Raw genomic sequence first — 144,179 nt, forward strand, 5'->3', positions numbered from 1 at the left:
CAAACCCAGGTCCCTGGTGCTGTGAGGCATCAGTGTTAGCCATTGAGCCACCATGCTGCCTCATATATTAGCATATATTAGCAGGCATGAACCTTGAACATCCTAAGGATCTACTTCATCAGAAATTATTGAAGAAGAACCTTGTACACTCTAAGACCTATATCAGCTTGGTGAACAAATCCCTGTATACAGGATAAGGATACCACCTAAGATGGTATTTCTTATTACACGGGAATGACATGTAAACAAAGAATGTGCATGTGGATAGCAGGGGTAAAAAGGTTGATGATTTTCTGTATGTACAGGACCGAGATAGGATAGAATTCTGTTTAAGCATCAGACTCACAGGTTTGTTTGCATAAACATGAAGTTAACCTGCACACTTGTGTAGAAGACTAACCACAACACTTCAATTGAAATAAAAGTTCTTTAAAAGTCTTCCATTTTTAAAATGTAACTCAGGTTTGTTAATTATTACTCAAAATGATAGTTTTCCCCAAACTATAGCATTGAATAAAGGGAAATATGGAGCTATGAGGGAGCAACTGGCCAAAGTTCAATGGTGCAATACCTTAACAGGGAAGACCGTGGAGGAACAATGGCGGATATTTCTGTGTATAATGCAGAAGTTGCAGGATCAGTTCATTCCTAAAAGGAAGAAAGATCCCAGGAGGAGACATGGGCGGCCGTGGCTGACGAGGGAAGTAAAGAAACATATAAAGTTAAAAGAGAAAAAGTATAACTTAGCGAAGATAAGTGGGAAAACTGAGGACTGGGAAGCTTTTAAAGAACAACAGAGGATTAGTAAGAAGGAAATACGCAGAGAAAAAATGAGGTACGAAGGTAAACTGGCCAAGAATATAAAGGAGGATAGTAAAAGCTTTTTTAGGTATGTCCAAGGCAAAAAAATGGTTAGGACAAAAATTGGGCCCTTGAAGACAGAAACAGGGGAATAAATTACTGGGAACAAAGAAATGGCAGAGGAATTAAATGGGTACTTCAGATCTGTGTTCACTGGGGAAGATACAAGCAATCTCCCTGAGGGAACAGTGGCTGAAGGACCTGAACTTAAGGGAATTTATATTTGCCAGGATTTGGTGTTGGAGAGACTGTTAGGTCTGAAGGTTGATAAGTCTCCGGGACCTGATGGCCTGCATCCCAGGGTACTGAAGGAGGTGGCTCGGGAAATCGTGGATGCGCTGGTGATTATTTTCCAGAGTTCAATAGAATCGGGGTCGGTTCCTGAGGATTGGAGGGCGGCTAATGTTGTGCCACTTTTTAAGAAGGGTGGGTGGGAGAAAGCAGGAAATTATAGACCAGTTAGTCTGACCTCAGTGGTGGGAAAGATGCTGGAGTCTATTATAAAGGATGAAATTACGACACATCTGGATAATAGTAACAGGATAGGACAGAGTCAGCATGGATTTATGAAGGGGAAATCATGCTTGACTAATCTTCTTGAATTTTTTGAGGATGTAACTCGGAAGATGGACGTGGGAGATCCAGTGGATGTAGTGTACCTGGACTTTCAGAAAGCTTTTTGATAAAGTACCACACAAGAGGTTAGTGAGTAAAATTAGGGCGTATGGTATTGGGGGCAAAGTACTAGATTGGATAGAGAATTGGTTGGCTAATAGGAAACAAAGGGTAGTGATTAACGGCTCCATTTCGGAATGGCAGGCAGTGACCAGTGGGGTACCGCAGGGATCCGTGCTGGGACCGCAGCTTTTTACAATATATGTAAATGATATAGAAGATGGTATCAGCAATAACATTAGCAAATTTGCTGATGATACAAAGCTGGGTGGTAGGGTGAAATGTAATGAGGATGTTAGGAGATTACAGGGTGACCTGGACAAGTTGGGTGAGTGGGCAGATGCATGGCAGATGCAGTTTAATGTGGATAAATGTCTGGTTATCCACTTTGGTGGCAAGAACAGGAAGGCAGATTACTACCTCAATGGTATCAAATTAGGTAAAGGGGCTGTTCAGAGAGATCTGGGTGTTCTTGTCCACCAGTCAATGAAGGCAAGCATGCAGGTACAGCAGGTCGTGAAGAAGGCTAATAGCATGCCGGCCTTCATAACAAGAGGAATTGAGTATAGAAGCAAAGAGGTGCTTCTGCACCTGTACAGGGCCCTGGTGAGACCACACCTGGAGTACTGTGTAAAGTTCTCGTCTCCAAATTTGAGGAAAGACATTCTGGCTGTTGAGGGAGTGCAGCGTAGGTTCACGAGTTCAATTCCTGGAATGGCAGGATTGCCTTACACGGAAAGACTGAAGCGACTGGGCTTGTATACCCTTGAGTTTAGAAGACTGAGAGGGGATCTGATTGAAAAGTATAGGATTATGAAAGGATTGGACACTCTGGCAGGAGGAAACATATTTCCGCTGATGGGGGAGTGCCGAACCAGAGGACACAACTTAAAAATACGGGGTAGACCATTTAGGACAGAGATGAGGAGAAACTACTTCACCCAGAGAATGGTGGCTGTGTGGAATGCTCTGCCCCAGAGGGCAGTGGAGGCCCAGTCTCTGGATTCATTTAAGAAAGAATTGGATAGAGCTCTTAAAGATAATGGAGTCAAGGGTTATGGAGATAAGGCTGGAACAGGATACTGATTGGGAATGATCAGCCATGATCATATTGAATGGCGGTGCAGGCTCGAAGGGCTGAATGGCCTACTCCTGCATCTATTGTCTATTGTCTATTGTCTATTGTCTATTGAGAGTATTCTCAGACTAGGGAAACACCAAGAGTCATTAGTACTCTCTGTACATACAGATGTGGTGGTCATGTTGGCATTTATAATACACACTGTACTATCTTGAAAACAAAGCTAAGATTTAACACTTTATAATAAGGGTTGAGTCTTGCTTACTTGCCGTGGTTGAGTTAATCTTGCTGAACAACTTTTGCTTTTCCTGAATTTCACTTCTGTTTCTTGGATATTAGTTTTGTCTTAAAAACAACAGATAAAAAAAATGGCATGGAAAATGTAACAAGTGAGGTTTGCAAATAGATCTCAAGAAACTTCTAGATTTTCCTCCAATTTATTTCCATAAAAATCCAGTGATTTTTGTTTGCAGAAATGTATTCATACATATTGTACTACCTAGCTTGGCATAGGTATGTGATGTGGCACTGCTGGTGTTGGACTGGGGTGGACAAAGTTAAAAATCACACAACACCGGGTTATAGTCCAACAGGTTTATTTGGAAATACAAGCTTTCAGAGTGCTGCTCCTTCATCAGGTAGCTGTGGAGCAGGATCATAAGAGACAGAATTTATAGCAAACGGATACAGTGTCATGCTACTGAAAGGATATACTGAATAAATGTAGGCTGCTGTTAAGTTTTTCATCTTTCGGAATGGGTTGAAGGTTTCAGTTCATTAATATGTAAATCACAAAATTTCTTTCAAGTCACATTCTTGAGAGAACTTAAGGTTTTATTAAAAAAAGGTGACATCTCAGCTCAGACAATGCATTAAAGGTGCGAGGTTAGAATCTGCCTGCATCCCAATCTGGAACAAGACTGGTTCTATTTCCAAAGTAGGAATTTATAAAACGTTATATGGATTGACAGCCTGCATTGACTAACTGAGAAAGTGAGGATTGCAGATGCTGGAGATCAGAGTCAAGACTGTGGTGCTAGAAAAGCACAGCAGGTCAGTCAGCATCCAAGGATCAGGAGAATTGACATTTTGGACATAAACCCTGATGAAGGGCTTGTTCCTGAAGCATCAATTATCCTGCTCCTCGGATGCTGCCTGACCTGCTGTGTTTTTACAACACAACACTCTCGATTCTGCCTGCAAATTGTGTGCTTTTTGAACAAAATAGGATGTATCTGCAATTACAATTCTGCAAATGCAAATTCAACCCATAGACCTATATGTGTGTGTGTGCATGTGAGGGAGACTTCTCTAGCTTCCACCCTAAACATATTAAAATAGCCATCCCTTACTGACAAGCCCTGCGAATATACAGGATCTGTTCAGATGAGCAAGAACACAAGGGACACCTGAAGGTGCTGAAGGATGCCCTCATAAGAACAGGGTATGATGCTTAACTCATTGATTACCAGTTCCAACGTGCCACATCACAATACCATAATGACCTCCTCAAGAGACAGTCAAGGGATGCGGCTGATAGAGTGCCCTTCATTGTCCAGTACTTCCAGGGAGCAGAGAAACTACACCATGTTCTTCGCAGTCTGCAACACATCATCGATGAGGATGAGCACCTCACCAAGACTTTCCCTATGCCTTCACTTCTTGCCTTCAAACACCTGCCAAAACTTAAACAGACCATTGTTTGCAGCAAGCTTCCCAACCATCAGGACAACATCGACCAGAACACTGTGCAACCCTGTCATGGCAACCACTGCAAGATGTGTCAAAGTATCAACATGGATGCTACCATTACACGTGAGGACAGCACCCATCATGTACGCATCAGGTACTCATTTGACTTGGCCAACATTGTTTATCTCATATGCTGCAGGCAAAGGTACCCTGAGGCATTGTAAATTTGCAAGACAAAGCAGACACTACAACAACGGATGAATGGACACCACACAACGATTGTCAGACAGGAATGATCCCTCCCAGTTGAGGAACACTTCAGTGGTCAGGAACATTTTGCCTCGGATCTTTGGGCGGCCATCCTCCAAAGTGGACTTCAGGATGCGCAACAACGCAGAATGGCCAATCAGTGGCTGATAGTCAACGTTGGTACCCATCAGGATGGCCTCAACTTGGACCTTGGGCTCATGTCACTCTACAGGTGACCCACTACACTATAAACTCTCTCTCTATCTCACACACACACAAGCACGTATACACACAGACTCTGATTTACTCATACAGTCACACAGACCTTCTCTCATACATATGCTGTCTCTCAGACATGCACACATACACCCCCTACACTCACACCCACACATACACCCTCTCACAGGTTTAAACTGCATCAAACTCATACACTCACTCTACAAAGCACACACACATGCAAATACACACACACACCAACACACAGACAGACACACATACACACACACACATTGTCTTTCTCTCTCTCTCCCTCACATGCACACACACATTTAAGTCTATAGAGTGAATTTGCATTTGCAGAATTGTAATTGCAGATACATTTTATTTTGTTTAAAAAGTACACAATCTGCAGGCAATCAATACAGGCAGTCAATCCATGTAACATTTCATAAAGTCCTACTTTGGAAATAGGGCCAGTCTAGCTCAAGATTGGGACACAGACATGACTCTAACCTTACACCTTTAATGCATTGTCTGAGCTGAGATGTCACCTTTTTTTGTATAAAACCTTAACTTATTTCAAGAATGTGACCTGATAGAAGTTCTGGGATTTACAGATTAAAGAACCAAAACGTACAACCCATTCTGAAAGATTAACAGCAACCTACATAGTTCAGTACATTCTTTCAGTTGCATGACACTGATATTTTGCTATAAATTCTGTGTCTTATGATCCTGCTCCACAGCTACCTGATGAAGGAGTAGTGCTCCGAAAGCTAGTACTTCCAAATAAACCTGTTGGACTTTCACATAGTGCTGTGTGATTTTTAACTATAAGCAAGTGACTCAACCACTCCTGTAGCTTGCTATCACTTTAGCTTTGTGGCCCCCAGTAATTGCATTACTTGAAGCAGCCTCCATTACTAGCATGTCATTCTCTGTACCTATTTATGTCTTTCTTCAGTTTGGCCAGGTAATGTTTAATCCTGAGATTGATTAAATAAACCAAGAACCTATACCAAATTCTATGCTCTGTAAGTGCCAACAACAACATGAGAAATCAATCAGTATTTTAACAGAACAGTGAATTATTCTAGCGAGACCTGGTTGCTTTTTAATTGAACTTTCCCCTAAACCTTGTAAATACCTTTTAACGTTCATACCATTATGGTGATCACAGCAGCTAAAGAGAATATTTCTGGCAGAAAGCATCACTAGCATGTGCTTAATAATGTATTAAAACAAAAAAGATTGCTTTATAATTATAAAATAATGAAATCAAGAAAATTGATGTTTCTAAGTCAATGAAAATATTTGCATAATGGCTGTAGCAACATCTTGAAGGTTAATAAAAACCGACAGCTAGGCAACACACATGCAAGATTATCATGACAGGATGTAGATGGATTATATGTCTCAGCATCACATTATTACTCACCTCAGTGCAAAGAAAATAATTAAATTAAGAATGCTGTGTGTCTGGCTGACCATTTTAGTTTGCGTTTATTACAGTCATACAATTAATTATAGTAAATATAGAAGATATTTTGAACTTTATAATAAGTTAATTAGTAGTAGTATCTGGGCTTTGTTGATCAGCAGATGCAGAGTCAAGATTAAATATTAAACTTTTACAGCTTGTTTTGCAAATTGGGCAGCAAAGTAAAAAAGGCTACTACCAAAAATAAAATGAACTTAACCAGGCACTGCCTGAACCTAACTCTGCTTGTTGCTATCAGCTTTGATATTGTAGTCAGAGTCTTGTTATTTGATACATGCCAACACTTTAAATCTGTTTAATAGCCCCACTCTTCTGCTCACATTTACACCTCCCACGATATTCCTCCCACTTTCAAAGCATAAACTGAAATTGCCATGATGATCTGAGATACAGCACTTCACATGAACAGAATGATTCATGAACCCTGCATTATTGTGGTTTATCAAACTGGTGGCAGAAGAAAAGGTAAAGAAAGTCTGATGCCAATGTTCAGAGTGTTAGTCACAGTATCTAAATTGGAGCACTTTGCTTATTGTTAATTTTAATAGGAACAGCACAAAATTTCACATTTTTCGATTGAACCTGAAAACCATAATTAAGTTATATTAAGGATATTAAAAGCTAAAAGCAGTGGGAAGGAATGTTACTAAAGTTAGACCTTTCTTACTTATAGGTAATCATTAAGAAACAGTAGCAAATCAGCAATAAAAGTCAAATCTATTTTGGGAAAATTGACTAAATTGCAGGAAGAGAATTTGTATATTCAAAGACTATCCCTGATAAATCAACAAGAATAATATCAAGTCTTCTTCCAAAGAGGACATTGTCAGAATTCTACCTCCTTTATTTTCTGCTGTTCTCCATCCAGCAAACAATGGAAAATCCAAGAGCCTGAAGGTAAGCAGATCTAATGGGATCTTAAGCCTTGCAGGCAAAGACATATACTTACACTAAAGGAGATGCCCTGTTTCATAACTGGCCAATGTATTTACCAGTTCATTCATATTTTGAGGCTTGTCAATAAAATATGGATGACTTCTTTAACAGCACATTCCAAACTTTTGTTTTTTGTTACTAATATAGGTGCCAGAGTATAGCAACTGAAACACTTTTCACTGTATTTTTTTGTAAAAATACAAGTGACAATAAATTACTATTCTAATCTATTCTTTTTCTTTTCTAAGTTCTACCACCTAGATGAACAAGGACAGCAGACGCAAGCTTCTTTCAATGTCACACAGTAACCTGGCTTGAAATTATATCTGTACTGTTATTTCTTCACTGTCAGTGGGTTAAACATCTGGAACTCCCTGCTTAAATGCACACTCAGTGTATCTACACCACATGGACTACAGCTGTACAAGAAACACCACCTTTACAACAGAATTAGGCCACACAGCTTGTCTTAGCAATTTTCTCACATCCCATGAAAGAATCTTTAAGGAATGATCTTTCCCTGTCTCTCCTATCATTCTTTGAATACCACAAACATGATTTCCTTCCTTTTTATTCCAAAAAGTACCACACTGGCGTAGAGCTCACTGGATGCATAGCATATTTTCTTCAAAATGTTGATCGATTTTAGGGAAACAAGTATAATAAGCAAGGGCAACATTTCAGTTCTAGTTGCCCTAAAAAAAGAGTATGATGTGCATTATTCTTGAACCACTACAGTCCATGAAATGATGGTACAAACGCAAAAGAATGCAACTGCATGTTTGAACTAAGATAGCATACAATTGGGAAGTGAAATTCTGCTCCCGTTGTCAGTCAAGGCATTTTAGAACCTTTTGTTATGTGGTCATGTGGCCGCAGCTAAGAGTTCAAAACAACCAAGGTTCTAGACAGACTAGTCAGATAGAAAGCAGGAACAAGAAGAGCCTTCAGGCTTATTTAGAATGTTTTAATTGCATATTTCAATTGTACAACTGTAAATGGTAGCCTGAGAGAAAGGTGGGCTTGAAGGTTAATAGCAATTTTGTTTTGTTCACTCGTGGGATATGAGCATTGTTAGTTGGGCTAACATTTATTGCCCATTCCTAGATACCCTTGTGAAGGTGGTGGTAAGCTGCCTTCTTGAACTATTGCAGTATATGTGCTTTAGATAGACCAGCAATACTATTAGGGAAGAAATTCCAGGATTTTGACCCAGCAACAGAGAAGGAATGGCATTATATTTCCAAGTCAGGTTGGTGAGTGGCGCAAAGGCAAACTTGCAGGTGATGTTCTGATATATATGCCAATCTTGCCCTTTTAGATGGAAGTGGTTGTGGGTTTGAAATCCTATCTAAGTGATCATGAGATTGAAAGCTGCTGCGTCAGTATCTTTTGTGAAGTTCTGCACAGTATCTTATGAATAGCATATACTGATACTACTGAGTGTTTGTGGTGGAAAGTGTGGTTGTTTGTGGATGCCATTCAATCAAATATGCTGCTTTATCCTGGATGGTGTCATGTTTCTTGAATGTTGTTGAAGCTATAGTCATCCAGACAAGTGGGGAGTATTCTATCACACTCCTGACTTATGCATTATTGATGGTGGTCAGGTTTTGGGAATTAGAAGTTTTGTTACTTGCTTTAGTATTCCTCTGACCTGCTCTTATAGCCACTGCATTTATATGGCAAGTCCAGTTGAGTTACATGTTAATAGTAAGCCTACAGGATGTTGATGTCAGGGGATTCAATGATGGTAATATCATTAAATCTCAAGGGGTGATGGTTAGATTGTCTCTTATTGGAGATAGTCATTCCCTATATTTGCTTCTTACTTCACTCTAATTAGCTCCTCCAGTGCTATTTATACCTCGTGCGGTGAAGCTCTGTGACAGATTATCAGATTCCTACAGCTATTACACAGCAGAGTTCATAGGTTTGAGCAATACTGTTAAAATTACCAATGTTTGCTGAGTTAATTTGCTAGGGAGTGCGTACCCAGCTAAACTATGCCAGTGGGGAGTTATTGGTTATCTAAGGCAGGCTGCAAACTAGTCAGAACACTTTTTTTCTCAGATGTTATGGAGCTTCTGAGACATTTTTTGACCTGTGTCTATACAGATAATGGAGTGCACCTGTTTTGGAGAGCCAAAGTTTTTATTTTGTGATGAAGTATAGTGAATGTTGCAGTACAACAAAATATGATGGCCTATTTGCACATAGTAAGATCCCACAAACTGCGACACAAAGAGGTGTTGGCCTAATGGTATTACTGCTGGCCTAGTAATCCAGAGACCCAGAGAATATTCTAGAGGCCCTAGAATATTTTATTCAATTTGAATTGAACTTAAAAATGGTGAGATTCGAATTGAATTAAAAAAGTGGAATTAAGAATCGAGCAATGATCATGAAACCATTGCTAATTGTCAGAAAAACTTATCTGGTTCACTAACGTCCTCAGAGAAGGAAGCTGTCGTCTGTACCTTTTCTGGCCTACATGATCAGGCAGGCTGGCACTGAGGAGACAACTGTCCTCTCACTGCCAGCTCAGAAATTAAGTTCATGCTGAGCAACCAGCAATTAAAGCCCTTGAGATCAACGGATGACCACATAAGAGCTTCATCCCTCATGAGTTGCAATTACTTCAATTCTTGGGCAGTGAGAAAGAGTAAGCCTATCATTGAGTCATACAGTCATTGAAGTCTACAGAACAGAAAAAAATCCTATGGACTCATCAATCTGCACCAGTCAAAGACAAGCACCTGACTATTCTAATCCCATTTCACTAGCACCATTATCTAACTAGTTAAACAAAGTAGAAAGGCCCATGATTGACACAAATGCTTATGCTTATTGACGGATTGCACCTTGGGCAGGGTTGAGATCTCTGAGAAGTGCGCGTGCTGCAGGAAAAGCACATCCAATCAGGCAGCATCCGAAAAGCAGGAGAATCGGCGTTTTGGGCTTGTGGGCCAGGGGGCTGTGAGATAAATGCAAAGAGGTGGGGCTGGGGAAAGGTAGCTGAGAATGAAGGTGAAGGAGAAAGTGATAGGTCGGAGAAGAGGGTGGAATGGATAGATGGGAAAGGTGATGGACAGGTCAAGAGGGCAGTGCCAAGTTTGAAGCTTGGGACTTGGATAATGTGGGGGGAGGGGAACTGAGGAAACTGGTGAAATCCACATGCAACCATGTGGCTGCAGGATCCCAAAGTGGAAGGTAAGGAGTTCTTCCACCAGGCATTGGGTAGTTAGGGTTTGTCAATGGAGGAGGCCCAGGACGTGCATGCCCTTGGCGGACTAGGAGACGGAGTTGAAGTGTTCAGTCATGGGATGGTAAGGTTGGTTGGTGCAGATGTCCCAAAGATGTTCTCTGAAATGATCTGCAAGTTGGCATCCTGTCTCTCCAATGTAGAGGAGAACATATCAGATGAAATAGATACAGTAGATGACATTGGTGGAGGTGCAGGTAAACTTCATTCCCACTTCTATCAGCGTTCATTCCCTCCCCACACCTATCAATAATCCATCCTCATCACTATGGATATATTTTCCTCCCCACTCCTACCAGCATTCTGTCCCCACCGCTAGGAATATATTTCCCTCCTGACCCCTATCAGTGTTTCATAGAGACCATTTCCTCTGCGACTCCTTCATCAGATACACTCCCCCCACCAGCTCTCACCCCACCTTCCCCTGCCACAGCAGGAAGTGCAAAGTTTGCGCCCACACCTTCCTTCTCACCTCCATCCAAGGCCCCAAAGGATCCTTCCACTTCCGACAGAAATCTACCTGCATCTCCACCAATGTCATCTACTGTATCCGTTGCACCCGATGTGGTCTCCTCTACATCGGGGAGACTGGACTCCAAATTGTGGATTGCTTCAAAGAACACCTCTGGGACACCTGCACCAACCAACCCCAACGTCCCATGGCTGAACACTTCAACTCCCCCTCCCATACTGCCGAAAACATGCAGGTCCTGGGCCTCTTCCATCAACAAACTCTTATCACCGGACGCCTCGAGGAAGAACACCTCATCTTCTGCCTTGGGACCCTGCAACCATATGGGACTGATGTGGAATTCTCCAGTTTCCTTATTTTCCCTCCTTCCACATTATCCAAGTCCCAAGCCTCCAACTCGGCACTGCCCTCTTGACCTATCCATCGACCTGCTCTACCCTCCTGTGTGACCTATCACCTTCTCTCCCACCTTCATCTACCTATCCCATTCTCAGCTACTTTGCCCCCAGCCCCACCCCCTCACATTCAGCTCTCAGCCCCCTAGCCCACAGACCTCATTCCTGATGAAGGGCCTTTGCCCAAAATGTCGATTCTCCTCCTCCTTGGTGCTGCCTGACCGGCTGTGCTTTTCCAGCACCACACTTTCGACTCTGATCTCCAGAATCTGCAGTCCTCCCTTTCTCCCTGTGACATCTGAGAGTCAGCCCTGTACTCACTTCAAACTGCCATGCCCCAATCTCTGTGACACCCAACCTTCTAAACAAAACCTACTTTTCTCAGTACTGACCGTCCTTCTGGAGTTTGGTGGCAGGGTATGAGGTTGTACTGTGGAGCTCCCTCAGCTTGCTGAATTCACCACTGAATTCTGGAGGTTCTTGTTAGCCAGCTTCACTGGGCAGATGGGTTTTACTTTGTTGGACTCATAATTCCAGCAGAGAGTCTTCCAGAAGTCAATCAGTTCCCCAGCTGACAGACTATCCAATAGGCTTTCTGTCCATGGGGCACTTTGCTTTCTGTTCAGGAATCTCTCTCACTTTCAAGTTTATCCAAAAACAGGAGTTTTAGGTTAACTTCTCTTTTTCCTCAGACATACCCCTGACTTGTCTTTTTTCATATGTGCTTAAATTTCTGGGTTTCATAACCTGAACCCAGAGACTTCTGAGTAAGAACAATGCCCACTGAATCAAAGCTAACATCTCTGGTATTCAGCTTCCTGGTTGAGATTAATGTAGACTCATTAAGAGGGATAAAAATACTCCAATACCGGCATGAAATATAAGATCTGAATCTTTGATCAATTAAGTCGCTGCTGGGGTTATCACTTCATGCGACTGTCACAATAATTTAAATAAACAACTCAGTTTCCCAGAGCTATGGAGACCCAAATAATGCTACTGTAGTTAAACAGACTATTAAATTAGAACATGTATATTTTGATCTCTTCAAAATCATTGTTGCCTTATTTAACTACAAAACTATGTTTTCATGCTTGACATATAAGGTGAGATGCAATTCTCTAGAGCAAGATCAAGAGAAGCAAATGTAGGTTGGATTGAATGGAATTAATATATTGTAATACAGATGTCCCCATTACCTTGCTGTTAAAGAAGAGTGGTCTTGTAATATATTAGCCTCTGCATTGCCTATAATATGCATGGTCTGAATTGCAGGACAGATTGAGTAAATCTAGAATAACATACAAATGTGGTAGCCCTTTAGTTAAAGTGTGTGAGATAAATACTTCTGTGTAAAATTCAACATGGAGGCACTACAGCGTTTAAATAAATGTTTACCATCTCTTAGAAAGCAGTGTGGCAAAGGATTCAGATAGGGTCTGCATTTGTGCAAGACTGAACAAATGAATTGTTTTAAAACCACAACTTCATGACTATTTTCTGGTCACTGAACATTCACTAATTGGCTGGTCATTGTTCATACGGGCCAGTGATCTTTCCATTGCCCTGCAGTGCTGCTCTGGAAACTCAGTCAAACAAAGATTTTATCCATCACCACTGCAAGACCATATTCCTGAGATGCAGCAGAAAAACAAATCTCTTAGGTCTTGGTGTTTTACAGTTTCAGCCTTACCACCAAAGTCTGGCACTGCACAGTATTGAAGTCAGCACCAGCAGGTAAAACAATGCACTCTAAAATAGTGAACTTCTGGGATCTCAAAGAAATTTGTCTTCAAACAAAACAAGGTCATTAGGAATGAAGTCTGGGCTCAAATTAGTCATTCTTCAATAAGTGAGCAATGCAATGTAAAGGAGGAGAACTGAAAATCCTGGAATTATTCAAGAGAAACTTACCAGTTCTTTCTGAATAAAAAATGCAATAAACTGAATGACCTTCCTTATCTGTGTTTCTTTTGTTAAAGTATAAATAAAAAAGATTTAATTAGTGAACAAAACAAAGTCAGATATGATTTTGTGTAATACATCCCTGTATTCACAAACAGTGGAAGAACTAAATAATAGACAGCACACATTTTGACCCAGGTTCTTACATTTTTGTTGGAGATGTGTTCAGTGGGAAACAAAGTGCACTTATCAAACCTCAATCTATAAGTTTCTTCACTATACAAGGAATGCATTCAATAGCAAACATTAGATAGAAATTTCCCCCAATGGAGACAGGTTCAGTGAAGAATAGGGTGAAAATTTTCAGATGAAAGTAGACCTCGGATGCCTTTGCTGGCTTTTTCCAGCATGGTTTGATGGTTTTGATGTTTTATTGACTGAGTAATTACATAATTGATAATCTTAAAAATCACACAACACCAGGTTATCATCCAACAGGTTTATTTTGAAGTACAAGCTTTCAGAGATGCTCCTTCATCCAAATAAACCTGTTGGACCATAAGTTGGTGTTGTATGATTTTTAACTTTATCCACCCTAGTCCAACACCAGCAGCTCTACATCATAGATGATAATGACATTTAAAGAAATACTTAGAAGATGAAGTTTAGTTCTTAATCATGGTTTGTCAAACCACAGAAGGTCAATTTCAAACTGGCAAATGATTATCAGGGTCACCAAGTTAAGTGCATAGTGAGAAGAGCTTCTTTAGTGCAATTGGCAAGCTGGGATGGCTTTAATAAGTACACTGAAGTTCCCCAGCTATGTGCATTGAGTGATTATTGTTTCAAATCCTTCTTCTCTCAGAGAACGCTTATCTCTTGGGAAGCATTTCACCAACCTTGGCTTTTACTCACATTCAGATGCAATTCCCTGCAACCAATATGGTAGAGGAACTGCTCATACAACTCTATCTTCCACCTCTGCTGAGAGCTAAAAGCAGCATTAGCAGTCACAGCATGAGCAGAAGCAACAATACGCCTCGTTCACAGGAGAGGGAGCATATATACAGAGATCTAAGGGTAAGACTATCAATGCAGGATCTACAGGCAGAGGATCAGATCTCTCAATGTATCTGAGCACTGGTACCTCAGGAAGCTCAATCTGTCATGGAAGTTAATTTTGACACACATAACCATCTCGAAAAAGACTTTCTTTCTGCTTGGATGGTTGGGTGCATATCAACATTAGTTATCAAGATACCTGTCTTTATGTCTTCATAGAGATGTACAGCATGGAAACAGACCCTTCGGTCCAACCTGTCCATACCGACCAGATATCCCAACCCAATCTAGTCTCACCTGCCAGCACCGGGCCCATATCCCTCCAAACCCTTCCTATTCATATACCCATCCAAATGCCTCTTAAATGTTGCAATTGTACCAGCCTCCACCACATCCTCTGGCAGCTCATTCCATACATATACCAGCCTCTGGGTGAAAAAGTTGCCCCTTAGGTCTCTTTTATATCTTTCCTCTCTCACCCTAAACCTATGCCATCTAGTTCTGGACTCCCCCACCCCAGGGAAAAGACTTTGTTTATTTACCCTATCCATGTCCCTCATAATTTTGTAAACCTCTATAAGGTCACCCCTCAGCCTCCGACGTTCCAGGGAAAACAGGCCCAGCCTGTTCAGCCTCTCCCTATAGCTCAAATCCTCCAACCCTGGCAACATCCTTGTAAATGATTTCTGAACCCTTTCAAGTTTCACAACATCTTTACGATATGAAGGAAACCAGAATTGCACGTAATATTCCAACAGTGACCTAACCAATGTCCTGTACAGCCGCAACATGACATCCCAACTCCTGTACTCAATACTCTGATCAATAAAGGAAAGCATACCAAACACCTTCTTCACTATTCTATCTACCTGCAACTCCACTTTCAAGGAGCTATGAACCTGCACTCCAAGGTCTCTTTGTTAAACAACACTTCCTAGGACCTTACCATTAAGTGTATAAGTCTTGCTAAGATTTGCTTTCCCAAAATACAACACCTCGCATTTATCTGGATTAAACTCCATCTGCCACTTCTCAGCCCATTGGCTCATCTGGTCAAGATCCTGTTGTAATCTGAGGTAACCCTCTTCGCTGTCTACTACACCTCCAATTTTGGTGTCATCTGCAAATTTACTAACTGTACCTCTTATGCTCACATCCAAATCATTTATGTAAATGACAAAAAGTAGCGGACCCAGCACCGATCCTTGTGGTACTCCACTGGTCACAGACCTCCAGTCTGAAAAACAACCCTCCAACACCACTCTCTGTCTTCTACTTTTGAGCAAGTTCTGTATCCAAATGGCTAATTCTCCATGGGATCCAACCTTGCTAATCAGTCTCCCATGGGGAACCTTATCGAATGCCTTACTAAAGTCCACATAGATCATATCTACCACTCTGTCCTCATCAGTCCTCTTTGTTACTTCTTCAAAAAACTCAATCAGGTTTGTGAGACATGATTTCCCATGCACAAAGCCACGTTGACTATCCCTAATCAATCCTTGTCGTTCCAAATACATGTACATCCTGTCCCTCAGGATTCCCTCTAACAACTTGCCCACCACTGGCATCAGGTTCACTGGTCTATAGTTCCCTGGCTTGTCCTTACCACTCTTCTTAAACAGTGGCACCATGTTATCCAACCTCCAGTCTTCCGGCACTTCATCTGTGAATATCGATGATACAAATATCTCAGCAAGAGGCCCAGCAATCACTTCTCTCGCTTCCCACAGAGTTCTAGGATACACCTGATCAGGTCCTGGGGATTTATCCACCTTTATCCATTTCGTCCTCTGTAGTATGGACATTTCTGCAAAATGTCACTATCTATTTCCCTACAGTCTATATCTTCCATATCCTTTTCCACAGTAAATACTGATGCAAAATACTCATTTAGTATGCTCCCCCATTTCTACGGCTCCACACAAAGGCCACCTTGCTGATCCATGAGGGGCCCTATTCACTCCCTTGTTACCCTTTTTTCCTTAATGTCTTTGGAATCTCCTTAATTCTATTTGCCAAAGCTATCTCATGTCCCCTTTTTGCCCTCCTGATTTCCCTCTTAAGTGTACTCCTACTTCCTTTATACTCTTCTAAGGATTCACTTGATCTATCTTGTCTATACCTTACATATGCTTCCTTCTTTTTCTTAACCAAACCCTCAATTTCTTTAATCATCCAGCATTCCCTATATCTTCCAGCCTTCCCTTTCACCCTAACAGGAATATACTTTCTCTGGATTCTCGTTAACTCATTTCTAAAGGCTTCCCATTTTCCAGCCGTCCCTTTACCTGGGAACATCTGCCCTCAATCAGCTTTCGGAAGTTCTTGCCTAATACCGTCAAAATTGGCCTTCCTCCAATTTAGAATTTCAACTTTTAGATCTGGTCGATCCTTTTCCATCACAATTTTAAATCTAATAGAATTATGGTCGCTGGTCTCAAAATGCTCCTCCACTGACACCTCAGTCACCTGCCCTGCCTTATTTCCCAAGACTAGGTCAAGTTTTGCACCTTCTCTAGTAGGTACATCCACATACCGAATCAGAAAATTGTCTTCTACACACTTAACAAATTCCACTCCATCTAAACATTCATACTATGGCAGTCTCAGTCGATATTTGGCAAGTTAAAATCCCCTACCATAACCACCCTATTATTCTTATAGATAGCGGAGATCTCCTGACAAGTTTGTTTCTCAGTTTCCCTCTGACTATTAGGGGGTCTATAATACAATCGCAATAAAAGATGATCGTCCCTTTCTTATTTCTCAGTTCCACCCAAATAACTTCCCTGGATGTATTTCCGGGAATATCCTCCCTCAGCACAGCTGTAATACTATCACTTATTCTCTCTCAACACCTCCCCCCCCCCCCGCCCCCCTCACCTCTCTTGTCTCCCTTTCTATTCTTCCTGTTGCATTTGTATCCTGGGACATTAAGCTGCCAGTCCTGCCCATCCCTGAGCCATGTTTCTGTAATTGCTATGATATCCCAGTCTCATGTTCCGAACCATGCCCTGTGTTCGTCTGCCTTCCCTGTTAGGCCCCTTGCAGTGAAATGAATGCAGCTTAATTTATTAGTCCTACCTTGTCCCTGCCTGCCCTGACTGACTCGCTACTGTTCTAAACTGTACCAGTCTCAGATTGAGAGCAACTGCTGGGTAGCTATTATCCCAGGATGTAAAATCTCTCAATATTATTTTCTGCTGATATAAAGGCCCACTTTTCTGTTGTCTTCATGACTGAAGTTCCTTCAGTTATTTTTCTTGTTGCGGTCATGGAATAATTTATTTCAGTTACTTAAGTGCAATGTCAGGAATTCGTAACAATGTTAATTTTGTTTACGGTATCAAGGGGAAATTCCTTAAATGTTTGAAGCATGATTAACAGCTATAACCTATATTTTTCATTCAAAATCCATCTGATGTGCAACACATCTTGGGCAGCTCTAGGAACCATACTATGGAGCTGCCTTACAGACTTTCCACAGACTGCCATCGTTCCCAAAAAATTCCAGTGCAGGTGATGTGTCCATCAACCACCTTATTCTAAATATGCTGGATGCATATAACTGGTTTCCCTAACAATATCTTACCTAATTTTCATTATTAATGTGTTTTCATTGTTGAGTGCTAGTAACACCAATTTCTCATTTATGACATTGGCAGATGCAGCATGATTTAAAATTTAATTCTACTTTAGTTTGCTCGCAGGACATTTTGCATATACAAATCAAGAATTTCTCACTCAATATACATGATTTGGAGATGCTCACTAGATGCTGACTAACCGGCTTAGTATTTTTTGTTTATTTCAATACTTGTACAACTCGAGGATAGAAGAGGATTTTTTATATACCAGAGCACCTAAAATAACATTTCACAGAAATTCACTATATTGCATGATCCCTTTATTCAAATTCATGTGCTGTCTGTGCTAATTCACATTTTATATTTTTCAACATTAAAGTGATGAGAAATATAACATTGTATATGATGGAAATGAAATAATGAATGTTGATTATAAAGGTCATGAGTGTTTGTATTGTGTACAGTCTAAGATGCAAATGTATTTTCAGCTCTATGAACAGATGGTCTTTCATGTTTTTATATTGTGAAATACATCTACATGCACTTTACACAGAAGGAATAAACATGCTCACAAACTGTTCTAAGTATGGCTTTGGGATTTTGCTTGCACATGACTTTCTGGTGTCAAAAAAACAGCATACATGCTAGAAATGTTTTGAGTTTTGGAATAGTGCTGCTTTCCATAGCACCTTGTGTCACTTTGTTGATATTGGTACTGGCTCTTGTTTTGTTTCACATGTGGCAATGCTTGAAGCTGAGTTCTCATCATGTCCAGTGATGTTTGCGCTGTATAGCACATTTCACTAACACATCCTCTTTGAGACTCAAGCAGATAGATGCTTTTAACTGGTGTGCAAGTTCTGTAAAAGTCAGCACTCCAGATTTGGATTCAGCTCCTCAACAAAAACGCAGAGAGCTCATCATTGAGAAATACCTCTTGCTGAAGTTCGAGGTCAGAACTGCAGATTCCACACGTTATCAATGTGTCATTAATACTGTGCTGGGTGGAAATTTGACCTGCCAGCATGGCTAATATTATTTATCACAATACAGATCAGACCAGTGAATGCCTGCACATTCCCCAAATTATTGTGCCATATTTGCCACACAGAGACAAGCAACTGCTTTCTATGATGTTGCGCATATAATACTTTCCTTTGAGAATTGTCAAAGAAAGACATACTTTGTGCCCAATGCAAATTGGATTTTAATTGAAGACGAATGCAAAGGGTAACAACATTTTTACTCCCTGGAAGCTTGTCAATTAACTGCAATCATCATCTAACTAGCACTTTCTCTATAACCCCACCTCTACCAATCAGCATACTCTTCTTATCCAATATAACAAGTTACTTTCTCTTTATAATATTATTTCCTGAAAATGTCCTGATGAGTACATGCTTCAACATTTTTTTCAGCAATACTCAAGTTCTGTATTACAGAAATGATTTTCTTGTAAGTTCCTGAAAATGTTTTTCTGTATCTTAAGTCATGCAAAACCCTCCCTCCCATGTTTAATCTTTTCAATGCAACACCTCCATATCCAATCGAATGTAGCACATAATGATTGAGATTGGCATAAGTTGTGCAGAAGGTTCGAGGGTGACTAACTCCCACCCTGTCTGGTGAGGAAGCTCACCAGATCAAGAAACAATTGTATATCTAAGGAACAAAAACAGAAATTGCTGTAAAAGCTCAGAGGTGCAGCATCTGTGAAGAGAAATCAAATCTAGCATTTCGGGTCTGGTGAATCTTCCTCAGAACAGGGGTCTGAGGAAGGTTCACTGAACCTGAAATTTTAACTTTGATTTATCTTCACAGATGCTGCCAGACCTGCTGAGCTGTTTGAGCAACTTCTGTTTTTGTTTCTGATTTACAGCATCTGCAGTTCTTTCAGTTTTTATTTATATCTAAGGACTAGACCAGCAAGATTCACAATCAAGATTAGAGAGGTGCTGGAAAAGCAGAGCAGGTCAGGCAGCATCCGATGCGCAGGAAAATCAATGTTTCAGGCAGGAGCCCTTCATCAGGAATCTTCAGGGCTCCAGTGTCTGCGGTCCACACTTTCGCCCAGCAAGATTCACATTCCATCAGGTACCATGCTACTGATTTCAATTGGAGGAGTCAGCTCAGTTGGCTGGATGCTTGATTTGTGATGCAGAGTGACACCAACAGCATGCCGAAAAGAAGAGTCATAGGACCTGAAACATTAACACAACTTTCTCTTCACAGATGCTACCATGTCTACTGAATTTCTCCATCAATTTTTGTTTTTGTTTCAGATTTCCAGTTCTTTGTTTTAAGTTATCTCCAGTGTACTGCCCAGTATTCTGCAGTCACCAACATAAAAAAAATTATCTGTTCTTTATGACATTGCTGTTAGTCGGAGCTTGCTGTGCACAAATTGGTTGATATCATAATAATGACTGCATGTAAAAAGTATTACATTAGCTGAAAAGAGCTTTTAAACATCACATGATGCTCAGGCTATTTTTCAACAAGCAGTTCAGTCACAACACATTTCTGAATTCGATGGAATTTGAATCCAAATTTTCTAGCTCAGAGGTAGGGAAGCTGGGACTTCATCACAAGACTGTAATGTATCCCTATAATACAAATACAGTACATCTTTGCTTTCTTCATATTGGCAAAATGGGCATGGCACTGAGTGCATGCTTAGATTTAACTGTCAAGTAAAAGCAAAATACTATGCACGCTGGAAACCTGAGATGAGCACAGCCAATGCTGAAGAAACTCAGCAGTCCTGGCAGCATCTGTGGAGAGAATTAATTTTTGAAGTCCAATTTGACTCTTCTTGTTTCTGTAATACAGTTATACCAGACTCAAATCATTAAATCTGTTTCTCTCTCCACAGAGACTACCAGATCTGCTATGCTTTTCGAGCATTCTCTGTGTTATTTTGGGTATAACTGCCAAGTTCAGCACAAGATGTGAACTCTGGATCCAGGTAACTTTCCACCTTTATATTCTTTGGCAGGAATTCCTTTTGTTTACATTGTTTCCCCTTACTTCAGCTTAAATGCCCGTATCATATGTACTAATAGTGACAGGCTGTCTTGCTTGAAGGCTGTATCATTGTCTGGCTGACGGGCCCCACAATATCAGTTCTGAGTTGGATTATTGTGGCTGTAGTTCTCTGAAGTTATTTTTTGTGAACTGTGCAGTACATTACTGGCTCTCAGCTGCTGGTGATGATCATCATTCCCATTCAACTATTGTTAGCTTTGGAATATCAATAATGCACACAACTTTAGCTGTAACCGATGGTTTGGTGGTGCTTGTGTGGAGCCTGTTCCCACTGGTTGTTAGAGCATTGTAGGATTGCATTGAATATTTTACAAATAGATGAGAAGCAGGTATAACGATAGGAGTGCAAGGACCAAATTCACATAGAAGGAGGTATGGTGGATGGAACTTCAGACCACTCACAGGGTTCATTTGGCAAGCTGAGGGAGTGATATAATCCATAGCATGATAAGCAACCACTGGTTATTTTCCACCACGGATGAAATATTACAAGTGGAAGAGGAGGTTTTGGTCAACTTGCCCATACTTTGGCCAGTTGAGGTCTTTATGAGTAGCCAATTAAGCTGGGAAGATGGGGGACAATTCCATTGTGATTGGGTAATAAGTCCTGGTGCCACGTTTTGAATGTAGCAATAATTGAGTGTCTGCTGCTTAGTTGCTGTCCAATTAATGATGGTGACCAACACCTCTCGAGTTGCTGGTCTAATCAGGTAATTGGCAGCCTCTCAACAGTGCCACTGCTAATGGTGGCCATTGCCGGGTATGCACCTGCGGGATAAGGACTCATGAAGGGATTGCGCCTTGGCAACCAGCTAAGTGGATCATGGGATGCTGGGGCCAGGCAGAGGGTGGGATCATGATAGTGACCATTGCAGCTTGGGAGTCAAAGAGATCCTAAAAACAAGGCTTTCCTCCAATGGGAGGAGGTGGCCAGTGCATACCTGTTGATTCTGCCATATGTCCTTATGCAGCAGAAACAGCCATGGACCTGTGAAGAGACCTTTAAGTTGCCGCATAATTATGTTGATTGCACTTCAGGTGATGGGGCCATCTGCCTTTTATGTCATTAAATTGCTCATAAAATGGGAAGGCAATAGCTAGCCGAGCTACCTGATATCTTCCCATACAACATTCTGAACTTGCCTACCTCCCAGTCTGTCCCCAGTGGGGGTCTCTTTCTCTCTCTCTCTTTCAATGATCCCAGACCTGCTGAGCAGTTCTGGCATGTTTTGTTCATATTTGTGTGCTTTGCAGGGTCCTGGTCAATATTTAGCCTTAAATTGGATAGCTTCAATATTGCTTGTGGGAGCTCGTTGTCTCAATTTTGTAAAAATTATATTGTGACAATTGCAGCACTGAATCACCTTGGATTGTCACCATTCAGCCCATTATCTCAGTAACTATTTTCTGAATGAGCATTTAACTTATTGTCATTCTCTTGCCTTCTCCGCATATTCTTCCTTTTCAGTTTAATTTGCTTCTGAGTGATTTGTTTGAATCTGCCCCCACCATACTTGCAGGTGTGGTTGCATACTTGGTGCATGAACAAGATTTCTTCATTCATTTGTTGTTTCATTTGTCAATTATCTCAAATTTGTGCTCTCCCATTCTTCTTAACACTTCATATATTTTGGGTGTGAAAATAGATAAAGATATCTTGCGTTCATAAAAGGCCCAATATAAGTTCATGTTCTTTGCATATATCCTTCACATATCATCTAAACTCTTGCACGGTTTTGAGTCCTGTGGGTAGGAAGCATCTCTTTTTGCTTCCACTATGATTTTTACTTCTTCACCAACAAGAAGACATTTTCTAATTAACCTATTCAGAGATTTTATTACACATCGCTGAAGCAAGTGGGACTTGAATTCAGGTCTCTTGGCTCAAGCGTAGGAAGTTGAAAAATGTGTTGCTGGAAAAGCACAGCAGGTCAGGCAGCATCCAAGGAGCAGGAGAATCGACATTTCGGGCATAAGCCCTTCTTCAGGAATGAGGAGGGTGTGCCAAGCAGGCTAAGATAAAAGGTAGGGAGGAGGGACTTGGGGGAGGGGCGTTGGGAATGTGATAGGTGGAAGGAGGTTAAGGGTGATGGGTCGGGGGCGGTTTGGGCGGAGAGATTGGGAAGAAGATTGCAGGTCAAGAAGGCGGTGCTGAGTCCAAGGGTTGGGACTGAGAAAAGGTGGGGGGAGGGGAAATGAAGAAACTGGAGAAATCTGAGTTCATCCCTTGTGGTTGGAGGGTTCCTAATTAGACGATGAGGCGCTCTTCCTCCAGGTGTCGTGTTGCCATGGTCTGGCGATGGAGGAGGCCAAGGACATGCATGTCCTTGGCAGAGTGGGAGGGGGAGTTAAAGTGTTCAGCCACGGGGCGGTTGGGTTGGTTGGTGCGGGTGTCCCAGAGGTGTTCTCTGAAACGTTCCGCAAGTAGGCGGCCTGTCTCCCCAATGTATAGGAGGCCACATCAGGTGCAGCGGATGCAGTAAATAGTGTGTGTGGAGGTGCAGGTAAATTTGCGATGGATATGGAAGGATTCCTTGGGGCCTTGGAGGGAAGTGAGGGGGGAGGTGTGGGCACAAGATTTGCGTTTCTTGCGGTTGCAGGAGAAGGTGCCGGGAGTGGAGGTTGGGTTGGTGGGGGGTGTGGACCTGACGAGGAAGTCGTGGAGGGAGTGGTCTTTCTGGAACACTGATAGGGGAGGGGAGGGAAATATATCCTTGGTGGTGGGATCTGTTTGGAGGTGGCGGAAATGACGACGTATGATGCGATGTATATGGAGGTTGGTGGGGTGGTAGGTGAGGACCAGTGGGGTTCTGTCCTGGTGGCGATTGGAGGGGTGGGGTTCAAGGGCAGAGGAGCGGGAAGTGGAAGAGATGCAGTGGATAGCATCGTCAACCACGTCTGAGGTGAAATTGCGGTTTTTGAAGAAGGCGGCCATCTGGGTTGTTCAGTATTGGAATTGGTCCTTCTGGGAGCAGATGCGGCGGAGACAAAGGAATTGGGAATATGGGATGGCATTTTTACAGGGGGCAGGGTGGGAGGAGGTGTAATCTAGGTGGCTGTGGGAGTCAGTCGGTTTATAATAAACGTCCGTGTTGAGTTGGTCGTCCGAGATAGAAATGGAGAGGTCTAGGAAGGGGAGGGAGGAGTCTGAGATGGTCCAGGTAAATTTGAGGTTGGGGTGGAAGGTGTTAGTAAAATGGATGAACTGTTCAACCTCTTCGTGGGAGCACGAGGTAGCGCTGATACAGTCATCGATGTAGCGGAGGAAAAGGTGGGGGTGGTGCCAGTGTAGCTGCAGAAGGAAGCATAGGAACACAGTCAGTGCTTCAGAAGAGACCTCTCTAGTATGGCTATGACACAAATGATGTAGAAATTCAGGCTCTGATTTTCCAAATTGTTGGCTATGAGTTAATAGGTTTCTTGTTGGTGGGAATGATCATTTTACCAATTCACATAAAGAATTATTCTGGTTGCTTTGCCTTGTGGCTGTAAATGCATTAAAACAATAATGTGTTTACAGTGTCACTACATATGAGAACCATAGCAATTCTTCTCCCATGAGAAAATTTCCCACATGTGGTGAATGGAATATATTTCACATAATGCAGCTCAGTTTTCTGGGTTATTTTTAGATATAATTAGTTTCACAGTCCAATATACAGAACCATTTGTGTCACTTCATCAGTCCAGATACAAATTAATATGGTTTGAGACCTTTTCACTTTTTAAGTGTTACATTACAATTAAACAATTTAACTCCACTGCGCAGTTAACTCTGAATGGGAATCCTGTCTGCTATGAACATATATTAGAAATTTTCTAGCTATGCTGGATACAATACTGCCGTGACATTCTGACAGTGATGCTGACAGAGTAAAATGTTTTACAAATGCCTTGTGGACAATTCTGTTCACAATTCTAGTTGAACAGAACTCCTCAGCATCTGGCCATCAGTGTTTGATGAGAGCTTTAACTTCTGAATCAAATTAGCACCTTTTTAGCTCCAATGCTTGTTTCACAGAAATTACAAGGTTCATTACTCTTAACTGTACCTCGATGAAGAATAATGAATTTCTAATAAGCAGCAAACTAAAATTATTAACATAGCAACAATTGAGCAAAATTGTTTAGTCTCTCAGGATAGGTAACGTGCACACTGCTGCATGTGACAAGCCGAAGCAAGATATACCACATAAATGAACCATGGTCAATTTTCTTTGTATATGATGCCATGCATTTATGAGGTAAAATGCAGTCAAGTCTAATCAATCAATTAGACTATACGTGATCTTCTATTTTTCTTCTCCACAATGACAGTGTTTTGTTTATAATTAGGAAAACAACAATTAGAACAAATATGTGCTTACTTTCTTACATTCTTTCATTGCTGGACATTGCTGAAAAAAAAATTTGATGTCCATCAGAATTGCCTTTGAACCAAGACTTATTGCACTTTTTCAGAGTGCGAGATTAATCTATTTTGCTGTGGGTCTGAAGTGATGTGTAGACCAGAGTATGGAAAGGATCACAGATTTCCGTCCCTAAAAAGATATCACTGAACTAGATGGCCTTTTACAACAACCAATAGTAGCTACATGGTCACCACTAAACTAATTTCTAATTTCAGATTTTGGTTCAATGCAAAATTCACCATTTGTTCTGGTGGTATTCAAACCCATATACCCAGAACAATAACCTGGAATTCTGGATTTATGAGCCTATTACATTGCAGCCGCTCACATTTATTACAGACGTAGCTGATGTCACAAGGATGTCTCATGGAGCAGTGCAACTGTATACAACATCTTCAGTGACTCTACCACAACACCCAAACATGCTGAAACCTAACTGCAGCATATTTTGAGGGACTATTGTACATTTTGCCTTCAGAAATATTATGTAGTTTTCCTGTGCATTCTTCTCATCTTCTCGAATAACCACCAAGAGTGATATACATGACCATTTGAAACTGTAATTTATTAAACAGGGCATAACAAGGTCAATTTCTAGCATCATCTAGATCAGCAGATTTTCTTAAATTAAAGCATTTCAGACAGAAGAAATTCACTTCAAAACAGACAAAAAAAAATTCAATTTTCAGTGACCTTTTTCAAGAAGTGCAGTGTTTGTGGTACAATTAGCACAAATGCCTGATTATTGTGGCAAGCAATTTAAAAAAAAAACTTTAAACATGTGTAGAGAACCATATGTTCTGAATTTTCTCTATGGGCAGATCACAATCAAACAAAGGTTAGGAGAAGGCCTGTGCTCACTATGCCAGCTTCATCATGTTCCTGAATAATTTTCCAAATTCACCAGATCATCAATTATACAATGTGAAATAAATTCTAAACTATACCAAGGGTGAAGTAGCCTGGTTTACACTGACAAATCATTTTATTTCATAAATTTTCAGGCAGGGCTTGCCACAAGCCAAACATTAAGAGAAAATGCAAGATGGAGCAGAAATCAGTTATGAAAAATGCGATTGGGTGGAATTGGGCATTAATGAGATATGTTTGCTAAGATACGATGAGAAAGATTGTCGGGCCTTGTGAAGACAAACCCTCCAAGAAACATGAGGAAACTTGGATTGAGTCAAAAGAACCATGCAAGATGAACAAAAAGAGTAAAAAAAGGGAAAGAATAAACTTTGAGAGTAAATTGTCAAGTTATAGCAAGATGGACAGCAAGAGCTTCATTAAATATATAAAGGGTAAGAAAGAAGACACAGTGAACTTGGGGTCTTTCGAGATTTAGGCTGTGACATAATAACAAGGAACTAGGAAATATCATTTTGCTATAACTTGTCAATTTACTCTCAAAGTTTATTTTCTTCTTTTTTATTCCTTCTGATCACATTTCATGGTTCTTTTGATTAAATCCAAGTTTCCTCATCTATCTTGGAAGGTTTGACTTCACAAGGCACAGCGAGTTTTCTCATCGTATCTCAGCAAACATATTTCATTAATTCCCAATTCCACCCCATGGCATCTCTCACACTTCTTCATGGTGGAGAACAGATTAAATTGAAAACTACACGTGATGACAAATATGTTGTTGTATTGATTGTGCATCACAAAATTAAAGGCCTACACTTTGTATTGAAGGACGCTATCAGGAATCATCATCCTCAGGATATAAGAACATTCTAATGACAAAAACAAATGGGAGTTCCTGTTCTTTTCTCTTGCTACTCCTGTAATAGCATCTCACTCGTAAATGTAAATACTTAAAATGTTTGAAGTGTGAGACATTCACAATATTTATTCAACAAATAGACCAGAAAATGTTAGGGCTGGTGAAATTAGAAATAAATTAATTAACCATTGTAGTGCCTCAGGAACCAGTGCTAGGGAAGCAATTACTTGGATGAGAAAAATAGGTGTACAGTCACCAAGTTTATGGATGATACAAAAACATATGAGAAGGCAAGTGGTGATGATGACAAAGTGACTGCAGAAAGATGTAGATCAGTGAAACAAGTGAGGGAAAATTTGGCAGATGAAATATACTGTGGGGAAATCTGAGTTTATTCACTTTGCCAGGAAGAATAAAGGAGCTAAATAATATTTAAATGGAGAAAGAGTGCAGAGAGTAAGAGAACAGAGGAGTTTGAGAGTCCTTGTACCTGAATCACAAAAGTTAGCATCCAAGTTCAGCCAATAATATGGAAGTCACATGAAAGGTTGGTTTTTACTTTACATTGAACAGAGTAATAAAGTAGGGAGGCTTGTTTAAACTGTACAAGGCACAAATCAGAGCACAGTTGAAATACTGAATTGATTTGGGTTCCTTATCAAAGGGAAATGTGCGAGCATTAGAGGCAATCCAGAGATGGTTTACTCAGTTGATACAGATATGAAACAGTATTTCATGAGGAGAGATTAAATAGTTTAGGTCTACACTTAATGGAGTTTTAAAAAATGAGAGACAAAGTTTTTTAAACTAAGTTGTGGTATAGCAGTGTTGCTAGCTGGACAGTATTTATTTTCTGTTCCTAATTGCCCTTCTGAACGTGGTGATGAGCTACCTTCTTGAACCACTGCAGTCCACCTGCTGTGGGCTGACCCACAATGTCATAGGGAATGACTTCCAGTATTTTGACCCAGCCTCAGTGAAGGAATGGCAATATATTTCCAAGATTTGGAGATGCCCAGAGGCATGGTACACTGGGGAAACCGAGTAAAGGGTACAACAACGGATGAATGGGCACCGCACAACAATCAACATCCCAGTTGGGGAACACTTCAGTGGTCCAGGACATTCAGCCTCGGACCTTCAGGTGACCATCCTCCAAGGTGGACTTTGGGACAGGCAGCAGAGAAAAGTGGCCGAGCAGAGGCTGATAGCTAAGTTCGGTACCCATAGGGAGGGTCTCAACTGGGAGCTTGGGTTCATGTCACATTACAGGTCACCACCCTTGCACTATATACATACACAGATACTGTGTGAGGTGCTGCACTTTCAGAGATCAAATGTTAAGGGAAAGTACACAGTTAATGGCAGGACCCTTAACAGCATACATATACAGAGGGATCTTGGGGCTCAAGTTCATAGCTCCCTGCAAGTTGCCACGCAAGTAAAGGAGGCGTATGGTGTGCTTGCCTTTCTTGGTCAGGGAATTGAGTACAAGAATCAGGATGTCATATTTCAGTTTTATAAGACTTTAGTTAGGCCACATTTAAAGTACTGGATTCATTTTTGGTCACCACATTAAAGATTTGGAGACGGTGCAGAGAGGTTTACCAGAATGTTGCCTGGATTACAGAATATGTACTATAAGGGCAGGCTAGAGAAACTTATATTTTTGGTTTTGTGGAGCAACGGTGGCTGAGGGGTACTTGATAAAAGTCTACAAAATTATCAGTTGCATTTTCAGGGTTGATGATCAGAATCTTTTTCTCAGAAAATGTCTAAAACTAGAGGACATGCATTTAAGGTGGAGGGGAGCAAGTTCAAACGAGATTGGGGGGCAAGTTTATTTTCCACAGAGAGTGGTAGAAGTGTGGAATGCACTGTCAGGGTGGTGGTAGAGGCAGATGGGGCATTTAAGAGACTTTTAGATAAGCAGGTGAATATGTGAAGTATGGACCAATGGCACACAGAAGGGATTAGTTTAATTTGGCGTCATGTTCAGCACAACATTATGGGCTGAAGGGCCTGTTCTTGTGCTGCACAACAGTATGTTGTTCTATTTTATATGTTGTTAAATAGCAACATTACTCTGACTAACATCCAATCTCCTAGGACCATTCCAGAATCCAGAGAACTTTAGAAAATCATAGTACATTCATAATACCTAAAAGACTTCCCTTTTTCAATCCTAATAAGTGGACCATCAGATCTGGGGATTTGCTAGACTTCAGTTCCTTTGGTTTCTCCAGTGCTTTGTTTTTGTTGATATTAATAATCCAATTTACTCACTTTTACCAGCCCTATTACTTCTGGTACACTGCATATGTGTTTTACAGTGAAGATGGACACAAAATCTGTGGACAATGTCTCTCATTTCCTCAAACACTATTATAATTTCTCCTGCCTATTGTTCTAAGAAATCTATATTTACTTTAGTGACTCTTTTTCTTAATATGTACTTGTACAAGCTCTTATAGTTTGTTGATATATTCCTGGATAGTTTATTCTCTTATATTTTTCCACTTTAATCAACTTTTTATTAGCTGCTTGTTGGTTTTCAACACAATCCCAATTCTCAGACTTCCTACTATTCTTTGGAATGTTACATGCTTCTTCTTTTAAATAGTACTATTTTGAATCTATGCCAAATGGTCTGCAGTAGTTCAAGAAGCCAGGTCAACTTCACCTTCTCAAGGTCAACTAGGTACGGGCTATAATTGCTATCTCACCAGTGATTCTTACATTGCATTAATGAATAAATTTTTTTAAAAACTTGAAACCATGAGTAAGTCTGTCTTGCCTTGCAAAACAACATTATTTATTAGCGAGTTTTGAGAAGATTTGCAGCTCAGGTTGAGGTTTTGGATGTAGGTTTGCTCGCTGAGCTGGAAGATTTGTTTTCAGATATGTCATCACCATACTAGGTAACAACTAGATGTTACCTAGTATGGTGACAAAACATCTGGAAATGAACCTTCCAGCTCAGTGAGCAAACCTACATTCCCAACATTATTTATGCTGAAATAATTCTTTAATTGTATCCTTTTGATCATTTACTTCCATACATTTTAGTCTTTTTACCCAATTAACATTAGCTAGTTCTCTCTTTGTACTATGTCATTGGCTTTCTTTATGTTTAAGGTTTTTGTCTGTGACTGAAGTATGCTGTTTTCAAACTCAATGTAGAATTAAATTGTATTATGATCATTAGTGCCAAGTGGATCCCTTACCATGAGATTACTAATTAACTCTGACTTATTGCATAATATTGAATTTAAAATAACTTGATCCCAAGTTGGTTTCACAATATATTACTCCAGGAAGCCATTGCAAAATCATTCTACGAGCTTATCTTCTATGTTGCCTTTGCTAATGTCATACATCCAGTCCATTCAAAGACAGTTTTGGCTTGCTCAAAACTATCATATTGCCATTGTCTATGAGATTGTCATGAGAGTATAAAAGATAATTAGTAGGATCATGTAACAAAAAAATAAAAATCTAATTAAATTACAGCTGGGGCAGGTTAAGCAAATGAAAGTTGTTTCATTGTGAAAATGGCTTTTGTCAAATATTATTTTATTCTAATTTTTTTGTGTTTTTTAAAATTCATATTTATGGAATTACTATTGCTTCTTAAAATATTTGTACACATAAAGTTAATATTGTGAACAAATCTTTTAGCTACAAGACTTACTTCAAATAAATTACTTCACAGATACAATTTTGGTCTGCTTTTCAGTTTTAAAACTTATCATCAATAAGACAAAAAAGCAAATACTTTTGCTATTTACTTCATAAAAACACTTTATCTCATATCCTCAATCATATTTTCAACTCTCATCCCTTAATTAAGTATAATGGATAGCCCATAGACTTGTCTATGAGGACTTTAGAAAGGCATTTGACAAGTTACCACATGGTCAGTTGTTGAGTAAGGTTAAATCTCAAGGGATCTAGAGAGAGCTAGCCAGTTGGATACAAAATTGGCTTAACAGTAGAAGACAGAGGCGATGGTAGAGGGTTGCTTTTCAGACTGGATTTGGTGCTGGGTCCACTGCTACTTGTCATTTGTATCCATGAGTTGAATGAGAATTTAGCAGGTACGGTTAGTATGTTTGCAGATGGCACCAAGATTGGCGCTATGTTGGACAGTGAAGAAGGTTATCTGGGAATGCAGCAAGATTAATGGGGCTAGATGTCTGAGGAATGGCAGATGAAGTTTAATTGATATGAGCGCAAGTTGTAGCAACTTGGTGAGTCAAATGAGGCCGGATTATACAACCAACAGTAGGGCCCTGGGGAGTATTATACAACAAAGACATCTAGGGGTACAGGTTCATAGCTCCTTGAAAGTAGAATTGCAAGGAGATAGGATTGTGAAAAAGGTTTTCAGCATCTTGCTTTCATTGGTCAGAGCATTGAGTATAAATATTGGGATGTTTTGTTGCAGCTGTACAAGACGTTGGTGGAGGTACATTTGGAATGCCGTGTGCAGTTCTGTGTGCAATAATATCCTATGAAAAGGATGCTATTAAACTACAAGGAGTGCAGAAAAAGATCTATTAGGATGTTACCTAGACTAGAAGGTTTGAGTTAAAAGGAGAGGTTAGATAGACTGGGACTTTTTTCCCTGGAGCGTGGAAGACTGAAGTGTGACCTTATAGAGCTATATAAAATCATGGAAAATAAGGTAGATAGCCAATAACTTTTCTCCATGATAAGGGAGTATAAAACTAGAGGGCATAGGTTTAACGTGAGAGGTGAAGGATACAAAAGAGTCCAAAGGGGCAATTTTTTTCACACAGAAAGTGGTGAGTAAATGGAAGTGGCTGCCAGAGGTAGTGTTGGAAGCGAGTACAATTTTATCAGCTAAGAACCATTTAGACAGATGCATGGATGGGATAGGTATGCAGGGATATGGACCAAATGCAGGCAAATGGAACTAGTTTAATTGTGAAAACTGGGCAACATGGACAAGTTAGGCCAAATGACTCTATGATTACTGCCTTGCATATTTTTAACAAAATCTTCCTACTTTTATATAACACTCACATATTATATTACTTTGGATGTGCAGAGGGATCTTGGTGTCCATGTACATACATTCCTGAAAGTTGCCACCCAGGTTGATAGTGCTGTTAAGAAGTTAGATTTTATTGCTAGAGGGACTGAGTTCCGGGGCCGTAATGTCACACTTCAACTATACAAAACACTAGTGTGGCCTCACTTGGAGTATTGTGTACATTTCTGGTTGCCACATTAGAGGAAGGATGTGGAAGCATTGGAAAAGGTGCAGAGGAGATTTAACAGAATGTTGCCTGGTCTGGAGTGTAGGTCTTATGAGGAAAGGCTGAGGGACTTGGGTCTGTTCTCATTGGATAGAAGAAGGCTAAGAGGGGATTTAATAGAGACATATAAGATGATCAGAGGTTTTGATAGGATGGATAGTGAGACATTTTCTGAGGATGATGACATCTACTTGTACAAGAGGTGATAGCTGTAAATTGAGGGGTGATAGATTGAAAACATATATCAGAGGTAGGTTTGTTACTCAGACAGTGGGAAGGGTGTCGAATGCCCGGCCTGCCAATGTAGTCAACTCAGAGCCACATTCGGGACATTTAAACAATCCTTGGACAAGTATATGGATGATGATGGGATAGTGTCAGGTGATGGGCTTAGATGAGTTCACAGGTCAACACAACATCGAGAGCCGAAAGGCCTGTTCTGTGCTGTATTGTTCTATGTCCTATATTCACTTTGAAATAAAAGCCACCCATTTCAAATGCCTTTCTGATTACTGACTGAACTTGCACTTCCTGCGATTCATGGACGAGTACTCTAAAATTCCTCATTTCTGTATCTCTCTGCAGTCTTTCTCCATTTCTATAATATTTAGTTCCTTTATTCTTCCTGGCAAGGTACATTATTTCAGATTTCTGCACATTATATTTCATCTGCCAACTTTTTGTTCACTTCACTTGCCTACACATCTGTACAGACTCTTTGTGTCATCTTCACCACTTGCCTTCTAATATGCTTTTGTGTCATCCCCAAACTTGGCAAACGAGCAAGTACTTTCCTCAGCTAAGTCATTATCATACCGTGTAAGTAATTGTGACCTGAGTACTGATCGTTTCAACACTCCTCTAGTTAATTCATTTGTACCAAAGTTCACCAGCCCTATCTTTTTCTGGCCTACTTGCTAAATAAATATTGTGAATGTCTTTCATAACTCCACAGTTTTCCGGTTTTAACTTTACCAGTAAGGTGTCAGTACGACTAAACATAAGGAGGAACAAGTTTTGGTTAAGGAGAATTTGCAGATGGCAGGATTATGTATCTGGTTTATACCTTAACGGTGATGATTCCAGATAGCCTCCTTTAACACACAATCTGGGCCTTTAAGTTTGTGATGTAAAATCAGCACTGCACATATTTGTCATCACATTTAATTTTCAATTTAATCTGAAATTAAAAATGCAAAAATTGATGAAATGAAGGATAGTTCCAAATAAACATTAAAAAAGTCTTAAAGTTTCCACTCCAATTTTATGAACCTACAAACAAAAGTGTGAGGACGTGCTACAGCCAATCAGTTGGCAATGACTTATTTCTGATATCCTGAATATTATGATAAGATTAATGATAATAAAGTTGTATTTAGCACAGATTTGATTACCAGTTACAATAGGCTCTAACCTATACGAGCCAATAAAAAGCACAGTAAATCACTTTTCAAACATGTCCCATTGACAGCATGAATAAATATATTATTGATTCAATTAAAATCTTATGCATTGTAATATATTTGTTCATGGAATAAGCAAAAATATGTCCAAAAATGCTTCCCCATCCAGCTACAAAAATTGCAGCCAGTAAATATCTCCCTGTTCATTTTCCTGAAATATAAGGACAGAGAGACGAAATAAGAATTGTACCATGATTCAATTTTTCTTTAATTCACTCACAGGATGTGGACATTACTGGTTAGGCCAGTATTTATTGCCCATCCCTAATTGCCCAGAGAGCACATAAGAGTCAACCACATTACTGTGGGTTTCGGGTCATATGTAGGTCAGACCAGGTGGAGATGACAGTTTCCTTCCCTAAAGGATATTAGTGAACCAGGTGGGTTTTTCCCAACAATCAACAATGATTTCATGGTCAGCATCAGACTCTTAATTCCAGAATTTTATTGGAACCAAATTCCGCCATCTGCCATAGCAGGATTTAAACCAGGTTCCCAGAACATTACCTGGATCTCTAGATAATACCAGCAATAATACCATTAAGCTATCACCTCCTCCTAGTTGAAACATGTGGTGCTGGAAAAGCACAGCAGATCAGGCAGTATCCGAGCAGCATGAGTATAGACGTTAGCGACATAAGCCCTTCATCAGGAATGTGGAGATGGGTGGGGAGCAGGAGGAGGGTGCTGAGAGATAAATAGGAAGGTTGGGCTGGGGCTGGGGGAAGGTAGCTAGGAAAGCAATAGGTAAATGGAGGTGGGGGTAATGGGGATAGCTCAGAAGGGAGGGTGAAGTGGTTAGTTGAGAAGGAAGGTGGATAGGTAGGACAGTTCAAGAGGCAGTGCTGAGTTGGAGGGTTGGATCTGGTTAGAGGTGGGGGAGGAGACACGAGAAAACTGGTGAGATTGACGTAGATACCATGTGGTTGGAGGGTCCCAAGAAGGAAGATGAGGCATTCTTCCTCCAGTCATCGGGTTTCTTGGATTTGGCAATGGAGAAAGCCCAGGACTTGCATGTCCTTGGCAGAGTGGGAGGGGGAGTTGAAATTGTCAGCCACAGGACAGTTGGGTTGTTTGGTGTGTGTGTCCCAGAGATATTTCCTAAAATGTTCTGCAAGTTGGCGTCCTGTCTCCCCAATGTAGAGAAGACCATATCGATAGCAACAAACACAGTAGATGAGATGTTTGCGTGTGCAGGAAAATCTCTGCTGTATGTGGAAAGATGATTTGGGACCTTGGATGGAGGTGAGGGGGGGATGTAGGCACAAGTTTTACACCTCTTGCAGCAGCAAGGGAACGTGCCGGGAGTGGAGGGCGGGTTGGTGGGGGGGAGGGTTGGGGGTGCGTGGACCTAACGAGGGAGTGGTGGTGACAATGGTCTCTGCAGAATGCTGACAGGTGGTGGAGAGAAATAGATCTCTGGTGGTGGGGTCTGTTTGTAGGTGGTGGAAATGGTGGAAGATAATGTGTTGTTTCTGAAAATTAGTGGAATAGAAAATGAGGACTAGGAGGGTTTCTATCCTTGTTGCAATTGGAGGTGTGGGGTTCAAGGGTGGAGGTGCAGGAAGTGGAGGAGATGCACTGGTGGGAATTGTTGACCACATGGAGGGGAAATTGCAATCCTTGAAATAGTAGGCCATCTGGGTTGTCCTGGAGTGGAATTGATCCACCTGGGAGCAGATATAGTGGAGATGGAGAAAGTGGGAGTAAGGGATAGTGTTTTTATGGGGGGGAGAGGAGTGGGTGGAGGTGTAGTCCAGGTGTAGCCCTGTGACAGTTGGGTTTGAAGTAGATGTCTGTACTGAGTTGGTTTCCGGAGATGGAGACTGAGAGGTTCAGACAAGTAAGGGAGATATCTGAGATGGTCCAGGTGGACTTCAGGTTAGGGTAGATGGTGTTCATGAAGTTGATGAACTGTTCAACCTCCTCTGTGGAGCACAAGATGGTGCCGATACAGTCATCAATATAGCTGAGGAAAAGGTGGAGAATGGTGCCAGTGTAACTCATCTCCTCCTAGTTAGATAGTGGCTGACATGTATCAGAACTCCAGTTAATACTGTCTTTGAATCTATATGCCTTTAACTCCTTTCTCTAAATCTTAGTTTTGGAGCTAAACTTCCAATAGCTGTTTAGGAAAGGGAATTCTAGAATTTGACCATCCTTTGTGTTATGATGTGCTTTTTGACATGACAACCACAAAACAGCTGATAATACTTTTTAAGATTATACAATTATCACATGATCTTCAAATGTCCGTCCTCTAAGGGTATAGTTTCATTTGGTGGTACACAACTTGAGTATTGCTGAAAAGAAAGGCACACTCTGTTGAAATTTATTGTCTTGCTCTCATCATGATAATTGGTAGGAAATGCGATTGTGAAAGAAAAAGCTATATTTATACACATGAAAGTAGAGTGATAAATGGTTGACAAATGAACTTTGATGGATGGAGATGCTTGCTGGGAGAATGTACCAGTTAATAATGACTGACAGTAAACTCTCAAATGTTATTTAAATTGATCAGGACTTTGCCTTGATAAATGAACCCTAAAATGGCTTTCACCTATTTTTGTTGAGTAAAACATATGTAGTAAGTATACATGTTTTGTTCTATCTACCATGTTATTCAAATAACAGTTGAAATCCAAAGACCAGCAAATAGATGGAAAGAAAGTAGTGACAATTATAAAAAAAAGGAAGAAAAGAAATCATGTATCATGTGTTATGATAGTGGCAAAAATGGGTAACCAAATTTTGATTTTCTTCATCTGGTTTTAATACCAATTGATATTACCAATGATACACACACAAGGGAGCCAAGTGTACACATTCCTAGTCAGTACACAATTGGTCTGACTGTATCTTGAGACTACACTAAACCACAGAGACTAATAACTTTGACAACATAACAAACCAAATCACACCACCAATGTTCTGGAGGGCAGAAGAGAGGGCAACACAATTCAGGTTCTTCTTTTCGTTCATTATAAAGATTATTTAAGTTCAATAAAAATCTGAAATTATAAAAGACTAACCTAATGATGACCATGTGACCATTCTCAATTGTCGTAAAAGCCATCTAGTTCATTTGTATTCTTCAGGAAAGAAAATCTGCTGTCCTTTCCGGGTGTGGCCCACATATGACCCAAGACCCACAGCAATGTGGTTGACTGTTAACTGCTCTCTGGGCAATTAGTGATGGGCCTAAGTGCTGGCCTATCCAACAACACCCACATCCTACAAACAAGTACAAAAAAGCTGAAAAGATCATCAAAAGGGAAAGCAATGGATAATGAATCCCTAAGCCTCCTGAAGCAGCAGAATTTAACACAGTTACAAAGACTGAAGATTTTAATGTGCATATAATATATACATATAAGCTTGAAGCAAAATTGATTTTGAAGATAACACAAGTTGGGAAGTATTCTTAACTTTGAAGAAGGTACTAAGAGACAGACTGATGGGATGGAAATAAAATCATGCACCAGGTTACAGTCCAACATGTTTAATTGGAAGCACTCGTTTTCAGAGCACTGCTCCTTTATCAGGTGGTTGTGAAGCACACAATTGTAAGAATTTGTAACAAAAGTTTACAGTGTGATATAACTGAAATTATACATTGAAAAATACCTTGATTGTTTGTTAAGTCTCTTGTCTGTTGGTCTATAACCTGATGTTGTGTGAGTTTTAACTTTGTACACCCCAGTCCAACACCAGCATCTCCAAATTATGAAATTCAGTGTAGAGAAGGGCAATGCAAAATGTTTTCATAGGAAAAGGAAGAGTTGAAATCGAATATAGTAATCCCAGTTATTACAGTGGGTCAGATATTTTAGTGTTCTGCATCACTTTAGGAAGGTTGCTAGAGTCCAAGACCTCTTTACCATTACTGCTTATTCAATACTCTATAACCTATTTAAACTTTTGGACTTAGAGCAAGGTTTGGACAGTAGCATCTCTCTTCAATTAATTAGTAATAGTTACTGTATTTATTATTACTTAAAGGTTTTCAACAGAGTTAAGTTATTCCAGTTCCTTTTTTCTTTTGTTGCAATTTAACTATCGTGAGTGAATATGTTTTGTGAGTATGTTTTGCTTTAAATCCAATAGTTAAAAAAATTGAATTGCATCTGAAATGCAACATCTTGCATTTCCCTTTAAAATAAGAGAAAAGTTAGAGGTTAGAATATCTTCTAAATATTTTGAAGGGATTTAGTCTGGTCTGTAACAAATTGGGTGCTTTTGTTAGGATCAAAATGTCTAATTCCAGATTAGATTTAGGATGATTGGACTCAAAGGCAGCAAGTGGTAGGTGTTATTGCTTTTTATTTTGGGTGTTGAATTTGATTGGTTTAAACACAGTGTGCCTTGTATAGTAATGTCTCTTTTAGTCATTAAGAGTTTTTTGGTAGTGGAAGAACTTACTTTGGGGGTTTTACAGAAACTGGCAAACAAGCTGGAGTTGAGAGGAAAGGGGAAATAGTTGTGGCAATTGGCAATCATGCACCATTTACAATTGCCAGGAATACCATCAGAATGTTTGGAAATGGTTAAAAATCTATTGAAAATGAAACAGCTTGACCATGAAGAGAAGATGAAACAGTTTGAATTATGATTAAAAGCAGAGGAAAAGCAAAAAATTTGAATTTCAGAAGTTGTCAATTAGAGGGGAAAGGGCGGAGGCGAAGGTAGAAGGTAGACTTAGTGAAGAGGAGTGTGATGATAAGCAAATCCACCAGAGCAAAAGGCCTGGTGGGAATCTGTTTAAATATATCCAAGCAGTGCCTAAGTTCAACTAGAAGGATGTAGAAACCTTTCTCCATTTCATTTGAGCAAGTGGTTAAACAAATGAAATGGCCATTGAATGTGTGGGTATTGCTGATGCAAACAAAGCTGGTTGGTAGTGCTCATGCGGTATTTGCAGCACGATGAGAGAAGGTATTTGAAGAGTATAATGAAAAGGAAAATGCCATCTTAAGTGCATATAAGCTAGTACCAGAAGCCTACAGACAATGTTTTAGGAATCTAAGGAGGGACTCTGGTCAAACATATATTGAGTTTGAAAGAATCAAACAAAGCAATTTTGATTGGTAAATGAGTGTATTGAAAATAGATCAGATTAAACATATGATGCTCTAAGACAGACAATTACTTTGGAGGAGTTCAAAAATTCACTTTCCTGAAACAGTGAGAACTCGTGGAAGAGCAGCGACTTGAAACCGAAAGATTAGGAGTAGAAACAGCAGATGATTATGGATTCATAAATCCAAGTTTGACTTCTGACATCAATTTCAGTTTGTGAAGAATAGAAATTGGGGAAAAGAGGTGGTAAGGAAAGAGGAGATCTCATTGAAGATAGTAAATGTAGTTTAATACAAGGTAAAAAGGACAATGTGGACATTTCTAGTTCAGAGAAATTCACTGAATTACAACAGAAAGATGAAAAACTAAAGCAGTTGTATCAAAAAAGTGGACAAATAAAAGGAATCTGAGTGTATCCCAGACTGTTACTATCTTAAAATCAAAGTCTTGATGATGAATGGGGACCATATGCAGGTGGATGAAACCTGCAGAAGTTCATCAAGTTGTATTACCAGTGGATTATGGAAAGGAAGTCTTGTGGGTAGCACACAAATTACCATTAGGAGGTCATTAGGAAGTAAGGAAAATTCCAGCCAAAAATCAAAAACATTTTCATTTACCTGGACTGCATAAGATCGAGGTTGAATTTTGTCAGGTAATAGGAAAACCTCTGACAGTGATAAAACCAGTACCCTTAATATCCATTCCTGCATTTAAAGAGCCTTTTACAAGGATCTTAATTGATTGCGTAGGACTACTACCTGAAATTAAAAATGGAAATCAGTAGTTATGATCATAATTGATATGTCTACTATACTTCCAGATGACATTCCACAATGCAGTGTGACAGCTAAAAGGACTGTCAAAGTGATACTCAATTTTTTTTTACTACATAAGGACTACCCAAAGAGATACAATCTGATCAAGGGTCAAGTTTTACATCAGTGTTATTCATGGAAGTTAAGGATAGTTTACTACCCAGTATCACAGGGAGCATTAGAACTGAGACATCAAACATTAAAGACCACATTAAGGGCTTATAGTCAAGATTGGGGAAAAGGAATTCTATTTGTACTTTTTGCAATTGAGGATGCACATAATGTCTCTACAAAATTCAATCCATTTATATTAGTTTTTGGGCATGTGGTGAGAGGACCAGTGAATGAATTAAGAAGAAGTTGGTAAGTCAGAGTTCAGAGACCACACCTTTTGACTTTATGTCAAATTTTAGTGTAAGATTGAATAAAACAGGTGAGTTGTCTAGACAGCATTTAAAAGTAGCATAACATGTGATGAAACAGGAAGCAGACAAGAAATAAAAAAAAACTGACATAATTGTGTATATTGATCACAACCCCTTAAAGGTTTTGTAGAAATTTAAGGACAAAAATTCCACACTGGTTAAATGGAACTTATTACTGCAGACATTCAATTTGAAAATTATACGCGTGGGAGGATGAGAGAACAATGCGTTGTTGAAGAAAGATGGACGCTTTCATTGGAGTAAAGAGAAAGGACTGAAATAGGTTGTCATAGTGAATGTTTGAATGCTTAGATTAGATTAGATTCCCTACAGTGTGGAAACATTCCCTTCGGTCCAACAAGTCCACACCGACCCTCCGAAGAGTTTCCCACCCAGACCCATTTCCCGTTGACTAATGCACCTAACACTATGGACAATTTAGCATAGCCAATTCACCTAACCTGCACATCTTTGGATCATGGGAGGAAACCGGAGCACCCAAAGGAAACCCACGCAGACACGGGGAGAATGTGCAAACTTCACACAGACAGTCGCCCAAGGCTGGAATCAAACCCGGGTCCCTGATGCTGTAAGGCAGTAGGGCTAATCACTGTCCCAATGTTAGAGTCAATGTTGTAGCATAAGACTAAAGGTTTTTAAAAATGAAACCATCATTGTATATTTATGGTTTTTTAAGGGGGTGGTATGACAATACTACTGCTTTGTGACGTGTGTTTTTTCCTGTTTGTATTTTGACAACAGGTTTCAAGGCAGAGGCGACAGGCAATCTACCAGAACCAATAGAGTAAACAGATTGTGAGTCATTTTTTTTAATGTTGGAACAGTAAAAGCATCCTGAGTGGGTATGGTCAAAATCCTATAGAAGTAGGATTTTTTTTATTTTTCAGTAGCAGCAGTTGTTGCTGGGGTCTCAGCAGGGTTGAAAGCTATAGTAAATATTTTCAGGCTGCTACATTCTCTCTGAGAATTCTCTTAACATTTTTCTTCCTTGGTTGCTGGAGTTGCATGTGAGACATTTTCTGACTTTGCCTTTTTGTTCAGGGCATGTTTATGAGCTGTTATTGGAACAGCTAATTAGTAGCAGTTACTGTATCTATGATCCTGTTAAGTTTTCCAGTAGAGTTATATTATTCTAATTCCTTCTACTTTTGTTGTATTTTAACTACAGCAGATGAATAAGGATGATGAATAAATTTAAATCCTGTAGTTTGACCAATTGAATTGCATCTGGAATACACACGTTACTTATACCTTTAAAATAAGAAAAAGTTAGGTTCTAGACTATATTCTGAATATTTTGATGAGTTTGGGTCTGGCCCATAACTACAGGCTTGGCAGATGCATTTTCCTCATTGATCATCACTTAAGTAATGCCAGACAGTAAAAAGCAGGGATGTTAGGGAGATAATGCAAATAATGAGAGAGCTAATAAATCTTAGAACATAGAACAGTACAGCACAGGAATGGGCCTTCCAGCCATGATTTTATGCCAAACATGATGTTGTTATGAAGGTGTAGAGGTGTACTGTATCTATAAGAGGGAGTAAGCTAGCAAAGACTGATTGAAAGCACAGAGCGAGATGAATACGATAAAAATGTAACTCTTGATCAAAACAGAGAGCTGGAGTTGTGTTGCCATGGAACAAAAACAAATTTGAATTCGGGCAATCAGTTTAAATTATGCCCCGATACCAAATTCCAATTGAATTTGAATTTTACTGTTTGGAATGACATCAAATCAATGAAATGATCTGATGTGTTGGGGAATAGAACCGGACATCTTGAACAGTTTGGGGGGAACTGCCAAGAAAACCAACAAGAATAGATGCTAGCTGAATAGCTCCCTGAAAGCCTTCTGAAGGAGAATACTGAAAAAAAGATGACAGAGAAAAATCTGCAGAGGAAGATGCACAGAGAAGATTCAACAGCTGGCTGGTTTTGAAATGTGAATTATTTTTATAAATCTTAATCGAGGTTTTTCATTGGACCAATATTGTAGAGTGCGAGGTAAAAGATAGGTTAAAGAGAATGGAGTTTTAAATTGTTGTTTAATATTCTCTTTTGGACGTAAAGAATAAAATTGTTCATTTTTGCTTTAAATAGTAACCTCTGGGCTAGTTCATTGCCTCTCGACATTTAACAGATTACTGCGCAAAGTAAGCTTCTCTGTGTGTTAGGTTTAAATTAGCAGAAGGGTTTACCCTGTGTCATAACAATGCCAAAGTAAACCAATTACTTCTGGCTGCCCTTGATCCATATCCCTCCATTCCTTGCAAATTCATGTGCTTATCTAAAAGTCCCTGAAATGATTAGATTAGATTCCCTCCAGTTTGAAAGCAGACCTTTCAGCCCAACCAGTCCTCCAAAGAGTAACCCACCCAGACCCACTTCCCTCTGACTAATGCACCTATCACTATGGGCAATTTAACATGGCCAATTCACCCAACCTGCATATCTTTGGGCTGTTGGAGGAAACCGGAGCACCCGGAGGAAACCCTCACAGACATGGGGAGAATGTACAAACTCCACACAGATAGTTGCCGAGGCTGGAATCAAACCTGGGACCCTAGTGCTGTGAGGCAGCAGTGCTAACCACTGAGCCACCATGCCACCCCTATCATATCTACATCCACCAATATCTTTGGCAGCATGTTCCAGACTCTTACCACTCTCTGACAAAAAGACTTGCCCCTCACATTGCTTTTGAACTTTCGCCCTCTCACTTTAAATGCATGCTCCATAGTATTAGACATCTCAACTGTGGGAAAAAAGATTCTGACTGTCAACCCTATCTGTGCATCTCACAATTTTATAGACTTCTATCAAGTTTCTCCTCAGCCTCTGCCACTCCAGAGAAAGCAACCTGAGTTTTTCTCGTCTCTCCTTATAGTTCATACCCTTTAATTCTGGCAGCATTCTGGAAAACCTCTCCCATATCCTTTGCAAAGCCTCCACATCTTTCCTGTAATGTGGGTGACCAGAACTGAATGTAATACTCTCAGTGTGGCCTAACCAAAGTCTTATGAGGCTGCTACAAGACATGCTGATTTTTGTAATCAATTCCTCAACCAATAAAGGCAAGCATGTCATGTCTTCTTTATCACCATATTGATTTGTGTGACCACTTTCAGGAAGCTATGGACTTGAACCCCAAGATCTCTCTGCATATCAATGCTTTTCAGGGTCCTGCCATGAACTGTATAATCTAGTGAAAGTGTATCCCACTTGAGATGTTGATTCATCTTCAACTGAGGAACTGAGAAAGCATATTAACCTAAATTTTCTCAATCTAAGAAGACATGGCCACTGGTGAGTCAGCTGGGAAAATATGCCAAGTTCAAAAAGATTAAGCTCTCAATGTTGGAGAAAGATAATTCCAAATTTGCAAGTAATGTTTGAACTATATGACTCTATATGGGAATCTCATTTGTGAGTATTACTAAAAATTGCCTCATTGACAAGTAATATCAATAGGAGTGTACTGTTTTCCCTTGTGCCAGACAGAAATTATGTGGCTGCTTACTCCTTCAATCACGATCATGAACAGCAGTCGTCAATAAGTCAGTTTACCCTCCGTGGGCAGCAACCAACTCTACCTTCTGTCCACAGAAGATAGCATCAGACATGCACCAACCTCATCGTGGCACATTTCCAACATACTTATGATAGAGTTCTCCACTTCAATATACCACCATCTTTTATTGGAATACTGCTGCCAGGATAGCTTTTGTATAGGGTCAGGCATTCATCTCATGGACTGTAGCATCTCAGGGCTCCTTGCTTGCTCTCTTAGCATTCACTCACTTTGATCCAACTTGGGTGCTCACAGGAGCTCTGCCTTACCTTGTCGTTTTTCACATTTCCACCTCATTCAGAATGTAAGAAAATAAGAATGTAAGAAACATGAGCAGGCTTAGTCAATCTGGCCCATCGAGTCTGCTCCACCATTCAATAAGGATCTTTTTGTTGAGTTAGTTCCACTTACATGCCTGCTTATATGCCCATAACCCTTAATCCCCTTCTTGCTCAAAAACCTACCTTTGCCGTAAAAACTTTCAATGATTTCAGTTCAACTGTTTTACTGGGCAGGAAGTTCCTCAGATTCACAACATTTTGGTTGAAGAAGTTCCTCCTCAACTCTGTCCCAAATCTGTTCCCCTTACTTTGATGGTATGTCCCTTAGTTCGAGTTTCACCCACCGCCTGTTTCTATCTTATCCACTCCATTCATAATTGTACGTGTATCTGTAAAATCCTCTCACATTCTTCCAGATTCCAATGAGCACAGTGCCAGTCTACTCAATCTCCAAACCTATAAGTCAACCCTCTCAACTCTGGAATCAACCTAATGAACATCCTCTGCAACTCCCCCAGTGCCAGTACACCCTTTCTCAAGTAAGGAGACAAAAACTGCACTCAAAACTCCAGGTGTACCCTCACCTGTCCACTACACAGCTGCAGCATAACCTCCCTATATTGAACTTAAAAACATAGCGAGTTCTATCTTGCTGTGCCATATAGTGCTAATAAAAACATAGATAGTTTGTCATGATTATCAACACTAATCAGTCAAAGAAGTGGATATATTGCTGAATGTGTAATCACCAAGGTGTAGCTCATACTGTGAACATATTGATATAAAAAGATAGCAGCTGGGCAAGACATATTTGATCCCCCCACCCCCCCTTTCAAAAATACATTGGAATAGGGGTTAAAAGTGAACTTCAACACTAGTCTTTGTATATCAGTAGCCTGATCTTATAATGTGTGGGCTTGTGCACAGTGAGAGTTACAGCTCTTAGATCAGCTATTTAAACATCTCTGTACTGCAAGTGAGGCAAAGGTAAAAGATCTTCTCTCATTCTAAGCACTGCCAATCAGCCACTGCTAAAAGGAATAAGGACAAAAGAGTTTCAAGCAACCTGCAAACCAAGAATTTCAAAATTAACTGTTCAACAACCTCTGTCAATTCGACCAACAACCTCTCCTGCAATGGCCACAATGTTCAACCATGTTCTACTCTTTTAATACAATTCAGAGACTGATTTGTTTTTTATTACTGATTTTTTTAAAGATTCATTTCTTGTTTCTTATCTGTGTTTTGGTGTTAATAATTCTTCTCACTTTTAAGTCATCAATAAATCCATTTGTTTTGTTAATTCAAGCCTGGCTAAATTGAATCTTTCTAAAATAAAGGTTAATAGGACATAGATTGTTACAGCGCAATACAGGCCATTTGGCCCTTGATGTTGCGCCAACCTGTAAAATTAATCTGATGCCCATCTAACCGACATCATTCCATTATCATTCATGTGTCTATCCAATGACTATTTAAATGCCCTTGAAGTTGCCGAGTCTACTACTGTTGCAGGCAGTGCATTCCGCGCCCCAACCACTCTCTGAGTAAAGAAACTACCGCTGATATCTGTTCTAACTCCATCACCCCTCATTTTAAAGTTATATCTCCTTGTGTTAGCCTTCACCATCCAAGGAAAAAGGCTCTCAGTGTCCACCATATCCAACCCTCTGATGTGTCTCGATCTTATGTGTCTCGATTAAGTCACCTGTCAACCTTCTTCTCTCCAACAAAAACAGCCTTAGTTCCCTCAGCCTTTCCTTATAAGACCTTCCTTCCAAACCAGGCAACATCCTTGTAAATTTCCTCTGAATCCTTTCCAAAACTTCCACATCCTTCCTATATTGCAGTGACCAGAACTGTATGTAATACTCCAGGTGCAGCCTTACCAGTGTCTTGTACAGCTGAAGCATGATCTTGTGGCTCTGAAACTCAATTCTCCTACCAATAAACACCAACACACCATATGCCTTCTTAACAATCCTATCAACCTGGGTGGCAACTTTCAGGGATTTACGTACCTGGACACCGAGATCTTTCTGTACATCTACATTGCCAAGAAATTTACTATTAGCCAGTACTCTTCATTCTTGTTACTTTTTCTAGTATTCTGTATCTCCATTTTGTCACTAACATTGCCCTTTTCCAGTGTGGATACAGACAAAAAGTATTTATTAAGTGCTTCCCCTATGTCCTCAGATTCCACACATAAATTCCCACCACTGTCTTTGATTGGCCCTAATCTTACATTAGTCATTCTTTTATTCCTGATATACCTATAGAAGGCCTTAGGGTTTTTCTTGATCCTATCTGGCAACAATTTCTCATGTCCCCTCCTGGCTCTTCTTAGCCCTCTCTTTAGATCTTTTCTGGCTAACTTATAACTCTCAAGCCCCCTAACTGAAGCTTCACACCTTATCCTCACATGAGCCTTCTTCTTTCTCTTGACAAGCGTATCAAATTCTTTTGTAAATCATCGCTCCATCTCTTGACAACTACCTCCATGCCTGATAGGTATATACTTCTCAAGGACCAGCTGTAGCTGTTCCTTGAATAAGCTCCATATTTCAAGTGTGTCTATCCCTTGCAGTTTTCTTCCCATCCCTAAGCATCCTAAATCTTGCGTAATCGCATCATAATTGCCTTTCCCCCAGTTATACCTTTGTCTCCATGGTATATACCTATCCTCGCCCATTGCTATTGTAAGCATAACTGAATTGTGGTCACTATTGCCAAACTGCTCGCCTACTTCCAAATCTAACACCTGGCCGGGTTCATTCCACAGTACCAAATCTAATATAGCATCGCCCTCTTGTTGGCCTATTTACATACTGTGTCACAAAACCCTCCTGCACACATTGAACAAAGACTGGCCCATCTAAACTACTTGAACTACAGTCTTCCCAGTCAATACTGGGGATGTTAAAGTCCCCAATAACAACTAACCTGTCACTCTTGCTCCTATTGAGAATCATCTTCCTCTACATCCCTGGAACAATGCGGAAGCCCATAGAAAACTCCCAACAGGGTGACCTCTCCTTTCCAATTTCTAGCCTCAGCCCAAACTACCTTGATTAACAATGCCACACTCTTTCCTCTTTTACCATCTTATTTGTTTTTACTGAAACATCTAAATCACAGAACTGCAACAAGCATTCCTGTCCCTCCTCTAGCCATTCTCTGAAATGGCCACAACATCGAAATCCCAGGTACCAACCCATGCTGCAAGTTCACCGACCTTATTCCAGATGCTCCTTATTCCAGTTCATTTAAGTCTAGGAGAAAAGAAAAGGGATCCTTTTCAAATTAATCTTGTTGCAACTAAGTAGGCAAAAGAATAACAGAGTGGAGCCAATTCATCCCTCCTCACCTGGCAGCTCAGTAGTTTGGGGTATCCTATCAAAACATGTAACAAACTGGGGAACATTGTCTGGGAATTGTTTGCAGTAGTTTTCAAACTGTTTAGCAAGCCACTTATTTTATCAAAGATAGTGGATGAGTTTAAAAATTTATGCCTTAAAAGATTGGGAATCCTTCATTAAATTGCTTTTATATCAGAAAAAAAGAGAAAGATCAATTATTGGAAGCTGTTTTCATTGTAGCGGAATGACCATCAAGTCAGCCTTTTATTAAAGTCATAGAAATATACTAGAATGTCAGAAAGACTGAAGAGAAAGTGAGGACTGCAGATGCAGCCTTTCATGAAGAAGGGCTGATGCCCGAAACGTCGATTCTCCTGCTCCTTGGATGCTGCCTGACCTGCTGCGCTTTTCCAGCAACACATTTTCAGCTCAGTGTCAGAAAGACTGACCAAAGACAGACTGGAAGTCAGTCCACAAGACCAGGAACATCAAGAAGCATATACAAAACAACCTTGATTATCCAACTGAGATGGGCAGGAGTATTTTGTTTGGATAACTGATTGTTTGGATACCTGATCTGATGGCAGCGGGGAGCGGGTGTGAAACCAGGTCGCAGTTCCCCTGGTGAGAGCAGTTCCAGCTTCTCCAGAACAGAATTGTAGAATAGTAGAATTCACCTGAGTCCCACTCTCTAACTCTGCCCACATACCTCTGCAATTATTTCCCCTCATAATTAGAACCCATCACCCTGGTACAGTTGTGTGAGCCTGTGTTGTCAGCTTGATGTTGAGGCTGAGTGGCCAGATGTAGGGAGACCAGGGAAAAACATCGCTGGACTGACATGTTTTGTTCCCCTGGTTAGTATGTTCATTGCCTGTGTTAATGGGACAATAAAGGCTAGTCAACAAGTGGTGAAGCTGTTAATTCCCCATTGTTACCAGGGAAAGGGACAGAAAGTTGACTCCATTTAGTCAGGTGTGAGCGCTGATCCCTCTTGTCAGTGAGCCAGTGAGTCTGTAAACAGATAAAACAAGAGATTAGTAAATATTCAAAAATCTTTGAAAATTGAAAATGAAATGCAATGATAAGATGTCAAGAAGGAATTATAAGTTAAGACATTAATTGATATTCAGTTTGTACATATTTTTCCTGTTGACTGTGAACATAGTTATTGCAGCTAGGACTACTTAACTTTGAGGTTACATGTTGTCCACTTCAGACAGGGTAATGGTATGTCAATGAAAAGCAAGCTGAAAATTTGAATGTTATGCTTGAATGATTTCATATAAGGGAAAAATGAATGGTACTTAATGGTATATAAACAATTTTGCTCTCTTCCTCTCTCTGTGTAAATACAAATCTTCTCTTCACGAGAATGGCACAGTGGCTCAGTGGTTAAGGCTGCTGCCTCACAGCACCTGGGACCTGAGTTTGATTCCACCCTATTTGCATGGAATTTGCACATTCTCTCTGTCTCTGCATTGTTGTGCTCCCATTTCCTCCTCCAGTTCAAAGGTGTACATGTTAGTCAGATTGGCCATGGGAAATGCAGCATTACAAGGATAGAGTTGTGGGTGTGGGTCTGGCTGGGATGCTCTTTGGAGGGTTTGTGTGATTTCAATGTGCCAAATGGCCTGCTTCCACATTGTAAGAATGCGATGATTCTGAATGAAGAATGGGATTTTACAATATATTTAAAGAGTACAGTTTTCCATTCCAGAGATGGTGAGAATAATAGCCAGATATAAGAAAAAAACTAACAGCCAGCATTATAAATTAACTGAGTAAAGATCAAATTCTTGTTGTTGAGATAAACTTTCATGATTGAGGTCTCTCTCCTTATAAGGTTAAAAATCACACAACACCAGGTTATAGTCCAACAGGTTTAATTGCAAGCACTTGCTTTCGGAGAGCTGCTCCTTCATCAGCTGGTTGTGGAGGACACAATTGTAAGACACAGAATTTATAGCAAAATTTACAGTGTGATGTAACTGAAATTATACATTGAAAAATACCTTGATTGTTTGTTGATTCTTTCATCTGTTTGACTACCATGATAGTTTTACAAATCATCTCTCCTTATGGATGGTGAACATTTTCTCATAATTAGGAAGTGAAAATCTTATCTGTGTGAATTTCCATTTCATTAATGACTCTATTTACCTAAATTAAATTTCCCATCCCAACTCAATGTTTCATAACTTCGTTCATAGCAAATGTGTTCCTGTCAACCTGGTCATCTGCCTCCGTTCTGGATGAATACATGGCTTTGGCTGTCTCAAATGTCAGAGATTCACTGTTTGATGCCATAGCTTTTGCTGTTAACTCAACTTGTGTTGTAGACATATTAAGTGCACCAAAACAGGATGTGTTCCTAGCCTATGACAGAACCTAATTTAAGAGTGGCAATGCTCCAATCTGATCTACAATGGTACTGTAAGGCCTACAAAGCAAACCACGATGGGCTCATGGCTGGATAGAGTATTTCCACCAATTCTAATTCCATAAACCTAATGGCCCATCTGGTTCATAGTGGAAGAGTATAACCGAATAGAATGATTCACAGATGAGTCTTACTGCGAAAGGGCATTTGGCTTAACAAATGTACTTTACTCCATAATAGCATTAGGGACAAGTTACACTGGTTAGTTGGACTTAATAAGTGAGAGTACCAAGAGACAATAATGTTTTCCTCCATGAGGATCTTGAGGCAGACTTTATGAAATCAGCAGAGTAGTCAAGATTAATGTGTCCTTTAACATTAAACCTTACAGAACAATTGCTTTACAAGAAGTGGCAATCTAGTATGTAGTTTCAGATAACATAGTATTGTGTCCTCATAGTGTCCTAGACCCAGCCATTTCACTTGCTTTATCAATAAACTTCCCTCCAACATGAGTTCAAAAATGGGAATTTTCATCAACGATTGCACAATGTTGCACACTATTTGCAACTCCTCAATGAAACTGAAACAGCCTGTTGCTATATGCAGTAAGACCCAGACAGCATCCTGACCTGGGTTCATAAGTGACAATTAACATTTGTGCCAAGCAATGCCTAACTCCAAAAAGCAAGATTCTAATCATCATTCCTTGACTTACAAAGACATTACCATCATTGGAATCCCCACCACTGACTTTCTAAGATTGTGATTAATTAGAAACTGAACTAGGCACCATAAATAACATGGTTACAAGAGCAGGTCAGAGGCTGGGAATTATGTGGCAAGTAATTAACTTCCTTGCTGTCCAAAGCTTTACTGTCATCTGCAAGGCACAAATCAGGAGCAACATTCCCTCTAATTTGCATGTGTCACACACATGCAACAAATGTCAAGCACATGGCGATTGGCATCAATATGCTGATCACAGCATTGACTTCCAATTTGAGATGTCCTCTGCAGCCACTAAGAAAATTAGAGTGGATGCTGGTCAGGAATATAAAGGAATACTTCTAATTTGCCTGGATAAATATAGCTCAAGAAGCTTGATGCCAGCCAGGAAACAGCATCCTGTTTGAGTGGCAACTTGTCCATCACCTTCAACAGTCATTCCTCCACACTGATTGTCAGTACCAGCAGTATGTACCATCTGCATGATGTACTGTAGCAACTCACAAAGGCAACTGAGACAGAACTTCACAAATCCATGACCTCCATCATTTAGACATACAAGGACAACAAATGAATGGGAACACCACCATCTGCAAGTACCCCTCCATGTGACACAACTTCCTGTATGAGAACTGTATTGCTGTTCTTTTACTGTCATTGAGTCAAAACCTTGGAACTCCCTTTGTAACAGATTTATGGGCTTCTCTGTATCACATGGACTGCAACAATTCAAGAAGGCTGCTCACCATCACTTTCTACAGAGAGTTGGTTTGCTTAATTTCTTAAACTTAATTTCTTGAGGTCACAGGTTCGCTGTCAAATAATCTGGTGCACACCATTACTATTGGATGTTATCTTACCATATTCAACAAAAATAAAGTCCAATTAATCCTTCATCAGAATGGATATCTTTATATCCTCAATTTATCCTTAATAAAATGTACCCAATCTACTTGTCAATATTTCTGAGCCAATGCTTACACAAGTGTATCAACTCCATTCTTGTGGCTCTATTAAAGTTTCACTAACTATTTTCTTAACAGATCAGGTCATGTTTAATTTCAAATACTTGAAATCTATGTACAATGATAGATTCCCACCAATGTCATTTATCAGTACTGATGTTCCATGACAGCAGTTTACATGTCAGACTTTCATCCCCCTGAGTCATCAGATCTTGTTAACACCAGTGTCCTCTTTTTAATTGCTAAACTAATCTACGGAATAGAGCCTAAAAAAGCTCACTGGAACCCATGCAATCAAATAGTCCTGCCATGTGCTGAAGGTTTAATTTTATTCCATCTCAGTCATGTGGACATTGGTCACACATTTGTGCACTTCGTATGATTTTCTTGGTGCTTATTTTACTTCAGTGTGAAATAATGATTCATAATATTTACCTGCTTACACAGCTTTGTGGCAAAACTGTATCCTTGCCATTCAGAGGTTTGGAGGCCTGAAGTTAGAAGACAATCAGCTATTCCAGTTCCGACATTGATCAGCTCATCATTAGTCCACTGGGGCAGTGGTTCCCCAGAGAATTTCATGTTGTTTCTTCCAACTAGGAGAGCATTATTTGTTGAGTGCTGAGCAGAGGTTGAGTTGTGTTCCAAGGTTACAGAGAGTGAAGTGTTATCCAGGTGTCTTTTGAAATATGATGCATGGAGTTTTGTGCTCAGAAAGTCTTGGCAAAGAACAGAAATCTCCCCACCTGCACATAACATTTAGTGTATAATCCATGTTTATACATACAGTGAGCTCAAAAGAAAGTGGTTCTACAGGTGGAGATAGCCTTTGCCCCTCCCCAAAGTTCAAAGACATAGAAAAAGACGTGATACCATGGAGTGAGATTGGAGATTTTTAAAATAAAAAGTGAAAAGCCCTACTCTCTATAAAAAGTATAGAGAATATGCATAACTAACATTGTATTGGAATCTAATCAATAAGGCCATGAGGACACATGATCGATGTTTTGAAAGACATGAGGGCTCTGGACAGAACAGATAAGGAGAAGTTGCTCCTGATTGTGGAAGGATTGAGAATGATAAGGCACAGTTTAAAAGAAGCAAGCTCAAAGTGGTAAAACCAGTTTTTTCATACATATTGCTTGGGTCTGAAATAAATTGAACAAATTGAGTCTGATGGTTGAGAATGCAAGTTCAACTGAGGCACCCAAGAGGATAATGGATGATTACATGAAAAAACCAATACACAGGATTATGAGGTAAAGGCAGGAGAATGACACAAAATCATAATATGTATCCAGAGAACGATGGGCCAAATGGCTGCTTTCTGCCTCCTAACTGTTCTGTGATTCCATCAAATGCACAAGTCACAAGTTAACATTCAGATAACAATAACTCATTGTCATAATATTCTCTGTCACCACAGTGATACAAATCTGAGTACAAAATGAATGATGCATGTAGTCAGCATTTACAAGGTGCATGTGTAATAAAATGGTGACTTAATGCCAGGTCTTTCTATTTGATATAAAGTGGTACAAATAGCTTACATGGTATAATTCTTTCAGAACGAAGTCCATACTGAATTAATTTGAAAATGGACTATCTTTCAAATCATTCCAATGCAAAATATTGTATTTTTGAGACTGATGTAACAGGTTTATTCACATGATTGCTTTCTTTTCAGCTCATTGTATGAACAAACATGGATTTTACACTAAATGTTATGTGCAGGTGGGCAGGATTCTGTTCTTTGTCAAGACTTCCTGAGCTCAAAACTCCATGTTTCATATTTCAAAGCACACCTGGATAACACTCCACTCACTGCAACCTTGGAGCACAACTCAACCTCTGCTCATTGCCCCCAACCCTGGTGTTGTCAGAGGTCAGTAAAAATGTGGTACCAAACCTTAGTGATATCTCCTGAAAGGTTTTCCAATAGGCTGTTCAGGAGAAAAGAAAGTTATTTTCCATTTGGACAATAACAAGAGGCTATCTTGATTGACATAAACAGTCTGGATACAGGTGCTTGCAAGCGGTGGAACCTATGGCTAGTGGAACCTCCAATATTATATGAGGATGAGTGATGTGTTGCATCATTTTACTCCATGTTTCATGACCTTATGAATGTGAGTTAGCATTGTAAGATTACCACTGCAGAGCACTCTCACAAAATTGGGTGCCAAACACTTCCATCAGATGCCTCATGTGCAGCCAATGTCTGTCACTTCATTGCAGCTACCAGCACAACACTACTTGCACCATAGTGATACTGTCTCTCTCACATCAGCTAAGGTTCATATTTAAAACATGAAAGGAGCTACAGTATTCAGCAACTCATTCATCATTAAATCTCATTCAAACATCTTATATCACAGCAAAGGGAATATACCTATCTGATGGCTTTTCACCAACAGCTTACATTGGACAAAGAAACACCTCTAAAAGATAGCTTTGGTATGAATATGTCAAGATATCTCAAGAACACACATGTTTTATTGTTTTCACATCCATTGCAGCTATTTGAGAACTCTGAACCACTTTCATTCCGAACCATTGAAAACATAACTTTCACCATCCTACATTCTCCGTAAAAGTAGTTATGATGTGGAGGTGCTAGTTTTGGTTTAGGTTGGATGAAATCAGAAGTCACACAAAGTGATAGTCCAACAGAATTACTTGACACCACAAGTTTTCAGAGCACTGCTCCTTAGTCCTTCACCTAGCTATGCAACTATCACATTTCATTTTCAAAACAAAAAAGAAGAGTCCCAGCCTCCTGACCCTCAAATTACTCGCTGAATACTATTTCCACTTCCTCCCAAGGTCCCAAGCATCATAAATGCCAGTTTTAAAGAAATTTGATTCACTTTATGTGATATCAAGAAATGACTGAAGGCACTGAATACTGCAAACTGGACATTGTCCCTGGTGACATTCTCACAATTATATAGAAAATCTGTGTATTTGAGAGCCTTACTCAAGATGTGGGCTTCAGAATTTGCTGCACCCCCAACCATGGTGTACTAGTTCAACTACAATATTGGCATCTAGTCAACAATGTGAAAAATTGCCTAAGCATGTCCTGCACTCAAACAACTGGACAAATTCAACACAACTACTCCATCAATTTAATCTCGATCATCAGTAAAGTATCATCAACATTGCTATCATACAGCACCTGCTCTGTAATAACCTGCTCACTGACACCTATTCTGGGTTTCACGGGGCCATTCAACTCCTGACCTCATTACAGTTTTCATTCAAACATGGTCCAAAAAGCTGAATTCCAGAGATAATGTGACAGCGATTGCCCTTCACATCAAGACTATATTTGACCAGATGTGGAATCAAGGAGCTCAAGCAAAATTATAGTCAATGCAGACTATGAGGAAAACTCTCCATAGTCATACCTGGCACATGGGAAGATTGCAATGGTTATTGGAGGTGAATCATCTCAGTTACAAGCTATCACTGCAGGAGTTCCTCAGGGTAGTGTCCTTGGCCAAACTATCTTCAACTGTTCATCAATTATCTCTTCATCAAAAGGTTAGAAATGTGGGTGTTCACTGATGATTATGCAATGTTCAGCAATATTCGCGACTCACAGATACTGAAGTATGCCATGTCCAAATACAGCAAGACCGGGACAATATCCAGACTTGGGCTGACAAGTGGCAAGTAACATTCATGCCACACAAATGCCAAACAAGATCATGTCTAACAAGAGAGAATCTAACCCTCTCCCCTTGCTACTCAATTGTATCACCATCACTGATCAACATCAACATCCTAATAACAATATCCTGGAAGTTATCAGCAACCAGAAACTGCACCAGATTAAGCTTATGAATCATGTAGCTACAAAAGCAGGTAACAGGCTAAAACTCCTGCTGCAGTTAACTCACTTCTTGACTGTCAACCAGCTACAAGGCACACGTCAGAAGTGTATTGGAACACTCCCCATTTACCGTTTAGAAATATATCACTACAGCATTACCTAAGGTTTAGAACACAGAACATAGAACTGTACAGCACAGTACAAGCCCTTCAGTCCTCAATGTTGTGCTCACCATTTATCCTACTCTAAGATCAAACTAACCTACATACCCTTCATTGTACTATCTTCCATGTACCTATTCAAAAGTCGCTTAAATATCCCTAAAGTATCTGACTCTACCACCACTGCTGGCAGTGCATTCCATGCACCCACCACTCTCTGAGTAAAGTGCCTACCTCTGACATCTCCCCTAAAGCTTCCTCCTATTACCTTAAAATTATGCCCCCTTCTGAGAACTATTCCTGTCCTTGGAAAAAGTCTCTGGCTATCCATTCTATCTGTGCCTCTCAACATCTTATATACTTCTATCAAGACACTTCTCATCCTTCTTTGCTCTAAAGAGAAAAGCCCTAGCTCCCTCCACCTTTCTTCATAAGACATGCTTTCCAATCCAGGCAAAGTCCTGTTAAATCAGCTCTGAACCCTCTCTAAAGATTCCACATCCTTCCTACAATGATGGAGCCAGATCTGAACACAATATTCGAAGTGTGGCTTTACACAGCTGGCACATAATCTCGCAGCTTTTAAACTCAATCTGCCTGCTAATGAAAGCCAACACATCATACACCGTCTTAACAACTCAATCAACTTGGGTGGCAACTTTGAGAGATCTTTGAACATGGACCCCAAGATCCCTCTTTTCCTCCACACTACTAAGAACCCTACCTTTAACTCTGTATTCTGCATTCAAATTTGACCTTCCAAAATTAATCACTTCACACTTTTCCAGGTTGAACTCCATCTGCCACTTATGGCCCAATTCTGCATACTGTTACAATCTATAACAGCCCTCCACATAATCCACCACTCCACCAACCTGCGTATCATTGGCAAACTTACTAATGCATCCTTCTACTTCTAGATCATTTATAAAAATCACAAAGAACTGACGTCCCAGAACCAATCCCTGTGGAACATCACTGATCATCAAACTCTGAATACTTTCCATCTACTACCATCCTCTGTCTTCTGTGGGCCAGTCAATTCTATATCCAGATAGCCATATTTTCTTGTATCCCATGCTTCCTTACTTTCTGAATGAGCCTACCATGGGTAACCTTATCAAACACCTTGCTAAAATCTATGTATACCATACCTATTGCTCTACCTTCATAAACATTTTTTTTTCACATCTTCAAAGAATGGTTTCAAAGACCTGCCCCTCACAAAGCCATGCTGACCTTCTCTAATCAAGCTATTATTTTCCAAGTAATCATAACTCCTGTCTCTCAAAATCTTTTCCAATAATTTGCCTACCAAAGACTGACTGGTCTGTAGTTCCAAGGATTATCCCGATTCCCTTTCTTGAAAAAAGAGATAACACTTGCCACCCTCCAATCACCTTGCACTACTCCAGTAGACAGTGATGATGCAAAAAATCATCACAAAGGTGCAGCAATCTCTTCCTTTGCTTCCTATAGTAACCTTGAGGAAAATTCTGTCTGGCCCAGGGATCTTATCTATCCTTATGTTTTTCAAACTTTTCAACACATCCTCCTCTCTAACATCAACCTGTTCAAGCTTATCAGACTGTTTCATACTGTCCTCACAAACATCAAAGTCCTGCACAGTAATGAATAATGAATATTCATTAAGGACCTCCCAACATCCTCCAATTCCAGGCACAAGTTCCCTTCACTATCCCTGATCAATCTTACCCTCACTCTGACCATCCTCTTGTTCCTCACATAAGTACACAAAGTCTTATGGTTTTCCTTAATCCTACCCTGCTAAAGGATTTACATGCTCCCTTCTAAATCTCCTAACTCCATTCTTCAGTTCCTTCCTGGCTACCTGTAACCCTCTAAAGCCCTGTCCAATCCTTGTCTCCTCAATCTTAAGCAAGCTTTCTTTTTCCTGTTGACCCGATGTTCCCTTGTCATCCACGGTTCTTTCAATTTACCATCTCTTCCTTGCCTCAGTGGGACAAACCTATCCAGCACTATCAACAAGCGCTCCCAAAATAACCTCCACAGGTTAACTGCACCAAATGGACTGCATTGGTTTAGGTAGGCAGCCCTACTCTACTGTCTCACGAGCAACTAGTCAATAAATGCTAACCCAGTCAGTGACATCCAGATCTCTTGAATAAATAAGGAAAAACATTTGAAGAACAGTCATGAGCCTCGGAGGATGCACCATCAGGGCCTTCTGCCCCCATTCTGCACCTATGCAGAGATAGTCAGCTCAGTTGAGTATCTAGAGGAGGTTCGGGGTTACATTTTGATAAGCACACAGTGACATAGGCTCATAGCTAGAAAAAAAGAAATGACAGCCAATGTTTCTGATACTGAGTGCATTGTTGGAGAATAGGCTGCTGCTGATCCCAGTGCAGATAAATAGCTGCTGGTGGCAGTAATTAATAAGCTGATGAAGATGCAGATGCTAGTTGGGAAACATCTGACAGAGGTGCCAGAGATTATGTGCAAATTGGTGTGAAATGCAGACCAGTCTGCTCCCAACGCATTCTGATGTTGTGAATCCATTGTGTGACTCTATGACTGCTTCCATGGGATGTATGTTGACTGTTGTGTGCTGAGGAGACTCAAGCCCAGCAATTAATCAGTATCTGCTGGATAGAGGCAGGGACCTTTACCCCATCCCTCAAACAATGGATGCTTTAATTTACTTGGCTTGTGAGATGGGGTCGAGGGTCTTTGAAATATCGCCATATTTTCCATTGCCACATGAGTGAGGGATGTGTCTTTGTGCACTGACAAGGAAGAGGAGAGAAGTTCATAACACCTGACAGAACTGGAACTCAGGGATTGTCACTTCAGTACACTCAAGAGATTCCCTGCCATATCACTTTGCCTCTGCCCCTGACTGAGACACGACCATGAGGTCTGCCATTGTTTATTCCAAGAAAAATAAACTGGAAAAATTGAAATACTTTACTGTCATCTTTCATGCTTTTGCTGTGTACACATTTGGCCTCCTGTCGAAGAAGTTGCATAATTGCATTTTGAACAATTCAGAGATAGCTCACTTGACCCATTCCTGGGAAGAGGAGGGTGTCTTATAAGATACCTGGTAGTCTTTGGAGTTTAGAAAGCTTAGTTTTCAAACAGCGGTTGATAGTTTCTTGACCAACATGGGGAATTAAATAATATAAGGGTCAGGCAGCGAAGGGGGGTGAAGCCAAAGATAGGTTATGCATGAACTTATCATCCACGATCTTAACATGTGACAGAGCAGGTGGTTGGGGTAAAATGGCTTTTTCCTGCTCTTTATTTGTATGTTCATATGTATTTTTGCATGTTCATATGATTATCCCTCCATTGGAAACAAGAGGGATTTTAAACAATTTTCATGCTTTTATCACAGACTTAATGTCATACTTTGACCATTGACAACATTTTACTTTTATAGTTAGGTACTTATTTTTGACTGAATAGACCAAAGACCTTCTCTGTGCTGTTTAATCTTCTGAGAGTCAGTAAGACAATCCTAGGAGCAGATCACAGAAGGTTAGGTATTGCTTAGATATTTGATTTTTTTAGGTACAGTATGAATGAAGGCTCCTTTTAATGTTACAACGCTCACTTTAAAACTCTTTCCTTAAACTGTTCTTCAAAAGCCTTCTTTTCTTTTCTCTTCTTTTGTGAATCATGTTGAGCAAATTGTTCCTCAGCCTTGTGATCTTCCTAACATCACTAGGTCTCTAGTTTATGTTGATTAATGAAGCTCTGTTTTTTTTAAATTTTCTGGCTGACAACCATTTTCATGTCCTTACCAAGATGGCAGTAGCCTTGATAGTCATCGAATAGAATCCATACAGTGTGAAACAGGCTATTCAGCCCAATGAGTCCACACCATCACACTGAAGAGCATCCCTTTCTGATACCTATAACCCTGCAATTTTCCACGGTTAACCCACCTAGCCTGTATTTCCCTGGACACTACAGGGAATTTAGCATGGTCAACCCACCTATCCTACATATCTTTGAACTGTGGGAGCAAACTGGATCACCCAAAGGGAACCCTAACAGACATGGGGAGAATGTGCAAACTCCACACAGACAGTCAGCTAATGTGGAATCGAACCCAGATCCCTGGCACTGTAAGGCAGCAGTGTTAACCACTGAGCCACTGTGCCATCCCCATTAATAGCATTAATGAAGGAGAATTTGCTTCACTCTCCTTTCCATTGTCAATCCTGCCTGAGGTATTTATGTCCAGGATCATTAAATACCATGGTAAGGTTTGTAACAAACTAATGATGCATTTTGAAAGGCTGACATTGGAGTGAAATCAGTAATAATAAATGTGAAAAGTACAAGTTAGTTGAATATGTGTTAATCTTTATATATAAGATTTATAAGGCGTGATAAAATGCCTTGTCAGTTGCAAAATCTGCCCCAAAAGATTGGCAGACTACAAGTCTGAATAGTAAAAGGAAGGATAAAGATAAGAGTATGGAAATAAGATCTAAAGTACCAATTAATGAAATGGCTTCTTTTTGTGCTGTGAAATATTATAATTCTCTCAATAATTTTTCCACTTATCTAGATTTTAAATGACTTAACATTATGTGATTCAAACATAAAAACAGAAAAGCACAATGTAAAGATAGGTTGCAGTTTAAATGGTAGAAACAATTCTGTAAAGAAAAATTGTCATTTAAGTAATTAAAATACATATTTCTTGCTGAATGTGCAAATATATTATACAATGTTTAAAGTGAGCCATTATGATAATTTATTAACTTAACAGAGAAAACAATCATCAGGGTAATTCAAAACTGCCATTGTTTTTTGCTGTGTATGCAGAAATCCAATTATGAAATATTACAGCTATTATCATAAAGTGTTTTGATTTATACATGTTTTAATCATAGAGGTGCATTTGGCTTATAAACCTGATGTACGAAAATTGCTTTCTATTTGGATTTGTAGGAACTAAACTGAAAGATGATGATGTAGGTTTAGACATAAAATTGTGTTTCTCTTCCTTTTAAGAAAAATCTATTTGTGTAAGACTGTTCATTATGCATATTTGATGCTATTTTAATACTAAATTCAGTTTTCTCAATTTACTCAGTGTATGCTCAAATGTGTTGTAAGAAGGTTTCTGCATCAATACAGGGTGCAGCTGCATCTCTGACGGATGTTTGTGCAGAGGTAAAAAACAAATAATACATTACCCCTTTGCTAAGCTTAGACGGGCTGCGTTTAATTTTAAACTCTTGCTGCCTTGCAAAATCTGCTCAAATGTATTTGACTGGAACGGATAAGTGTCCACATGTGTTTCCCACGCCTTCACACAAGGCAGTGACATCATTCACTAGTGACTAAAGAAGCTACATTGAGATGTGATACATACTCATTTTGATATCTCTTTTATATGAGACTTGAGAACAGCACCTGCTTTATGACTATGATGAAATGGTTATAAACAACACAAGTAAGTAAGAACAGGAAGACAAGAAGGCAAAGAGAGATTATAACCCTCCATGTTCAAGCTGCCTTAGAACTGGGAAGTCAATTTGTTCCAGCTACTGATTGTTATCTGCCGATCTTGGAATATTTAATTTGTCTGTTCCACTGCTGAGATTGAAAGCTGCAAGGCCATCAGATAAGAACCTGTGTTAACCTCAGATTTGCAACATAAATCAGCGTGAAACTCGATTTTTCTTCCCCCATCTAAGATGTTGCAGAAGCCTTGAACAGTTTTGTTTACATGCGTCAAACCGTTGATAGTAACTCTTGCCCGGGGGCACTCCATAACCATGGTGGCAGAGCAGGAAGTTGGATTATTGTGAACTGAATCCTGTAATCATCCGCAACAGTGTAGCTGGCACAATACTGTGCTCATTTAAACCCTGCACTGCCCCGGATGAACTTAGTGCTCTTGTTATATCAGGGTTACTCAATCAATATCAGTCATAAATACAGTTTGGAAATTACAGTATAAACAGGTTATATTTTTCCCATTCTTCTTGTGACTTCCATCAAGACCAATCCAAGATGTGAAAATTAGCACCTTTAGGTTCGAATGTCGCAGAATAAGTTGATTGACTTCCTCATTTCCAAATGCAAATTACCACTCTTTATTTATACCTGCACCAATTCCTCAACTCAACAGACGAAGGACCTTAGACTTCAGTGGTCCTCTTTTCAGGTCCAAAATCATTGTTGCTCCAATAGACATTGAGGGTAAATAGCAGATAAACTTGGCCAGGACCTCATTATCATGAACTAGGTGGACTGCCAGTGCTAGTCTCCCAGTTTTAAAAAGAGCAAGTGCAGGAAATCCCAAGAGGTCTGGCAGTATTTGTGGATAGAGAAGCACAGATAACCTTTGAGTTCCTCATTGACTAAACATCAATGGTTAATGTGGTTTCTGAGTAAAACACCACAGCCAGTAAAATATGGGGTCTGAGTGTTCCCTCATTTGTTAGCTCTTGTTATGTATACCTTTATGACTTAGACCCTACCATCCTCAGCTGTTTTGTCAATAATCTTCCCTTCATCATAAGATCAGAACTGGGGATGTTTGCTGGTGATTGTACAATGTATAGTACTGTTCCCAACTCCTCAGATACTTAAGCAATGCATGTCCAAGTTCAGAAAGACCTAGACAGTATCCAGATTTGACCCAACAAGTGGCAAGTAATGCAGTGCCAGACAATGACCACTACTAACAAGAGAGATCCTTACCATTGTCCCTTAACATTAATTGGCATTAATATCTCTGAATTCCTCCATCCATCCTGGGTTTATCATTGTGGGATATAGGTAAAGTAGTGTTACTTCTGCAATTATAATTACTTATGCAAGGTAAATGCACTCACACCAGTGTATAATTGTTTCAACCAAGAGCTGAGTCAACAAGAATGAAAACTATGTGGAGGAAATATATAATTGTTTTTGTATTCGCTAAAATGTGAACGCAAGAATGAAACGTGCCTACTAACAATGGTAGACAAATAGATAAGGTGCTGTGAGGATGGAGGTTAAGCCAGATATGCTTGTACAAGCAGTAGTTATAAGCATCTGTTTCCCACTTTTGCAAAAACACAAAAACAAACCCCAATTAAAAGGTCATAAGGATCAGTATGGTTGGGGAAAGGGAGGAAATGGCACAGGTGGAGGAAGTAGATAATCATGAAGAAGGATATACCTAACAATGGGTCACAGCAGGATGTGGTGAAATGGCCGAGTAAAACTTGTACGTTGTTATGCACAAGGCCAGATATGGCAAGAGATAAACAATAGTAATGGGCACCGGGTTTGGAGTAGTGAATCCTATATGTACTTGCTAAACTTTGTGTGCCAATTCCAGACACCGTGCTTGCAAGCGTATAATAAACATACTGATTGCTTCAGATCTTGTCTCGGATTGAAATTATTGAAGTGAGTGAGCTTTGTTTCTCATAATCATTGACCAGAAACTGCACTGGATTAACCATATGGCTACAAGAACAGGTCAGAGGCTAGGGATCCTGCAGCAAGTAACTCATCCCCAACATGCCTGCCTACATCTATAAGGCACAAGACAGAAGTGTAATAGAATACTGATTAATTGCCTGAATGAGTGCAGCTCCAACAGCACTCAAGAAGCTTGATATCATCCAGGACGACACAGTCTGCTTGATCAACACATCTATAAATACTCACTTTCTCCAAAACCAATGCTCAGTAGCAGCAATGTATGCCATTGACAAGATGAACTGAAGATATACACCAACACTCCTCACAGCAACTACCACACCCACAACCACGACTATCTAGAAGAATAAAGACAGCAGATACATTGGAACAACACCACCTGCAAGTCCTTCTCCAAGTCCCTCACCATCCTGAATGGGAAATATATCACCATTCCTTCAGTGTTGAGACTGATGTCTTGGAGGTTATTAACAACACTGTTTACATTCCTGTAAGATTTCAGCCTTGCATGTAATTTGGGTTTTATATATACTGACTAAACAGAGTAAAGGTACAGTCATTCTAAGCAGGCAATCGTTCTTAGTTCTGTTAATGAAGGTGAGGTAGATGCACTTTCATTGGGACACACATGCCATGATGCCATCTGTCTTAAGATACACTAACTGTCTGTTCTGCAATTATGCAATAATACAACAAAGTTAATGCTCTTTCTCTCCGTACAGATGCTGTCAGATTGCTGAATGTTCCCAGCGTTTTCTGTTATTTCTAGCATCTGAAGTGTTTTGCTTTGCTATCCATTGGTTGCTTAACTAAACCAGCAAATTTGCAACTATATCTTACCTTAATGGAGCTTGAGAAGCTAAACTGCTTCAAATGAAGGACCAGACAAAACTCTGGGAAATTTATCATAATTATAGCCCTCACCACTTAAATCGTTATCATTTAAATGATCAATATTTGAACATGTTCTCATGTAGGTTCTTCAGATATTGATACAATTACAAGACACAAGTTTTTGTAACTGCTAATGTATGATTGTTAGTATATTGTACAAGGTGATGGCAAGGCAATGGAGCAGGATACGCTCTACAGGGTACAACTCCTTACCTCAGACACCACTTACCTCAGAGGTCCAGTGACATAAACAGCAACACCGTACCAGTTCAGTTATTTATATTGTCAAAATCTGAGAACCATTCATTATTGTGTTCACTTCAATCTCAAAGCTGCTAGTTATACCACTGTAACTGCTCATTATAGTTTGAGCTGAATCAACCCTGTTTGTGCTATCCACTTTGAGTGAATGAAATGAAGTAAATCCTCTGTATCCACAAAATCACACAAATTGAATTTGCTTATCCACTCCAAAAAAAAGACAACAAAAATCAAGATTCGCAGGCAAAAGTCTCTTATCCACAATTTTTAATCTATTTTAAATGAGCTCCACACTTGCGACTTTCATCATTTCCCCAAGGTTCTTAGAACGGAACCTTCTCAGGTATGGACAAATGGCTGTATATATAAAGAGCTCATACTTGTTTAATTAGTGTTTTCATATTAGCTTTTAATGGTAGGAAGCTGAACTAAACATCAATACTGACAGAAAAATCAGGCAGTATAAATGTCGCAGGCAAGGAGTTCCTGTAAACATCTTTCAATTTTTTTGTCAGTGGGCAAAGGTTTTTACTCAAACGCTGATGTGAAATGAAATGAATGAGTAAAAAAAATTGAATGGGATAGATTTTACATCAACCCAAAAAAAATGCCTCGGCGGTGCTAAATGTCAGCTGGGAGGACATGGGGGCATTGAGTGGAAGGTGTAAGTACCGACTGAGATGTTTAGATAATTTAACAGTTAAGGTGTACATAGAAATTCATAATGTGGAGGAGCTGGTGTTGAACGGGGGTGGATAAAGTTAAAAATCACATAACACCAGGTTATAGTTCAACAGGTTTATTTGAAATGAGCCTGTTGAACTATAACCCAGTGTTTTGTGATTTTTAGCATTGAAATTCATGATCATTCTATTCTGGGGAGGTAACTCATGCTGAGGAAGACTTTCAAATAACCCATGACTGTTCATCATGCAACTGCTTAGACAGTCAGCAATACTGAGCAGTTAGTCTCAGCAGAATCACTGTGAAACCCTATCTACGATTCCAGTGTCTGCACAGTTCCACCACAATTAAGGATTGCTGGACAACGATCTGGAACTGCACCTTCCCTTTACCACGTCTATGAGGTCAAGCTTTCTTTCAGTGTTGAGATGATAACATTGGTTAATGTGAAGGGAAAACTAACTTACACTTTCAAAAAAGTTGTCAACTTGCCAACCTAGAATGACACATGCTTACTGCATAACTAGAACTAACTAACTTCAATATGAGCATTTTAGATTGGGACTTTCTACATCAGCATAGTTTTAGTTCTTTTCAACTAGTATGTTTGTCAGGGATGCCTGAAACCAAATAGAACTAGGGGTCAAAGTGAAATTCAAAATCAAACAAACGTAGCAATTCAGAGCGATATTGTTACTGCCAGCAGTATTAAATGGGAATAAGAAACAAATGATTTAAATGAAAAGGATAACAATTGCGGCCATCAAAGGAACTGAATCACAGACCATGGCAGATTTCCATTCGCTTCATTATCCAACTGACTAATAGGATCAGTTTTACATTTATCCTCATAACACAGAGGTTGCTAAATGCTAGAAATTTTACATAAATAAGCCATGATTTTTCCATTTTATCAGCTGAAGAGGTGGGGACTATATCCACTACAAGAATACACTTCTAAACAAAATCAATTTTCTGTGATCAAGAATGGTCATGATGGTTAATTGAGCTTTCTCTCATTTCACTTTTTTTGAAGGACCTTAGCCTTTTACGTAGCTTAAAATATTTCAACATCCTTTATAATTGTGTTGAAAAATGCACTGTGTCTGCAAAATAACAAGCTGCAATCCAAGAGACGGTGTTTTTTGTTTTGCGGGTGTTTGACTATATGGGCATGACGTATGCTATACTACTTTATAAGCAATGAACAGAATGACTTTCCAAATGGCAATGGTGGATGACATGATGGTACAGTGGAAAGCACTGCTGCTGCACCCAGGGCCTGGGTTCAATTCTAGCCTTGGAATTGTCTGTATGGCATTTGCATGTTCCCCTGTTTCTACCTAGGTGCTCTGGTTTCTTCCTATTATTCTAAGATGTGCAAGTTAGGTGGATTAGCCATACATCTTTAAAAAAAAAATCCTGTAGTGTGGGTTAGCTATGATTTAAAAGCCTATATGGATTGGGATGGCACCTCAGAGGGTTAGCGTTGACTCGATGGGCAAATACTTGCAATTTTAACCACCCTTTTACAGGGGCAGCATGGTGGCTCAGTGGTTAACACTGCTGCCTCACAGCACCAGAGACCCAGGTTCAATTCAGCCTTGGGTGACTGTGTGGAGTTTGCACAATTTCCCTGTGTCTGCATGGGTTTTCTCTGGGTACTCTGGTTTCCTCCCACAGTCCAAAGATGTGCAGTTTAGGTCAATTGGCCATGTTAAATTGCCCATTAGGATTTGTAGGTTATGTGCATTAGTTGGGGCAAATATACAGTAGGGGAATGGGTCTGGGTGAGTTACTCTTCGGAGGGTAAGTCTGGGCTTGTTGGTCTGAAGGTCCTGTTTCCACACTGTAAGAATTCTAATTCTAATTTAAGTAGCTTCTTTCTGCACTGTAGGGATTCTAAGGAATGATTTCAAGAGTTGAGGTCTCCCATACAGAGCTCACAATTTTTCACTCACAGTTTCTCAACTAACATTCCCTGATCGTGTTGAATTAGGTTTATTGATTAAATATACTCACACAAGTACACTTAAAAGTACCACTTTTAGTGCTATCTTAGGTACAAAGATACCTAGTTACAGAATCTTGGTATAAAGCAGAAAAATAAAGGAAACAAAGTTAAAAAGTTAAACATCACAGTCCTTCTGACTAAAAAGTAGAAAAACAAAGAAACACAGTTGACAGGGCTCAACCTTACTCCTGCCTCCAGCCTAGGCTGCCCTGCTCTCACCATCTTGCAGCCTGTTCTTGTTCCCACTGCTGCCTTGGGCTGCTTGTTCTCGCTCTTGTTGTATTATATAACGAGCCCTTCTGTTTTAGGAGCTGATTATACAAAAAAAAAGACGCATGTGCCGATTGGCCCATTTTTGCAAGATTGAACTCAATAAATGCCGGATTTGCAGTCAAACCAAGGGCTCAGTAGCCTCATTGGATATTGCAGTAGATGAACCTGGTTACAGTCAGTTCTGCTATAATACAGTAGTTCCGTTCTCGTGTCATAAGAAAATCGCATAATAGCAGCACCATTTAAACCAATGGGTCCGGAATCTTATTATAACCAATATACGCTTAAAAGTTTGTGTTTTAGAAACAGTGTCCCCACTTCGTCAATCGCATTCCAGTGAATTCACATTAACAAAATGTGCATTACAGCAGAATGACTTATTTGAAGCACACCTGTATTGCCAAGAAGTGTGCAATACTTCTTTGGAAGAAATATATCTCATAGCAAGCCGTGGTTCAACAGCTTTAAACAATTCTTACACCTTAAGATTTAAAATCAGTTTTTCATTTCATTCTAATTTTTTAGTTAATGTTTATATTGGACCTGTTTTTCCTCTTATGTTCCCCTTGCAAGGAGCAGATTTAATTTCCCCATTGGCACTCCTTAGAATTGTTGATCCTTTGCTGGACCGTTGGTCAGGTTATGCGTACACCAAAAGGAATTACGTTTAAAATTAACACATTAAATATTGTAAATGCATAGCAGGTTTATTCTCATTTGTAAAAAAATGTTCATTATTTTGAGTAGAGAGGAATCTTTCTTCAGAATGTCTAAACTACATATTAGTTAGAATTTATGGATTTAGCCTTTCATACTGAGTGAAATTGTTCAAATCTATTTAAGAAAATAAATCAATAACATTTAGTTGCATCATCAAAACAATTCATGGAAGAAATTCAGAGCAAAATCTATCCAGTTAGTCCTACTCCCCTGCGTTTCCATCGGAGACTGGAATTATTTCCTTTTCACCTCTTTATCCAATTCACTTGTGAAAATATAAATCTGGTGAACTGGCTGCAACAGAATGTTACCAAATCTTTCATATTTGCGATGCTGATGGATGAATTGCATATTTACAAAATATTTTATTTTTATTTCAAAATTCTAAGAGTTTTTTTTTCATCTCTGCTACTAAGCTTATTTGTTGTGAGCCTATTTATAATCGTGTGTGTATAATGATCCACAACCAAAACCTCCGACCTTCTGGTCAGGCAGAAGATTGATGAAGAATTGTTCATTCCTTGAAACACTCCTCAAGGAATGGGATCATGCTATTGCAGTTCCTCTGGCATTCTCATGTTCAAGATGCTACCTAGATCTACTTACTCCAATAGTACTTAATTTAGTGTTCCTGTGTTCTGAGGTTAACTTCCATACTAACATTTATGAACAGGTGAGGCTGCACATCCATTTTCTTTTCATTCCCGCTCCTCCTTTGACTGCAACAGGTTTTTGAATTTTAAAAGGATACCAGATTTTCATTTCAGTATGTAGATATTTTTGTGTAATTGTAAGAATTAAATCAGTTAAGTATTCCTGAGTTAAAAAAAAGTACTTTTTGCGAAAATTAATTTGGGAAAAGAATTAAACATTGAAAATATATAAATACACCATAGTTCCTATTAATGCACATAAATGAACACACTCCCAAAGCATGTAAAGAAATATTACTTTACAAAGTATCAGATGTTTCAACTTGATGAAATAAATACAAAGGTAATGAATTAAAGTTAGCGGAAAACACTGTGACTGAAAGGTTTGGTTTTCACTGAAGCAGTTGCTTTGCAGTAGTGGCTAAAGGATCTCCTTCTGTAATCACTGTTGCTCAGGTGAAATTTTCATTTAAAATTGTCTGTTTTCAGTAAGGGAGTTTTTAGACTGATTTTCAATTCAGAAATAAAAAAAAGAGATCAAAGCTTTGAGAGAAGATTCAGAGAGAGTGAGAGAGACAGAGAATTGGAGGTGGGATGGGTGCCTACTATCCTGTATCATTTGTTGTCTGGAAGTTCAAAATCCAGCAGTCATGTACACCGAGCATTCAGTCACCTGAACTCCATCCTTGTGGATATATGTTCTAAAAGGAAGGTGATCAGTTTCTCCTCACAGCCATATTGATTAATTTTAATTTTCCAACCATTCATTCCTTTAATAATTCCTCTTTCATTGTGATGAGACTGATAGAACTCAGTTAATCTTTCCAGAACTACATTGTTTCTGTAGATATCTTGATCTCATCCCTAGGCTGTCGCTACACAATATGGAAAAGCAAAATTGGTTTCATTCTCCTTAGGTTTCAATCAATGTTTTTTGTATTGTTAAAAAGTGCCTTTTTAAAAGAAGTCCAATGTATGGAAGCAACTGATGAAATTACAATTTAATACTCCACATAACATATCTTCCTAATGCTAAGAAAAATGAAAAGGGAAATAGATAACTTTTCTTTAAAGTGGAGCAACACAATTTGTTGAATTAAGGTGGTTGTTAGCTACAAGGCTCATTTAACAATGTAATGATTTTTTTTAAGGCGTGTATGTTCTGACTTTGGCAGCAATATAGAGGTGATGAGCTGGAAATGATAATATTCAGCTTACAGCATGTTCCATTACTGGTCATATTCGATTCTGTTATCAACTTGATAAGCCTTGCTTGAAGTGCTTTAATACATTGCCCAGGTACTTTCAGTGGGCAGTCAGTTTAGTCAATGAGAGAAAGAAGAAATACCAAAGCAGGTAGTTCCTTATAGCTACAATGTTGTTTCTAGTTTTGAAGAAGTCAGGGCACATTGAAGTCTGGAAGCCATTTAGTAGCTCTGTGTTGTTGGTCTGAGGAGAATTCCCATGGAGCCCTTGACAGGGTTAGGGCTCAGCAGGGAGTGGGGGTTCAAGAAAGCACACAAGATGTATTTGCTTACTGACAGAATGTCTCTGAACTCAAATCAAAGTCAGTGCCAACTTCACTGAAGCTAATCATCTACAAAAGAACCAGATTCATGCTGGTGGTTAGAAGTGTGAATGCTGCTTTGTCAGTCAGTGAAATACAGTCACAGGAGGAGAGATTGAACAACTAGGTAATAAATAGTCACTGAGGTTTTCTGAGTTGAAGGAGTGGTTAAAGTAGCAATGAGGCTTGATCTTTCAAAGTTAAAACTTAGAATCCCCAGTGAAGGAGGCAAATGTTTTCCTGAGATTTGATTACCAACAGAATTGCTAATATCTCTGGGGAATGCTGGGACACCGATGGATCTATCTTGATTGCCTCTGCTGTTGATAAGCTCTATGGAGCGCTTGACCACAGTTTGTCTGTCAACCTGGATTTAACTCATGTTAATTGTGAATATCAATGTACAAGTTGTTCATAATAGATTGTTGTATGGTTTACTTTCCTAACTTTCTACAGGAAAGTTCATTTTGTTTGTTAAGGCCATGAAATGTTGTGGATTAATTCTCTTCCTAAATGTTTGGGATTTAAAACTTTGTCTATTTTGTACAATGAAACTTTATCAGTGTCTAATGCCACCTTAATGTCTTTTCCAGAATCAAAGTAAAAATACTAAAATGTTACCTATGAGTGTCAATGACTTCAGCGCACATGACCAACATTATAATGAGACTTGATATCTTTAATTTATTCTCTCATGAGATGTGCACATCACTGTCTAGGCAAATATTTATTGCCCATCACCAATTGCCTGTAAACTGTGTGGCTCACCGGGCTATTTCAGATGATAGTTAAAGAGTTAACCACATTATTCTGGGACCAGAGTCAAATGTAGGCCAGATCTGGTATTGTTGTAGACTCTCTTCCCTGAAGGATATTAATAAACCAAATGAGCTTTAACAATTGATGATAGTTTCATGGTCACTATTACTGAGTCTAGCTTTATATTTCAAATGTATTAGTTGAATTTAAGTTCCACTAATTGTTGCGGTAGTGTCCTCACTGGACGCAAATATAATGTCGAAGGTTTGGAGGACAATGAATGTCGTACCTTTGTTATAAAATGGAATGGAAGATAAGTAAATAATTACAAGCCAGACAATCTAAACTGAGCAGTTGTAAAATTATTGAAAATATTTCAGAGAAAAGGTTACATTGTCATGTAGGCAGGCATAGATTAACCAAGGAGAAAGTGAGGATTGCAGATGCTGGAGATCAGAGTCAAAAAGTGTGGCACTAGAAAAGCACAGCAGGTCTGGTAGCATTACCCAAGGACAATCAGCATGTGTCTGTTAAGGCAATATTCTGTCTGACCATCTTGAATATTTTTGAGGAATTAACAAAAAGTATTGATGAGGTAAAGCAACTAATGCACTTAAGATGCATTTTAGCCAAGCTTTTAAATAAGTTTCCCCATGGTAGACTAGTTAAAGCAAAACACTGTATAAACTTTGCCTGGTGGCAGAAAACAAAGGGCAAAAGTGAGGACGAAAGATCCTGGAAACCAGAGTCTAGATTGGAGTGGTGTTGGAAAAGCACAGCAGGTCAGGCAGCATCCGAGGAGCAGGAAAATTGACGTTTCGGGCAAAAGCCCTTCGTCAGGAATGGAGACGGGGAGCCTCCAGGGTGGAGAGATAAATTGGGGGGTGGGGGGAGGGGGGGGTGAGGCTGGGGAGAAGGCAGCAAAGAGTACAATAGATGAATGGGGGTGGAGATGGAGGTGATAGATCAGAGGGGAGGGTGGAGCTGATAGGCAGGAAGGGAGATTGGCAGGTAGGACAGGTCATGAGGACAGTGCTGAGCTGGAAGTCTGGAACTGGGGTAAGGTGGGGGAGGGGAAATGAGGAAACTGGTGAAGTCCTCATTGGTGCCCTGGGTTGAAGTGTTCCGAGGTGGAAGATGAGGCGTTCTTCCTCCAGGCGTCGGGTGGTAAGAGAGTGGCGGTGGAGGAGGCCCAGGACCTGTATGTCTTCAGCAGAGTGGGAGGGGGAGTTGAAATGTTGGGCCATGGGGAGGTGGTGTTGATTGGTGTGGGTGTCCCGGAGATGTTCCCTAAAGCGCTCTGTGAGGAGGGTAACTGTTGATAGTTGTTTTCGTGACTAAAAGGCTGTTCCTAGTATGGTTCTGCAAGCCTCATTTGTAGGTCCCTTACTTTTTACTAACTAATGCCACATAATAGCACCAACATCATTTGATCAAAATAGTAATGAAATTCTCTGTGGCTGTGATAATCATGTATTATTCTTCCTTCAACCTTTCTTTGAAGACTTGATATGATGATTGTGCTATCGAACAATGGTGCTTTGCTGTCAAGTTCAGCTCAGGAAGCATCCTCAGTGAGTCCCACTCTCATCTTTCCCATGTTCAACAATGATTTCCCTTCCAGCTTCTACACCTTCTCCTCCAGAAGCCTCATTGACAATTTATTGACAAGCTGTAAACACTGAAGTATCTACAGGAAGTTAATCGATCCGAGTAAATGATATATTTGGCAGCTCTTCCACTGAGCCAAGAGTCATGAACTAACAAGATGAGAATGTAATCATGACAGGGCAAAGAGACAGCAGAAATACTATAGTGGGATCCTTCATACAATATCTCTTGGAAGGGCAATTGATGAGGAAGCACTATGTTAATAATATATATGGTAATTATAATATATATATTATTATAATACATTATATTTGTATGTATTGTACTGATATTATGGTATAACAGTAATACTATTAATATATTAGCATGCACTAATGTACACCCTGCACACTTTAAATTACAGGTACTTCAAAAATAGTTCTGTACGTGTTAGCATTCAATTTGCATATTTGAAAAAGGCCCTTGACTAAAACAAGAGGTTTCCTTGACTGTTCATATGAATCTCTGAACAGAAATGGTGGGTGTCATATCTCGAACAATAACAGGACAATACAAAGTGCATTGCTGTGTTCAGCCTCTCACCTCTCCTGTGGAGATTCAGATATTATGAAAGCAATAATCGATGCAATAATCTATGCAAATATAGATAGCAACGTTGATCAGTAAGAGAATGATGAAACTTTCAGTGAACTTTTTCATTTTCCCATGAAGTTGAATGCAAATCACTTGCAATGGGATGAAAAGGTGAAATTCTTTTCTGTAAGTACATATTTCCTGGCATTCCATTATGAAAATCTTACTATGCAGAGGTCAATTAAAGTACAGAGATATATTGCTATTTTCTGACAATGGTCTATTGATATGGGGAAGTAAGATATGTGAGGGGAAAATTAATTTTCTCACTTGCATTGGGTAATGTATTCACTTAATTAATTTTCTTGGAACTAATCCACAATAAATAACTCACTAATATTGGTACTGATAGTTTCCTGAATTTGTTCATTACATAGTCCCTCACCTAAGCATAACTGCAACATTCTTCTTCCAACTCTATAACTCTGACTCACTTTTGTGCAATGGCACATATTTAACAAAATATCATAATGCCAAAACCAAATTAAAAATATCTGGCATAATCACAAACATTTAAAAACATTACATGGGGCAACTCGAAAAAACATGTGAATGCAAGCAGACAATTTTTGTTTAGATGTTTCTCAGCTTTGTCAATAAATGGTTGGAAATATAACCATAACAGTTAGAAAGTGATGAATGCATAAAACAGGCTTTCCTTTGAAACAGTGGAATGTTGATAAGTTTAAGAAATAAATTATTGAGGAATATGAGTGCGTTATAATGTGTAATCTTAATCTAATTTTGAAAGTGGACATGTTCAACGTAATAGCTTTTTCATTTGACTTTAGATTAAATTCCCTACAGTGTGGAAACAGGCCCTTCAGCCCAACAAGTCCACACTGACCCTCTGAAGAGTAACCCACCGAGATCTATTTCCCTCTGATGAATGCACCGAACATGGCCAATTCACCTGAGTTGCATATCTTTGGACTGTGGGAGGAAACCGGAGCAAACCAGCACAGACACAGGGGGAATGTACAAAGTCCAGACAACTCAAGGCTGGAATCAAACCTGGGCCCCTGGCACTGTGAGGCAGCAGTACTAACCACTGAGCCATTGTGCCGCCTAATTTTGTGCATTTCTATGACATCAAATCATTTTATTAGAAATTATTTTAACCCAGACTGAACGGGAAACAGAAGTATTTGCATGGACACTGCCTGGTTTGCACTCCATTTAATTTATTCTACATTCAAATAAACTGAATAGTAAAATCTGTCCAGGTCATTTTGAGCAAGTCAAAATAAAATAACCCTTCATTCCTTCCTCATATTATAATATATTTTCATTCATTGCAATTTGGATGGAGTTCACACTTAGCCTTAAAGAAAAAGCTGTGCATTAATAACAGCCCTAATTTTGATTGTGCATAATAACATTAGAGGTTTAAATATTGTCACAGCAATACTAATCAAACATGTAACTTCTTTAAACAAAGAACTCTGGATGCTGAAGATCTGAAACAAAAACAGAAATTGCTGGAGAAACTCAACAGATCTGGCAGCAGAACTGTATTGAAGGAGGACCACTGGACTCAATACGAAAACTGTGTTTGCTCTCTACAGATGCAGCTAGATCTGTTGAGTTTCTCCAGCGTTTTTTGTTTTGCTGTATAACACCTTTATACTGATGTAATATCCAGTATTGTTGCCAAAATTCAATATACATAATTATGCAATATGTGCCTAGTCTACTATTAGCTACATTTTAAACAAAGAACTTTGGATGTTGAAGATCTGAAACAAAAATAGAGTGGCATGGTAGCTCAGTGGTTAGCATTGCTGCCTCACAGTGCTAGTGACCCGGGTTTTATTCCAGCCTCAGGTTACTGACTGTGTGGAGTGTGCACATTCTGCCTGTGTCTGCATGGATTTTCTCTGGGGGCTCCAGTTTCCTGCCACAGTCCAAAAGACGTGCAGGTTAGGTGAATTTGCCAAGCTAAATTGCCCAAAGTGTTCAGGAAAGTATACGTTGGGTGCATTAGTCTGGGGTAAATGTAGAGTTATAAGGTCTGGGTGGGTTACTCTTTGGAGGGTTGAAGTGGACTTGTTTGGCCAAATGGCCTGCTTCCACACTGGAGGGATTCTATAGTTGTGATCTTTTCGTGAAGTGCCAATTTACTATGATGAAAGGTTCCTCCTAATAATAGCTGTATTCACAAAAGAATGGGGAATTTGGAAACAGTTATCTTCAGAAAGAGAAGTCACCACATTGTTTTAAAATCTTGCCCACAAACTACAAATGACAATGATAGCCAATCATCTGAATGGTCACAATATAATGACAATGTCAGTAGCCTTGTAATCCGAAGGCCTCGGCCAATATTGTGGGCATGGGTGCAAATCCTATCTCTTGGTGGAATTTCAATTCAATTACTAACTCTGGAATTAGAAGTTAGTCTATGTAATGGTGACCATGAAACAGCTATCGATTTAGTCATTGAAAAGCATCAGGATCACTTTTTCTTTAGTGAATCATGTCTGCTGTCCTTAACCAGACTTACTTGTGACTCCAGATCCACAGTAATGAGGATGACTCATAACTGAAATGGCCTAGCAAGTTGTGCAGTTCAAGTGCAATAAGATGATGAGGGTCATCAAATTCTGATCTTGCCATCGATATGCATTTACCTGAAAGGATAATGCAAAGTAAATGACAAAAAAGGTCATAAAAATTAAATAGACCCATTTGTTTATTTTTGATTATTTTATGGGATTTGAATATAGCTGGAAAAGCCAGCACTCACTACCTATCTCTAACTGTCCTTGTGAATATGGTGGTGTCTCAGCTTCTTGATCTAATATAGTCCATGGCTATGTCACAAATGTATTGCACAGCGATGAGTTCTGCTCTCTCTGCAGTGTACATCTGCATTACTTCCTTGTATGGTACAACCTTACGATATTTCTGCATCCAGTGAAACATTGTTCGCAGATGTTCTTTGGAGCAGATAATAGTGAGGAAAATATTGTGACTCAACTACAGCTTTGTCCCTTACTTAGGTATTGATTAAAATGATCACAAGTAAAGATAACAGCCAGGAACTCTTTTTTTTGTCTGAGTACATCATTCTGTGTATTTTAGGATCCTGGTTGCATAAACAACCTACTGTCCTTGCTGCATTAGCATTTGGTCCAAGTCCTGATTCACTAGTGTCACAATGCAGGGTGATTTCATCATTTACTTTGTAGTATTTCAGCGCTGGTGTTGTCATCACTCGTTGCTAGCTTTTAGTGAAAGCTGCCTTTTGTTCTGTACCCCAACAACAATGCACATCCTTGGCCATTAGTTGTTGCAATGTTTCAAAATCTGACAACAAAGTGGACAAAACTTTTGCCATCTTTGGTCGAGGCACTGCTCCTACTACATTCACAATTTCATGGTCCAAATGAATGTTTTTTGCTGTGAGTACAGAGTCTATGTGTTTGACTTTGGGCATCTTAAATTGTAATCTTTAATTCCAGCTTCTGGTTCACCTGGTGAGCTCTTTCAAACAGATACTATAGATTTTGATCATGGTCAGCAGTGGCTTCTTTCACTGACTCTCTGCAACCATAATCTAGCAAATCATCCAATATAATTCTGAAGGAGGGTCATTAGACTTCAAACCTTAGCTCTGCTTTTTCTCCACAGATACTGCCAAACTGCTAAGTTTCTCTAGCAATATCTGTTTCAGATTTCTGGCACCTTTGTTCTTTTTGCATTATTCAATCTTGCTTTTGATCCACTGTCTCATGTTGTATGCATTGATACTCTTCTGGAGCAGTGAACATGTCCAGTAACACATGCAGCCTTCTGTATTACTTTAAGACTGACCAGAATATAGTTGTTGCTTTAATCGAGTTTCACTTTCCAGTAACAATCCTTCACATTTGCAGTGGGGAAGATATTTGCCTTTGCAAGTTGTAGCAAATTGTCTTTTGATGGTTGACATGTGGCAGTGAGATTTTTTCAGAGCTTTCTTTAAATCCCCTCAATTGATACATTCTGGGTTGTTTCACTGCTACCATTCCACAAATTCCACATTATAGGAGTTGAAAATTTCTTGGTTGCACCATCCTTTCCCAGCTCTTCTAGGTTTTCATTCATTTTGGCCAATATTTGTCAGATACTGAGTTGGTCTTACAATCTCATCTGCACTGAAATGTTATTCTTCTGGGAGACATCCTAAGCCAACTGCCACACTTTGTAAATCTCTTTTGGTGCATTAAAAGTTACCATTTTAGACTTTCTCTTGCTGAAGAAAAGCGGCAATTGCTTGCTATCCATTATCTTGAACTCCAGATCCTTGATCACGCTGCTGCAACGGGCCTACACTTTATGATGACCTGATGTTCTCCATTTGCAATTCTTATTCCACAGTCACAATGACATATCACCTATCAATCTGACTGAACTATATGCTGTAGAATGATTCAGTAGAATCATCAGCCATTGTCTCTCCAGTGGTCAACTGTCCCTGCTTGTTGTGCTTCTTTTTAGCCAGACCTAGTATGAAAAATGCTTCAACTCCTTGAGTTTAAAACATTGCTTTCCCATTTTTGATATATGTTCTTCTCTTTTGTATGATATTCTCTGCACTGTTTGCACCCCGCTTTCTGTTCTTGCTTATCTTGCCCTTAGCACCTGGAATGGGAGCAGAAAGTGAGGTCTGCAGATGTTGGAGATCAGAGCTGAAAATGTATTGCTGGAAAAGTGCAGCAGGTCAGGCAGCATCCAAGGAGCAGGAGAATCGACGTTTCGGGCATGAGCCCTTCTTCAGGAATGAGGAAAGTGTGTCTAGCAGACTAAGATAAAAGGTAAGGAGGAGGGACTTGGGGGAGGGGCGTTGGAAATGCGATAGGTGGAAGGAGGTCAAGGTGAGGTCATCTCCTCTGCACCCTCTCTCACTGCACACCCCAGGTCATCTCCTCTGCCCCTCACCTTGACCTCCTTCCACCTATCGCATTTCCAACACCCCTCCCCCAAGTCCCTCCTCCCTACCTTTTATCTTAGCCTGCTGGACACACTTTCCTCATTCCTGAAGAAGGGCTTATGCCCGAAACGTCAATTCTCCTGCTCCTTGGATGCTGCCTGACCTGCTGCACTTTTCCAGCAACACATTTTCAGCTTAGCACCTGGAATGTCTATCAGAATTATGCAAAATTTGATCTATTCTGCCATGAATATTTTTGAGCTGTTGATTTGCAACCTCAGCTCTTCCATACTTGTCAATTGCTCTCCAGAGGATAAATTCTTCTCTTAGTAGGATTGCTCTCATTGCAGCATTTCTTATGCTGAATCTAATCCTGTCTTGAATTAGATCATACTTTAATTACACAAATTCAAGCATTACTGTGAGCTGAGTGAATGATGGTTTGTATTAATCAATGAATGTTTTTCAGTTTGGTCCTGAATAATGAATATATACAATTGATATGTAATTGTCGCTTGGAGTACAAAGTGTGTCTTCAAATATTCTGCCTTTGCTGCACTTCCAAGATGTTTGGCCCTATTTTTCATACTATGCCCCTTAATTCTAGAATCCTCTACTCGTGGAAATGCTTTCTGACATTTCCTGTTCATATCTTGAAGACTTCGATCAGAACATCCCTTAGCTTTCTAAATTCTAGAAAAAAGAGATCCAATTTGTATAATCATTTCTCATAACTTAACCCTTGAAAGCTAGGTTTCACTTGGGTAAACCTATATCATACTCCTTCCATTGCCAATAGATTATTCCTGAGGAATGGTCCTAAGTCTGCTCGCAGTATTTCAAGTGGAGTGTAACCAGGATTTTGTATTCCTGCAGCATAACTTTTATATTCTTGTATTCCAGTCCTCTAGGTATAAAGACCCACAGACCTTTAACTTTCTTGATTATTTTCTGTACCTATTTCTGACATTTTAAAATCCATGCACCTGAACACCAAGTCTCTTTGGACAACCACTGTATATAATTTAATTCCATCTAAAAAGTACATAGATTGATCCTTTTTCAGTCCAAAATGGATAATCTCCCACTTACCTATGTTGAAATCCATCTCATATTCACTTGGTCTATTCATGTCCCTTTGCAGTTTTCAGTTATGATCTACAATGTCTACAATCCCCCTAACTTTATGCCATGAGCAAATTTGGATACATAACATTCTATGCAATTATCCAAGCATTTAAAAATAATGTGAACAATTATTCCCTCCCACAGATCCTTGTGGCACACCACTGGTCACTACTGCCATTTTGACCTAACTTAACCATTATCCCACTTGCCACTCAACCAGTTTCCCAGCCATGTCAGTCACTGGCCTTTAAATCTTGAGGTAATAATCTCTTATTCAATTTATCAAATTTTATCAAATACTTTCTGGAAGTCCATACAAGCAACATAGAATCCTACAGTGAAACCATTCTGCCCTTTGAATTGGATCCAGCAAACATCAGCCCACCTAAACCCAGTACCCTACCCTAGCTCCAATATCCTGCACTTACCATGGCTAATCTACCTAGCCTGCACATCCCTGGGCACAATATGGCAATTCACAAAGGCAAATCCTACTAACTGCACATTTTTGGACTGTGGGAGGAATTCGGAGATCCTGGCAGAAACCCGAATGGATACAAGAGAACTTGCAACCTCCACACAGATAGTCATCCAAGGCTGGAATTAAACCTGGGTCCCTGGAGCTTAACTCAGATTTCTCCAGTTTCCTCATTTCCCCTCCCCCCACCTTGTCTCAGCCAAAACCCTCAAACTCAGCACCGCCTTGCTAACCTGCAATCTTCTTCCTGACCTCTCCGCCCCACCCCACTCCGGCCTATCACCCTCACCTTGACCTCCTTCCACCTATCGCATTTCCAACGCTCCTCCCCCAAGTCCCTCCTCCCTACCTTTTATCTTAGCCTGCTGGACACACTTTCCTCATTCCTGAAGAAGGGCTTATGCCTAAAACGTCAATTCTCCTGTTCCTTGGATGCTGCCTGACCTGCTGCGCTTTTCCAGCAACACATTTTCAGTTCTCTGGAGCTTAAAGCAGCTGTACTAGTCACTGGGCTACCATGCAGCCCAAATATCCATAGACATTCTCTGTCTACTAGGTAAAAACAAGGACTGCAGATGCTGGAAACCAGATTGTAGATTAGAGTGGTGCTGGAAAAGCACAGCAGTTCAGACAGCATCCGAGGAGCAGGAAAATCGACATTTCAGGCAAAAGCTCTTCATCAGGCTTTTGCCTGAAACGTTGATTTTCCTGTTCCTCGGATGCTCGCTGAACTGTCTACCACCTTAGTCACCTCTTCAAACATTCAAGGAGATTTGTCAGGCATGGCTTACTTGTTATGAAAGTTTTCAGGGTGTCTTTGATTATAGAACTCAACAATTTCCTCATCACATATGATCGGCGAACTGGTCTCTAATTTCCTTGGTTTTCTCTTTCGCTCTTCTTAAAAAGCAGAGTGACATGTGCAATTTTCCAATCCACAGAGATGACTCCTTTATCTAGGAAAATCTGAAACTTTGACATCTACAATATGCTCACATACTTCCTTTAACACTGTCAGATTGAAACCATCAGGTTCTGGGAATTTGTCACCCTTTAATTCCTCATCTCTGTTGTTTTACTTACATTACTTGTTTTTTTTCAGTTCCTGTCCACAATCTGCTATTAGCTTCCTCAGAACTCCTGGCAAGCTGTCTTCTTTTTCTACTGTAATGATTGTAGGTGGGAGACATTTGCATATGATTGTATTTCAATTTCAATCCAAACAAAGTTATACTTCTGAATGTAGAACTCAACAGCTATATTTCCAGGCATATGGAATGATTTCTTTCATTAGATCAGTCACTGAATACAAGAGCAGACAGGAATATGTGTGGGCTCTGCCAAGCCTGAAGTAGATTTATGTGAATGAGGGCTAACCACCTTTCTGCTCTTTCTCGAAGAGTCTTGTTGAGTCAACAGTATGAAGTTATTGCATTACTGCAACTGTTTACAGATGGTTGACTATGACCTATTTTATCACAGAGTCTTCTGGAAAGCACAAGCCTCAGCAAGTTTGTGCTTTCCAGAAGTCTCTGTGATAAAATCGACCTCACTCCTACAAGCTTTTTCTTAACTCAAACCTGAATTATCACAGTACAGGCCGCAGCTAGAGAGTGTAAAATCTTTTCATTGTACTCAAGAAGGATATGATTACAGCAGATAAGATGTAATGAACATTTATGGAGAAATGGAAAACTGGTGGAGGAATGATTGGTTAAGCAGAAGTTGTTTTCCTAGGAATTGAAGAAACTGAAGGAATAATAAATTGAAGTTGATAAAATTATAAGGGCCTGCAGAGGGCATGTGGCAAGGAGCCATTTCCCTCAACAGAGTCATCAATAGCTAGAGGTGTAGATTTAAATTTATTGCCAAAGGTTAGAGAGTGATTGAGGTGAAATGATTTCACCCAGATGATACCAGTAGTTTTGAATTCATTTCTTGAAAGGGTATTAGAGACAGAAACCCTCAGTACATAAAAAAAATGCTTAACTAATGTAAGATGCACAGAGCAGACTTGGTCTGTGGAATTAGGCAAGGTAGCCCTTTTTCAACTAATAGAGCCATGATCAAAGAATCATGGGATGGATCATAAAATCACAGAATGGTGACAACATGGAAAGAGGCCATTCAGCCCATTGAGTCTGAGCTAGTAATCTAGCGCCACTCTTCCAACATCTGCCCTATAGCCTACCATGTCCTTTCTTTAGAGAAGATAATCCACTTCCCTTTTGGATGCCTAGATCACGTCACCTTGCTGTTTTATCTTAAATCTGGACCCAATCTGTCTTGATCCTGACACCAATGGGTTCAGTCTCTCTCTATTTACTCAGGAAAAGTAATCCAGACCTCTCAGAATTTTGAAGGCTTCATTAAATCTCCTTTCAATTTACTCTACAGACAGAACAGTCCTAAATTCTCCAATCTATCTCAATAGCTGCTTTGTTCCAAGAATATTGTCCACACTGTCTTTCATGATTTCACACCCTTTGTAATGTTTAGCACCCAGAGATGGATGCAGTATTCCAGTTGGGGATTAATAAGTGTTTTACTCAAGTTCTCCATAAATGCCTTGCTTTTGAACTCCATACCTACATGTATAAAATGCAGAATTCTGTTTGCTTCATTAACTGATATCTCAACTTGCCAGGTTACCTTCATTCACTTATGCAGTTATTAACTCAGGGCCTTCTATTCCAGTCTCTACTTTAGAAATTATGTCTTCTTTTTAATATTGCCTCATTGTGCTGAACAACAAAATGAATAATTTAATTATACTATGTTACATTTTATCTTCCACCTGGCTGCCCACTCCATCAGCCTGTCAAAATTCTTTTGAAGTGTCTTCCTCACAGTTCACAACACAACCAAGATTTATATCATACATTGAAAATGACTCCTCTTCACCAAAGTCGAGGTCAATGACAAAGGTCCTAACACTGATCCCTGGAGGACCCCACAGCGAACCTTCCTTCAGTCCCAAACAGTTTACTGAATAATCTCCGTTTTCCATCATGCAGTTAATTTTGCACACATTTATATTGTTACTTTTATTTCTTGAGCCCTATCATAACTCAGAAGTTTTAACTGGCCAAAAATGTAAAAAGGAAAGCTTTGAAGGGTAATGCGGAAATAATGGAGAGTAACTAGACAGCATGTTTTCAAAGAGTAGATTCAGGCATGATTCTTTATCCTTTAATATATTTTATTGTATTGTAAGATTAAAATTCCATACTCTCTCATGACCAGGGAGGACACTTGCCCTGGAGTCCTGTATATTGGATTTAATGTGCTGTGTCCCTAATTCTCCATTCATTAGATATGGAGATTCATGAACTGTGCATGCACAATGTGTAATCTACAATTTGCACAGCCAGCGACTGAAGCTCCCCATTGGCAGCGCAAACATAAAAAGTAGGTCACACACAATAAGTGGATCAATTCCACACAGAGACTAATCAGCCAAATTATACACATTTTGGAATAAGACAGCTAATTATATGAAAACCAGCTTTCAGCATTACTGTTTATTTTGCACCTGATAATTTCTGTGCTCCCAGCTAGAAAAGATTCACCTCTTAGATTTTTTTTAGTGTAGTTCATAATGTTTATTTAACATCCAAGTGAGTGATTTGCTGATTCTACAGTGCTGCACATTTCCAAGACAGAGATTTTACTTTTGTGGATCATCAGCTCAGAGCTAAATAAGTACATCACCCTATACGAACTCAACCTTTATGCATTCAATAATATGTGCATATATGCAAAACAAACTAACCCAGTATTATGAATTGGTTTGCAAAACTAGCTATCAACAATAAGATTTTTAAAAATGATTTTTATCAAATTGTATTTTATACACAAAAATTGCTACATTTACAATGTTACTCCATCCTGTATTTCAATGTCAGGGTAAAGGCAATCGGTTTCACACTAAAAACACTGTATAATTTTTGATTTTGAACATCAGTACTAGAAATGACAAAGTGTAAATTCAATCAATTAGCGAGCACAGCACAGAATCAAACCCTTCAGCATAACTCATCTGTGCTGACCAGGTTTCCTCAACTGAATTAGTCCCATTTGTCTTTGTTTAACATATATCCCTCTAAACCTTTCCTATCCATGGACCTGTCCAAATATCCTTTAAATATTATAAGTGTACTCACCTCTGCCATTTTCTCTCGTAGCTCCTTCTATATATATATGCACCTCTCTCCATGTAAAAAAAGTTTCTCCTCAGGGCCCTTTTAAATCTTTCCCCTCTCACCTCCAGTTTTGGACTCCCCTACCTTGGGAAAAAGACCTTGGCTTTTCTGCTTATCTATGCCTCTCATGATTTGATAAACCTCTGAAAGATCTCATACACTCATACACTCTAGGGAAAGAAGTCTCACACTATCCAGCCTCTCCTTATAATTCAAACCCTCCAATCTCGGTAACAACCTTGTATCTCTTTCTTGCACCCTTTCCAGTTTAATAACATCATTCCTTATAGCAGGCTGATCAGGACTGTACACAGTATTCCGAATGTGTCCTTACCAATGTCTTGTACAACCATAGCATAATGTTGCGATTCCTATACTCAGTACTCTGGCCAATGAAGGCCAGTATGTCGATCGCTTTCTTCACTCTGTCTATCTGTGATACCACTTTCAAGGAAATATATACCTGCACCCCTGGGTCTCTCTGTTCAACTACACTCCCCAGGACCTTACCATTAACTGTTTAAGTCCTCCCCTGGTTTGTCTTAGCAATAAGCAACACCTCACATCTATCTGCACTAAACTCCCTCTGCCATTGCTCGGTCCATTAGCCCAGTCGTTCAAGATCCTGTTGTAGTCTTAGATAACATTCTTCACTGTCCACCATAGTTCTAATTTTGGTGTCATCTGCAAGCCTAATAATTATGTCTCCGATATTCTCATCTAAACCATTTATATAAATGGCAAACAGTAGTGGACCCAGCCCTGATCCTAGTGGCGCACAACTGGTTACAGCCCTCCAGCCTGAATACAATCCTGTACCACCACCCTCTGTCACCTATCATCAAATCAATTTTGTATTCAATTGGCTAGATCTCTCTGGATTCCATGTGATCTAACCTTAGTAACCATGCAGAACCTTGTTGAAGGCCTTACTAACATCTTAAACAAAGTTCCAATTTGCTTTCTGTAAAATTATTGAAAACATCAATGGCCTCCTAAGCTAAAGTCTTTGCTGGATAATTCTGCTAGTGACCACTACCATTCACATAAAATAGAAGGTCAGACAAAGGAAAGACTTATAAAACAGTAATAAATGGTGTTGCCAAAAGCATTTCCAAATATCCAACAGTTCCATTATGGCTCTGAACATCCTGAAATTCCATGAAGTTGACATTGATCACCAACCATAGCTTTGGTAAGGAGACTGGCAACAAATGAAAAAAACTGCAAATAGCAATCCCTCTACACCCTGTTGGTTTGAAGGTTCCACTGAAGTAACAATGGGTCACCAGGTAACATTTCTATGGTTAGAGTGTTTAATCCATGGTTTATAATATGAGTTTATAGCATCGGCTACATTCATACCTTTATTCCTAGTGGAATGTGCACATGACGAAAGACTGAATGAAAGGTTAATATTCATTGGACCCTCACATCATTTACTCAAAGGATGCATTTGCAACAGAATGATTTATTTGCAATTATTGTTTTACTCATATTTTGTGTTGATACTGAAGAATTTTCCAATTAGTGAGATTATTTCACAGGTTTCAGGCTGAGAACAGATGTAGAGAAGCAGTTTTGCCACTGGCTTCAGTTTTCACCTTCACATTCTTGTCAGCTGTTGGCCTATAGGCTTCTAGGACAGATGTGTGTCGGATTGATTTTTATGTATTTCAGAATGTTAAGTGCAGAAAATAAAAAAATAAATAAAAACTTTCACTTCCAGATGTCTCCAAATACCTTACCACCGATATGGTCCATTTAAAATATATCATAGAATCTCTACAGTGTGGAAACTGGCCATTTGACCCAACGAGTCCTCACCAACCCTCTGACAGTATCCCACCCAGACCTATTCTCCGACCATATTGCTCTACATTTCCCCTGACTAATACACCTAGCCTACACATCCCTGAACACGATGGATAATTTAGCAGAGCCAATTCACCTAATCTGCAGATCTTTGGACTGTCAGAGGAAACCCATGCAGATATGGGGTTCTCCTTGAGAATCCATAAACTCCACACTGTCAGCCGATGCTTGAATTGCAACTAGGTCCCTGGCACTGTGAGGCAGTAATACTAACAAGTGAACCACCATGCCACCCTCACATATATTATGCGAATGTAAAAAACAAACACAGTCACAGAAAACAACCACAAGTATCAATACAATAATGAATGATAACCTGTTTTACTGACGCTGATCGAAGGATAAATATTGATGTGAATACCAGGGAGTTCAGTCTTTTGTGAAATTGTACCTTGGGATCTTTTCCATCCATGTAAGAGAGCAAATGGATTTTAATATCACATTCATGAGGTGACATCTCCAATGGGGCAAAACTCCCTCTGTGCAGTTCTGGAGTTTCAGCCTTCAAAATTTTACAAACAAGGCTCTGGAAAGGGCTTGTAAACCTACAGATTCTTGATACAGAAGTGATAATGCCACAGCTGAACAAGTGGCCATCTGGGTATCTGTAAAAGTAAATGATTACTTTCAGGACTTATCTTGCAAATGTGAAGGTTTGTATCTAAAACACGAACCTTGACTTTTCTCTTTCTTGATGCTTAAGGCCACGCTGTGAATTGCCATCATTTTCTGTTTTTGTTTCAGACTCGCTGTGGAGTTTCATTCTTCTATTTGGTCCAGGAAAGTACTTGAAAGGTTGAGCTATTCCAAGTTTTACTAATAGTTATTTCTTCTGATACAAAGTTCATCTACCCTTGACTACTTGAATCCTGTAGTCACGGGATATAAAGCATTGGATTAATAGACAAAGGGAGGCTTAAGACAGACTGAAAGCTCAAAACAGCAGAAACCTTAGAATGTGCAAGAAGGAACTTAAAAGGGAGTTTAAGAAAGCTAAAAGGGATATGAAAACATAATTTCTGTTAAAATAAAGTGAAATCATATGTTCTTTAACAGGTTAATTTAAGAGTAAACAAAAACAAGGGAAAGAGTAAGGCCCATTAAAAAAACACAGGAACTAAAGGATGTAGTCGGTTTCTACATGAATACTTTGTGTTGGTTTTCACTCGTGAGAGGATGATATAGATATGATCAAAGGAATTAGCACAGATAGAGAGGATGTTTTGACTGGCTTACAAATAAATACATTTCAAGGGTTAGATGAAATGCATTCCAGGTTGTTGAGCGAGGCAAGGGAGGAAAAAACAGGGGCGCTTGTAAAAATGTTCAATTCCTCTCTGGTCACTGGTGGAGGACTGGAAGACAGATAATGTAGTACCATTATTCAAGAAAGAAGAAAGGGATAAACCAGGAAATTACAGGGCAATTAACCTAACCTCGGTGGTGGGGAAACTATTGGAAGCAATTTTGAGGGACAGAATTAATCTGCATATGGAGAAACAGTGATTAATGAAAAACAGTCAGCATGGTTTTGTTAAGGGGAGGTGTTGTCTAACCAATTTGAACAACTTTTTCAAAGACAGAACAAGGTGTATTGATGAGGGCAATACTTTTAATGTACTGTTGTCTAATTGGACTTCAGCATAGCTTTTGATAAGATTGCACATGGGAGATTGATAGCAAAGCTAATAGCCCATGGAATCCAAGGAAATTCGACAAATTGGAACCACAATTGGCTGAATAGCAGGAAGCAGAGGGTGTTGGTTGAGGGTTGTTTATCAAGCTGGAATTTTGTGTCCAGTGGGGTCCCACAGGGGTTAGTGTTGGGGCCTTCCTGTTTGTGTTTTATGTAAACAATTTAGACTTGCATGTAGGCAGGCTGATCAGTAAGTTTACTGGTGAAGCAAAAATTGGTGAAGGAAGATTGCCTTAGACTACAAGAGAACTTAGACAGACAAGTCAGATAGGCTGATCAGCAGCAAGTGGCATTCAATCTGAGCAACTTTATGTTGCTGTTTTTGTGCAAGACAAATATGACAAAGGAATACATGATGAATGGTAGAACCTTGGGAAGTACTGATGATCAGAAAACTTGGTGTCCATGTCCACCAGTCCCTTGAAGTAACAAGACAGTGGATAAGGTATTAAAGAAGGCATATAGGATACATGCTTTTGGGAGTAGGTGGATGCCTAATGGTAGAGTAGTAATCCAGAGACCCAAGTTATATTCTGGGAACCTGGGTTCAAATCCTGTCATGACTAATGATAGAATTTGAATTCATTCACCATCTGGAACTGAGGACCATGAACCCATTGTCAATTGTCAGGAAAAACCTATCTGGTTCACTAATATTCTTTAAGGAAGAAAATCTGCCATCCTTATCTGTTGTGGCTTACATGTGACTCCAGAACTACAGCAATGTGCTTGGCACTTAACTCCGGGCAATTAGTCTTGGATCAAGATGTCCGCAAAGGAGGATGCGCCTGTCAGGGCTCCTCTGCTCAATCAGTTCTTGTTCTTTCTTTTTCTTTTATTTTCTCTCTTTTTTCTTCTCCTCTCCCCTCAGCACTGGAGGCAAATACTGGCCCAGCAGCAGGTGCCAGCAGCAAGTCCGCAGAGCAGCGAGATCTGGAACAGCTCATGGGCTACAAGCCATAAGACATAGGAGTGGAAGCAAGGCCATTCAGTCCATCGAGTCCACTCCGCCATTTAATCATGTCTGATGTGTGTTTCAATCCCACTTACCCGCATCCTCCATAGCCCTTAATTCCTTGTGAGATCAATAATTTATCAATCTCTGCCTTGAAGACACCCAATGTCCCGACCTCCACTGTGCTCTGTGGCGATGAATTCCACAGGCCGACCAGTCTCTGGCTGAAGAAATGTCTCCTCATTTCTGTTCTAAGTTGACCCCTTTTCCTTTTAAGGCTATGCCCACGGGTCCTAGTCTCCCCGCCTAACAGAAACAACTTCCCAGCATCAATTCTTTCTAAGCCATGCATTATCTTGTAAGCTGCTATTAGATTTCCCCTCAACCTTCTAAACTCTAATAATTGCAATCCCAGCATCCTCAGCCGATCATCATATGTTAAGCCCCAGCAAACCGTGAACAGTGAGCCCTGGATCAGTGCGTGGGGTGTGAACCCTGGTACAGCACAGTGAAGCAGCTCTGGAGCAGCAAGTGGGGAAGCAGCCCCAGAGCATTGCACAGGTAGCAGGTCCCAGCGGGAGACAGGGAGAGTGAAGGGAGTCCTGGCACTTACCTTAGAGGAGCTGAGTGCAGGTGTGCAGCAACTGGGCCTTGGAGTGGAGTGGGAGTGGCTGTTGGGCTGGGGTCTGGCACAGGCAGTCAGACCATGTGCAGAGGCCCTGTGCTGAGCGGCTACATTTTAATGTCTCTTTGAAGTTCCCTACCTTACTGTAATGACAACCCTTTAATTATTGTCCTATTTTTAGCTTATCTTTCAACTCTGTAAGTGATGCAACTACTTTTATTCCTCTGCTGTACTCAGAAGTTGTACCTGAGATGTCACCATGAGAAAGCAGATACTGTAAATGTTTTTCATTGTATCCCTACAATGGAGTACATGTGACAATAAAAGGATATCGTATTATATGGGCAATAAATATTAGCCCTGCTACTGATGCCCATATCCCAAGAATTACAAAAAATAGCTAAGGCATAGACTTTAACAGCAGAGAGGTGATGCTTGAACTGTATAAACATTGTTCAGGCTACAGCTAGAGTATTGTGTGCATTTCTGGAATTCACATTATAGAGGGAATGTGATAGCATTGGAGAGTGTGCAAGAAAGATTTACCAGGATACTGCATCAGCTGGGGAGTTTCAGTTACAAAGAGAATTTGGATAGACTGTTTTCCTTAAGCAGAGGAGATTGAGAGAGCACATGATTGAAATGCATAACATTTTGGGGGGCATTAATCAGGTAGATTGGAAGAAACTTTTCCCCCTTGATGGAGGATCATTGATTAAGGGACATAAATGTAAGGTGAGGGACAGAAGAGTTAGTGGAGATGTGAGGAAAAACTCTTTTACACAGTGGGAATCTGGAACTCACTGCCTGTAAGGGTTGTAGTGGGAGAAACCCTCACAACATTTAAGAAATATTTAGATATGATCTTGTCTTGTAGAGACATGCAAGGCTATGGGCCAAGTGCTGGAAAATGGGGTCAGAATAGTTAGGTAGTGTTTTTAATCAGCACAGACACAATGGGCCAAAAGACCTTTATCTCTGCTGTAGATCTCTGTGATGCTAATGATATCAGTAAAATTGATTCATGGCAGAAACTGACAAAATAAAAGAGATGGCATCAACCAGCCTAATATTTCCCTATGTTAGATTATGTCCACTCACTGCAGAAGGTTTTGAGGAGATTCACGGTTCATCTTCCCCTTGTCAATCGCAGTTTTAATGATTGAGATTCCTTGAGAAATTTATCATCCCTGTGGACATTCTGGCTAGCCATTTGGAAAAGTCAGTGATAATAGATGCCATTAATATATTGCACTTCACCCTTCTCAAGTTGGCCTTGTAATTGTTAACAGATCTAATTGAGCAAAGCCACATAGTCGCAATTCAATCAAGGTTTTTAACGAGTTATATGCTGGAGTACTGTGTACTTCATACGAAGGTGATGACAATGTCATCTATTTCGGTTGTAATGTTTTGGTTTATTTATTCAGCTGCAAAAAAAGCAGTTTTGCTAATACTGGAAAGAAAATCTTTGACTCACTTCCTCTAGGTTGCAGCAGCAAATGTCAAAAGACAGTTTTTTTTTATGTTTATCGTAAAATGAGGTTTCTAAAATCCAAAAGTAATCTTTATTTTCCACCCACCAGAAGAACCATCAGTACAGCCATCTGATTGGGGTGGGCAGCAACTTTACCAGTCATAGCACCAGAACTGTCTCTCGAAATGACTGATAGATAAAGGTATTCATTGGTTTCTGAAGGCAGAAAATAAATGGTAAGTGAAACCTTCAATCTTTAGTCGCACAAAAACAGCATTTTCTAAAGAGCTGACAAATTCAATAAAACCTGAAATACTTGATAATTAGATGTTGCAGTTCACTGATGCAGAGCACCCCTTCACTCCCAATGGTATTTTATCTTGGAAAACTGCTTTAAGTTGTCTCTTGCACAGTATTTGTTGATTTTTTGGAGCTTACATGGTTTTTTCCAGAGAGAGAAAGTTATTTACAGAGGCAGGTTTATATCGCAACCATAACATATTTGAAATTAGACAGTATTTTGGAATTTAGAATCCTGTATGTAATACTTAATGTCAATCAATTGGAAAACATAGTTAATGTCTGAACAACTTAATATCTTGACTGTACTCTGCAATATAAGCAATACCAATACACCAAGCAACTTCTTTGGTGTTTAACTAAACTTGCCTGATCACAGATCCTTATACAATTTTGATTGCTTTAGCCTATGGGAGAACCTGTTGAGTAAAGAGACTGACTCCTGACTGTCAGAGAAAGAATTCACAAGAAAATAGAAATGCATTCCTAAGTGTCTGTTGGAAGTTTGAGAATTTTCTAATATGTTTTAAGTCATGCAAAAAAAACCTGTTGAATTTATAACTATCTTTGCATTACTCTTAGATAAATAAAATAGCCAACAACTCAATCCAAAATTATTGAGTAGGTTTAATGTTGTTTATGAGTTTTAACAGTTTTTTTCCATTTTCTTTTCTCAAAGATGAAATTTGCTGCACCAAAATTGATATTTAATAGTGTCTGTGACTATCTGACAGTAAAATGCACATTAGTCTATTTTAGTCTACCCATACTTCTACCTATCCAAATGCTGAATAATCTGTCTTCATTCTTGTTTTTCATGATCTATATTTTTTTTCTTTTATTGTGGGACACATGGCTGAGAACCCAACATTACTCACCTCTCTCTAGTTGCCCTTGGCTTTTTGAACCACTGTAGTGTATCTGGTGAAGATATTTCTGTAGTGCTCTTAATTTCTAAAATTTGGAACCAGCCACAATGAAAGGACTGAACTGGTATGTTTGAATCAGGGTAGTGATTGGAAGGGAAATCTGAAGTGTTGATGAGCCTTTGGAGCTGCTGCCATTGTTATGATGGTCATGGGTATGAGGGTGATTGGTAATGCTGAAAGAATCTTAGTAAGTAGCTGGAGTTCCCTAACTGCACTCTCCTGTAGTGCACATTACTAAATTGTGCATCACTGGTAAGGAGGTATGCAGTTAAGTAATACATTCTCTCTTCTGTTCCATGTAACTAGGTATTTGAACCAATGTACTTAACATGAGGATCATGATTCCATCCATTTTTCTTTTCACCTATCAATTTAACTAACTCATATCATCAATAAAATTAATACTCTGAGGAAGAAAATGAATTATTTTCCTACCATTACTACCTCAACCATACACCTTGCCCTCACCATTCCTCCTCCTGTTTAAAATAGTAAATTGAGGACAGGTGAGCTAGTGCAATTTCATTTAGATGATGTAGCAGTTGGTCATGTTAAGGAGCTGTTCAAATTCCCATTACTAGGCTAATTCTTGGTCAGACCTCTTTCTTGGCAAAGCATATGGTGGGCAACGAAGCACAAAATTTGCAGCTGTCTCACAAGTGTCCGTGTAATCCAAGCTAACGCCACTCCTGCCTCTTGATATTTGCTCTTTGTTAGTAAAGTAAACAGCATATCTAAGGAGATTGATATTAGGTGTCATTGCAAATTCTTTTCTCCCATAATGCCATGATGCACTCATTATAATGCCTTATTAATACACAGTTAGCAAGAAACAGTGTTTCAGCTAAACTAGTTTTGCGTTACCTGAGTAAGTTAATAATTGTCAAGTAATGAATGTTAGGGGAATTATATTGACCCTAGTGTGTGGAGCAGGGGTCGGGATCGAAACATGGCTGTGAGAAGGTAGAGGGGATGGATTAGAACCATTCTGAATTTAGAAGAGTCATCTTGCCACTCTTGACTTTACAGATTTTTTAAAAATTGTTTTTAAATTTTCCTGCAGCTGTTGTTTGCAAAGATTCTAAATTTTAAATCGAGTTTAATCCTTGTTTCTATCAAAAGGTTTTGTCATGTATTGTGCTGTCAAAAAAACTATCATAAAAGTACACTGTTTGTCTGGTTTGCACTCTGCACAATAATACAACACTTTCCTCTAATCATAGTGTGCAATTCATGTTGCCACATTTCCTCTGCTGGCCCTTGCCAGCAATACCTACATGCCACAAAAGATTTGTTTTTAAATCTTTCACCCCTAACCTGATATAGAGGGAAAAGGCAAAATTTAAAAACAAATCTTTTGTGGCATGTGGGTATTGGGATGCCTAGGACCACCAGGACATAAAGAAAATCAAAGCCATCAACTGTGATTCTCCTAAGATTATGAGTAGCATGATTTTTGGTTCCTAAATGTTTATGGTCTTTAACCTTTTCTTAAACTCACACCTTTGCAAGAAAAAAAGTTAACACCTAAGAATTTGCTGACTTAATGTGACAAGTGTAAGTACCTTGTTGGGAAAGAAGAAGAAAATTGTGAGTCAGGGGTTGGGGGAAGGGAAAGGGAAAAACGACAGGAAGAATGATGGTAAATGAAAAGGTAAGCAGCAGGTTAGCTTGTGTGCAGGAGAGTTGAACTACAAAATAGACAGGCAGGAGGCTGGAAGAATACAGCAAACCAGGCAGCATCAGGAGGTGGAAAAGTCAATGTTTTGAGTGTAACCCTTCTTCAGGACTGGGGGTGAGTGTAGTGGGAGCTGCAGATAAAGGGGGTGGCAGGGGCAGGGTGGTAAATTGGGGATAGGTGAAAACAAGTAAAGGGTATACCCTGGTTGGTCAACGGGAGGAATGAATCCTGTTGGTGGCAGGGAGCAGTGGTAGGGATGGGGAGGGGCTGGGAAGGGAGTTGTGGGGATGGGGAGGAAAGTTATTTGAAATTGGAGAACTCAATGTTGCATCCTCTGGGCTGTAAGGCTGCTCAGGTAGAAGTGAAAAGGATTTTTACTTGATTGGTAAAAAGTTGCAGCTCGCTGCTGTGCAGAGGGATCTGGGTGTTCTTATGCATGAATCACAGAGGGTTGGCCTGCAGATACAACAAGTAATTAGGAAGGCAAATGGAATTTTGTCCTTCATTGCTAAAGGGATTAAGTTTAAAAGCAGGGAGGCTGTGTTGCAGCTGTAGGAGAGATGTTGGTGAAGCAACACCTGGAGTACTGCGTGCAGTTTTGGACTCCTTACTTGAGAAAGGATGTACTGGCACTGGAGGGGGTGTAGAGGAGGTTCTTTTGCTAGGTTGTTTTGCTTGTGAGGAGAGACTTGAGTAGACTGGGATTATGATCATTGGAATTCAGAAGAATGAGAGACGATCTTATAGAAACATATAAAATTATAGGGAATAGATAAGATAGAAGTAGAGAGGATGTTTCCACTGGCACGTAAAACTAGGACAAGAGGGCATAGCCTCAGGATTGGAGGGAGTAGATTTAGGACTGAAATGAGGAGGGTTGTGAATCTATGGAATTCCTTGCCCAGTGAAGTAGTTGACACTACTTCAGTAAATGTTTATAAAGTTAAGATGGATATTTTTCAAAAAGTAAAGGAATTAAGGGATACAGTTTTAGCGCGGGTAGGTGGAGCTGACTCCACGAAAAGATAAACCATGATCTTATTGATTGATGGAGCAGGCTCAAAGGGCCAAATGGCCTACTTCTGCTCCTAGTTCTTATGTTCTTATGTATGTTCTTATTAGGAAAGGAAAAAGAAGGAAACTGAAGTGAAATTTACCTAAGGCCTGGATGACAGATGTGGTGGAGAGAAATTTTGGGACAATCATGTCAGATGTCAAGTCAGGCCTTTCTCAATGCTGGTAGTAACTTGGAAGGGCTGCAAGATGGAGGAAGTAAAGACTGCAAATTCTGGAGATCAAAGTTGAGAGTGTGATGCTGGAAAAGCACAGCAGGTCAGGCAGTATCCAAGGAACAGGCGAATCGGCATAACTGGTATAAACCCTTCATTAGATGGGCAAAGCAACTATGGACCAGGGATTTACACAACCTAGCTCTTAAGTTGTAACTAAAGGTGGAATGTGCAGTTGTGTCTGCAAGGAAATGTATGCCCTGCCAAATCTGTGCTGTCAGGGGCAATGACTTGTGGCTATTGAGCCACTACACGAACAGTAAAGGACAATTTCAGACTGCCAATGCTTAACTAAGTGCTTGGCTGGAGTTCAAAAATGCACAGTACAAAGGATTGTGGTCTATTCTTGGATATCCTGGCAGTTGCAGGTTGTTCTGCCGACAACCAGTGATCGGATACAGCTAGCAGTGGATGAGAAGGATGCCATAGGGCAGGGCAGGTAGTTAGTGAGGTGAGTTTTGGGTGATCTGTGAGAAATCCTGCTCAACTGCTCAGGTTCCCACAAAGAATCCCTCCATGAAACTCAATGAAAATGAGACTTGGTCAAAAAATGGCAGGATTCAGCCTTTAAAATCATTTGCTTGATGGTTTGCTACCTCGTAGCTTTCAGTTCCACTTTTATTAATTAAATTTTGATTCCATCAGTTGTCATGATGAATTCCCACCCCTAAATTAAGGGTACTGGCCACCACCAATCTAAGCACATTACCAAAATGTCACCATCTCTTCCTCAACCTCCAGAGTTTATTGTGGTGCTGCTATACTATATATATTTACATGTATTGAACCAGCCTTAAACAAGATTGTCAGGGAATATGCTCTGTCTTGATCAACCTTTTATTAAAAAAAACTGGGCATTAGATCAATTGATGATGGAGTAAAGGTATAGAAAATTCTGCTGATAGGATTACAAGAGGGTGGAAAGAATCCTAAGAATATGAACATGGCCTTTTTTAGTTCTGTACCATCCAAATAATAATTAATTTGATATCTAATTATCTGGGTGACATAGAGTGGATGTTGAAAATTGGAAGCATCCATGGAAATTTAGCTTTCTTGGTAAATACTCTGGTTCGTCCATCTGGAGTTACTGTCTCTGTGAGTGAGAAATGAACAGATACGTTTTGAATCCGAAGGACAGCTGAGCACAGAGCTCCTGTTGTCAAGAGTTTCAAAGAATGAATAGTATCTCATTGAAACTTACAAAATTCTTTAAGGAATAGACAGCGTGGATTCAGCTAAGATGTTGGGCCTGGTTAGGGAATCTAGAACTAGGAAGCACAATTTAAAAATAAGAGGGACCCCACTTAGGTCTGAAGTAAGGAGAATTTTATTTTTAACTTAGAGAGATGAACTTTTGGAATTCTCTACCACAGAGAAAAGTGAAAGCTCAGCCTCTGGCTATGAAATGGATAGGTAAAAGGAACTGAAGTGTTTGATCCTATTGATTTGTGGGGCAAGCTTGAAGTGCTGAATGGCCTAATCCGATGTTACGGTGAAGATCTTAAACTCTACTCTTGTATGATTTGTTGTGTTGGTTGCTGGAAAATTAAGGTCTCTTTAGAAATGATGCTTCTCCATGAGGATTGTAACACAATTATAAATAAAGCGCGATAGAGAACTACTCATACTGTACTGTACCCTTGGTCCCATCAAATTGGCAAGGAGACAATCATGCAATTTGGGATCAGCAGGAAGCTCTACCACACTGTATTAGCGGTGACAGTTTGCAAGTAAAGAGAAATGGTTATACACAGAAATGTCGAGCTCACAAACTTGAATTGCATTTTGCAAAATCAGACATGCTTTCTCAACCATTGATTTGTTTATTAATTTTAATTTCTCGATTAATTTAAATAAACTGAAAATGATATGTAACTCACACAAATTTCTCGAAGTCTAGCAAGGTACATTGCCATCAATACAGACTTGTAAAATTACTGCTATAATGTTCTGTGCAGTTCATTAACTGGGTATGCTTGTTAATGTGTGCATTATAATTAAAGCACTAATTGAAAGAGACAAATGCAATTCCAAGGTTCAAAATAAAACACTCTTATTAAATCACATACAGCAGCATGATATTTTTATGGACCTTCAAGTTAAATAAATCTTGTCACGTCTCCTTGTCAAGTGATTCAGTGCAATGTCAATGCTTGTCAATCAATAGCATGATCATGAGAGCCTGCTATATATTATTCTGTACCAGGTCACTCCCTTAAAGGCTTGAAAAGACACAGAAAATAAATTAGTGCAACGCTGAACAAAAATGGAAAGAATTCAAAAGTATGCAAACAATTCTAGGAGAAAGCGAAGACTGCAGATGCTGGAGATCAGAGCTGAAAATGTGTTGCTGGAAAAGCGCAGCAGTTCAGGCAACATCCAAGGAGCAGGAGAATCGACGTTTCGGGCATGAGTCCTTCTTCAGGAATCAGAGGTGGCACAGCGGCTACTCCTGCTAATTCACAGGACGAGGGATTTGGGTTCCATTCCACCCTTGGGCAACTGTCTGTGAAGTTTGCACATTTTCCCCACGTCTGTGTGGGTTTCCTCTGAGTACTCCAAAATCCTCCTTCAGTCCAAATATACACAGACTAGGTGGATTCGCTATGGGAAATGCAGGGTTACAGGAATGGAAGTTTTGGGTCATTCTCGGAAGGTTGATGTGGGTTGTATGACCTGCTTCCACATGGTGGTCATTGTATAATCTCAATTTTTGGACCATTCACCTCTGTTTGACATATCCAGCAAAATCAAAAATATATCCACATATGATGTGTTCATGAATTTAGCAAATAAATGTTCACAAGCATATTTATGATATTGCTACACTAAGCAAGCAGGGGAATTCTTGAATAACTTAATGCTGGGGTAGAGCATTGACATTGCCGGTCAATTTATAAAGTTTTGGTAATTTTCCCCAACTTTCCAAGCAGCAACTAGTCCACCTGTTTACAAAGAAGCAGCCCTTTTGAGTGTAGTATATTTCCAGGTGACCACTGCTGGTACCTTGTAGTATTTGACACTCATACCAGTAAGTTGTACTGGGTAAATGTTGGTTTGAAATAGTTCAATGCTACCAATCCTCATTTGTCTTTCCTTACGCTGGATCTGTCTCATGATCAGTGGTAGTGGATATACCACAGTGAAGCACAAAGGAGGCGCAATTCTTTGATAACAAGAATATTGCGTGGCAACAGTAATTCTAAATATGTTTGATCAGAAATAATGACGAGGACCTGAGAGAACTGGTACAGATACATTTATACCTTCTGAAAACTAGAGGGAAATTCCTAGTTTCCATCCATCGGCTGTGTGTGACATTCGTATAGTAAATGGAACCAATGTAATATGGACATCAGTCCCTTCAAACGTTTTATAGAACAGGAAGTAAATATAACAAAATTATGTACACTGCAAACCTGAAATCTAAACAGATAATATGTTAAGGACAAAAGGGTAACTAGGGAGAGAGTAGGGCCCCTCAAAGATCAGCAAAGTGGCCTTTGTGTGGAGCCACAGAAAATGGGGGAGATACTAAATGAATATTTTGCATCAGTATTTACTGTGGAAAAGGGTATGGAAGATATAGACTGTCGGGAAATAAATGGTGACGTCTTGCAAAATGTCCAGATTACAGAGGAGGAAGTGCTGGATGTCTTGAAACAGTTAAAAGTGGATAAATCCCGAGGACCTGATCAGGTGTACACGAGAACTCTATGGGAAGCGAGAGAAGTGATTGCTGGGCCTCTTGTACCATCGATAGTCACAGGTGAGGTGCCGGAAGACTGGAGGTTGGCAAATGTGGTGCCACTGTTTAAGAATGGCGGTAAAGACAAGCCAGGGAACTATAGACTGGTGAGCCTGAACTCGGTGGTGGGCAAGTTGTTGGAGGGAATCCTGAGGGACAGGATGTACATGTATTTGGAAAGGCAAGGACTAATTCGGGATGGTCAACATGGCTTTGTGCGTGGGAAATCATGTCTCACAAACTTGATTGAGTTTTTTGAAGAAGTAACAAAGAAGATTGATGAGGACAGATCAGTAGATGTGATCTATATGGACTTCAGTAAGGTGTTTGACAAGGTTCCCCATGGGACACTGATTAGCAAGGTTAGATCTCATGGAATACAGGGAGAACTAGCCATTTGGATACAGAATTGGCTCAAAGGTAGAAGACAGAGGGTGGTGGTGGAGGGTTGTTTTTCAGACTGGAGGCCTGTGACCAGTGGAGTGCCACAAGGATTGGTGCTGGGCCCTCTACTTTTTGTCATTTACATAAATGATTTGGATGCGAGAATAAGAGGTACAGTTAGTAAGTTTTCAGATGACACCAAAATTGGAGGTGTAGTGGACAGTGAAGAGGGTTACCTCAGATTACAACAGGATCTGGACCAGATGGGCCAATGGGCTGAGAAGTGGCAGATGGAGTTTAATTCAGATAAATATGAGGTGCTGCATTTTGGGAAAGCAAGTCTTAGCAGACTTATGCACATAATAGTAAGGTCCTAGGGAGTGTTGCTGAACAAAGAGACCTTGGAGTGCAGGTTCATAGCTCCTTGAAAGTGGAGTCACAGGTGGGTAGGATAGTGAAGAAGGTGTTTGGTATGCTTTCCTTTATTGGTCAGAGTATTAAGTATAGAAGTTGGGAGGTCATGTTGCGGCTGTACAGGACATTGGTCAGGCCACTGTTGGAATATTGCGTGCAATTCTGGTCTCCTTCCTATCGGAAAGATTTTGTGAAATTTGAAAGGGTTCAGAAAAAATTTACAAGGATGTTGCCAGGGTTGGAGGATCTGAGCTACAAGGAGAGGCTGAACAGACTGGGGCTGTTTTCCCTCGAGCGTCGGAGGCTGAGGGGTGACCTTATAGAGGTTTACAAAATTATGAGGGTCATGGATAGGATAAATAGACAAAATCTTTTCCCTGGGATCGGGGAGTCCAGAACTGGAGGGCATTGGTTTAGGGTGAGAGGGGAAAGATATAAAAGAGACCTAAGGGGCAACTTTTCCATGCAGAGGGTGGTACGTGTATGGAATGAGCTGCCAGAGGATGTGGTGGAGGCTGGTACAATTGCAACATTTAAGAGGTATTTGGATGGGTATATGAATAGGAAGGGTTTGGAGGGATACGGGCCAGGTGCTGGCAGGTGGGACTAGATTGGGTTGGGATATCTGGTCAGCATGGACCGGTTGGACCGAAGGGTCTGTTTCCATGCAGTACATCTCTATGACTCTATGACTCTAATAAGTCGTAGAATGCAAACAGACACTTCAGTCCAACCAGTCCATGCCAAATTTAATCCCAAACTAAACTTGTCCTGCTTTCCTGCCCCAGCCCATATCCCTCCAAACCTTTCCTTTTCAAATACTTAACTAAATGTCTTTTAAACATTATTACAGTGCCCACATCCACCACTTCCTCAGGAAGTCCATTGCTTCTGTGTAAACTAAAAAATTGCCTCTCACATCTTTTTTAAACTTCTCTCCTCTCACCTTAAAAAAGACACTGTCTTGTCTTGAAATCCCATAATCTAGGGAGAAGACACCCACCATTAACACTATCTATTCCCCTCATGATTTCATAAACTTCTGTAAAGATACCTGTCAGCCTCCTATGCTCCAGTGAAAACAGTCCCAACCTTTCCAGCCTTTTATTTTAATTCAAAACTTCCATACCTGGCAACATCCTAGAAAATCTCTTCTGAATGCTCTCTAGCTTCATACAACTGGATAACCAGATCTGGATACCCTATGCAGAAGAGGCCCCATCAATGTCCTCAACATGACATCTCAACTCCTGTAATCAAAGGACTAAACAAGAAAGACAAGCATGCCAAACAATTTTTCTAACCATCCTGTCTATATGTGATGCAAATTTCAAAGATTTATGTACCTAAACTCCTCTGTCCCTCTGCTCTACAACAATACCCAAGGCCCTACCATTAATTGTATAAGTCCTACCCCTGTTCATTGCAATACCTTGCCTTTATCCAAATTGAATTCTATCTGCTATTTTTCAACCCATTAACGCTTTAATGAAGATCCCTTTGTAATCTTAGAAAACCTTTTTCACTGTCTACCAGCTGTGGTGTCATCTGCAAACTTACTAACCATGCCTTCTATGTTCTCACCAAATCATTCATATAAATAACGAAGAAAAATTAACCCAGAACCGATCCCTGCTGAACATCACTGGTGACAAGTCTCCGGTCCAAAAAGCAACCCTCTGAAACCACTCTCTGTCTCCTGCCATTCAGCCAATTATCGTATCCAATTGATAAGCTCATCCTGAATCCCGTCAGATCTAACTTTACTACTTAGTCTACCACGTAAAGCTGCTTCCGTCTCTTGTAGAATTGGAAAAATTTACCTGTTTCATTTTCAATTTTTGCCTTGCTCTCAGCTTCACTTGGTCCATCTCTGACTCCTTCTTCATTTCCTTGACATCTCTGATTCCACTTCTGGGGATAGGCTACGCTACTGTAAACCCACTGACCCCCACAGTTACCTTGACTATACATCCTCACATGCTGCTTCCTGTAAAGATTCTGTTCCATTCTTTCAGTCTTTTCTTCTCTGTCACATCTGTCACAATGATGCCAGCATCTACAAAAGGGCTTCTGAAATTTCCACCTTTTTCCTCAACCAAGGCTTCCCCACAACTGTGATTGACGGACAATCAACCACGTCTGACCCATCTACAACACTTTGGCCGTCACCCTTTCTTTTCCCGCCCATATCTCCGATAGGGTTCCCCTGGTTCTCATTTATCATCCCACTAGAATCCACAACTAACTGATCACTAGCAACCATTTCCACCATATCCAGCAGTGAGTCACTGCTATTCAAATATTCCCCTCCCCTCCCTTGTTAGCCTTCTGAAGGGACCATTCCCTCTGGGTCACCCTGGTCCATTCCACCTCCCCATGCCCCGATAGCATCCTCCCATGCAATCGCAAAACATGTAATATCTACTCATTTACTTCCTCCCTCCTCATGTTTCAAGGTCCCAGACGCACCTTTCAGTGATTTACCTGCACTGCACTCAATCTTGCCTACTGTATTTGCTGCACACAATGTGTTCTCCTCTAAATTAAGGAGACAACATGCAGACTGGAAAATTGCTTTGAGAACATCTACGCTTTGACTGCAAAAATGACCTTGAACATCCTGTTACCTGCCACTTCAACATATCACTGTGTCCCCTGGCCAACAACTCCATCTCAGGCTCACTGCAGTGGTCCAGCAAAGCTCAGCGCAAACTGGAAGAACAGCATTTCATTTTCTGCTTGGGGGCTCTGAAGCCTTCTGGAATCAATATTGAGATCAGTAATTTTAGGACCTGAGCACCTTCTCCCATATCCTTCCCCCAACATCCAAATGCCAGCCCTAGTCATCACATGGGTTGCTACCACAATCATCCCATTGTCAGCCACAAACGGCCTCCATTTTCAGTTATTGAATTCCCCAGCCTGGCCTTTCCCCATTCCTTTCTTTTTCCAACTGTTATTCTCCCTCTGGGCTTCATTCCAACTGCTGGTTACTTCTTCCCCTCCCCCAATTCTATCTGTATATCAATCTTTTTCCAGCTACTATCAGTTCAGAAGAAGGGTCAGTGGACCTTAAATGTTAGCTATTGTCTCTCCAAAGGTGCTGCTGGACCTGCTGACATTTCCTAGCAATTTCTGTCTTTTTGTCACAGCTTAATTGAAATCCACAGCTATCCAAAAGTAATAACAGTGGTTATAATCTGGAAACTAATTTTCCTTCTTGAAGGTTGTTACTTCTTTAAAAAATAAGGTGCTGTTCTTCAACTTCCAGTTCACTTCATTGCAAGTACATGAATTGCAGAAAGTTAGTAAGCAGATATAGCAAATAATTGGAAAAACTAAAGAATTGATATTGTTTATCACATGGAGAATTTAATACTGACTTTGGAGATTGTGTTTCAGTTATACAAGGCATTGGTGAGACCACATCTGTGTGCAGAATTGCCCACCTTCATTAAAAATGGATGGATTTAGCTCAGGGAAGATTTACCAGGCCAAAACCTAAAATGGTGGCTCTCTTATTAAAAAATGTTGGTTTGTCTAAGTTTGTACCCGCTGGAGTTTAAAAGAGTAAAAGGTGACTTGATTGAAACATACAAGAACCTGAGGTATCTTGATATAATTGGATGTGGAGAAGATGTTCCCTCTAGTGGGAGTATCCAGAACTAGTGGTCACTATTTAAAGATAAGAGGTCATCTATTTGAAACAAATAAGGAGACAATGGGGTTCAATGCAATTCTTATGCAGAAATGCACAAAGCTGTTGAAAAGCAAAGCAAAGCTAGCCACAACCCAGATAATGACAACTCTTCATGCGTTAACATGATTGCGAGTAGTTCAGAAACAGCAGGGGAATGCATTAAGAGAAGGATTGGGCCAAGCTTCCCTCTCCCATCTTCTTCCAGTTAAAGTTGAGCCTAAAGGCACAACACTGCATTCCTTACCTTGTCAGGACTATTTTCTCCCAGCTCATAAATACACGCGCTCTCAGGTGAGGAGTTCTCTGTTGTTTTTGCCTTCAGCTCTGCAACATATTAACCTCAGTATGAGCAAAAATCAAAAATCTAGTTTTTAATTCATTCATTGATATAAATGTCAATGGTGAAAACCAACATTTATCAAGGGTCAGTTAGCTCATTTGGCTAGATGATTAGTTTGCAATGTAGAGAGATGCCAATAGCATGGTTTTAATTTCGACACCAGCTGAAGTTATTACGAAGGATTGTCCTTCTCAGTCTCTCCCCTCACTTGAGGTGTGATGACCCTCAGATTAGATCACTTCCATTGCTTCCAAGAGCAGTCCTATAGTCTGATTGAACTATCGCAATTTTAGTTTTATTGCTCTTGAAGTGGTAATTGAGCAGGTATCTTGAACCACTGCAATTCATGGGCGGTAGTAGGGCTATTAAGGAGGGAGTTCTGGTCTATTTTCAAAAACTCACTTATTTTATGCCCTTTTGTTAGCTGATGTCATCATATTAGAGCCAAAGACTATGTAATTTTTATTCAATAGATTGAACTTCATAAAGATGTGCTTTTTGTGAATTGACCAGTTACAAAGAACAATACAAAATGGCAGCAAGTAAATAAGGTCACAAATAAAGACAACAAACATTGGGAATACTGATGGCAATGAGCTTGATTGCTCACTTTAAATCTCTTTTATTTTCTCAAGCATTTTCTCACCTCTACTCCTTTCTTGAAGATGTTGGTACTTTCCTTTCTGGAAATTATTTTGTAGATACTTTTTATCTTCTGCTTCTTCCACAATTATTCCAGTTTGGAATAATTCGTTCCTCAGCCAATGCTTTCAGGTAACAATGCCTAGTGGATAACACTAGGGTGTATAAACAGCGACCTTACCTCAGGCCATTGCCGTAACTCCAGGTTATTGACATAATCCAAGGGCATTGACCCGGCCCATGTCCTAGCCATGGTTTAAAAATGAATTATCTATTTAAAACAGAAATGAGGAGAATTTTTTTTAAGGGTTGTGAGTCTTTGAATCTCTCTTCATTAATATGTAATGGAAACAGAATCTTGGAGTATTTTTGGCAGATATATTCTTGATAATCAAAGGGGTTAAGGGTTATCAGTGATAAATAGGAATGTGGAATATTCAGATTATCCATGACCTCATTGAATGGCAGAGTAAATGGCCACTCCTGCTCGGAATTTATATTGTTTTTTGTTTGGAACTGTAGAGCAGTTATTAATTCAGCAGACAGGGAACTGTATTCGAAATTTGGATGGCCCATTCTGCTCAGCACTGGGTATACTTCCTGAACCATGAATCCTTGCATCATTTGTAATAAAACTGACTGAATCCCTTGCTGCTTCAGAACTCTATTGTGCCAAGAATACATGTCAGACATTGCTGTTGAGGAGTCAACAGAGGTAAATTAAAATCAACCCTTTGTTAGCTTGCAATGGGTTTCTAAAAATATCTTATTGCTAAATACAGAATGAACATCAAGCAAGGTGCTCCCTTCACATTGTGTCATTAGTGCATATCTACACCTAGGAATACTGAAATAACAGGATCTCTGTAGGTTTCCGACCTGTCAGTAGGGATATGTGAAAGTGAAGAGGAATCATCCTGTGAGTTATCATGTAAAGTTATTTTGATTCTTTCCTTAAATAACACAAATAGCTCCAAACTGACTGGAACTCGACATGAAATTTGCAAGTCTGCTCACAGAATTGCTAATGTCTGAAATTAGAATCGTTCAGTTCAATTTTTTGTTGCTGCGCTCCCAATTATTCAGAGCACGTAAACCATCTTGAGAATATAGTACCATTTAGATAGAACTATTACTTATTGAGTGCTACTTTATTTAATACTAAACACAATTGCAATGACCTTTTTGGCTTTGCCTGGATAAGTGCCTCTGTCAGCTCACATTCACTCCATCTCTTGTTTTAATGCATTGGTTGCCCAAATTTAAAAGCAAAGTTCCAAATATTATTCAAACATTCTAAATTCTGTTGAAAGGTCTGTGGTGGCCCAAATCAAAATAAGGAATTTTGTGGACATTCTTATTTTCTGTTTTTGAGCTTCCATTACTTGCTATGGATTTGGCACATATCCAGATCACTTGCCTTTATCAAGTAAGCTAAAGAGAGAAAGGGATTTGTCTTCTTACCAGCAAATTGTGTTTTGAACACTCTCTGATGCTGTAATGAACGATAATGAGGGCTGTCTCATGCATTTTCAAACTACTTAAGAATGTTGACCATGTTTACAGTCAAGGGCATTCCCCTCAATAACAAGTATACTGTTTGGGATATTGTTGGGGGGGGGGGGTGACTTGTTCGGGGTAAGCCATGAGGTATAGGTCTTTGGCAGAGAGTCTGTCCCTGTTGCTCAGAAGGGAAGAGGGGGAGAGGAGCAGAGCATTAGTCATTGCAGACTCTATAGTGAGGGGGCAGAGAAGAGATTCTGTGGGAATGAGAGAGACTCACAGTTGGTGTGTTGCCTCCCAGGTTCCAGGGTCCGTGATGTCTCAGATTGTGTTTTTGGGACCCCTGAGGGGGAGGGGGAGGGGGAGGGGGAGGGAGAGTAGCCCCAAATTGTGTTCCACATAGGCACCAGTGACATAGGTAAGAAAAGGGATGGAGATGTAAAAAAGAAATTCAGGGAGCAAGGGTGGAAGCTTAAAGCCAGAACAAACAGTTTTGTTATCTCTGGTTTGTTTCCCGTGCCACATGCTAACGAGGTGAGGAATAGGGAGAGACAGCAGTTGAACACGTGGCAACAGGAATGGTGCAAGAGGGAGGGATTCAGATACCTGGACAATTGGGACTCATTCTGGGAGAGATGGGACCTCTACAAATGGGATGATCTATACCTGAACCAGAGGGGTACCAATATGCTGAGGGGGAAAGTTTCCTAATACTCTTCAGGAGGATTTAAACTAATTCAGCAGGGGATAGGAACCAGAATTGTAGCTCCAGTGTACAAGAGTTTTAGAGTAGTAAGGTCATGAATAAGGTTTCAAGGTCACAGGAGAATACCAGCAGGCAGGAAGGTGGTTTGAAGTGTGTCTACTTCAACGCCAGGAGCATCTGGAATAAGATGGGTGAACTTGCAGTGTGGGTTGGTACCTGGGACTTCAATTTTGTGGCCATTTCAGAGACATGGATAGAACAAGGACAGGAATGGTTGTTGCAGGTTCCAGGGTTTAGATGTTTCAGTAAGAACAAGGTAGGTGGTAAAAGAGGGGGAGGTTTGACATTGTTAGTCAAGGACAGCATTGTGGTGGCAGAGAGGATGTTTGATGAGGACTCATTTACTGAGGTAGTATGGGCTGAGGTTAGAAACAGGAAAGGAGAGGTCACCCTGTTGCGTGTTTTCTATCAGCCTACAGAAAGTTCCAGAGATGTAGAAGAAAGGATTGCAAAGATGATTCTGGATAGGAGTGAAAGTAATAGGATAGTTGTCATGGGCGACTTTAACTTTCCTAATATTGACTGGAAATGCTACAGTTTGAGTACCTTTGATGGGTCAGTTTTTGTCCAATGTGTGCAGGAGGGTTTCCTGACAGAGTATGTAGGTCGGCCAACAAAAGACGAGACCACACTGGATTTGGTACTGGGTAATGAACTGGGCCAGGTGTTAGATTTGGAGGTAGGTGAGCACTTTGGTGATAGTGACCACAATTCAGTTAAGTTTACTTTAGCAATGGAAAGGGACTGGTACTTACTGCAGGGCAAGAGTTATAGCTGGAGGAAAGACAATTATGATGCAATTAGGCAAGATTTAGGATGCATAGGGTGAGAAAGGATACTGCAGAGGATGGGCACAATTAAAATGTGGAGCTTATTCAAGAAATACCTACTGCGTGTCATTGATAGGTATGTACATGTCGGGCAGGGAGGAAGTTGTTGAGTGAGGGAGCCGTGGTTTACTAAAGAAGTTGAAGCTCTTGTCAAGAGGAAGAAGGAGGCTTAAAAGATGAGGTGTGAAGGCTCTGTTAGGGTGCTTGACTGATACAAGTTAGCCAGGAAGGACCTAAAGAGAGAGCTAAGAAGGGCGAGGACGGGACATGAGAAGTCTTTGACAGGTAGGATCAAGGAAAACCTGAAAGCTTTCTACAGGTATATCAGGAATAAATGAATGACTAGAGTAAGAGTAAGTAGGCCTGTCGAGGACAGTAGTGGGATGTTGTGTGTGGAGTCTGAACAGGTAGGAGAGATTCTAAATGAATATATTTTGTCAGTATTCACAATAAAAAAGATAATGTTGTCAAGGGGAATACTGAGATACAGGCGAATGGACTAGATTGGATTGATGTTCATAAGAAGGAGGTGTTAGCAATTCTGGAAAGTGTGAAAATATATAAGTCCCCTGGGCTGGATGGGATTTATGCTAGGATTCTCTGGGAAACTCGGGAGGAGATTACAGAGCCTTTGGCTTTGATCTTTATGTTTTCATTGTCTACAGGAATAGTGCCAGAAGACTAGAGGATAGCAAATGTTGTCCCCTTGTTCAAGAAGGGGAATAGAGACAACCCTGGTAATTATAAACCAGTGAGCCTTACCAGTTACCCACTGGTTATGGGTAAAGAGTTGGAAAGGATTATAAGAGATAGGATTTATAATCATCTTGAAAGGAATAATTTGATTAGGGATATTCAATATAGTTTTGTGAAGGGCAAGTCATGCCTTACAAACCTTATTGAGTTCTTTCAGAAGGTGACAAAACAAATGGATGAGGGTAAAGCAGTTGATGTAGTATATATATGGATTTCAGTAAAGTGATAAGGTTCCCCATGGTAGGCTATTGCAGAAAAGGCGGAGGCATGGAATTGAGGGTGATTTAGCAGCTTGGATCAGAGATTGGCTAGCTGAAAGAAGACAGAGAGTAGTGGTTGATGGGAAATATTCATCCTGGAGGTCTGTTACTAGTAGTGTACTGCAAGGATCTGTTTTGGGGCCACTGCTGTTGTCATTTTTATAAATAATCTGGATGAGGGTGTAGAAGGATGGGTTTGTAATTTTGCGGATGACATTAAAGTCGGTGGAGTTATGGACAGTGCAGAAGGATGTTGCAAAATTGCAGACGGACACAAATAAGCTGCAGAGCTAGGCTGAAAGGTAGCAAATAGAGTTTAATGTGGGTAAGTGTGAGGTGATTCATTTTGGAGGGAGTAACAGGAATACAGAGTACTGGGCTAATGTAAGATGCTTGGTTGTGTGGATGAGCAGAGAGACCTTGGTGTCCATGTGCAGAAGGAGTATGGTGTGTTAGCTTTTATTGGTAGAGGAATTGAGTTTCAGAGCCATGAGGTCATGTTGCAGCTGTACAAAACTTTGATGCGGCCACACTAGGAGTATTGCATTGATTTCTGGCCACCACATTGCAGGAAGGATGTGGCAGCATTGGAAATGGTGCCGAAGTGATTTACAAGATTGTTGTGGAGTACAAGCTGATACAGAGGGAAGGTCTTCTGAGGTAAGACTGAGGGACTTGAGGCTGCTTTCGTTAGAGAGAAGATTAAGAGATGACTTAATAGAGACATACAAGATGATCAGATGATTAGATAGGGGGGACAGAGAGAGCCTTTTTCCTCAGATGGCGATGGCTAGCTTTCAACTGAGGGGTGATAGATATTGGACAGATGTCAGAGGTAGGTTCTTTACTCAGAGAGTAGTAAGGGCGTGGAATGCCCTACCTGCAATAGTAGTAGACTCACCAACTTTCAGGGCATTTAAATGGTCATTGGATAAATATATGGATGATAATGGAATAGTGTAGGCTTCAGATCGGTTTCACAGGTCGTGCAACATCGAGAGCTGAAAGGCCTGTACTGCGCTGTACTGTTCTATGTTCTATGTCAATATTTTTCACCTCCAGGCTAATTTGCTTGCTGACTATTCAGCATGCTAGGCCTCTTCAGTGCAATGTTTTGCACAGCTGTTAATGATAATTGTCAAATGATCATTTGCTCATCAGGGACTTTTTTTTTCAATTTGTTCCATTATGTATGATAGAACAGATATCTTTTTGATAAATATTAATATACATACCAGAAGCTTTTTTCTTTTCCTGGTCATGCATTTCAGGCCTAACAAGTTATAGAGTCATAAAGTCATAGAGATGTATAGCATGGAAACAGACCCTTCAGTCTAACTTATCCATGCTGACCAGATAACCTAAATGAATCTAATTCCATTTGCAAGCATTTGGCCCAGATTCCTTTAAACCCTTCCTATTCATATACCCATCCAAATAAATGTTGTAATTTTAAATGTTGTAATTGTACCTGCCTCCACCAGTTCCTCTGGTAGCTCATTCCATGCACACACCATCCTCTGTGTGAAAATGTTATCACTTAGGTCCCTATCAAATCTTTCCCCTCTCACCTTAAATACCGTCCAGTTTTGGACTCACCCACCCTGGGAAAAACACCTTGTCTACTTACTTTATCCATGCCCCTCATGATTTCATAAACCTCTATAGTACGGTCCTCAGCCTCTGACACTCCAGGGAAAATAACCCAAATGTATACAGCCTCTCCCAGAGCTTAAACCCTCCAACCCTGGAAACATATTTATAAATCTTTTCTGAACCCTTCAAGTTTCACAACATCCTTCCTTTAACAGGGAGACTAAAATAGCACACACTACTCCAAAAGTGGCCTAAACAATGACCTGTATAGTCATGACATGGCCTCCCAACTCATGTACTCAATGCACTATAATTCAACAGTCAGAGTCTCTTAATTTACTGACATCTTGCAAGTTGTTAATTGATGAATTAAAAGCAGAGGTGATCTGATAAAGCTTATTAAAAGCTTCTTGCAGTATTGGTCTCTGTTCATTTCAAAAGGAGAACAATCAACTTGTCAGCTTCTTCAAGCATTCAAATAATCTTAACATCATTTCTAGTTGGCTCACTTGACATTCCACCATTACAAGTTGCCTTTTCTCTCCCAGATAGTTACTGAATACTACAAAATTTCCAAGAAGTTACTCTATGACTAAAATACTGGACTCTATGTACAAACTTATGAAGGTAATGGTGAAAATATATGAAATGCTGCCTGGATATTGAATCCACATCACTGCATGGATATATACTGGCATGTATGAATGTTTGGCTCAGTGACTGGAAACAGAGTAGACATATATGGACCTTTTCCAGGTTGATGAATAATAAAGATTCGTATGCTGAAGGCATCAATGCTGGGGCCTCAACATTTTGCAGCTTTTATAAATGGCATAAATAAGGGATGAAACGTGGTGACATGAACACAAGTGGAAAAGTAAGTTGTGAAGAGGGCATGAGGACTCTGCAGAGGAATATACATAAGTTATATACATAAGTTATAAGTTACAAGTGGGCGAAGATATGGCAAATGGTAGACACTGTGGGAAATGTAAAATTGTCCATTTTGGTGGGAAGAATAAGAAACAGGAAAGGAGGACAGAAGAGAATCATTGCTGTAAGAGCTGCTCCTTTTTTTGATGTATTTTTAATGCTGGAGCTGATTTCCTCAATTTCTTGGAGCAGTAATTGTTGTTGTTACAAGATTTTGCTTTGTTTTTGTGACTGCAAAAAAAGATCAAGAACAACAATACTTGAAAAGAAGTTTCAAGAAAGGCCACATGGGAGAATGGCTCTGGCGTACATAATAAAAAAAATCCTAATAGCTGACTAACTGTGAAAGTCTGTCAGAGGAAGTGGTGGAGGCTGGTACAATTACATTTTAAAGGGATCTGGATGAGTATACAAATAGGAAGGGTTCAGACAGAAAAGGGGCAAATGCTGGCAAATGTGATGAGATTAATGTAGGGCGAGTTGGACTGAAGGGTCTGTTTCCCTACTGTACAAAATATTATTGATCTTTTCTTTGCAATGACCTTTGCTATGCATTCATGAGGTCATCCTGTAAAACCATACAAGGCTCAGCTTCCTGGAGTGCACAGGTTTTAGCAGATTAGTCTGATTGAACCAACATTGACATTAGTCAGTCTTTCACATACCTCCATCTGCATTCAAAGAAATTAACTTCTGAAATCTTCTCATTGAAGCATGTTGAGCAAATCATTTGAAATAAAGAACCCTTATTAATATTAGAATTGCTAATGCTGTATCATCATGCACAATATATGCCAAATGACAGTCTACTGAGAATAATGGGTTTGAATTAGTGCTGACGAGAAAATACTTTTATCCAGAGTTTCAAATAATCATTAGCAGGAAGAGTGAATGGCAGAATTTCTGCAATTACTAAAAAAAACTTTGCTTGTCTCCATATTCTGCAATTAAAGAAGAATCAATTTAATATCTAATCAGCTTCCAGGATTCCTCTCAAGGGCTGCTGAACATAAATTAATAGCAGTCAGGGTATGTTTTATAGGTCATTGGTAGCTGAATGTATCAGAGGTGAAGATGTGGTAATTTGATTGAGCTGTTTACAATTATGAAAAATTGGGACAGAATAGCTGGACTGCTTCCAAGAATGAGGCATCTAGAATGCAGTAGAATAAGACTGTAGATAAGAAAATTATGATAGAAATTTTAAAAAGTAAAACTTTCATGAATATACTTGTGAGGCTGTAGACTGCATTATTGAAGTTCATTCCTGAGGTAGATTTTAGCAAATTCAAGGAAAAGGGAATATAAAGATATAGGAATGAAAGCAGGTTCACGTGGGTCAATGGCTGCAACTCAAACGAGAGGTAAGCATCAAAACATTGTTGGGGCAAATAGCCTATTTTTATGTTGTAACAGCTGCGTGAATGTATTTGTCACAGCATGATATGACAGAATGAAGGAATAAACTATGTGGCTCAATGTTGCAGTGATTGAAATAGTTACACGAAGAAGACTAATTGACGATTTCAAGTATCAGCATAAGCTCAAATGCTCAAAGAATTACAGTCCCAGGAAATTTTGTACGAACTCGTACGCATATATGAAACTATTTAACACTGGGACTGAGGATGGAAGTCTGTTCCAGGATAAGCCTTTTCCAGGAAATTTAACTTGCATTCATTTAAGCAACAATCAATGAATTAAAACAGTTGGTGAATCACTTTCACCTGAGGTTTCACACAGAATAATTTGTAAAATGTGTATTATTCATACAAAAGTGTATTTACATGTGTTTATATAAAAATGACATTTATCTTCATCCAGCATAAAGCAACAGATTAGTTCTGTGGGATTACCGAATAATTGTCACCCAGGGAGACACTTACAAGAAAAAGAATGACCTGCATTAACTGCCCGACTCTTTATGAGATACAACACTAATTATGCATACTTTGTAACTGAGATCAAAATGCACTGCAACAGCCATGAATTGGATATTTGTACTTAAGTACCATGGTCTAACCATTTTCCTCATTCATAAACCTTGTTGTAGTGGGTTTATAGCCTTTAATGGGTGTGCCATTTGGTAATTTTCTGCTAGTTATGAATAGTTTGCACCTGAATTTACAATAGAAGGGGATGTTATTAGTATTACAATATATAGTTGCATGGCATGATTGGGCTGAAATGGGTTGTTAAAACAGATGATCAACCAGTCATATCCCATCAGCAAACCTCTGCGTCACCTCTTCTAGGTTACAGACCTTCAGAAGACCCTGACTCATTTTGTATCCTCTCAGTGCAGTTCCTCAGATCTTCGGTCAATTCTTCCATTGCAACTGATTGGAAATAACACTGATCCTAATACTTTTCCCACCTATCCACCATATGATGAACATAATGACCCAGAATTTGCTGCACCAAGGAATTATTTAGATTGGCTTCTGCACCAGTCTTTTCCATAAAGGTGCTGGAATGAGAATTTCTAACAAGATCAACAGGGCACTTGGGACTTTGGGGTGCAATAGGCCAGTTGGTATATCTTAGAATCATAGAATCTCTACAGTGCAGATAAAGGCTGCTCGGCCCATTGAGTCTGCACTGACTCATAGATCCAGCAGTACAGGGTTCAATCCCCATTCCAGTTGGATGGAATCATGACCTGTCTCTTTGCTTGACCCATTGTAGAAATCAGAATTAAGACAAAGAACCAAAGAAGAGATCCAGATATGTAAATTGTTTTTAGAGACAAAGGGAGAGAGTAGGTCAGCTATCACAGCATTCAAGGGTCTGAACAGGAAATAGAAAGCTATTGACTACAGCAGCACTTGACAAATTTGAATTATAATCATTTTTATTATACTCTGTCTTTTTACAACAATTCCAGTTGGAAATAATTGCTGTTTTCTTGTTGTGGGATGTAATTATAAAGAAATGAATTCTGTAGTTTTAATAAGGCTCCATGAATGATGTTACAATCTATATTCTAAGATAGAGTTCAGGGAGATAATTAGTTCATGCCTTAATTGGTTGAAGACCAAGCATTAATATTATTAATAGATCACTTATTATACCTATCAGTAGTCAAGACCCAAGCAGTATCCTATCTCACATTAAAAAAAACTTCAATGAATATAAATTTTGACAAAGATTAATTTCTGCTCCATAACCAATCAGATTTATGCTTTTTATGAACAATCTATTAATGAGTTGGCTTCTGAAAGATATCAGTTTGGAATTGTGTCGTCCAAATATTTCGTTTGGATCCTTGGCAGCACTTAATTTTATTCATTCATTTGTGAATTTAAATTCTAATCCCGACAGCTGGAATGAAGTACTCTTCTCATTGATGACTGCTCGGGGTTCTGAATTAAATGAATCAAGGTAGTTTAATTTCAGCATTCTGAGTGAATCCAAGTCTATAGCACTAAATTAGCTCTCATTCACCATGATAGCCAAATGGCTGGTTCAATGAAGAAATAAAGAAACAATTCATGCAACAACAGCGTCTTTCTAACTAGAGCATTCAAGATAAATGGAACTGTTACCCTGTGAGAGGCACTACAAGCCTGTCTTCAAAAAATCTTCAAGATTCAGTTCCAGAGGAAATATTCTTTGAGACTGCATTCTGTGGAGCACCTTGAAGTTAACAAGGTAACAGGAAGATAGGGAGAATGTTTGGGAGGTTGCAGGAAACACCCAATAGTGGGAAAACTGTAAGGAGTTAAAATTAATTAAGGGAAGGCAACCAAATGGAACTCTCACCCCATACCGGTGTGCTGCTCATAGATCCATTTGATTTTCCACTTGCATGTAATTTAAATGTAATGTGACACCATTGAATCTTGTCTTTCTGATTTAGTGAAGCTCATGCATGTTTCTCATGTGTTCAATAACTCTTCTAGTAAAGGCTGAAACTTATATCTAGCTTCATTAACTCAGTGTGAGAGTACTTTAGAGTTCAAGAGCTTGGCTCACAGATAATGGTATAAACTTGGAGATGTTTTCTCTGTGTAGAAGCTTGCTGAGCTGAAACTTTGTAGAGGAAGTTGGGGAAGCCTCAGCAAGAAAATTCAGAATCCAGATGTACTGGCACCATATTTTAAAGGGACAGCATAAAAATTCAGTAGAAAGACGGGCCATCTTTTAAAGTGGCATCACAGACCTGAGTCTCTATGGGAAGGACATTTTGGAGGGTGTTGGCAGAAAAGGTAAGGTGGTGGCAGCTTGAGAATTGTCCACACTGTCCTCCTTCATCCTTGAGCGTTGGAAGAGTAGATTGTGACATCAAAGAATTCTTGGAACTTTTGGTGCCCGTGACAGATGTTGTGTGACCATGGAGGTCTTTGAGTGGCTCTTTTATGTTGGGAAATTAAACTGCAGAACTTTCTTGAAATGTGTACAAAGTGATTTCCAATTCTAGCCCAGGCTGGCCTTCCATGAAACTTGGAACAAATTTCTACATGGAAAGTAGAAGAGAACAGAACCATCCTGAAGTGTATAATTTATGTAGTGCTACAAGACTATTGTAACCTAGTTAATGAATTAGTAATTAATAACATCAACAGACAAATTTTTAATTATATTATTTTAGCTGTTCTTTAAAAACATCAGTATATTTATATTCAAAGTTCAAATTTCTTGACAAAATGACTTTGTAATTAATACCTTTAACCAATTCTTCACAATTTCACATCCAACAACACCATTCCCCAATATTCAATTTTCCAAGAACTGTCATTCCATTACAGCCACATTTCAACCCATGGTCCTGTGCCATTTATTAGATTAGATTAGATTAGATTAGATTACTTACAGTGTGGAAACAGGCCCTTCGGCCCAACAAGTCCACACCGCCCCGCCGAAGCGCAACCCACCCATACCCCTACATCTACCCCTTACCTAACACTACGGGCAATTGAGCATGGCCAATTCACCTGACCTGCACATCTTTGGACTGTGGGAGGAAACCGGAGCACCCAGAGGAAACCCACGCAGACACGGGGAGAATGTGCAAACTCCACACAGTCAGTTGCCTGAGGCAGGAATTGAACCCCGGTCTCTGGCGCTGTGAGGCAGCAGTGCTAACCACTGTCTTATCCAATAAATTTCTTTCCACTGTCCTCATGAGCCAGAGTTCTGCACCCCATGGTTCACCACAGTGTCTTCATATACTAACGCAAATATAGCTCAACAGATGTACCTTGAGGATTCTTGGAGAATTTGGTGTCAGATGCCGGCAGATGTGGGTGTGTGGTTGGTACCCATGGAGCATAACCTGAGATATTGGCACTCTGTGCCCAACACGAAGAAATGTTTTTGAAGAAAGGGGAGAAAGTCATCAAGCATATGCTCTCACTTCATGCAATCCATAAGTTAAGGAGCAGTAATCCCCTTTATAGGTCATTGACTGCTGCCAAGTGAGAATCTTGCCTCACTCCAGAACTTAAGTAAAAGATGCATCCAGTTATTCCTGAGATAGGCCACGCATAATTTTTCATGTAATTCCACCACATTTCTCAGTGTAGCCATGCCATTCAGGCCCCTGCGCTTCCGGTTGTCAGTTCCAGTTGTCTGCTGCAGTGGCCGGTATATTGGGTCCAGGTCGATGTGTGTGTTGATAGAATCTGTGGATGAGTGCCATGCCTCTAGGAATTCCCTGGCTGTTCTCTGTTTGGCTTGTCATATAATAGGAGTGTTGTCCCAGTCGAACTCATGTTGCTTGTCATCTGAGTGTGTGGCTACTAAGGATAGCTGGTCGTGTTGTTTCGTGGCTAGTTGGTGTTCATGATTGCAGATCGTTAGCTGTCTTCCTGTTTGTCCTATGTAGTGTTTTGTGCAGTCCTTGCATGAGATTTTGGACACTACATTGAAACTATGGTCTCATTCGATGTAACAGCACTGTTCACCTCTATTGACAAAAACCCAAGCCAGAGAAACAATAGCCAACCTGCTGGACATACAGAACAGACAGCAAGATGGGGAACCTATCAACAAAGACTGCATACTCAAAACTACTGGACCTGTGCCTCACAGCACACTTCACATTCAACAACCAAATATATGAACAAATCAACGGCACACCCATGGGCTCACCCATCTCTGGACTCATAGCAGAAGCGGTAATGCAAAGTTTAGAACAAACAGTCTTACCGCAAACTCAACCCAAACTCTAGGTCAGATATGTAGATGATACTTTTGTAATCATTAAAAACACAGAAATAGAGAACACACACCGGATCATCAACGCCACACTCTAAGGAATCTGATTCACTAGAGAGGAAGAAAAGGACAACCAACTCCCATTCCTTGACGTGATGGTACAGAGAACACCGAACAGAGAATTCACCACAAAGGTATACAGGAAAGCCACACACACAGACCAAGTCCTAAAATACGAAAGCAACCACCCCAACACACATACAGCATCAAGACACTGTTCAAAAGGGCCACAACACACTGCAGTACACCAGAACTGCAAAAAGAGGAAGAAGAACACCTCTACAATGTATTCGCCAAAAATGGACACCCCTGCAATTTCATCAACAGATGCCTAAAGGGAAAGACAATGGAATGAGGACATGCCACAACCCAAAGGACTAGCCACACCACCATACATCAAAAATATTTCTGAACTGACAGCCAGACGACTGCGACCACTAGGACTCATAACAGCACACAAACCAACAGCCACTCTCAGACAACAACTCACCAGGACGAAGGACCTGATACCCAGCATGAGCAAAACCAATGTAGTGTACAAACTCCCATGCAAGGACTGCACAAAACACTACATAGGACAAACAGGAAGACAGCTAATGATCCGCATCCATGAACACCAACTAGCCACGAAACAACACGACCAGCTATCCTTAGTAGCCACACACTCAGATTACAAGCAACATGTGCTCGACTGGGACAACACTCCTATTATATGACAAGCCAAACAGAGAACAGCCAGGGAATTCCTAGAGGCATGGCACTCATCCACAGATTCAATCAATAAGCACATCGACCTGGACCCAATATACCGACCACTGCAACGGACAGCTGGAACTGACAACCGGAAGCGGCAGATACAAACCACTATAAATGCCGGAGGAAACATCACAGAAGCGCTTCACAGGAGGCTCCCAAGCACTGAGGATGTCACCTAGACAGGGGACAAAACGTCTGCAACACAAATTCCCAGCTCGGCGAACAGAACCACAACATATCTATTGCCCTCAGTCTTGAAAGAGGAGTCAAAAGATTACCAGAAAATACTAATGTGGATGTAGTTTCTTACAACCTTCCAGACTTTCAAATTGACAACATCAGTATGGAAGATGCGTTGCATAAGTTTAATAATCATCCGCATACAGTGTAATCTTGTGCACCCTAGATCCACTTCTGGAGTGGTTATGTGGACATTCTGATGAAAAGTCTGCTGCAAACCTAGCCCCTCACTCTTGGCCTTAACCTCCAAACGTACCACAGCGTGATCAGCGATAGCTGCATTCCCAATTTTACAGCCCATAATTGAATCCAGAAGGGCCAAGGGAACCAGAGAGAGATCAATCCTTGTAGCTGTTACACTACCTCCACATTTAACACATTTCAGATGTCTGCTCACCAGTGTAGGACCACCCAGCCAAGCGTACAAGGTTTAAGCATTATTCTGAACAGTGTGGCTGAGAAGTGAAATGCAATGAAACAAATTGGAATGAAATGGGAGCAATTGAAACTGCTGATTGAGTGATCTTGTGAGGTGAGATGCTCTTAGAGTGCAAGTTCGGAAATCATGTCAGAACAATATCACAATTTATTTTCTAGCTCAGAAAATCAAAGGGGATTTCCTCACCATCAGAAAGTGATTAGTTCAATCAGTCCTTCCTTCTTTTGTTATACCTCTTCAGTAAAGCAATGGAGATTTCCTCTGGTCACTCACAATTTGGCAAGCCAATTATAATTTTATCAGAACCAAAAAATGTGCTGTTTGTGCTCTCCTGGCCTGTAATTCTGTAGGTGACTGGAAGCTTTTCAATTTGGGGATGGAGTTGGCTAAAATGTATAGTTCCCAAACAAGAGCAACAGAGTATTTTTGCTGTTGTGCCATTTTATGTCCACGAGTAATAGTTAAGGTTCAAAACAGAATGGTCAAGCAGAAGAGACGGTCAAGAACCATCTTCAAGTTTAGACTTCTTTGGATCTCTGTTGCATGAAACTAACAGTTACTGCACTTGATGAGTTCATCTATACCTTTAATCTTCCTGTGACATTTTTGAAGGTGTATTCATTACATGCACTTCTCTCTATCTATCTCACACACATCTCACAAGCTCCAACCACATTGTGCTGTTTATGCCAAATGGGGAATAAGTCTGTGACATCATTGCTAAGTTTCTACAAGATCCTGAAGCCCTTACAACAGAGAAGTCTCGATGTGCAGTTATTTTGTAACCAATTAATTGCATTTGAGACAGCATGACCTGTAGTCCAAACAGATTTCATCACATTCAATGACACATTCCCTGTCTCTTATAGAATATGATAGCACACAAGCAGAGGCAGGAGGAGCTAACTGGATTAAAACAGACAGGGCTGTATGATCTGGTCCTGATGGAGGAGATACTGTTGACCTTTCACTCACATCGGCGGGTCAGACCCTACAGCAAGACTGAAACTAAGTATCCTCACACTTAATTCTCATTTTGAACTGTTTCCATTATACCTTGCTCTTGCTATATAAAATAATGTTTCTGAAGGAGTTACTGTTCATTTCACATTGAGCTTCACCATTCTGTTAGGTTCTACACAAAGCTTCATATCAGTCAAATATATTCTATACAGCTTCTAAGACCCCTGAGCTGTTTGACTTGTACTGGAATATTTACTTATTGTTATAATAAATAAACAATCTTGGTAACTTAGAAAAGTGCTTAAAGGCAAAATATTGAAGATACGGGAGATCTGAAACGAACACAGAAAGTGCTGGAAAAACTCAACAACTCTGGCAGCATCTGTGGAGATAATTCATGTTTTGACTCCAGTATTCCATCATGTTCCTGACATGGACAGTCTTTGGGGAGTCAGAAGGTGAGCTATCGCTGAAGAATGCATAGCCTCTGACCTGTTCTTGCAATCACTGTTTTTGAATCTCTGATTCCATCTGTTTCTGGATGATGGTAACCATCAGAATGTTGATAATGGGGAGTTCAGTGATTATAATGTCATTGAATAGCAAGGAGCAATGGCTTGAAGGTACCAATGTTGGACTGGAGTAGACAAAGTTAAAAATTACACAACAAATCACAGAAACTCTTGCTATACATTCTATGAGCATGATCTTGACCTCCACAACCACCCAATGAAGGAGCGGCGTTCTGAAAGCTAGTGCTTCCAAATATGTTGGACTATAACTTGGTGATTTTCAACAAGGGTCAATGTTTCTCTTGTTGGGAATGAGCAATGCCGAGACTTGTGTGGCATAAATGTTATTTGTCACTTGCCAAATGAACCTGGATGTTGTCATGGGCCTACAGCCTATGGCACAAGGTCTTTCACTATCTGAAGGATAATACATGTTAGTGAACACTATATAAATAATCAGTAATTATCCCTCATCTTTGACATAATGTCTTTTAAGGGATGGTCATTGATGAAGCAGTTAAATGTTGTTAAACCTAGCTCATTGCCCTAATGATCTCTTGGGTTCTTGTGGAGCAGTGGTTATGTACCTATATCTTTGCTAGAAAGTCTGGTCTCAAGTCCCAAGGTGGAACAGTGGCTCAGTGGTTAGCACTGCTGCTTCACAGTACCAGGAGCCCAGGTTCAATTCCAGCCTTGGACAACTGCCTGTGTGGAGTTTGCATATTCTCCCTGTGGGTTTCCTCCCACAGTCCAAAGGTATGCAGGTCAGGTGAATTGGCCATGCTAAATCATCCATAGTGTTAGGTCCACTAGTCACAGGAAAATGGGTCTGTGGGTTACTCTTCGGAGGTTTGGTGTGGACTTGTTGGGCTGTAGGGCCTGTTTCCACATTGTAAGTAATCTAATCTACACAGCAGTGATGCCTTAGTGGTGAAATGATTGGCCTCCAACAATTATAACCTTCTTCCTTTGTGTCAGGTTTAACTCAAACCAATTTTCCTTCTAATTGCCATTCTGTCCAGTTTGCTATTGCTTTTCAATACCACACTTGATTAAATACTACCTTGATGTTAGAGGTGCTTACTCCTACTCCACTGCTAGAGTTAGAAATATGGAATCCTTACATAGAAGCAGGCCTACACATCCTTGGACACTATGGGCAGTCCGCCCAACCTGTACATCATTGGACTGTGGGAGGAAACTGGAAGACACAGTGAAAACCCATGCTGACATGGGAGAATGTGGAAACCAAGGTCACAGAGGTAACAAAGGTTTAGAAGGAACCAATTACACTGAGCCTGAGAGTTGTGTATTGGAGAAATTTCAATTAGATTTTCAGATACTTTGACTTCCAGTCAGTGATGAGAAAGTATCTACACTATGGATAGCTAACTGTAAGATTTGTAAACGTCTCCAGCTCCAGCCTTGAAATAACCAATTTTACCAGTATGATCACATTTACAGCCATGAGTAGTGCAATCTGTATAGTGGGAATATTCTTGTTAATGATGTAATGCTGTATAAGGTGTGCGACTCGATATCTACTATCACATGTTGTTCATATTTGGAGCAGGGAGGTGTGAAAAACATTCAAAGTTCTTGTAGCGAGAAATAAATGACTGACGCTTTGTCTGAACTTTGCTGAGAAAGACTCTGCGTTGCCGATTGGCAGAGAGTGAAACAATGGATTTCTCCAGCAGTAGAAGTTGTTCATTGGATATTATTGGGCATAATAGACTCCAGCTACACATTTGTGCAGATATGTTAGTTAAATGAGCAGCTCAAATGCTTAGTTTAAATGAAGGGAATATTATGTATGGATTAACATGTTCAATAAGTCTGACAGAAGTTTATTACTGGCTGAACATCAGCTGGAATACATGGCCATTCTGCCAATATATACTTTACTTTTCAGAGAATTCATCTTAAAGGGCTAAGTACACTGATAGAACTGCTTTCCCATCAATTAATTCTCATTGTGTAGGAATGTGCATAAGAGCTATTTTATGCAAATGCCTTACTAGAACTCTATATGAAGGTAAAAGTTGGTTAGGTTACAACTACAGTGTGTGTGCAGTTCTGGAATCTACATTACAGGAGGGATGTGATTGGAGAGGGGTGATTTACTAGGGATGTCGCCTGGGCTGGAGAGTTTTAGTTCTAAAGAGAAATTGGACACACTGGAGTTGTTTTCCTTGGAGCAGAGGAAACGGAAGGGGGAGATATTTAAAATAATGTGGGTAGGCAGGAAGAAACATTTTTCTCGATGCAGGGATCAATGACCAGAGGCATAGATTTAAGGAAAGGGGTGGAAGGTTTAGAGGGGATGAGAGGAAAATAATTTTCACCCAGTGGGTGGTGGGTATCTGAAATTCACTGTCTGTGAGGGTGGTAGAGGCAGAAACCCTCATAACATTTAAGAAGTATTTAGCTGTGCATTTGCAGTGCCAATGCATACAAGGCTATAGGTCAAGTGGTGGTACATGGGATTAGAATGTGTTTTTTTTATTGGCACAGACATGATGGGCTGAACTATCTGTCTGATAGTTCGTCTGCACACAGCATAAATACAAATCAGTTGGTTTGCTCTCATGTCTGCTTTACAGCATCTAATATGCTTTAGTGTTTTAAATTAGCTAAGACACAAAAATCAAGGCCTGATGAGTGATTAATTATTAAACAATCATCATCCCACGTCATATAATGTGTCACACAGATGGAATTATGTCACGAGTTATAAAATCATTTCAGAGAAAATGTAGGCAAAAGTTACAATTTAGGCCATTGGAATGGGGTTTCATAGAGCTGAAGTACAGAGCATCAAGAGTCCTGTGCTGTTCAGTTATCTCCAGATGTTGAAACTAGCAATGTTAATGTATCAATTAGTATGAAGCTCTTGTTATGGACCAGATCAGCCCCTCAAGATATTAACAAGTAGGTGGCATTACTCTTATTTTAAATTACTCTTATTTTAAAGGTAAATTTCAGGTACCGTGTTCCAGATGCAATTCGCTCAGTCAAACTACTCAATGTTAAGCAAATCAGAATTTTTTCAAACACTACAGTTCAAGTACAACAAAAGTAAGAGGAACCTGGAATAACTTAACTCTATTGAAAAACTTAACAGAATAATAGATACAGTAATTAGTACTAATTAACTGTTCCAATATAGTAACATCCCATAAACACACTCTTGGCAAAAAGGCAAATTCAGAAAACAGATTGTCACGTGCACTGTTGAAGCAGAGAGCCTCCACCTTTTGACTATAACTGACTGAGTAACAAAAAAAGCTTCCACTTCTTCAAGACCATAACAGGGTTGAAATCTAAACTAAAGATCCCTGGTTCTGTGGAAGATTGACCACACCCATTCAGGTTGCTTCTATTTTTCCAACCACTTAAAAAAAAGCCCAAGGCTTCACAAGTGGTTTATCTTTTCAAAGGCTGTTTGTCACCTGTCCCACAATTTCTCTCTAAAAGAAACCAAGACAAAACGCATCTCTTAAAGCAATAGCATCTTCATCGGTGGTATGGGAAACTCCCCAACAATCTTTGTTTTCACATTCTGTACAGCAATCTGTCCATGTTCAATAACTTGGCCCAGGAAAATAACTTGGGTTTTTGTGAACTCACTCCTAACCAGGTTTGTCACCAACCCTGTCTCCCAAAGTCAATCAAACAATTCTGATAGATGCTACAAATATTCCTTCCATGTGTGTCTAAAAATCACCAGGTTTTTAATGTGCACCACGCAATTGGGTAATCCAGAAATGATGTTATTGCTTAGTTTTTAAAATGTGAATGGCATATTTTTCATTCCAACTGGCATGGTTTTAAACTGGTACAGTCCATTCAGTGTCACAAAAGCCAAAACTGTCATTGCTCTTTTGAATAAAGGCACCTACCAATAACCTCTGAGTAAGTATAATGTAAAAATATAAGTTGCTTGTCCCACCTTCTAAATATAGCCTCCATGACAAGGAATAGGACATGAATCAGATTTTGTAACTGCATAAGCTATGCAATAGGCCACACATAATCATTGGATACCATCTGGTTTTGGCTTGGTTACTATGGGTGAGCTTAAGTTTCTGCAGTTCACCCCAATTATGTTGCCTTTGAGCATGCGTTCAATCTCTTTTTCAACCTGTGTTAACTTTAGGGGATTAAGTCTATAAGGATGCTGCTTAACTGGAACAGCATTTCCTACATCTATATAATGTGTAACTGGATTCATAGTTCCCAGCTTATTCGTACATATCTCCTCATGAGATTGCAATAACTCTCCCAGGTTATTTTGATTTTCATATGGAAGGTAACATAATAATTAATCTCAATTTTTGAGAACTTTCTCATTGTCCAATTTACTTTGAGGAATGTCCAATTCAGGATCATCTGAACTTGATTCTTCAATCTGTGGTTTAACGAGGAACATGTTGTCCTTTTGCTTTCCTGCCCTATCAAAATACCTTTTTAGCATATTCATGTGACATACTCTGGTGAGATTTCTTTTTACCTGGAGTTCTTATCAAATAATTCACCTCACTCAATTTCCTTTCATTTTGATAAGGCCAACTAAACCTTGTTTTTAAAAATTCATCTGCCACTGGAAGTATCACTAAAGTTTAATCTCTACTCGCAAAATTGCAATTATTTATCATTTCTTGTCTGCTTCCTGTTTCTTCACATGCTACACTATTTTTAAATGCTATCTAGTCAACTCACCTGCTATATTTAACCTTTCCCTAAAATTTGACACATACTCCGAATATGTGGTCTCTGAACAGTTTCTCCTGAATTAATGTAAGTGGTCCTCTTGCCTCATGCTCAAAAACTAATTCAAATAGACTGAATTTGGTTAATTTATTTGATACACCCTTATTTGAAAATGTCCAAATGGAATTCCCATATTGCAATCATCTGGATAGTCTTGACTATAAGCCCTCAACATCATCTTTAAAGTTTGATGCTACTGTTCAAATGTTCCCTGTGATTTTAGATGACACGCAGTTAATTTGAACTGTTTTAATCCTCAGCTATTCATGTGATACAGTGTAATGGAATGGTGTCAAGAAATCCAGTGGACACATCCATTATGGTCAACAAACACTGATTTCCAATTTTCATTCCAGGTAGGAGTCCAAAAAAATTAATTAAGACCCTTGGAAAAAGGATCCTCAAATGCAGGAATGGGTATTAAGGGTTTCATCACTGCCTGAGGTTTTCCAATTACCTGACACATCGAACAAGGAACAAAGAAAATTTACAGCCCAGGAACAGACCCTTCGGCTCTCCAAGCCTGAGCCGATCCAAATGTACTGTCTAAACCTGTCGGTCAATTCCTAAGCATTTGTGCTCCCCACTAACTCATGCATCTGTCCAGACGCATCTTAAATGAATCTACCGTGCCTGCCTCTACCACCTTTGCTGGCAATGCGTTCCAAACGCCCACCACCATCTGTGTGAAGTACTTAGCGCGTGCATCCCCATTAAACTTTTCCACCTCTCACCTTGAAAGAGTGACCTCTCGTTATTGAATCCTTCACCCTGGGAAAAAGCTTGTCTCTATCCACCCTGTCTATACCCTTCATGATTTTGTAAACCTCTATCAGGTCCCCCCTCAATCTCCTTTTTTCTAATGAAAATAAACCTAACCTACTCAACCTCTCTTCATAGCTAGCACCTTCCATACCAGGCAACATCCTCGTTAACCTTCTCTGCACCCTCTCCAAAGTGTCCACGTCCTTTTGGTAATGTAATGCCCAGAGCTGTACACAGTATTCTAAATGCAGCCGAACCAATGTCTTGTACAATGTTAACATGACTTGCCGGCTCTTATACTCAATACCCCATCCAATGAAGGCAGGCATTCTATATGCCTTCTTGACCACTCTATCCACCTGTGCAGCAACCATCAGGGTACAATGGACCTGCACTCCCAGATTCCTCTGCCCATGAAATTTTCCCAAGGCTCTTCCATTCATTGTACAATTCGCTCCAGAATTAGACTTGCCTAAGTGCATCACCTCACATTTGTCTGGATTGAAAGCCGTCTGCCACTTTTCCGCCCAACTCTCCAATCTATCTATAGCCTCTTGTATTCTCTGACAGGCCCTTGTGCTCTCTGCTACTCCACCAATCTTTGTGTCATCTGCAAACTTGCTGCTCATACTAACAGTGCCCTCTTCCAGATCATTTATTTATATTACAAACAACAGTGGCCTCAATACTGACCCCTGTGGAACACCACTCCTCACCTTTCTCCATTTTGAGAAACTCCCTTCAACTGCTACTCTCTGTCTCCTGTTGCTCAACCAGTTCTTTATCCACCTAGTTAGAACACCCCACACACCGTGTGACTTCACTTTCATGGGGAAACTTATCAAATGCCTTACTAAAGTCCATGTATATGACATCAACAGCCTTTCCTGCATCTAACAACTTGGTCACTTCCTCGAAGAACTCTATCAAATTGTTAAGGTACGATCTCCCCCACGCAAAACCATGTTGCCCATCACCGATAAGCTAATTCCTTTCCAAATATAAATAGATCCTATCTCTCAGTTCCCTCTCCAGCAACTTCCCCACCACCGACATCAGGCTTGCTGGTCTGTAGTTACCCAGAATATACCTCTTACTCTTCTTGTACAAGGGGAACAACATGAGCAACCTTCCAGTCCCCCGGCACCTCACTTGTATTTAAGGATGCCACAAAGATATCTGTCAGGGCCCCAGCTATTTCCTCTCTCACCTCCCTCAGCAACCTGGGATAGATCCCATCCAGTCCTGGGGATTTGTCCACCTTAATAACCTCTAGCATACCCAACACAGCTTCCCTACTTATGCCAACATGATCCAGACTAATCAAACTTCTATCTCTAATCTCAAGATCATGTACCTCTCCACAGTGAACACTGATGCAAAGTAATCATTCAGACTCTCACCCATTCTCTCAGATTCAGCACATAGCCTTCCTTCACTACCTTTTATGGACCAATCCTTTCTTTAGTTACCCACTTGCTTCCTATATAAGAATAACATGCTTTCGGATTTTCCTTAATTCTGCTTGCTCAAGCTATTTCATGACCCCTTTTAGCTGCTTGATTCCTTGTTTGAGACTTGTCCTACTCTTCCAATATTCCTCCAGGGCCCGTTCAGTTCTTATCTGCCTAGACCTTATGTACACTTCCCTTTTCCTCTTGGCTATTTGTACAATTTCTCCTGTCATTCACGGTTCATGAATCTTGCTCTTCCTATCCTTTGCCCTCAATGGGACATGTCTATCTTGCATTGCCGTTAACCTATCTTTGAAAGCGTCCCACATCTCAAAGGTGGACTTCCCTACAAATAGCTGTGTCCAATCCACATTTCCCAGCTCCTGCCTAATTTTGATATAATTGGCCTTGGCCCAGTTTAGCACATTTCCCTTAGGACCACTCTCTTCTTTATCTACGAGTATTCTAAAACTTACAGAATTGTGGTCACTGTTCCCAAAGAAATCCCCCACTGCAACTTCTACCACCTGTCCTGGCTCATTCCCCAGTACCATGTCCAATAGGGCCCCTTCCCTCATTGGACTATTGACATACTATTCTAGAAAACTCTCCTGGATGCTTCTTACAAATTCTACCCCATCCAGACCTCTGACATTAAGAGTATCCCAGTCAATGTTGGGAAAATTGAAATCTCCCATCACCACTACCTTATTGCCTCTACATCTATTCATAATCTGTTTACTTATTTGTTCTTCTATCTCACGCTCACTGTTGGGAGGTCTGTATTACAGCCCCAACAATGTAACTGCAGCCTTCTTTTTTCTCAGCTCCACCCATAACGCCTCACTACCCAAGACCGCCATAGTGTCATCCTTTAGCACAGCCGTGATATCATCCCTGACCAGCAATACAACTCCACCCCCTCTTTTACTTCCCTCCCTATCCTGTCTGAAGCGTCTATATCCTGGAACATTTAGTTGCCAATCATCATGCCCTTCCTTCAACCAAGTCTCTGTGATGGCAATAATCGCATACTCCCAGACATCAATCCAAGCCCTAAGTTCATCTGTCTTACACACTATACTCCTTGCATTAAAGTAGATGCATTTCAGGCCACGAGTTCTTTTGCTCTCTGCCTATTCTTCCCTTTATTAATGCTATCTTCATAATTCCTACAATCTCCAGTCTCCACCTCACTGCCTACTTGTTTTCTCATTGGGTTCCCAGTCCCCTGCCACATTAGTTTAAAACCTCCCCAACAGCAGTAGCAAAATCTCCCCCAAGGACATTGCTTCCGGTGTAGTTCAGATGTAGACCGTCCCTTTTGTAATAGTCCCACCTTCCCCAGAACCGGTCCCAATGTCCAACAAATCTGAACCCCTCCCTCCAACACCATCTCAAGCCATGTGTTCATCCTGCCTATTTTTTTCATTTCTACGCTGGCTAGCATGTGACACTGGTAGTAATCCCGAGATCACTACCTTTAAGGTCCTCCCCTTTAACTTCTCTCCTAGCTCCCTGAATTCTTCTTTCAGGACCTCATCTCGCTCTCTACTTACATCATTGGTGCCTACATGCACTAAGACAACTGGCTGTTCACCCTCCGCTTTTAGAATGCTCTGCAGCCGATCAGTGACATCCCTGACCTGAGCACCTGGGAGGCAACATACCATCGGGAGTCCTGTTTTTGGCCACAGAACTGCCTATCTACTCCCCTCGCAATACAATCCCCTTTGACTATGGCCCTTCAAGTCTTTTTCACGCCCTTTTGAACAGCAGTGCCCACCACGGTGCCATGATCCTGGCAACTGCTGCCCTCTCCTGGTGAGCCATCTCACCCAACAAGTTCGGAGGGAGATGACCGCAGGAGACACCTGCACTGACCTCCTACTCTTTTTCTGTCTTTTGGTCACCCTTTCACTGTCTCCCTCAGCAATCCTAACCGGCTGTGTGACCAGTTCACTAAACATGCTATCCACGACCTCCTCAGCATCGTGGATGCTCCACAGTGATTCCATCCGCAGCTCCAGAGCCGTCATGTGGTCAAACAAGAGCTTCAGCTGGACACACTTCTTGCAAGTGTAAGAGTCAGGAATGTCAGACACGTTCCTAAGCTCCCACATCAAGCAAGAATCACATGCCACGGGTCTGAGGTCCCCTGCCATTGTCAGCTTAGCTTTATATGAACTAACTAAAACCAAACAATGCACTTAAATAAATGAAAAAGAAGGATAAGAAATAAAAGACCTTACAGGGTCTTTTTCTTCCGGTTAGATGAGGGGGGTGGGAGGGAGATACTACACATGTAGTATCTTGGGTATAGCCACTGCCCAAATATAAATTAAGCCCTTACCTTCCCGGCAGCCTTCACTACTCCTTCTATCCTCGCCGCTCTAGCAAAATGACATATGACATGTCTGGTAAAAATCAACCACATCCATATGCATTCCAGGCCAATAAAGACATTTTTGTAATTTGGCTTGAGCTTTCCAATTCATGGATGACTTCCTATTAGTAATTTTGCTACTTGCAAAACTTCCTTTCTATAACACATTGGCAATATAATTTGATGAACCATCTGCCTGAATATGTGATGGTCTACATTTCGTCATCAAGACTTTTTAGCTTAGTAACATTCTGGAATGCACCCAAATTCTTCTTCTGTATATGCTTTTTGATTCAACTGCTTTAGCTTCTCATCTTTCTGTTAAAATTCAGTTAATTTCTCTGAACAAAAACATGTCCTCTTTGTCCTCCACTGTTTCTGGTTTACTCTCAACCATTTGATCAAATACAGTCTGTGACAAATGAACTTCAACTTGCTTACCTTTTATTATTTGATTTCTCTTCCTGCTTCAACTTGTGGCTATGTGACCTTGTTACCACAGAGTCAGAAAAAAAGTTCTACATATACTTCCAGAAATATCTCAGTCAATGGAATTTTTACTGACTTTCCAACCACAGTAGGCAACATGCACACCTGTGATTCATCTATATCATTCCGAAAGATAAATTGTATTGCTGGAATTGAGAATTTCTCGATTACCCATATCAACATTTCACCACTTTTCATCAGAGACTCCAATCTTACGTTTTATAATGGAATGCTTGTCTCACCATGAATTCCACATATTACCTCTTTTTCTGGCAACATCCCTTATAAATTACATAATTCCTCACCTCTCACAAAGATTAACTTGCTCCTGAATAGGAAGGGTTTGGAGGGATATGGGCCGGGTGCTGGCAGATGGCACTAGATTGGGTTGGGATATCTGGTCGGCATGGATAGGTTACACCAAAGGGTCTGTTTCCATACTGTACATCTCTATGACTGTGATAGCTTACAAACACATTAGATTAGATTAGATTACTTACAATGTGGAAACAGGCCCTTCAGCCCAACAAGTCCACACCGACCTGCCGAAGCACAACCCACCCATACCCCTACATTTACCCCTTACCTAACACTACAGGAAATTTAGCATTGCCAATTCACCTAACCTGCACATCTTTGGACTGTGGAAGGAAACCCACGCAGACACAGCGAGAATGTGCAAACTCCACACAGTCAGTCACTTGAGGCGGGAAATGAACCCGAGTCTCTGGTGCTGTGAGGCAGCAGTGCTAACCACTGTGTCACTGTGCCGCCCAAATGCAACATATAACTAAGTAGCAGTCTCAGAGTGTACTGAAAAATTGAAAGTATGTAACATTTGACTGAAACAGATTGCTGAATTGATTGTTATTTTGACAACAACTTGAATTTAACTAATCAGTTTAAACTAAGAACCAGAATATTGAAACCAAATCAATTTTGAATTTATTGTTTTGCCAACATTGAACCAATGAGATGGTCTGATATTGGGGGGATAAATGAGACAGGCAGTTTGAAAGGTAGACAGAGACCACCAGCCATCGAGAGAGTAACTGCCATCAAGAAAGACTGTCCTTCAAAACACTCTCCATCAAAGGTTTGTTTTTCATATGAAACACCTTTGCAATAAAAGGCAGAAGAAAATCCATGGCGATCTTTAGCTGAATGAAGGAGGACATCGGAGATGACAGCTGCTTTGTGGTTTGGAAGTTAAGTTGATGTAATTTTAATATGGGTTTTTATTGGAACAGTACATTGTTATAAAATTGGAGGTGAATACAAACATTTAAGAGAAAGGAGATCTGGAGCTGTAAGTAGTTGTTGTTTAATATTTCACTGTTAGAGTTAAGGAATAAATTGATATTATTTTCTTTAACTAGTGGAATTTGGGAGTTCTCTGTCACTCAGACTTTAACAGATTACGAGGCAAGGTGAGCTCTTTCTGGGTGGTTGGTTTAATTAACAGAAGGTTTCACCACTATGTCATTACAGTTTGGGGCTCAAGTCTGTGATTTGGGCAGGTTTAGACAAGTCCAATCTGAGATTAGCACAGATTTGAATAGGTTTGTGGTATGAAAGGTCCCAGCAGATTTAAGCAGTTGCTGATTAGTGTCCTAGATCTTTAAATAAAAATGTATTAAATAAATGGGACAATTTGTTTAATTTTGGTTACTTGTGGTTGGTTAAATTAAAAGTCAGAGAAATGACTCTTAAATTGCTATAGAGGTTCTGGGGTTGGAAGATGATTCCCAAATTTGCCAAGAAAGTTTAGAAAGATAGAAAAAGGCCATACTTGTAGAATTAGCAAAGAGGTTAGAAGTGAGTCTAACCAGGGATAACAGTACAACTGAAATTATAAGGGATTTAGTCAAACACTTAAGTCAGTCAGAGACAAACAAGTGCAGTCGAGTTAGAAAAAACTTAAATTACAATTGAGGAAAATGAAATTAGAAAATCAAGAAAGGGAAAGAAGAGCCATCAGAGAAGAAAAGTGAGAGAGAGAAAGAGACGGAGCGTAAAAAAAGAGTGAAGAAAGAGAAAGAAAAAAAATAAAGACAGAAAAGGTTCTTAGTTGAACAAAGAGAGAGAGAAGAAAAAGAAAGAGAAAGAGAGAGAGAGAAGAAAAAGAGAGAGAAAGGGGGAGAGAAAGAGAAAGGGAGAGAGACTTAACTTCAGAAATTGGGAATTAGTCAGGAAAGTCAAGTTAACAGAATGGAAATGAAAAGGGAAGGTAGTGTATATTACAAATATGTTAAAACATATTTTAATGAGAAAAATGTCAAAGCCTTCTTTAGTTAATTTGAAAAATTGGCTAGACAGATGGAGTAATCAGAGAAATTCTAGGTAATGCTAGTTCAGACTAAACTGGTCGGCAGAGCAAGTGAGGTATTTGCAGTGCTGTCAGATGAGGCGTCAAGAGATTATGCAGGCCATTTTGAGTGCTTATGAATTGGTACCAGAAGTGTACAGACGATGGTTCAGAAACATAAAGAAGGAACCAGATCAGACTTATGTTGAGTTCGAAAGAATTAAACATAGTAATTTTGATAGATGGTGTGCACCTTTAAAATAGATAAGATCTGTAAGGCTTTAAGAGAGATTATTCTGCTGGAGGAGTTTAAAAACTCACTTCCAGAGATGATAAGAATTCATGGGATGAACAGAAAGTTCAGAAAATGAGAGGAACAGCAGAGATGGCAGATTGTATGCATTGATGCACAAAGCAAAGTTTAGCTTCTGGCAAGAATTTCATTCACGAGGGATAGAAATTGGGAGAAGGGGAGATTCTACAGTACAAACAAAGAGTAGTGCACACTTGTAATAGTTTACCACAGGACAAAAAAGAAGCCCTAGAGGGTGAAAGGGAGGTGAAAGGCCTCAGGTGTTTCCACTGTGGTAAAGTGGGACATGTAAAGTCACAGAGCTGGACGTTAAAGAGAGGCATCATGGGAAAAAATGTGGTAAAAGAGGCTAAGCCAGTGACATTACTGAAAGTAGTAAAGGAAACCCCAAGAAAAGTCAAGGAGCTGCAGAAAAGTGCACAGTTTAGGCAGGGATTGGGTATGAAGTTAATGCCTGATCTCTATAAAATCTTTGCCTCTGTGGGTAAAGTTTACTCAAGAAGAACAAGGTGAGAAGGGAATGAAGTTATAATTTTGAGAGATACAAGTTCCATTCAGTCTCTAATAGTAAGAGATTTGAACACTTTCTGACCTGGTACCTGAGAGAGTAGTATTTTGTGGGATAGATGGATAGAAATTTAGCATTCCCCTATGTAAGATCAGATTGGAGTGCCAACTCAAGACTGGAGAAGTAACAGTGGGAGTGATTGACAGAGTTCAGTTCCAGGAATACAGTTTGTTCTTGGGAAAGATTTAGTAGGATCCAAGGTGAGAGTGACACTCCTTATTGTGGAGAAACTAAAAGAAGATCAGGGAACTGGGGAGTTAAAACAAAATACCCTGGAACCTTTCTAGACTGTGTAGTAACAGGATCAATGTGAAGCAAAAACTACAGAAAAAGACGAAGGGGTTGAGGTTCAATTAGCAGACAGCCTGTTTGATGTAATGGTGCAAATAAAGCCTGAACAGACAGAGCGTCAGACAGAAGTGTTTAGTCCTGAAAGGCTCATGGACTTACAACAGAAAGACGAGACAATAAAAGATATATATGTTAATGTATACTCAGAAAAGGAGGCAGAATGTATTCCTGAGGATTATTATGTTAAAGATAGAATCCTGAGATGAAAATGGAGATGACAGCAGGTTAGTGCAGAGAAGAAATGGATGGAAATGCACCAGATTGTGTTGCCAGTAACATCCAGACAGGAGGTGTTATGGGTAGCACATGTATTACCAGCAGGAGGTCACCTAGGTGTAAAGAAGACTCAGATTAAGGTATGGTAGAGGTTGTAGAGAAACATTGCGAGGTTGGGATGGATCTTTGAGAATGCTGGCAACATTGTCAGCAGGCCTGGTAGATGGATTCTATAGATGGGGAGTTAGCCTTTGTGATTGTCCAGGCTGAGTTCACCACTCTCTGTCGCCGTCTCCGATCTTGAATGGTACAGTTGCCATACCAGGTCATGATACATCCAGACAGAATGCTCGTGATGGTGCACCTATAAAAGTTGGCAAGGGTATTCGCCGTTATGCCAAATTTCCTCAGCTGCCTTTGTAACCAGTGTGTCTACATGAAGAATCTAAGAAAGTTTGTTGTGGATGACCACTTCCAGCAGCTTGACACTCTCCACTCGTTCTACCTCTGTGCTGTTAATGTGTGAGGGAAGTGCATGAGTAACATCCCGCCAAAAGTCAATAATGCATTCCTTGGTTTTGCCAGCATTGAGAGCTAGGTTATTCTCAATGCACCATTTTTCCAGGTCTTCCACCTCCCGTCTGTAGTCTGTTTCATTGCCACCTGAAATTTGATTGACTGTGGTGGTGTCATCAGTGAACTTGTAAATGGCATTAATTTGATAGTTGGCAACACAGTCACGGGTATACAGTGAGTACAGTAGGGGGCTGAGTATGCACCCCTCGGGGGCTCCAGTGTTGAGTGTTAGTGAGGATGAAATATTGTCCCCAATCTTCAATGATTGTGGACTGTGGGACAGGAAACTGAGGATCCAGTTGCAGAGAGTGGGGCTTACTCCGAGATCACTAAGTTTAGTAATCAGCCTCAAGGGGATAGTAGTGTTGAAGGCTGAGCCATAGTCAATAAATAGTGTCAAGATTTTCGAGGGAGGATTGAAAGGCAAGTGATGTGGCTTTAAAGTGGATCTGTTGGTCCGATAAGCAAATTGGAGAGGGTCAAGGGTAGAGGGGAGGCTGGAGTTGATTAATGTCATGACCAGCCTTTCAAAGCACTTCATGACCATTGAAGTTAGGGCCACTGGGTAGTAGTTATTAAAACATGCTGCATGAGCCTTCTTAGGCACAGGGATGATGTTGGCCCTCTTGAAACAGACAGGGACAGTGACATGCTGCAGGGAGAGTTTGAAGATGTCAGAGAAGACCTCTGCCAGTTAATCTGTGCATTCTCTGGGTGCATGGCCTGGTACTCCATCTGGTCCCATCGCTTTCTTTGGATTCACATGAAGGAAACTGATCTGACCTCTGATACAGTAACCGTTGGGATACATTCATCAGGACTTGTCGGAATAGGTGTTACCTGTCCGCTGAAATTCTGCTCAAAGCAAGCATAGAAGGCGCTGAGACAATCTGGGAGGGATGTGTCATCGTCTGCTATCTTGCACTGTCTCTTTTTAGAACCTGTGATGTCATTTAGTCCTTGCCATAGTCGCTGGGTGTCTGTCTAGTTTGGAGGCTTGGATTCCTTATATTTGAGTGGATCTCCTGATCTGAAGGCCTCATGCCTGGTTTTTATCAGGATCTGTATGCCCTGATTCATCCAGGGTTTCCTGTTGGTGAGCACCTGGATTGATTTCCTCAGTATGCAGTCCTCCACACACTTGCTGATAAAGTCTGTGACGATGGTGGCGTACTCGTCCAAGGTACCTGCGGACTGTTTGAACATGACCGAATCAGCTGATTGCAGACAGCACCAGAGTTGATCCTCTGCCTCCTCTGACCAGCACTGGACCTGCATTCATGGGGGGTCTCCTACTTGAGCTTTTGCCTGTAGGCCATGAAAAGAAACACGGCATTTTGATCAGAGTTCCTGAAATGAGAGCGGGGGATGTAGCGGTAGGCATCTTTCACAGAGGTGTAGCAGTGCTCTAAAATGTTCGGGCCTCTGATGGGGCATGTAATATTCTAGGCAAAAGTGAGAACTGCAGATGTTGGAGATCAGAGTCTAGATTAGAGTGGTGCTGGAAAAGCACAGCAGGTCAGGCAAAATTCCTGATGAAGGGCTTTTGCCCGAAAAGTCAATTTTCCTGCTCCTCGGATGCTCCCTGACCTGCTGTGCTTTTCCAACACAACTCTAATCTGGACATGTAATGTTCTAGTGATGCTTGGGCAACACCTTCCTTAGATTGGCTTGATCGAAGTTGCCCGTTACAATAAACAGGGCCTCAGGATGTTTCATCTCCAGGGTGTTAGTGGTGGAGAACATCCAGAGTTTCCTCAACCTTTGTGTGTGGCGGTATGAACACAGCAGTCAGTATAGCAGTGGTACATTCCCATGGTAGATAGAAGGGGAATTCAAGATTTGGGGAGCAATGGCTGTCCAGGGTTACAATGTCCATGCACCACAAGTTGTTGATTAAAAAGCAAACCCCTCCACCGTTTGTCTTACCCGAGGATGCTGTATTGTCCATACGATGGATAGAAAAAGAGAAAGGAGGCTAAGAGTTGTAAATAGTTGCTGTTTAATGTTCACTGTTCAAGTTAAGGAATAAATTGATATTATTTTCTTTAACTAATCGAATTTGGGAGCTCTCTGTCACTCTGACGTTAACAGATTATGAGGCGAGGTGAGCTTTTTCTGAGTGTTTGGTTTATTTAACAGAAGGGTTCACTGCCATGTCATAACACTACCCAGCAAAATTACTTTGTTTGATCTTTTTAAAGTCAATGTACATTTGAAGAAAGTCCTTCCTTCGATTCCTGAAGCATTATCTGTAAGTTTCTAGAAGGAGCTTATATGCACTTAAGATGACATTTTTCATCTCATTATACTCCCCAGATATGTCCTCCTATAGTGATGAAAATACCCCACTAGCTCTACCTAACAAATTTTGTTTGAATCAACAATACCCACATCCTCACGAGCTATCTCATTTGTTTTACCACTTTCTCAAATAAGATGAAAAAGCCTTCAACATTCTTCACATCAAATTTAGGCAACACTTGAACATATTAAAACAGAGACCCACCAGGCCTTTAGCCATGATGGGATTACTCTTCATCACTGTACTCATCACTACTCCTAATTTTCATCGCTGCTCCTTATGTCGACTTTGAGTTCTCCGTTCCAATCTCTGACACTCATAAACCCTCATTTTCTCCTTTTTCTCTCTCTTTCTGCTTTTCCTCTGCTTTCAATTGTAATTCAGTTTAATTTCCCTTTCTCTTTATTTTTATTCAACCAGAGCTACTCTTTCACTTGCCATAGCATTTAATTTAAGTTGCTTCATTTGCAATTGCATTTTATCCATTTCCAAAGATTCCAATGGCATTTGTGACAACTGTTTGTTGGGTAGAGTCAAACTCCAATGTTTGTTCGCTCCTTTATATGCTACTGTATAGAACTGAGTGTGGGGTACTGAAAAAGGCAGCATCCGAGGAGCAGGAGAATTGACTTTCCGGGCAAAAGCCCTTCATTAGGAATGCCCCGAAAGGGCTTTTACCCGGAAGACCTTTTACCCGAAATGTCAATTCCCCAGCTACTCGGATATTGCCTGACCTGCTGTGCTTTTCCAGCATTCCACTCTTGACTCTGATCTCCAGCATCTGCAGTCCTCACTTTCTCCCCATTGTACAAAACTGACCTGCTTTAGTGACTATATATGAATATAACGATATTTTTATAAATTAAGTACATTTCTGAAATAAAATGTTGAGTATCTGATATCAATTTGACTTCAGAAACCGTAGCAGTAGATATAATAGATTGCCACTAAATTCTACAAGTACAGTTTTTAGGGTTCATTGCCACTACAGAAGCTATTATTTGAACATTAATGGAACATCCATTTCCTTCTGCTTACCAAACAACAAAATAGATTCTAATCTTCCATTATTCCCTTGGCATATTGTTATCGTTCTCAAGTTACTTCCTCTCCTGTATTATAGCCTGTCTTTCTTCCTTTCTCTCATACATTGTGTTTTACTACAGACAACAGCATTGCATTTACTGCTGAAGTCACTCAATCTTCAGAGAAGATACTTAAGAAAAATCCCCTTTCCATGCTACTTGATTGAGTTCTCACTTGATTTTGCAAATCTAGCAAAGAATTCTCACTTGATTTTGCAAATCTAGCAAAGAATTAACAGAGAATTGTTACTTTATACCTTGTTCATGTACAGTGTGAAATTAGTCAAGTCAGCTACATTAGCTTAATATTCCATCATATTTACGAGAGAGTCCCGTGATGGGTGGCACGGTGGCATAGTGGCGCAGTGGTTAGCTCTGTTGCCTCGCAGCACCAGAGACCCGGGTTCAATTGCCGCCTCGGGCAAATGTGGAGTTTGCACATTCTCCCTGCGTCTGTGTGGGTTTCCTCAGGGTACTCCGGTTTCCTCCCACAGTCCAAAGATGTGCAGGTCAGGTGTATTGGCCATGCTAAATTGCCCATAGTGTTAGGTGAAGGGGTGAAATGTAGGGAAATGGGTCTGGGTGGGTTGCTCTTCTGCGGGTCGATGTGGACTTGTTGGGTCGAAGGGCCCGTTTCCACACTGTAAGTAATCTAATATGGAAGAGAGCCCAACTATCATTTATTGGTAACAGGCTGTTAAGATGAATGCAACAGAAATATACAAACATGAAGGTATTCTCAGAAATAAGTGGCTATAACTGTGCACTGAACTATTCAGGACCTTTGCAGTTAATGAGTGGATTTTTAAAAAAAGTGTACTCATTGGCTTTAGATATTCCTGATGGCCAGTATTTGTTGCCCATTCTTATTTATCCTTGAGAATGTGATGGTGAGCTCCCTTCTTGAACCGCTGCAGTCCAGATGATGTAGGTCCACCCACCATGCACTTAGGGAGAGAATTGCAGGATTTGGACCCAGCGACAGTGAAGGGATGGTGATATATTTCCAAGTCAGTACAATGAGTGGCTTGGAGGGGAACCTGCAGTTTATGGCATTCCCATGTATCTGCTGCCCTCGCCTTCTAGGTGGAAGTGGTCATAGCCTCCACAACCTTCTACAGTAATGAGTTCTGTCGATTCATCAACCTCTGGCTGATGAATACCTCCTCATTCTCACATCTAAAGGTCATTCCTTCACTCTGACGCTGTACTCTCATGTCCTAGTCTGTCCTACTAGTGGAAACATTTTCTTCACATCCACTCTGACCAGCCCTCTCAATATTCAGTAAGTTTCAATGAGATTCATCCTCATCCTTCTATTCAACGTCAAGTTCCGACTGAGAAAAGCCCTCAACTGCTTCTCCTATGACAAACCCTTTATCCTTGAGGTCATTCTTGTGAGCCTTTTCTGGCCCCCACTAAGGCCTGCACGGTATTCCTTAGAGTCAGGACCCAAAACTGCTCACAATATTCCAGATGTGGTCTTACCAGAGCCTGAAAAGGCCTCAGAAGTACACCACTGCTCTTGCATTCTAACCCTCTCAAAACTTGTAAATCAATTTGCGTGTTAACCTTAAGAAAATCCTAAACTAGAAGCCATTTGTGCTTCAGATTTCTTAAGTCTTTCCCCATTTATGAATAGTCTATGCCTCTTTTCTTTCCAACGTCCCACTTTCTGACATTGTATTCCATTTACCATTTCTTTACCCAGCCCAAGGCCTTCTACAGCCTTTCCGCTTCCTCAATAAGACCTGTTCTTCCACCTATCTTTGTGTCAACTGCAAACTTAGAAACAATATCCTCAGTTCCTTCATCCACATTGTTAACGCATGAAGTGAATAGTTGTGGTCCCAACACTGACCCCTGCAGAACTCCACTTGTCCCCACTTGCCATTCTTAGAAAGATTCCATTACCCCCATTCTTTGCTTTCTGCCAGTCAGCCAACCCTCTATCCATGCTAAGACCTTGCGCCTAACACCATGGACTTTTACCTTATTTAGCAGCCTTTAGTGTGGCAACTTGTCAAAGGCCTTTTGGAATCTAAATAGATCATATCTACTGGCTCTCCTTTATCTAACTTACTCTCATTACCTCATCAAAGAATTCTAACAGATCTGTCAGGCATAACCTCCCCTTGATGAAACAATGCTGATTCAGCCTTATTTCACAAAATACTTTAAGAACTTTGCAGACTCATTCCTAACGATGGACTCTATAAAATCTTACCAATGGCTGAGGTCATACTAAGCAGTCTATAATTTCTTATCTTCTGCCTCCTTCTCTTCTTTACCTTAGTCATTTTCCAGTCCTCTGGGACCCTCCCTGACTGCAGTGATTCCTGAAAGATCACCACCAATGTCTTCATTGTGACCTCAACTACCTCCTTCAGAACCCTGGGGGTACACTCTTCGATGCAGGTGATTTATCAACCTTCAGAACTTCCAGCTTTCCCAGCACTTTCTCCTTAGCATCGGATATTACACTCCACCTCTGCCCCTTGACACTTTTGAAGTTTTGATATGCTACTGGTTTCTTCCACCATGAAGACTGATGCAAAGTATCTATTCAGTTTCTCCACAATTGCTTTGTTCCCCCTTACTATTTCTCTTGCCTCATTTTCGAGTGGTCCATTGTCCACTCATGTATTGACAAAAATTTTTGCAATCTTCTTTTATATTACTAGCTAGATTATTTCCTACTTTGCTACTTCTCTTGCTGGTTTTTAAAGGTTTTCTAATCGTCTGGCTTCCCATGAATCTTCATTACAATGTCTGCTTTTTCTTTTGCTGTTATACTGTCCCTAACTACCCTTGTCAATCATAGTTGCTCATCCACCCCTTAGCATGTTCCTTCTTCCTTGGCATTAATTTCTGCTATGCCTCCCAAGTAACCCCAGAAACTATGGTCATTGCTCCTCAAACATTTTCCCTGCTAGCCTCCCCTTCCAATCAATTCTCATGTTTTCATAGTTACCTTTACTCAATTGTAATACTGTTACATCTGATTCCAGTTCTCCTTCTCAAACTGCAGGGTGAATTCTATCATATTGTGGGCTTTGTCCACAAGAGGTTCCTTCACCTTAAGGTCCTGATCAATTCTGCCTCAATACACATCACCAAATCCAGAAGTTCCTGTTCCCTCACTGGCTCTACCACAAACTTCTTCAAAAAGCCATCTCGTAGACCTTTTATGAATTACTTTTCTTGGCATTTGCTACCAACCCAATTTTCTCAGCCTACCTGCATATTGAAGTCCCCCAAACTTATTGTAATTGTGTCTCTTGTATGCCTTTTTTATCTCCTAATTTATTTTCTGTCCCACATCCTGACTACCGCTAGGAAGCTTGTACATGAAATCCTTCTGGGTCTTTTCTTCCTTTACAGTAAATCAACTCTACCCGCACTGGTTCTACACCTTCCAACATTATATCACGTCTTGCTCTGAATTTTACTTTGATTCTTACTAACAAGCCAGCCCTGCCCTCTGTCCATCTTCCTAGCCTTTCGATAGGATTTTTATGCTTGGATTTTTAGTTCCTAGCTCTGATCCTCTTGCAGCCACATCTTTGTGAGGCCCACACCTTTTTCACACAGAGGTGGTTCATATGTTGAAAGACCTGCCAGAGGAAGTGGTAGATGCAGGTACAGTTACAACATTTACAACACGTTACTATAATAGGAAAGATTTAGAGGGCTATGGGCCAAATGCAGGCTAATGGGACTAATTTAGTTTGGGAAACTCGGTTGGCTTGAACGAGTTGGACCAAAGGGTCTATTTCTGTGCTGTGTGACTGATTCTATGACAACATTACAGCCATAAATTTTAATCTGCACTACAAGCTCATTTTACCTTGTTTCCATGCAGGACTCTTTATCTGTTTTCAAAGGATAGAATCTGTATCCCAATTAACCCTTTTCCTTTTGCTACCCTCACTTGAATGGCCTCCTGTACCACAGTACATTGGTCAATTTGTCCATCCTCCTCCAGTGTTCTTCCTCATCCATAGAGGGAGTAAGTACCTCATGCCTGTTGGACAAGGTCAAGAGATAAGGCTCCCTCAATGCTAAATTCAGGATCCCTCAGCCAACTTCACTTGCTGTCACACCTCCAGTCCCTGATTACTGATCAAACTTGAAGCACTCAATCTGCAGGATGTGACTGCCATTCATAGTATCCACATAACTGTCCCCCTCACTAATGTTTTGCAGTGTTCAAATCTCAGACTCCACCTCATCAACTGTGAGTTGAAGTTTGTTGATTTAGAAGTAGGGCAGCATGGTGGCTCAGTGGTCAGCACTGCTACCTCACAGCGTTAGTGACCCTGGGTTCGATTCCAGCCTCAGGCAACAGTCTGTGTGGTGTTTGCACGCTCTGCCTGTGCCTGCATGGGGTTTTCTCTGGGTATTCTGATTTCCTCCCACAATCCAAAGATGTGTAGCTTAGGTGAATTGGCCTGGCTAAATTGCCTATGGATGTGTAGGTTAGGCACATTCGTTAGGAGTAAACATAGAGCAATAGGGTAGGGGAATGGGAATGGGTCTGGGAGGGTTACTCTTCAGGAGGTCAGTGGGGACTTGTTGGACCAAATGGCTTGTTTCCACACTGTAGGGATTCTATAGTCACTGTGACTGCAATGGGGTCTACCAGTACCCACATCACCCAAGTTTGGGCCTGCATCTTCAAATTACATGATTAGTTTTAATTTTGTATTTTTAAATTTTCCTTCTGGTCTTCAGTTTTTAAACTGTAAAATATTTATCCAATTTGTCTTTAATCTGGGAGCAACTTAAGAGGTAATCAAATTAGCTGGAACTCACCAGCCAATGAACGTACAGTTTTTCCTGTAATGTCAGTGTTTTGCTTCACTGAACCTTGAGTCTTGTCCTCTCCTGGGTCCTTTTTCTTTGTCTCCAGACTCCCAGGTAAGTGTGTAGGTCTCACGCCTAGGCCTCATTTATTACTTGCTGCTCAGTGTTAGTGTCCTCCTCCACTGGCTCCTCTTTCCCCTTATGTCTCAAATTCCCTAAGACCTTAATTGGAAATTGGTGAGCAGAAGTACTCACCAATGTGTGAAAAGATAGTACTGAGCATCTCCACCCTCTTTCATCTAAGTCTCTATTTCACAAACTCTTTTTCCTCTCTAATACAGCAAGGTAGAATAGTGGAGAACAACACTAGTCAATCCAGAAAATAAAAACAAAATGAGAAAATAAAATCAGTTGGCAGAATGTGGACTTCAATGGGGCAAGCCAAGTTAGGCAGGATAGGCTGGGATGAAAGGTTGGCGGAAAACCATAACTGAGCAATTGTCTACTTTCAAAGAGCAAATGATATGAGCACAATCATGGGATATTCCTTTAAATGGGAAAGGTAGGACAACAAAACTTGGATATCAAAGGAGATAGAAATTCAGATAAAGAACAAATGTACTTATGGCAGATGTCAGGTGGAAATTTCAATTGCAAATCAAATTTAATACAGAGGGTAGGTAAAAATACAAGTAAGAGAAATAAAGGTAAATTAGGAGAAATTCTAGGAGTCAACATAGAACGATGCCCCAAAGTCATCTATAGGCATAGAACTAGTAAAAGCATGGTAATAGGAGGAGTAGGGATGATTAAAATCAAAACATGGGATTTACATATGGAGATGGGGGCTTGGCTGAGGTATTAAATAAATCCGCTCATGTCTTTTCCAAGGAGGGAGATGTTACCCGGGCCACAGCAACAGAGGGAGAAACTCTTTCACTAGAAAGGTACAAAATTGATAATGAGGACATCTTGGATAGACTGTTGGTACTTAAATTTGTCAAGATATCAGAACTGAATGAGATGCATTCCAAGATATTGAAGGAAGTGAGATTGGAAATTGCAGAGACACTGGCTACAATCGTTTGGTCTTCCCAGACTCAGGGGAGCTGCCAGAAAACTGGATAATCACAAACATTATTGCATTGTTTAAGAAAGACTGTCAGAATATCCAGCAATAACTGAGCAATCAGTCTAACATTGGTGGGGGGGAAGGGGAGTAATCTAGTAGAACCAATTATTTAAGATAGGATTAGTGGTTCAGGAAAAGGCTGGATTGTTTAGAAAGAGTCAGGATGGATTTCTGAAGGGGAAATCATGAAGGGGAAGCCGACTTGAGTTTTTTTTGAGGAGGTAACAGAAAGTCTTGATGAAAGGCACACAGTTTATGTGGTCTCATCAATTCCCAGCATGCATTTGTGTCAAAAGGTATAGATCATGGAATAAAAGCATCAGTAGTAGATGGAAACAAAGTGCGCTGAGTGGTAAGACAGAGTGTGATGGTCAACAGATACTTTTTGAGCTGGAGAAGATTTTTTGAGGGGTCAGTGGTCAGCATTGGGACTCTTGCTTTTCCTGTTATAAGTATTAATGATTTAGACTTAGTATGCAGGGAACAATTTCAAAGTTTGCAATTAACATGGAATCTGGAAGAATTGTAAGCAGTCATGAAGAGGACAGCATGGAACTCTGAAAGGGTATTGACAATTGGTGGAGTAGGTGGCTAGGTGGCATATGACTTTGACGCAGAGGAGTGTGAAATGTTAACCTTTGGTCAGAAGAACACTGAGAGACAATACGAAACAGGAGGTACAATTCTAAAGGGAATATAGGAGTAGAGCGACGTGAGTTTATATATTTTCAAGTCATTGAAAATGACAGGACAGGTAGAGAGAGAATAATTAGTAAAGCCATGGCTTTCTTAAAATGGGCGAAATCCAAAGCTCTTATGGGTTGCCTTCTCTTCATTCATCTCCACACAAACACTTTCTCAGCATCCTGACATGCAAACATCATTTTAAATTCACTTCCCACATTGACATTTTCTGCTTCTGCCTTTGTACATCTGATAGAAACTGGTGATACTTTCTTTGGAATAGGAAAACCTCTCAGGCCCTGCATTTCTCTCACTAGCATTCATATGTATGAGTATAACAAAAGGCATCCAGGATGGTACTGTTAGTAAACATAAGAGATCACTCTGTGA

Source organism: Chiloscyllium punctatum, chromosome 2, assembly GCF_047496795.1.
Source record: "Chiloscyllium punctatum isolate Juve2018m chromosome 2, sChiPun1.3, whole genome shotgun sequence".
NCBI lineage: Eukaryota > Metazoa > Chordata > Chondrichthyes > Orectolobiformes > Hemiscylliidae > Chiloscyllium > Chiloscyllium punctatum.